This window comes from Mytilus trossulus, chromosome 9 (assembly GCF_036588685.1).
Source record: "Mytilus trossulus isolate FHL-02 chromosome 9, PNRI_Mtr1.1.1.hap1, whole genome shotgun sequence".
Classification (NCBI taxonomy): domain Eukaryota; kingdom Metazoa; phylum Mollusca; class Bivalvia; order Mytilida; family Mytilidae; genus Mytilus; species Mytilus trossulus.
In genome coordinates, this window is record NC_086381.1 from 5,652,894 (window position 1) to 5,766,983 (window position 114,090).

The following is a 114,090-nucleotide window of genomic DNA, read 5'->3' on the forward strand; positions in this document are numbered from 1 at the left end:
GTAACGATAGAACAATACTAATCGACAATATCATCATAAAAAATATATTAAAATTAAAATATGTGAAATAATTGCCAATGAATCAACTCTTCACTCAAGACCACAATGACACATACATGTTGAAAACACATAACGGTAATCATACTGTCTCCAACAATGGTTACAGCCATTCCAAAATAGTCAGCAATAAAAGCCGTTTTAACTTATTTCCATAGTTAACTTTGTTTATGCATGTACAATGTATGTTAAACTGTTACACCAGTGTCCGAAGTTAAGAGGTTGGTTCAGCACAGGCAAATATGTTTAAGCCCGCACATTTTGTATGTACCGGTAAAATTAAGTAGTTTTCGTTTGTTACTGAATATCACATTGGATATTTTCGTTCCTTGTTTCGTTTGTTCGGCCTTTGATTGTCTCGTTCGAACTTTGTAACATTTGTCAATTCGGGGCCTTTTAATGATAACTATGCAGTATGAGTTTTTTCGTTGTTAAAAACCGTACGGTGGCCTATAAATGTTCGCATCCATCTATGTCACTTTGGTCTTTTCGTGGTTTCTGTCGTTGATGGAAAATGTTCGTTATTGTTCTGCAGTTTGCCTGTTGTGTCGATCTTATATTATTCGTTTGTGTGTTTCTCAGTGGAGAGGGCATATGCTGTATTTCTTTCACGTAACTTGTTGGCATTTTATCAATATTTTCTAACATTTTTATTTTAAGTGAGAGGTGTGGCTAGCCATTAAACAAGGTTCAACCTAACATTGTTTCTTAAAAATGTCCTGTACCAAGTCAGGAATATGGCAGTTATTATATAGTTTGTTGCTATGCATGTCGGCGTTTGTTTTGTTGCATTTTAGTTGTCGTGGTTTTCCTTTGATTTTTCATCATGATAGTTGATATGTTTCGCTCGGTTTTAGTTTATTAACCGGATTTGTTTCCTAAAATCGATGTGTGATTTTTGAACACTGGTATACTGCTGTTACCTTTATTTGGCGTAATGAAACATTAAAAAAGCGCGGTAGGATTACCAATACGAAAACTACCCACCATAGACCAATATGCGTAGATCAAAACAGCTATAGATCTGGAACAATATTCAAAAAAGAACAAAATATCACCATACAGTTAATTATACAATGACTAAACTTAAAACAACTGAAAAGACATAACCAACAGCGTTGTTTATGTTCACAAGTATTAAAACACAGGCTATTGTATCCAGCAGTAGTTGTGATAATCTCAGTGAATTACAATACAAAATGATGAAGTATAGTATCACTTCGGTCAAACTCATCGTTACATTTGCTAATAGTGAATACACTCATCATCTATACTGTGATTCAAATTTTGTATTTGTGTGCCAGACGTCCATTCCGTCTTCAAAAGACTCATCAGTGACTCTCAAAGAAAACAAAAGTTTAAAAGGCCAAATAAAGTACGAAGTTCAAGAGCATTGAGACCCAAAAGATCCGAAAGGTTTGGCCATATACAGCTACTGTATTATATTGCGGAGGTAGAAAAGCCCAAGTATTTGTTTTAACAGTAACAGTTAATTTATAATAATGACCTAATCAATGATAATTCATGTCAACACATAAGCGCTTATTTCTGGAGTAATGATACCCCAGGGGAATAAAAACTACACCAGCAGTGATTCTCTGCATGTAAAACAAATTTCGTTGTAGAAGGGTGTAAATACAGCACAAAAAAACTTTTTTCAAAAGACTAAAAAAGTGAAAAAGTACGTTTCAACAAAACGCATATCACTAAAAGGTCGAACAACTGATTTTTTAAAGCTTTTTGACTGGCATTGGCGATTGCTAAATAAATTGATCACAAAATGGATCTTAGTATTCTTTTAATATCAAACAGAAAACAATAAACTTTCGGCAAAGATGTTATACCACCAACGTAAGGTGTCAAAATGCTTTTGTACACCACAACCGGATTTTCGGAAAGCCATATACTTTACCTCAATTTAGGATAGACTCCTGTGTATCTATATATACATAAGTATGATCCATCTTCTGTTAAACAAACCCATTGTGTTGGTCGATTCTTCGAGTTATATATAACATTGCCATATAAATGGGTGGTTTGTGTAGCTGTAACACAAGTTTGTTTGTGTCAGTTCAATTTTTCCATTGTTCCGTTGTTTCCCTCTTATAGTTTATATATTTCACACGGTTTTGGTTTGTGACCCAGATTTGTTTCGCTCAATACAATAATTCGTGATAGAGATTCCAATACGTTACCACGAGTATTTACCAAATTATAATGTAGGGAGATCATAAGTGGGGGGAGATCAAAAGAGGGCTCCTTAGATTTTGCAATAGTTTTAGCAGATTTCAATTTGTATTACATGTACATTATGCATATGTCATACCGAAAACCGGTTATATGTAGTCTCTTGGTATTATTAGATCGAAAAAAATATTTGACAAAAAAAAAATCAGCAGACCTTTGAAGAAGCACGACCCCTTAATTGGTTCTGCCTTTAAAGATAAATAATAATTGAAGAGGAAAATCAATATAAACAACTCATTTATTAGACCTATTTATATATGCTCTATTTATCGGTTACTCACATGAACTTAGATAGATAACAGAATTAATGAGGTTATCGCAAAACGCATATTTCTGTTTCCATTATATTTTACGCTAAAAGGCATTTTTGTGGCCATATAAATCGTTGACAGTTTTATATGTTACTACTTCATGTTTGTGTTGTGATAGTTTCTTGAATTTCAAATTATATTAACAGGATAGGAAGGTTCCCCGATTCTTTTAAATGAATGCTTCTGCGGGATAAAAGATCAAAATAAAACTAATTTGATTGAAAATAAGATTGTTTTACCTTCCTATTTCATAATCTGATAATTTCTTTGTATGAATTAAAGAACATTCTACTTTTGTGTAAAATAAGTATCCGACGTTCTACCTACTATGTAATGCAATCAATGTTTACATTGTATATTGAATAGAGATTCTACCCTTTGCAGGTCATATTTTAGAACGTTCTACCTTATAACTAATCAGTTTACCTGGCGACTGATATATTGGTTGATGATGAGTGTATACACTATATAAAAGAAACATAAAGTCACTGAATAACCTACATACTTTCAACTGGCGCTACAGGTTAATGTATACATAGTATTTCGATATGGCTCAATTTTTAGGAAAATGGAATTCAGTATCTATGACCAACATCGAAGCTGTAGGAAAAGTATTGGGTCAGTTTTTTATTTTTTATTTTATATTTATTATGCATATCTGCACATTTAATTTTAAAAGTATTGGGTCAGTTTTTTATTTTTTATTTTATATTTATTATGCATATCTGCACATTTAATTTTAAACATATTTTATTCATTAAGATATGAAAAGGATTGAGCAACAGGCACAACCTATAAAAACTCTCTCCATATTACATGTTCAAGGTATAATTCAATTATAACAACTGTATTTAAAATAATGCAATATAGTGGAACATGCATGCTACTTATGAGCACACACGTGACAATATATGTTTACAGTGTTACTTACTAAATGCAAAGTATATTTAAGAATATATAGGCAATTACTCATCATGTATTCAAGAACCTTGAAACATACAAATATTCTTTATAAGTCATTAAATATATAAATATATATATACAAACTCGTCTAAAGATACGCCGCTAGATTAAAACTGACGTGGAAATGTAACACATGCCCACCGAAAGCTCTTTCTTTGAGAGCCCAGGTGGTCGTGTGGTCTAGAAAACGGCTGCAGTGCAGGCGATTTGGTGTCACGATATCACAGTAGCATGGGTTCTAATCCCGGCGAGGGAAGAACCAAAAATTTGCGAAAGTAAATTTACAGATCTAACATTGTTGGGTTGATGTTTGGACTTTTTTTTGAAGGATAATGGTTTATTTCATCCAAATATTTATAGTAATACTACAAGAGATCTAGACGTCCAGAGGAGAAGAGAACAATAAAATGATTAATGATCACTTAGGGCAATGTCAATGATACTTATAGAAAATATCTTAAGTCTAGATATATACTTTGAATAGAATAAATGCTAAAATGATGTATTCCCATTTTTAATATAAAGAATAATGAGTGCCGATTAGGTTCACCAACATTCACACACAATACTAAATTCTAGGTAGTCGGAATAGAATGCACTCAAAATGCCCAAAAATTGTGTCCACCATAAGTCACCATTAGGGAGGAAATAAAACCCACTAATGATATCATTTACCAAAGGAGGGTCGAAAGTAATCAGAAAGACTTTCAATATCATAGATAAAAAAACGGACAAAAGAAATAAAACCTAGACAAAAAAAGTACACAAGACACAACAAAGAAAACTGTAAGACTAAGCAACATGAACCCCACTCAAAAACTGGGATGATCACATGTGCTCTGGAATGGTAAACAGATTCTGCTCGACATGTGGTACCTGTCATGTTGCTCATGTAATTACAAAATCGGTAAATAGTCTAATTAGCTAGGTCACATTTATGAAAAGGGAACGGATTGTAGTATCGAGATAAGAAACAAATCCGATACCATTGTACACGTTGTATAAATAAGACAGTTAAGGTTTATTAGTAATTTTAGAATCTTGGTCAATGTTTGATATAGGGATTAATTTACGATGACGACCAAAGAATTTGTGTATTTGTTGCAAAAATATATAGCCGGTTACAAATTAAAATATACAATCAGCAGAATGACAACGGAATTTAATGAAATCCTAGTTTAAGTTTTCCATGTAATTATGCTAGTTGTTTGTCTCAGTCTTAGCTTTTTTAACGTATTGATTATACATGTATTAATTAACTTGCAGGCTTTACAGATGAAATGATTAAAAAGTACCAAGAATCTAAATGGACATTTGAGTTCACCAAAGATGGAGATACGTTCTCAATTACAAATGAATCAAATAACACACCTAAATCAACTAATACATACGAAGAGGGGAAGGAATTGGTGACGAAAAACTCATTTGGACAATGTCTTAAGGTAGTCAAAATTGAAGTGTATTATTATAATTTACTTTTTCTTTTTATGTGTTTGAACTTTTGATTTTGTCGTTTGATTACATGTTCCTCGGAGTTCAGTATTTTTGTGATTTTACTTTTCCCTATGCAAGATTGAGGAATTGGAGACAAATATGAACATTTATTATACATGTGTATGATCCATCTTCAGTTGTTCAAACACATGAGTGGGTGTATGGAAGCTTATACTTACTTTCAGGTCTTGTAAAACAGGAATCTACTGGTTTTATGTCAGGTATGCACCACGGAGACAAGGCGTAAAACCATTTTGCCGACTTTGAATATTATGTTTTGTCCAGAAACGTTCAGCACAAAAAAGTCCGAAATGTTATTTACGTTAACATTACTTTCTGTTTCATTAATATCAAAATGAAACACATCATCCCAATTTTCGCCCCGCTCCCATTTCTATTAATTATATCTTGTAAATTAGCTATTCGCTTAAATTTTTTTTTTTTACTACGGTCCTCTAATGAGTCTTATGTAGACGAAACGCGCGTCTGGCGTATTAAATTATATAGATATAGGAAGATGTGGTGTGAGTGCCAATGAGACAACTCTCCATCCAAACAACAATTCAAATATATAGTCCGGATAACTTTGATAACAGTTACTATTTACATCACTGGGTCGATGCCACTGCTGCTGGATGTTTTGTCCCCGAAAGTATCACAAGCCCAGTAGTCAGCACTTCGGTGTAGACATGAATATCAATAATATGGTCATTTTGATAAATTTCCTTTTTATAAAAACTTTGAAATTTTTAAAAAACTAAGGATTTTCTTATCCAAGGCAAAGATTACCTCAGCCGTTTTTGGAACAACGTTTTTGAATTTTGGGTCCTTAATGCTCTTTAACTTTGTGATTGCTTGGCTTTATAACTATTTTGATCTGAGCGTCACTGATGAGTCTAATATAGTCGAAACGCGCGTCTGGCATATTAAATTATAATCCTGGTATCTTTGATAACTATCTTTGTGTTTTAGATTACTATCACATTTGACTCGGATTCCAAAATGACTGTATTGGAAAAAATGGAACTACCAGGTGGTTGGAAAAATATAAAACTTGTACGAACAGTTGAAGGAAACAAAATGACAGCAGTGAGTATTCATTAAATTAATAATGTTTATGGACCCTACTGTAGCCATGCCATTTGTATGGGAAAAATCTCATTGCAAATCATAACACATCACCTTATTTATTTAAGGAATGACTGTAATATTTTTTCTGTCTATGAAGAAATAACATAAAAATTGAGGCACACTGAATAACTCGCGTAGCGGGTTATTTTACGGTGTGCACCGAATTGTTTATGCTATTTCGAATAGAAAGCCTGAATAAATGTTACATTCATTTCTTATAATTCAATTCTAAATTTTATTTTAAACCGTATAACACCATTAAAAACCATTGCGATGACGACACAAACACATGACCAAATTATGCCAACGGGCTGATAAGAAAATAACGTCAACCAATCAGAAGACGCGTTACATTAAAAATTAAATTATTTATAAATCAACCACATAAATCACATCGTACTTCTGAGACTGATATTGCAAATCGCTACTTGTAGATTATCGTTGATCATCTCAACGCGATTGATTTTGTTGCTTGAGCCGGTACGGTTGAGATGACCAGAGATAATCTGTTTATCGCTATTTTACCTATGAAGACGTTATCAATTTCATATCAATTTCATTAGCAACGCCACGTGTCTCCTTAGTTTCTAGCGATAGTTTTCAAATCACTCGACACCGCTGAGAAATGAAATTATCAGTCCGTAAGAACAAAGGAAAATTTTGAAAAATAGCGATGAAAAAGCTTTATAGAATGCTTAAACGTTTTATATATTGAGTGCAACTGTTTTTAAACATACCTGAAATATAAACTTGATAAGGGTTTATTGAAACACAGTCGTTTTTAAACTTAAGAATATTTTATTTCAACTGATCAAAATCAATTTGTTTAGTTTACAGGATTTTGTTTACCACTGCACTCAAACATACCCCATCCCGAATATAAAAAATAATAGCCGATTTTGAAAAAAACTACTTACAATGTAACTGTATGTGTACTTTTAAACAAATTGAACTTTTCCAACTATCTGTCACAAAACCAGTTTTATTTTTTAGCTGTAATAATATACTAATTACTTTTTATTGTGTCTGACGTATGTTGCGTAAAAATTATGAACATTTACTAATAAAGTATTACGAATGAATCATAATGATATCGACAATGATATCATAGCAACTGATTGTCATTTAAGGTTGTGGAAGTACTGGAAAGTGGCGCAAAGATGACCCAAACTTTCGAGAAATGCACATAGTCTGAGGAACAAACAAACCAACGGAGTGGTAGTTAACGTCTTGCATAAGCGTTGTATGAATGTATGAAATCGTCTTGCGATGAATTTAAACAGAATATGTGTGTATATGTGTGTGTAATAAAAAAGCGACAAAAAAAAACTGTTTTTTTTGTTAAAGAACAGAAGAGCACAGAAAACTTCAGCAAAAATCAGACAATCATTTGTTTTTATGTTTAACCACTATAATATTTGAAGTTAATAAACACTTGTTGGCAGCTATGCAATAAACTTTTTTCTAAGATAGTTATCCCTTAATTTATTTTTTCTTAACTACATCTTAAATAAAGGCAACAGTAGTATACCGCTGTTTAAAGACATTCCTGCAGCACGAACATAGCATTAGAGAAAAAAGGTTCAACACTGTGTTTAAAAGGGGAGAAAATACAAAGAGAAAAAAAAAGCAAAATCAGGCAATTCAAAAGTCAAAATCCATATAAAGAGGAGAACAAAAAACAAAACAAATAGACAAAACATACCACCAAAATATGCACTAGACATACTTAGCTATGACTCTGCACAAATGAATCAGAGACTGAGGTATTTTGGGTAGATTAGAAGCTTTTGCGTCACCTGTGATAAATAACTGGTGTGTTATAAAAGAAGAAAATGTGGTATGATTGATAATTATACAACTTTTCACAAGAGACCATATGAAACAGAAATTAACATCTTTAGGTCACTATACGGCCTTCAACAATGAGTAAAGGCCCGTATCGCATAGTCGACTATAAAAGTTCCCGAAATGACAAATGTAAAACAGCTAAAACGAGAAATCTAACGGCCTAATTAATGTGCAAATAAACAAAACAAAAATATGTAACACATCAACAAACGACAACCACTGAGGATCTTGACACGGGATAGACACATACATACAGCATTTGTTTGAGTTAAACATGTTAGCAGGATCACACTCTGCCCTAACCTTGGACAGTGATGTAACAGTACAACATAAGAACTAATAAAATCAGTTGATGTAGCAAAGTTTTCTTTTTATCACATTTTGGATTCTACATGTATATGACATTCTTAAAACCCCTTCTATTACAAGAATATAAATGCATGAAAAGGTTGACAGCCTGAGATTCAGGGTTACGGGGAGGGAAAACACGGCTTTTGCTCTCATGCTGGTGTTTTCTTTCAGGAAGCCAATGATTTCAAGCATACTGTTTGTTTTACCGTACATGGAAAGTTCAAAAATTGCAGGTATATAAATAGGGTTTTGGTCTGAAATGGGTTTTTCAAATGATAGCTAGTCATCTTTCAAAGGCTGCAACTGATTTTATATGCGATATCCCAGGTTGGTTGCATATGAATATACTATCTACAGAACTATGGACAAAGTCCTTGTTTACTCCAGTAATTTTCTAGTCCTATCTACTTTATAACAAGTACATACAGTGGAGATCACTTCTAACCTCTCATTAGAATTGTCAGAATGTCAGAATATCTGTCATAGAACTGTTCTAACCTGTCCTAGGACAGTTCTACCTAGAACAATTCTACCCTAGAACTGACTAAAAGGTGTCAGGCTGACAGTTCTACGTACTGTTCTAGAACAGTTCTCCTGGCATATTTAATGAGAGGTTAGTTATCAAAGGTACCAGGATTATAATTTAGTACGCCAGACGCGCGTTTCGTCTACATAAGACTCATCAGTGACGCTCATATCAAAAATTTTATAAAGCCAAACAAGTAAAAAGTTGAAGAGCATAGAAGTGATCTCCACGGTACTTTTGAAAGTACATAATGTATTTGCATGTAAAAAATATAAGTTTATTCCCCTCCATATGGTCCAGTGACTACAAATAATGACTATTGAGAGTTCTTAAAATAACATTTACATGTAATTGACATTAATTAATTTAATTAATACAAAGGTTTGACACACACAAGTTATCTCCCATCTTAATAAGTACTTAGAGAGACGTTTTATTGAAACAGGCGGAAACCCTATTGAAATTACAAAAGAAATGGAACTCTTTTTTAAGAAAAGTTTAAAAGCAAAATTGGTACACTTGGACTTTGTACATCTGTTTCTATGGGCTTTGAAAGAGTAATAAAGATGGGTTTGTTTTTATTTTATGCATCTTATATACATGTACGTGTTGTACTTGAATTATGTTATGGAGCATTGAGAAACTTGTACATACTTTGAGACTCTTCATCTTTTATATATTAAGCTTTGGATGTTACATATTTTGGCCACGAGCATCACTTAAGAGACATGTATTGTCGAAATGCGCATCTGGTGCAGAAAAATTGGTACCATTAATGTTATTATTGCAAACTTTTGAAATAATTATATAAGAGAGCATTTTTCATAAAACAGTTGATTGTGGCATTGCCAGGTTCAAATCATAGTGAGTCTGTTTTATACATAGCATAAATTCCGACGAAAAACAAAAATGATAATAGATTGATAGTTGTAAAGCCTTATTTTGCATCTCTCCCCACCTTCAGTCAAGTCAGAATAATTGTCTCATCGGTTTACAGGTGGAATTTTTCAAAAGTACATAAGCATAATAACTGATGCCCAATATATACATGTAACTAGCAGATAAATTTTGGTCTATTGAAATACAAACGGCATATACATGTCTATTGGCCCGATTATTCCATCGTTTATATGACAGTTCGCACTATTGAAAAGCTATACCATAGCTCTAACAATTCTAATCTTTCAACGACTCTCCGTAGACAAAAAGAAGACTACTTGATTAGACAATTAGAAACTGTGACACCTTATGGTTGCAATGACAAAATTGATGGTATAGGTATTCTGTCTAGTCCTTCGTGTAACTCGGTGAATGTGATGAATATTTTCAACTCGACTCCTCGAGGTAGACACAGTCATGGTCATCGTCATTATACATCACCTTTTCTGCATGATGTCTCCATTAATGACCTGCTGTCATTTATACAACAGCCGTTAGGTATTCATCACATTCGCACGAAACTTTATTCATTACCCCTTACAAAACTTCATCCACTGTTACAAACCCTCATTCTTCTTCTTCTTCCCGGTTACGAGTCGAACTCTATAAAAGTGTAATTGACTCGGGCGCATCTCAAACAGACAGGAGGCCACTCCTCTCTGGCCAAAAGTAAAAGTCCAGGAAAATCTGGATGGTATTTACAATAAAATATGCTTAATTACAACTATATACACTGGTTCTCCTGCTGTCTATTTGAGGTGTGGTTGGGTCCAGGGGATGATGTTCACTCTGGCCCTGAAGTCCTCTAGTGATCCGGACTCCACTACTGATTCTGGGAGTTTGTTCCACTCTCTTGTTGTTCTCGGGAAGAATGAGTGATAGAAGACGTCTCTCTTCACTCTTGTCTGTCTAAATTTGTGGTTGCCCCTGGTTCTACTGTCCCCTGATGCATAGTACTTGGCTGGATCAATGGCAATCATCTGGTGTTGAGTCTTGTAACACAGCACAAGACTCTGTTTCCATCGTCTGTGCTGCAGAGATTCCCATTCAAGTTGGTCCAGAAGCTTTGTGACACATCCTGTAGAGTTGTCCTGGTAGCAACTGTAGACAAAGCGAGCTGCTCGTCGCTGTACCTGCTCTATGTCACGTATGATGGTAATTTGGTGGGGATCCCATACCGGGGAAGCATATTCCAGGGTTGGTCTAACTAACGTGCAGTATGCTGTAGCTTTTGTTGCTGGAGTACACCTACCCAGATTCATCCGTAAGAATCCTAGTGTCTTGGAGGCTTTCCCTATGGTCTGATTGATGTGATTTGACCAGGTGAGATCTTTGCTGATGGTGAGCCCAAGGTATTTCCCACTGTCTATTGTTTCTAATCTGTGTCCATGGAGTGAGTAGGATGTCTGATGTTGTTGACGTTGTCCAGAAACACGGATGACTGTGCATTTTTCTGGGTGGAAGCGCATTTGCCACTGTTTTTCCCACTCTTCCAGCGAGGAAAGATCTTTCTGCAGCAAGTCTGCATCTTCTGGTTTCCTGATACGCCGGTAGAGTAGGCAGTCATCGGCAAACAGTCTAGCGCTTGATGTTGTAGCTTCTGGGAGGTCATTGATGTATGCCAAAAAGAGTAAGGGACCCATCACAGTGCCCTTTGGAACTCCAGATACCACATCGAGTGGGTCAGACTTGTGATTTTCAAGGATCACAGACTGGGTTCTGTTGGACAGGAACTGTCTTATCCATTCAAGTTGGACACCTCTTACTCCGTAGTAGTCCATTTTGTGTAGCAGTCTGTTATGTGGTACCTTATCAAAGGCCTTGGCGAAGTCTAACAGGATGATATCTGTCTGATCGCCATCCTCCATGTTCTTGGCTATTTCATGTATGGTTATGAGGAGCTGGGATTCGCATGAGCGTTTGGTTCTGAACCCATGTTGTTCGTCACACAATATGGAGTTTCTGTCAAAGTGGTCCATGATAGTACTGTGGACTATGTGCTCTAGTAGCTTACATGTGATTGATGTGAGGGATACTGGTCGGTAGTTTGCTGCTGTGTGTTTTTCACCTTTCTTAAAGACTGGGACAATGTTGGCTGTCCTCCAAACTTCTGGTACTGACCCCTGATCCATTGACAGTTGGTACAGTCTAGTCAGGTAAGGTGACAGGTGTTCAGCAGTGTTCTTTAGCATGAAGGCTGGTATATCATCTGGCCCAGTTGCCTTAAAAGGTCTTATTCCTCTGAGGAGTTAAGTGACTCCATTCTGGCTTATTTTTATTGGTCTCATGGTTGGGTATGGGCTTGGACCTTTATCTGGCATGTTGTTAAGGTCTTCCTGTGTGTAGACTGAGTGGAATTGGTTGTTCAAGATTGCAGCTTTTGTTGGTGTGTCACTGTGGAGGTATCCATCTTTATTTTTCAGAGTTGTTATGCCTGAAGATTCCTGTTTCCTACTTTTTATGTACGACCAAAATCTTTTGGGGTTCTTGTATAAGTCTTCACTAACAATGTCTTGCATAAATTTGGTGTGTGCTCGTCTAGATTCACGTTGAAGTTCGGCTTTGATGTTTTTATAGCGTTTCCAGTCCTTTGGAGAGTCGGTGAGTTTTGCTTTGGAGTAATCTCTTTGTTTCTGTCTGCTCATTCGTCTTAGGTGGGTGTTCATCCAAGGGTGGCTCTGTCTAGCCAGTGATCTTTTGGTTGGTACAAATTTTTCCATGGATTCTTTTATGATCTGTTTGATTGATGTCCACATGGTGTCAATATCGTCAAACTCGGTCTTGCTGAAAAGATCATATTGACTGTCAAGATGTTTCCCTATTCTTTCTAAGTCTGCTTTCTTCCAAAGGTTTATTTTACGCTTTGTTGGTTTTGGTTTGTTGATATTTGCTGTAATGTCCACTAACACTATGTCGTGGTCGCTATTTCCTATAGGTGGCAGTGTTTTACATCTATCTATGTTTCCTGGGTGGCTTGTAAACATAAGGTCTAGTATATTGTTTCCTCTTGTGGTGTTGTTATTTACTTGCTGGATTGACAAGTCAGCTGACATCTGTAAGAATGCTCTGTTGATTGTTTGTGGCAGTTGGTGACCCTTTATTTCATTTCTTTCCCAAATAATTCAAACTTGAAGCTATAATTTCGGATATTGCAAGTCACAGACTTTTCAAGCCAGTCCGCATTGGAAAAGATGAAAAAGAGAAAAGATCTTTCCTTACTCTTTCCTCTGTCAACAAATTTTTCGATGGCGACAACGTAGGCAATATCCTTCATCATAAATTAGTCCAATAGAAAATACCTCTTTATTTCATAGACCAGTCTGTACCAATCATTTCCGATACCTATACCAATCTATTGCAACTAAAATTTTCAATTACAAACACATTTTGCAGGATCTCGATATTGACGACATTGAGTCTAAACCTTCTGGTTGCACTTGTGCTAGTTTCCAATTCACATATAATCCTGCTGGCCACGTTATTACCGGTGACCTTAACATTGTTAATAACACTTCTCTATCTACGAAATTTGTTATCAAAAGGTCCGAAATATCGTGAGCCTAAATCTATCAATTGCAAATACTACTTTAAAATTGTGATGGATACAGTCGAGGATTATGCCAAGGCAATGGACTAAGCGCAAGAAGGAAGACGTAGACTCTCTTTTCGAATGTATAAGGGCAGTGAGGTCGTTGATACAAATCAGAATTAAGAAACTGAATTGGCCCATCAATGCCCATGCTACGTTAATCTTTAAAGACCCAAATGTTGCTCAACACCTATCCGACCTCTATGATAAATATGTTCTTGTCCCCGCAGACAAAGCCTAAGATAACATCGTTTTTGTGTGTAAAAGTCATTACATTAACTGCTTGATAAACGAATAAGGTATTGACAATTCACTTGGAAACCCAACATATACCCTCACGACACTTACCAAAGAGGAAATCCTGGATAATCATAGGTCTGTTCTTTGTTCCTTTGGAATTTCAATCAAAGATGAAGAACTAGATCTTCCACCACTGTATTGGATACCTAAACTACATAAGTTTCCTTACAAACAACGGTATATTGCTGGGTCTTCCAAGTGCTCCACGAAACCTCTTTCTTAATTATTAACATCTATTTTATCAGCAATCAAAGACGGGCTTCAAAGTTATTGTGAAACTGCTTATTCTAGAGGTGGCGCAAATCAGATGTGGATACTTAAAAATTCCAAAGATCTTTTAGATTACATACAATATTACTCTCTTTCATCTTGTAACAGTATTAAAACATTTGACTTTTCTACTCTTTACACAAGTATTCCACATTCCAAACTAAAAGACAAATTAAAAAAGGTGGTATTGCTTTGCTTCATAAAAAATAATGGAAAACGTAGATACAAGCATCTTGTCTTAGAAAAGAATAAATCCTACTTTGTAAAGGTCCACTCTGATTCAAACAAAAAGTTCTCGGAAACTGATATAATCAAGATGCTTGATTTTTTTATTGACAACATATTCGTTCGGAGGACGTGTTTTTCAACAGACTGTCGGCATTCCAATGGGAACAAACTGTGCCCTCTACTTGCCGACTTTTTATTATGAAGCGGACTTCATGCAGTAACTTCTAAGGAAGAAAGATAAGAAGTTAGCAATATATTTTAACTCTACTTTCCGCTATATAGATGATGTTCTTTCACTAAATAATTCAAAATTTGGTGACTATGTGGAACGCATCTTTCCCATTGAACAAGAGATAAAAGATACTACAGATACAGTTAAGTCGGCTTCATATCTTGACTAATAGTTAGAAATTGACAATGAGGATCGGTTGAAAACAAAACTTTACGACAAAAGAGATGATTTCAGCTTTCCAATTGGGAACTTTCCATTTCTAAGTAGCAACATTCTAGTAGCACCTGCATACAGGGTATATATCTCCCAATTGATAAGATATTCAGCCAATACGATAACTACAATCCCCTTTCCTTTTATGAATTTGACCTACCGAATAAGACTATTTACCGGATTTGATATCACATAAGCAACACCACGGGTGCCACATGTGGGGCAGGATCTGCTTACCCTTCCGGAGCACCTGAGATCACCCCTAGGTTTTGCTGGGGTTCGTGTTGTTTATTCTATGGTTTTCTATGTTGAGTCATGTGTACTATTGTTTGTCTGTTTGTCTTTTTCATTTTCACCCATGGCGTTGTCAGTTTGTTTTGTCAGTTTGCTTTAGATTTATGAGTTTGACTGTCCCTTTGGTATCTTTCGACCCTCTTGTATAAGGTTCGTAATTGTGCTATTTTCATAAATTAATTGGTTTTCAAGAGCTAAATTGGCTGAATTGGCGTCTGGCGAATCTAAATCATAATCCTGGTACCTGTCATAATTTTTGCACCACTGGGTCGATGCCACTGCTGGTGGACGTTTCGTCCACGAGGGTATCACCAGCCCAGTAGTCAACAATCCGGTGCAGACATGAATATCAATACTGTGGTATTTTTTTTCTAAATTTCCTGTTTTAATTTTTCGAAACACTAAGGATTTTCTTATCCCAGGCATAAATTACCTTAGCAGTATTTGGAACCACTTTTTGGAATATTGAATCCTCAATGCTCTTCAACTTTATTTGTTTGGCTTTATAAATATTTTGATATGAGTGTCACTGATGAGTCTTGTGTAGACGAAACAATCGTCTGGCGTACTAAATTATAATCCTGGTACCTTTGATAACTTTTACAACACTGGGTCGATACCACTGCTGGTAGACGTTCCGGTGTTGACATGAACATCAATAATGTGGTTATTTTTCTTAATTTCCTGTTTACAAAACTTTTAATTTTTCGAAACACTAAGGATTTTCTTATCCCAGGCATAGATTACCTTAGCCGTATTTGGCACAACTATTTTGAATGTTGGATCCTCAATGCTCTTTAACTTTTTACTTGTTTGGCTTTATAAATATTTTTATATGAGCGTCACTGATGAGTCTTATGTAGACGAAACGCACGTCTGGCTTACTAAATTATAATCCTGGTACCTTTGATAACTTTGGCAGCGCATCCGTCATTCCTACAATTCGCTTTCATTTTCTTTACGAACGTCGGAATGGGGAGATATATTTGACTCTTAGAATTCTGGCTGTAAAGGGTTGTGACTCTTAGAATTAAAGATAAACGGTAAATAAAATAGCATAACGTTGAACTCATGTCTACATCTTTTTGTTTGAAACTCATAATTAAAAGGTTACATGAAAATATGCGATGGATATGATTAATAAATAAATTTGTCTATGATATTGTTAGAATCAAAACTAGTCTTAGTTTTAGATAAAGAAACCTTTTGACCGACCGTGCGAGGGCTGTGTAGCCAGTCAAGATCGGTAAAAACTGCCGTCATCATCAACAAATCTTTTGGCCGACCGTGCGAGGGCTGTGTAGCTAGTCAAGATCGGTAAAAACTGCCGTCATCATCAACAAATCTTTTGGCCGACCGTGCGAGGGCTATGTAGCCAGTCGAGATCGGTAAAAACTGCCGTCATCATCAACTACCATTTTGGCCGACCGTGCGAGGGCTGTGTAGCCAGTCAAGATCGGTGAAAACTGCCGTCATCATCAACTAACATTTTGGCCGACCGTGTGAGGCTGTGTAGCCCTTCAAGATCGGTAAAAACTGCTATCATCATCAACATCATCATCAACAAACATTTTGGCCGACCGTGCGAGAGCAGTGTAGCCAGTCAAGGTCGTTTAAAACTGCTATCATCATCAACATCATCATCAACAAACATTTTGACCGACCGTGCGAAGGTGTGTAGCCAGTCAAGGTCGTTAAAAACTGCCATTATCAACATCATCATCAACAAACCTTTTGGCAAACCGTGCGAGAGTGTGTAGCCGGTCAAGGTCGGTAAAAACTGCTATCATTATCAACATCATCATCAACAAACATTTTAGCCGACCGTGCGAGGGTGTGTAGCCAGTCAATGTCGTTAAAAACTGCAATATCAACAACAAACCCATTTCAATTTAAGTGAGTGCAACCCCTTAAGAAATGTTAAAATGGTTTATTGTGAAGTAATTCAGAAATGTCTTTCATTGGAGGTTCCTGTTATACAAATCCCAGTAACTGTCTAAGTATATTTAAAATAGTATGTCAGACAATGAAAAATACATTTGCAGCAAAAAATGCAAAAAATACAAACCGATTAAAAAAATCTGAGTGTTTTCTCCACAGCAAATTGTGCTTTCATGTTAATTGACCGTCGTCACCAGCTTTACCATTGTCGCAAATTATTAAATGTAGGGTGTTGATGGATTGTTTGTAATTTTGGCATGTTTGAATTGATCATCTTATTCAATGATTAATGTACTGTACATACATGCACAGGATATAGATATAGGAAGATGTGGTATGAGTGCCAATGAGACAACTCTCCATCCAAATAACAATTTATAAAAGTAAACCATTATAGGTCAATGTACGGCCCTCAAAACGGAGCCTAGGAACAACAAGCTATAAAGGGCCCCCAAAATTACTAGTGTTAAACCATTCAAACGGGAAAACCAACGGTCTAATCTACTAGTATTATAAAAAAACGAGAAACGAGAAACACGTATAAATTACATAAAAACACGACAACTACTGTACATCAGATTCCTGACTTAGGACAGGTGCAAACAGTTGCAACGGGATTAAACCATTAAAATGGTACCAATCCTTCTCCCTTTTCTGAAACAATAGTATAACATCAAAACATAAAAACACACACAATAAAATATCAATTGGAAGGCTTAACTAAATCAAAAAGCGTAAGTTAACACACTATGAACGAACAAATTTGATCTGCGATACCTGAATGCAATTACATAGTTAATTAAATTATTAAGGACAAACATTCAAGGCCAAAAAGCAAACAAACAAGTTCAAACAAAGTTACCGCGAAATATTTAAACCTTTAGAAAATAATCATTTTTGACAAAAAACGGATATGTCTGGTTTCAGGAATAAACATAGGTTGTTTTTCATGTTTAGCCTTGGTGTTGTCAGTTTGTTTTAGATTTATGAGTTTGACTGTCCCTTTGGTATCTTTCGTCCCTCTTGTAAGATAACAAAAACAATTCGATTTTCTCCAATAGCTCTTTGCATCCATGACAGCTGTTTATTCGGGACAATTATATAGTTTTTAATGTAAACTTTGTTGTACGAACGTACATGACTTTTAGAACGCACCTAAGCATGTGAGATTTCCGCGGGGTTTTGGTGAATGTAAACAGAAAGATACTACTTATATTATACTACCAATAGTTTCTAGTTAATTAGTAAACCATGAATTAAGTTCAATGTAAACAGTAGTAAATGTATATTTGTTTCTTGTTATTTGCACTTGATTTTTTTTGACAAATAAAATTTTTAGGTGTCATCACAATATTTTTATATATTATTGCCTTAAGGGCATACGATACAGTTTTGATCCTGTATTTACAAGTTCGTGAAAATTTGCATATAGGCTATTTTTTATCTGATTAAATCAAATATGTAATAAAAATATACCTTCATGTGCTACTTTTTGAGAAAAATGAGGTCGAAATTTTGTATATTTGCTCAAAATTCAGATTTGTGGCCGTAATTTCTTTTTCGAAAGAAAGACATAACTTTTTTGTTATAAAAGATAAACAGAAATTGTTTTTTGTTAAATAATCGGTAATTTCTGTATTTTATAAGTATTCTAAAAAATTATGCATGTTTTATTCAGAAATAACTCATATTTTATCAAATGTTCATGAATGGAGGAAAACACGTCATTTTTTGCTGCATGCTTATCAAAATTAAAAAACATCCTCTGTTTACAGTTTTATAAAATTTGGGTCACATAACCTCCCTTCAAAATGAAACAAATTGCTGTTTTAAAAAATAGGGGTCCATGAACTCGCTTTCAAATTAAATCAGTTTGAATGATAAAAATCAGTCAAAAAATGCATCTTTTCCCGATGTCACAGTTTGACGTCGCAAAAATTACATTTTACGTTAGCGACGTCATTACCACCCCTGTAACTGTATCGTATGTGCTTCTGAAGGTTATCGAAATTATAGTTTTAAACATATACTGAAATTTAAATACGTCGGATATCTTTTTTAAAGATAGTTCTTGTTTAATATCCGTCGTAAATTGTCAGTTTATAGATTATTTTTTGTTAAGGAGCGTAAAAAAAGTTTGTTTCCAGTTTTTGGTGAAAAAATAATTTGTTTTGGACCCTGAGAAATTTTTTTTTTGATTCACCCATGTACTGCTGAAATTGAAAGAAAAAAATATGTTTTCGGTTTGTCGCTAAAAAAATAGATTGTTCTTCGCCGAAGGCGAAAAAAAAGTTTGTACAGAAAAAAAACCCAAACATACAAATCTTACGGTTTTGAAAGTTTAAATAACAATATATATGGAATAAAACTGTGAACATAAAGGTTTCAGCATATATCAAGAATTTGACAAAAAGTATATAATGAAAATATTTTTTATTTTTTTTTATTTTTACGATTAAAAAGGTTCAATACCAACTTCATGCATCTATAAATATGTCAATTGTGCACTTCAACTTAATTTATATAGAATTAAGACCAACTTATAACAAAGGTAAAGTATTATGATTTACGATCGTCTATAGTTATTTAACAGGTCAAATGTAGGTCACTCATTTTAGGTTAAAAACTTTGTTTAAACAGTTAAGCTACTTTAAGTGTTAACTACAGTTATAAGATTCGCTCTGGAAGTATATGGATTTCAGTAATTAATTGACATCAAAATGGCACAATTTATTGGAAAATGGGAAGGTGACGGAAGCTCATACACAAATTATGATGGATTTGCAAAGGCATCTAGTAAGTTTAGTTGTACTGTATATTATTAAGCTTTTTATAGTTTCTATTTCGAGCGCCATTCGCCATTGGTTCTAACATGTTTTATTCTCATCCCTTCTTAGATGTTTTATTTAAAAAAAAAAAACAGGAATCCAAAAATTAATCCAGCTTCCAACCCCCTTCAGGAAAGATGATTTTTCGGTGTCTGGCAAAATCGGATATCTTGCATTCTCGCAATCTCCTGGCACCTAATTTCATCTTTCAAATGACAATTTTTTTATGTATGAAATTAAGGAAAGAAAAATAATCTCAAAGAAATTTCAATTTTTTTTATGTTTAAATTACAAATAGTATACATTCCCTTATGCTTACAATTCATTTACTTGAAAAGGAGTTTTATCTATATAATAATCCGGTTTGTTAGAAACTTTGATCGATTCATTTTGCATAACTCCGTGCATTTGTAAACAAATGACCCCCCTTTTCTCGGTAGACTGTTACGCGTATTTAAATCATACAAGTATTTCTCAAGCATTGACAGAAAATTGATATATCCTCTGATTTTTTTTTTGGGTAAACTGTTCAATAAGTCGGATATATAAATCATTTGGAAATGTTATTTATTTTAGGTCGAGTCGACAATAGTTTCAATTTTTAAGTTTTTATTAAATCAGGAAAATCATATATTTTTTGTATCATCAATTATTTTGTGGGTTAAGTAAACTAATAATGTTTTTCATAACTTTTTCAGGGCACAGATCTTGAGAATTAATTTAATACTTGATTTTACTGTCGCAAATATTCGTTTACCAATCTCTGCGACAATAAAATCTACGTTTTACATTTTTGTACGAAGGCCAAGCTTAAAATACAGTTATCTCCTAAATTTAAATTCTTCTGAATAAATATTGGCATAGAAATATAATTTATTGTCTTGTTCAATAGAACGTATTTTTTCTAGATTATGCAAAGTGTTATTTGAATGTTGGTTATTAATATTTTCCTTTAAGTTCTTTAAATTGAGATTATTGTCTGTTAAAATATATTATTAAATAGAGTTCAAGACAAATTTGTGCCAAGATCTGTGTCCATCAGTATATAATGAATGATCTAATTTATATATTTAACTAAGCAATCTGTCATATGGAAGCTGTTTAAGTCGATCATAATATTTTAATGCTATGTTTTTTTAGGGAAAAAAGTTTGTTTCCAGTTTTGGGAGAGAAAAAATAATTCGTTTTGAATTCTGAAAAAAAAATGTTGTTTGTTACCCCCTCAGCAGCCACTATCTGTAATGCTAAAATTGAAAGAAAAAAATTGTTTTCCACTTGTCGCGAAAAAAATAGATTTAAATGGTTGCTGCCTAATTCACACTTCACTGCCATATTTGAACTTCTCTTGTGAACTCCGAAAATATTTCCACAGAATTTCTAATGAACTTTTTTCAAAAGGTAATTTATCAATTATATCTTTTATATTGCAGTCACTAATCCATATTTCAGATCCATAAGTTCTTATGGGTTTTAAAAGAGTATCAAATAGTTTCAATTTTAGTTTATGATCTTTAATATTGAATCCATATGTCTTAGAATGCAGAGAAAAAAGTGCCTTTGGGCTTTGTTTGTATAAGTGTTCTGCAGCATGTTTAAGATTTCCATTAAAGTAAACGATAATACCTAAATAATTATATTTCTCAACAATTTCAATTTCTTTGTTATTATAAAAAAAAATTGAATTTTTTTTTACCTTTACTGAAGATCATAATTTTTGTTTTATTTCAATTGACATTCAGCTTCCATCTATCACGGTATGTTTTTAGAGAATATAAATAGGATTGAAGACCTTCTTTGTTTTTCAGATAGTAATATTAAATCATCACCCAGGGGGGGGGGGGGGGGGGGAATTGAATCAAGGTCATTGACATATATATTAAATAAGAGAGGGCTTAAGCCATCGCCTTGTCGCACACCTTTTCCTAATTTAGATGGCTCAGTAAAAGTGTTCTCTTTTTTTACAACAAATTTTGCATTATTATACATATGGTGAAGTAATTGGGAAAAAATCCTTTGACTCACAGTTTTAACACTATTCTACTTTCGTTTTTGACCTTGATTCTCTGAACGTGGGCTTTGAAAAATGAACTTCAAAATATACTGTTTTCTAGATTCTGAACAATATGATCAACTACCCTTTTTTTAATTTCAATTTTGACTGATATTATTCCATAACATAAGATTGTCATCCTATCTGATTGTCTTCACGTTTTAAAAGCCAAAAAAAAAGCCAACAAGTTAATGGCCATCGGAAAGTCTCTATTGTTATCGTTCAATGACCACCGGAACTTTTGTCTTCTTATCTTTGAAAAGTAACGATGCATTCCGACTTGAAATAGACAACCAATCAGTGACAGTGACCTGAATTCGTGTGAACTATATTTAGCCCAAGGTAAAAACTGACTTTTCATCCTTGTTTTCGTGACCGCGACTTTGCGACAATACGTCTCTCGGCTACCTGAAAACGTTTGAAAAAAGATATGTTTTCTTTTTGAATTTATATTTTTGTCAGTGAAGTATTTATAATAAAATTATATAAAAAGAAAAATAATCAACGTGCGGTTGCCGATGATCTCAGAAGATGATTGGTTGAGTTTGAGGATCCCAACTTTTATCTGCTTACTGCTTACTGAATAAATGGAAATGTGCTTACAGATGTAAAATAATTATCAACTTTATAGGGAATTAAACAGACTCTCGAAATGGTGGGGTGGGGTGGGGGTGTTGCGGTGTAACTGTTCGTTTGTTAAAAAATAAAAATAAATTTGATAATCATTAGAGAAACATATTTTATAAAACATAAATATATACATATTCATTTGTGAAATATGAGATTGTACAGGTCTAATCAAATATGAATATAATTTCTAAGTAATTTTGTTGATTTGACATGAACCAAAAAGGTAAATTGAATTTTGGAGAAAAAATATCCAAGAATTTAAAGATCATAAACTTTTCAATTCGTGAACATACAAATCTCAGGACATATAAAAAAGAAGATGTGGTATGATTGCCAATGAGACAGTTATCCATGAAAGACCAAAATGAAACAAACATTACCAACTATAGGTCATCGTACGGCCTTCAACAATGAACAAAGCCCATACCGCATAGTCAGCTATAAAAGGCCCTGATAAGACAATTTCAATGTAAAACAATTCAAACGAGAAAACTAACGGCCTTATTTATGTAAAAAAAATGAACGAAAATCAAATATGTTACACTTAAACAAACGACAACCACTGAATTACAGGCTCCTGACTTGGGACAGGCACATACATTAATAATGTGGCGGGGTTAAACATGTTAGCGGGATCCCAACCATCCCCCTAATCTGGGACAGTGGTATAACAGTACAACATAAGAACGAACTATAAAAATCAGTTGAAAAAGGCTTAACTCATCAGATAGAAATAAAATACAAGTGTACGTGGCCGGGTACTTATACATCCCGACACAAAAAGACACAATGAACAGATCTGAGGGTACTCGCAGTTATCTGACAGCTAGTTCAAAGCTACTAACAACTAATAAAAAAATCATGCCTCTAAGACTAAACACTCAATCCGTACACATCCAATTCAACATACGGAAAAACATGACCTTGTGTAATGCCAATTTACGGGTATCGACAGAATTTAGATCATGAAAATTTATATGTATATAACATACTAGTAATATTTAGTTAGCTTTAAATCTACTGATAACAAAATCAATATTTATACCAATAAAAACAATATTCAATGATCGTATTACAGTGTTGAATAGGTAACCTTTTAGAATAGGTCCGAAACCACCATTGTCGTCCCTTGATATAGTCCCTAGTGTTGACAGTGGGTTACTTGCTATTAATTTTTATACCCCTTCCAAATTTATTCCTCCATGTTTAATGCCTTAAATTGCAAGTAGGTGGATAAAATTACACTTTAAAAAAAAATTGGGTCCAGAAGTTAAAGGAAAGCAGTGATTTGGTCCAGCTGAAAAAGGTTGAAAATTAGCACTTCGGAAGCTGTCAAAAAATTTCAAGACGCCCTAAACATACAATTGTCCATATTTTGAGTTAGAGCCGATGAAGTTTTCTATAATTTTGATATAATGTGTCCCAAAAGTAGTACAACACACTGTAAAGGTTTCTTTGAGAAAGCGTAGGGTGGATTTTATTTATTTTCATTTATATTCTAAAAGAAATGCACTACGAAATAATTGTGTTCTCGGACCAATAAGTTTATTTAAAGGAACAACAAGTTTACATGGATCATTTCTAGATTTCCTGGCACGGTTAACAGCATTTCCGTAAAAATGAGGATATGCTTTCCCGTTTGAAAAAAGTTTTCTACAGGTACAACCAAACTTCAAAACCAAATATTTATATCTATGGAAAAATTTAGTAAAGGTTTTAAGTAATTTATGATAACGATATCCCTGGTTTAATAATTTTCCAGTAATGCATAGGTTGCGTTCGTTAAAATCAAAAAAAGTCACAACAGACATGGGCATAGCGAACAAGTTTTGAAATATGAACACCGTAGAATGGTGCCAAAGAAACATCACAATCTAAAAATGGAAAATTAACAATAGGGAATGAAAAATCGTCTCTTTTGTCGTAAATTTTAGTGTGTAGTTTCCCGTTTAAAACCGAAATATCTAAATCCACCGGTAAATTTCAGCAGTATATTGAGAAAATTCTTGATTATTTAACGAAAAAATATCTTCACGATAACGGTAAGTATTGTTGAATTTTTCAATCAAATGCAATTTCGACGGGTCTTTACTGAGTTTAGTCATAAACTGTGATTCGTAACAGTACAAAAACAAGTCTGCTATTAAAGGGGCACAATTAGTGCTGTTGTATTTTTAATTTTGAGGCGTCTGATATGCATTCCTTGATTTAACTTCATCATGATATCATGGTTCAATGCAAAAGTATTCAAAAATATATGAATAATTGCTTTAGAAATTAAGAGAAATCAAAGCAGAAAACTAAGTTCAACTTTGTCAGAGGAAGTTCTGTCATGCGCTACACGTGTCATTCTTGTCTGTCACGTTAATATTAGTGGTATTCGAATTTTGAATTAGTTTTTTTTCCCCGAATAGTGAATGTACCTGGATAAAACGTTTAATGCTAGATTACAACCTGTGCGGACTTCAGAACAAAAACTAATGGTTCAGCGAAAATGGCCGTGACACTATGATCCCAAACTTAAGAATGAACTAAAATTAAAAGAAAACATATAAAACTTATAAAGTATAGACTTCCCCTTCAACCTCTATACACATGTCCAATTTAACTTTGCTAGGGTACTTACTCATGTTGATATGCAGCATATTTATGATTTTATTAGATTATAGTTATTCTCATACTCAAGGCATTTTGATATGAATTTGATATTTTTCTTAATCTATTTAAGAAATACCTACTGAATATGTTGAGGAGTTCAGAAATGCTAAATTTGAGGTAGATTTCAAAAAAGATGGCGACATGTGGATTTGTGATATTAAAAGCACAGCTGGTCCAGATAAAACATACAAATTCAAGTCTGGAGAGGAAGTGACAGAAACTGATATGTTTGGAAAGGGAGTAAAGGTAACGGCATGTCTCTCATTTTGTAACAAGTCCTAGGTTTTGCAATGAGAATAGCTTTTTTTGTTAAACTTACATTTTTGCTGTATTTGGCACAATATTGATTTCCCCTATGATTATTCATAAGACCAATTTAATGCAAACACAGGAATATAAAATGTCGTGGTAAAAGACCAGTCCTTATATACATGTAAATATTGCAGTCATTTCATTTCTAGCCTACCATAGCATGATTGGACGGGATTTTATTTCCGGTCTGTTCGGGTTTTTTTTTTCAAACTTTTAAATTTAGATATTTTATCATGTAGACTTTAAAAAAACGGAGTACATATGTCCATTATGATATGAATTCTTTATATGTTATGCCAAATTACAGTTTTGAGTATAATGGTTCACTAAAACAGTTTAATGTACAGTGTGAACTTAAGGCTTGTTTACTTATATGTTTGTACTTATTTTAATGAAAAAGTCAACATTGATTTTTTAAAAACTTATCGTAACTTTTTTGTGATTTCAAGTATACTATCACGGTCGATTCCGATACCAAAATGACAGAAGTGGAATCGGGTGAAGCCACTGGTTGGGAGACATTGACAATAACACGAGTAGTTACCGGCAAGAAAATGCTAGAGGTATAGTATTTTGGTTTCATAACATATGATTTGTCACAAATATCGCTAAAACAAAAATAAATGAGTAAAGGCAGGATTTAAATAATGATACAAGGAGATTTTATTGGTTTTCCTACTTTGTTTCTAACACTGTTTCGGTACCGTTGTTTTGAGTGTATCAGACCTGAGGGATAAAAATCATTGTATATGTCATTGCTTCGACAGTGCAATGAGTAATTTATATATACATGTATATAAATTGCCTGTAAATTACTAGTTCATAAAATTATCATGTCATTTTACTTAAATTAATGTCGCAAATTTATGAGGCATTTTTTTCCATAGATTGGTTTATATGCTCTCCCTCGGATTTGTTCTCGGTCGTACCTGATCATTTTTTTTCCATAACCTAGTGATTTGCGAATGATACAACAGAATTATCATAATTACAATATCAACGAAAGACTGGTAGGGACAAACTTAAATCTTAATTCCGTGTTTCCATTTGATATTTCTGAATTCTTAGTTGAGATGAATGTAAACATGGAACGGACATGTTTTATTTTTAAAGAGAGAAATGTCAAGTTGGAACTGAGAAATGTCAATTTTGAAATTAGAAATTGTAACAATAGAATGTCCCTACTGGTTTTTCGTAGAAATATATAATTTTAAACTCGTCATCGTTTTCATTTGATTGTTTTTTTAAGCAAACAATTATCATTTTTTACACAATCAATAAATATGTTTATTATTGCTTTCTAGACAATCAAACTGGAAGATGGTACAGCAATGACAATGACATTAATAAAAGTATCCTAAAGTATGATAGACCAGAAAATGTTATAAGACCGCCGTTAATAAGCTGTTGTTGGATAGATAGAATAAAAGAACGGCTAACAAATTAATCTACGGTTACTATATATAACTATGTTTTATGAATTAAACTATTCTATTTATGTAAACAAAATAAGATATGTATTTTTTGTCATTATAGCTTTTCACTTTTTTTCGTATTTATACATCTCTGGATTTTAAATGTTGTTTTCAGAATAGGAACGTTAAGAATTACAGCAGGCCACCTACGAACCCTTCAGAGAGTTGTTGCAAGGGTTCTTAACGTGCAAAGTTCAAAGATTTTGGCACTCTTTTTACACAAGGCATCGGATTTTACGTCCCTATTTTGACCACACGTGGCTGCATACTTATACATCCCTCACAGTCTAACGGATAACCTACTTTTTCGAGGGTTTTCAAGCTGGTCAGAGTGAGACCATTGGTGACCATATTTCTAGTCCCTAGTCACTCTTGAGCATGACAGTAGAGGAAGCCAAGACATTCACGCATTACCAGAATACATTATACAGAAAAGAATCATTTTAATATTGCTTTAAACTATCCATGAACGAATGATTTGTATCCCCTAAAATGCCAGACACAGTGACTGAACAATATATCTATGGTTATAATCTTCATCAATAAGTCTATTCTGCCAACCCTACATGTATGTACATTGTATACTCATGGAACCATACCTATAATTATACAAATAAGAAGGTGTGGTATGATTGCAAATGAGACAACTCTCCCGAAGAGACCAAATGACACAGAAATTAACGTAGCAACGTGTGGCTTTCAACAAAGAGCAAAGTTCATACCGCATAATCATCTATAGAAGGAAATGAAATGACAAATGTAAACAATTCAAACGAGAAACTAACGGCATAATCTATATATGTAAAAATAAAAAAGAACAAAAAACAAATACGCAAAAAAATAAATTACTAGGTTATTTATATTCCTACTATAATTTTTTTGAAGTAATGAAAATATCATGCGCATTGAAATCGAACTCGCTCCAAACACGTGCTTATCAAACCCAAGGAGAAATATTCCGTCACAACTTTGGAACTTTTTTTTTAATGTTATACATTGCTCTGTCATAATGAAATTCGTTTCAATGGTAAATTAATTTATTGATCATCATAAAGGCTCTTCATGTATAATGACTCATGAACCACCATGAAGAATGTTTACATTAATTTGATATATCTTATTATATAGCAAAGATTCACGAAACCGATAGTCTTATTCATCAGAAGAAAAACAACTGCATTACTGAAACTAAAATTGTATAAAACCTATAGACTTCACCAGTTAAGTGTTTAAATACGAGCATGAAGGGTCATTTGTTTAACAAAAACAGTAAAGAAAGAAATGTAACGGTTGCATGATTTTGGTACGTCAGAGATTTATAAAACGTGATATACTACTCGCGTTAAAATCTGATAACTCAATGTCATAAAAAAAGTGTCACACATCATTACATGTACTAAAGTGGATTGGTAAATATGTTTTGTCTAATTTTACACATTTACAACAAATTCTTCCATATTTATTCTATCGTTAACATAATGGATATATTGAATTATTTTTTGTACTGGTTTGTTTAAACACGACAGTCAATCAATATTGCATAAGGAGAAATGTTAATATATATATGTTTAAAATTTGACCATTATAGTTGCCTTGTTGGAGACATACATGTAGTTCTTTCGAGGTTTAGCACCATGTCTTTGACATTGGACCACTACGATTTAGCTTTCTTTTTGGCTGACACACCGTTAATTAAAAACAATTATTTAATCAATCTATCAATCAACCTTGGCTACTGTTTTCGAATAGTCAATGCCGTACTCCACACCATTCTATCAATAGTTAACGTTACCAGGATATATAACATTTGCAGTACAGTAACTATTGACCCAGACAGTCAATAAGTACGATACTGTCTGCAAAATAAAACAATGCTTAATAAATTGTCGGTAATCCAATTTTATAATATGCCATGTCATCGATTGTATATTAAATACTTCAAACAAAGCGATTGTGGTCGATTTATTGTTGAAGAAAACACGTACATTTTTCACTAAATAGAAAAATTACAACTGAACAGAAAACAATGCTTAATAAATTGTCGGTAATCCAATTTTATAATATGTGTTATTAGGGACAAACATTCAAGGCCAAAAAGCAAACAAACAAGTCCAAACAAAGTCACCGCGAAATATTTAAATCTTTAAAAAATAATCACTTTTGACAAAAACCGGATATGTCTGGTTTCAGGATTAAACATAGGTTGTAAGATAACAAAAACAATTCAATAATTCTGTACGATTTTATGATAAACCTTCATAAGCCTTGTTTAATTAGTTTTAGTAATTTGTTTTCTCACGAAACGTGTTACGTGTTCCACTCATATTGTCGGTTGCTTCGGTTTGATTTTTTTTTTTAATATCTGTCGTAAATTGTCAGTTTATAGAATTATTTAGCATCGTAGGTTCCAACTACCTCAGGCACATTTACCTAAGTTACTATTATGTATGTCCTTTTTGGTCATATACATGTACATGTAGCTCTACTCGTATTTCATTTCGTTTGCATCCTTCAAATATTCGTGGTATTCTAATCTACCACTGTTTTATTGGTGGTAGAATGATTGTCGATTTTATAGATCTTAACAATTGTTTGGTATGCTTTGCCGTGTCCTTTTTCGACTTATGTGATCTTTTTGTTTTCCAGACTTGAAAGTTTTGAAAGTTTAAATAACAGTATATATATGGAATAAAATTAAACTGTGAACATAAAAGTTTCAGCATAAATCAAGAATTTACGGACAAAACGTAAATAATGAAAATAAAATAAATTGTTTAAAATTTTTACGATTGAAAAGGTTCAATAGCAATTTTATGCGTCTATAAATATGTCAATTGTGCATTTCAACTTAATTTAAATAGAAGGTCAACTCTTTAACAAAGGTAAAGCATTATAATTTACGATCGTCTATATAGTTATTTAACAGGTCAAAATGTAGGTCACTCATTTTAGGTTTAAAACTTTGTTTAAACAGTTAAGCTACTTTAAGTTTTAAATACAGTAATAAGATTCGCTCTGGAAGTATATGGATTTCAGTAATTAATTGACATCAAAATGGCACAATTTATTGGAAAATGGGAAGGTGACGGAAGCTCATACACAAATTATGATGAATTTGCAAAGGCATCTAGTAAGTTTAGTTGTACTGTATATTATTAAGCTTTTTTTTATAGTTTCTATTCTATGCGGTTGCCGATGATCTCAGAAGATGATTGGCTGAGTTTGAGGATCATAACTTTTATCTGCTCACTGAATAAATGGAAATGTGTTTACAGATGTAAAAAATTATCAACTTTATAGGGAATTTAACAGACACTCGAAATGGTGGGGTGGGTGGGGGTGTTGCGGTGTAACTTCGTTTGTTAAAATACAAAAATATATTTGATAATCATTAGAGAAACATATTTTATCAAAAATTAAATATATGTATACACATTCATTTGTGAAATATGAGATCGCACAGGTCTAATCAAATATGAAAATTATTGATTGGTGTGCAATTTTGTTTATTTGACACAATTAAAAACCGGTTTTAAATACAATACAATACAAATAGTTTATTTACGTCTCACCATTAATATTACAATACATGACATATTACATGAACACATACAATAATATAAAATATTAATGCCATTCTAAAAAGAATAATGAGAGACGGGATTAAAATATCTATTGAAAATGTATACTAATAAATATCACTGTACAGCTAGATTAAATAAAAAAAAAATCCTTTAAATATTTAAATACATTGTAAAAGGTAACTGTTTCTCGGGAAATGACATAATTCCTAACATTTTCTGTTCAATTTACCAAAAACATAAATTGAATTTGAAGAAAAAATATCCAAAAATATAAAGATCAAAAAGTTTTCAATTCGTGAACATACAAATCTCAGGACATATGTATAATTTTGAGGCGTCTGAAACGCATTCATTGATTTAACTTCATCAGGATATCATGGTTCGATGCAAAAGTATTCAAAAATTTATGAAAAATTGCTTTAGAAATTAAAAAGAAATTAAAGCAGAAAACTAAGTTCAACTTTGTCAGAGGAAGTTCTTTCATGCGCTACACGTTCATATACGTGTCATTCTTGTATGTCACGTTAATATTAGTGGTATTCGAATTTTGAATTAGTTTTTCCCCCGAACAGTGAATGTACATGTATTATACGTTTAATGTTTGATTACAACCTGTGCGGACTTCAGAACAAATACTAATGGTTCAGCGAAAATGGACTATGATCCCAAAAATAAGAATGAACCAAAATTAAAAGAACACATACAAGACTTATAAAGTATAGACTTGCCCTTCAACCTCTATACACATGTCCAATTTAACTTTGCTAGGGTACTTACTCATCTTGATATGCAGCATATTTATGATTTAATTAGATTATCATTATAGTAAATCTCTTGTTCAAGGCATTTTGATATGAATTCGATATTTTTCTTAATCTATTTAAGAAATACCTAGTGAATATGTTGAGGAGTTCAGAAATGCTAAATTTGAGGTAGATTTCAAAAAAGATGGCGACATGTGGATTTGTGATATTAAAAGCACAGCTGGTCCAGATAAAACATACAAATTCAAGTCTGGAGAGGAAGTGACAGAAACTGATATGTTTGGAAAGGGAGTTAAGGTAATGGCATGTCTCTTATTTTGTAACAAGTCATATGTTTTGCAATGAGAATAACTTTTTCTTTAAAACTTACATATTATTTTCATTTTTGCTGTATTTGGCACCATATTGATTTCCCCTATGATTATTCATGAAACCAATTTAATGCAAACACATGAATGTCGTGGTAAAAGACCAGTTCTTATATACATGTTGCAGTCATTTCATTTCTAGTCTACCATAGCATGATTGGACGGAATTTTATTTCCGGTCTGTTTGTCTTTTTTTAAACTTTTGAATTTAGATAGTTTATCATATAGACTTAAAACGGAGTACATATATAAAAAAGAAGATGTAGAATGATTACCAATGAGACAACTATCCACAAAAGACCAAAATGACACAAACATTAACAACTATAGGTCACCGTACGGTCTTCAAAATTTAAATTTATCGTATCTTAAAATGCTATAAAAATAAGTTTTGTTCGGTTTTAGGAGTAAACAAAAACTGTTTTTGTCTTTTTATTGATTTTAAGTATACTATCACCGTCGATTCTGATACCAAAATGACAGAAGTGGAATCAGGTGAAGCCACTGGTTGGGAGACATTGACAATAACACGGGTTGTTACCGGCAAGAAAATGCTAGAGGTATAGTATTTTGGTTTCATTACATATGATTAGTCACAAATATCGCTAAAACAAAAATAAATTAGTAAAGGAAGGATTAAATAATAATACAAGGAGATTTTATTGATTTTCCTAATTTGTTTCTACCACTGTTTCGGTACCGTTGTTTAGAGTGTATATTTTCCTAATTTGTTTCTAACACTGTTTCGGTACCGTTGTTTGGAGTGTATATTTTCCTAATTTGTTTGTACCACTGTTTCGGTACCGTTGTTTGGAGTGTATTTTTTCCTTATTTGTTTCTACCACTGTTTCGGTACCGTTGTTTGGAGTGTACAGTTTCCTAATTTGTTTCTAACACTATTTCGGTACCGTTGTTTGGAGTGTATATTTTCCTAATTTGTTACTAACACTGTTTCGGTACCGATGTTTGGAGTGTATATTTTCCTAATTTGTTTCTAACACTGTTTCGGTACCGTTGTTTGGAGTGTATATTTTCCTAATTTGTTTCTAACACTGTTTCGGTACCATTGTTTGGAGTGTATCAGACCTGAGGGATAACAATCATTTTATATGCCATAATGAATAATTCATATATACATTTATTTTACCTGTAAATTACTAGTTCATAAAATGATCATATCATTTTGCCTAAATTAATGTCGCAAATTTATAAGGCATTTTTTCCATAGATGTATTGTCTACTCTTTAGGTTCTTTTTGGTTTATATGCTCTCCATCGGTTTTGTTCTCGGCCGTACCTGATCAATTTTATTCCATAACCTAGTGATTTGCGAATGATAAAACAGAATTATCATAATTACAATTATCAAGACTGGTAGGGACAAACTTAAATCTTAATTCCTCGTTTCCATTTGATATTTCTGAATTCTAAGTTGAGATGAATGTAAACATGGAACGGACATATTTTATTTTTAAACAGAGAAATTGCAAGTTGGAACTGAGAAAAGTCAATTTTGAAATTAGAAATTTTAACAACAGAATGTCCCTACTGGTTTTTCGTAGAAATATATAATTCTAAACTCTTCATCGTTTTCATTTGATTGTGTTTTTAAGCAAACAATTATCATTTTTTACACAATCAATAAATATGTTTATTATTGCTTTCTAGACAATCAAACTGGAAGATGGTACAGCAATGACAATGACATTAATAAAAGTATCCTAAAGTATGATAGACCAGGAAATGTTATAAGACCGCTGTTGTTGGATAGATAGAATAAAAGAACGGCTAACAAATTTGGTCTACGGTTACTATATATAACTATGTTTTATGAATTAAACTATTCTATTTATGTAAACAAAATTAGATATGTATTTTTTGTCATTAAAGCTTTTCACTTTTCTTCGTATTTATTCATCTCTGGATTTTAAATGTTGTTTTCAGAATAGGAACGTTAAGAATTACAGCAGGCCACTTACGAACCCTTCAGAGAGTTGTTGTAAGGGTTCTTAACGTGCAAAGTTCAAATATTGTGGCACTCTTTTTACACTCGGATTTTACGTCCCTATTCTCTCCGCACGTGGCTGCATACTTATACATCCATCACAGTCAAACGGATAACCTACTTTTTCGAGGGTTTTCAAGCTGGTTGGAGTGAGACCAGTGTTGACCATATTTCTGTCCGTCCGTCTGTCTGCCCGTCTGTCCGGCTTAAACATGTCGCACCGTAACTTGAGAACGACTTATCCAAATTTCATGAAACTTGATATAGTTGTTTCTTATGATGGTCAAATGATCTGTATACTTTTTGGTGAAAATTAGATTTAAACTTTTTGAATTACGGCACTTTGTAACTAAAACAGGGGTGTGTTTTTTTCACATGTCGCACTGTATCTCAAAAACGATTCTTGATTATGGCTTAAAACTTTAAACACTTCTTAGTTATATTAATCTTAATATCTGTATACTTTTTGGTGATGATTCAAAATTTCATTTTTGAGTTATTGAGTATTTTGTAAAAAAAGGGGGATGTCTTTTTTTACATGTCGCGCCATATCTCAAAATCGATTTATGATTATTGCTACAAACTTTACACATGTCTTTGTTATATTAATCTTAAGATCTGTATACTTTTTGATGATGATTCAAAATTTCATTTTTGAGTGATTGAGTATTTTGTAAAAAAGGGGGAGGTTGTTTTTTTTACATGTTGTGCCGTATCTCTATAACAATTTTTGATTATTGCTTAAAACTTTACACATTTCTTTGTTATATTGATCTAAAGATCTGTATACTTTTTGGTGATGATTCAAAATTTTATTTTTGAGTTATTGAGTATTTTGTTAAACAGGGGAGTTTTTTTTGCATGTCGCGCCGTATCTCAAAAATAATTTATGATTTTTGCTTAAAACTTTACACACTTCTTTGTTATATTAATCTAAAGTTCTGTATACTTTTTGGTTTTGATTCAAAAGTTTATTTTTGTGATATTTAGTTTTTTGTAAAAAAAAAAAAAAAAAACAGGGTGGGGGGTTATAACTTGCTTAAAACTTTCTCAGAAACTATTTATGATTATTGCATATAACTTCCACATAAGACGTCGGGCGTATCATGCGCTCATGGCGCAGCAGTTTATTTTTGAAGTAATGAAAATATCATGCGCATTGAAATCGGTCTCGCTTCAAACACGGGCTTTCTCAAATCAACTGCGAAATATTCATTCCGTCACAACTTTGGAACTTTTTTTTAATGGTATACGTTGCTCTGTCATAATGAAATTCGTTTCAATGGTGAATTGATTTATTGATCATCATAAAGGCTCTACATGTATAATGACTCATGAACCACCATGAAGAATGTTTACATTAATTTGATATAATATCTTATTATATTGCAAAGATTGACGAAAGCGATAGTTTATTAATCAGAAGAAAAACAACTGCATTACTGAAACTAAAATTGTATAAAACCTATTGACTTCACCAGTTAAGTGTTTAAATACGTGCATGAAGGGTCATTTGTTTAACAGTAAAGAAAGAAATGTAACGGTTGCATTTTGGTACGTCAGAGATTTATAAAACGTGATTTACTACTCGTGTTAAAATCTGATAACTCAATGTCATTAAAAAAGTGTCACACATCATTACATGTACTGAAGTGGATTGGTAAATATGTTTTGTCTAATTTTACACATTACCAACAAATTCTTCCATATTTATTACATCGTTAAATAGTGGATATATTGAATTATGTTTGTACTGGCTTGTTTAAACACGACATTCAATATTGCATTAGGAGAAATGTTAATATGTTTGGAGACATACATGTAGTAGCTTCAAGGTCTGGTACTATGTTTTTGACACTGGGCCACCGCGATTTAGCTTTCTTTTTGGCTGACACACCGTTAATTAAACACAATTATTTAATCAATCTTTCAATCAACCTTGGCAACTGTTTTCGAATAGTCAATGCTGTACTCCACACCATTATATCAATAGTTAACGTTACCAGGATATATAACATTTACAGTACAGTAACTATTGACCCAGACAGTCAATAAATACGATACTGTCTGCTAAATAAAACAATGCTCAATAAATTGTCGGTAATCCAATTTTATAATTTGCCATGTCATCGATTGCATATTAAATACTTCAAACAAAGCGATTGTGGTCGATGTAGTGTTGAAGAAAACACGTACATTTTTCACTAAATAGAAAGATTACAACTGAACAGAAAACTTTGAAGTTATATTGTGTGTATTCGCTAAGTTTTTCGTAAATTTAAACATGTGAAATGCAACTAATATATTTTTTTCCAGATTAAGTGACATATCAAAGTCAGCTAAAAGGTTATTTTATCGAATGACTGTATTTTGTCTGTCTAAATACATGTAATGTAAAGAAATAACACCAACCCGCGGACAGTTATTTCTTTATCTAATTGAATTCTAAATTCCATTTTAAACCATAGTAATTCATGAAAAAACGTTGATGACGTCATGGTCGCATGACTGAATTATGTCTATGAGCAGATAAACAAAATACGTCAGTCAATCAAAAGACGCGTTACATCCAAACTTTAATAATACGAGTTTAACTTAGTAATTTCAATGCAAAAAAAGTTTTAAAAGCCACGAAACTCAACATTTTGAAATTAAAAATCTCCGCATTTATAGGTAATGTCCATGCAATATCTAAAAGAGGAGCGAAAGATACCAGTGGGACATTTAAACGCATAAATCAAAAATAAACTGACAACGCCATGGCTAAAAAAACAGACAAACATTAGTTCACACGAAACTAAGCAACACGAACCCCAGCAAACACTTGAGTAGATCTCGGTGCTCCGGAAGTGTAAGTAAATACTTCTCCACATGCGGCACCCGTTGAGTAGCTCATGTCTGTACCAACCCGAAAATAAGTCTAATTATGCAGGTCAAAAAAGAAAAATGAACGGGATTGAAGTTGCTACATAAGTAACATATCCGATATCACCTGTAAAACGTATATTCCATAACGGTCAATCTATTCGTGATGGCGTCTGTAAAATTTACGAAGGGAAGATCCCAACTTAATGGACGCATGACTTAACAGAGAGATTAAAAAAAAGGCATGACGACTTCAATGTAAAATTGACATGAACATGATATTTTAAACAATGAACAAAGTGAGGAAGAAGTTTCAGAAATGTTCATTGAAAAACAACTTTCGAAAGTGTTAGAAAAAAAACCCCAATACGCGACATGCTGACGAAACGAAATGCAATGCATATAACAAAAATTAATCCCACAAATATGGTTGCCGGTTAATATAGATCTGAGATTACTCGAGGTTGCTGACAGTTAGTTAAAAAAATCCTAACTGTAAAAATATAAGAGCATACACTACAGTCAAGGCGATACATAACTGCATCCACACAACACGAGCCAAAAACTCTAGCTGCAGTAAATATAGATCCGAGAGAACTCGCAGTTACTGACAGTTAGTTTTAAAAAACTTAACTGTAAAAATATAAGGGCACAAAAAGGCCATTTCCCTCATTTTTGCCTTTCCTATATTCTATCGGGCAAAAACACAAAAATGGAAAGTATAAAATGTGATAGCATGACGTGAAACCATTTTGTTTTTTTTTGCATTTTCCACTTCGTGTTTTTGCCCGATAAAATATGAACATGTAAAGACGCAAAATGACAATAATCAGCAACATTATTTGGGGCGAATGACATTTGCGCCGATTTTGAAATTGTTCATTCTTTCATTTGCGCCGATTTCATTTTTTCCTTTGCGCCGATTTTATATTTTTCCTAATTGGATTTACTGGCAAGTTTTAGGTAAGTTCATACTTTTACATTGGCTGTGCACAGAGTATAAGGCAAATCAAGTGACATTGCAATTGGTAAATGGCTATCCCAATATTTCGGGTTACCATTCCTTTCCCTTAATGAGATCGATGACTGCTTCACGTTTGACATTGTCTGACGCTCCGCTCCTTCTGATGACAAATGTCATACATTCTTAGACAACGTACAAGTACACATTCCATAACGGTCAACCAATTCGTGATGGCGTCCATAAAATTAACGAAGGGATGAATTCAACTTCACCATTTGGAACTCTTGGTTTAAAAGCTTCCTTGTGAGAAAATTCGAACTCTAGAAATGCCCCCACCAGTACGTATGCCAGACAAAGAAAATATGGCCTTCGTTATCGCCAATTACGCCAAATATAGAAGAGACGAAATCATAAGAAAGGAATATATTAGATGTGTTGCCTATACATACTCGGCAAAAACAGATTTATGAATTGAAAGTATTCCTTTTTTATGGATTTGAATGCTGTACATATATTTTTTATTCGTCATTTTAATATAAACAAAGTGCTTTTATCTTAGGTTTTACGTCTTGATTTTAAGCAGGAGACAACAGTTATACACATGCTATAATTGACAATTCATAACATATGTATAACTGGCTAACGGAAGAGGTCGCATCTTATACCATTTCACCTGTTATTTACCTGTAAAAAAATCTGCGCAGATGAAAAAAAAAATCGGCGCAAGTGAAAGAAATAACCGGCACAAATGAAATGCAGATCGGCGCAAATGCAAAACGCCGATTATTTGCAATTGATAATTAAATGTTGCCTCTGGTGTGATTTAATCTGTACGGGGCCAAAAAGTATCTATTGATTAAGACTATTTGGTAATGTTGAAAGCCATTTTCTGCTTTTTTATTCAAGGGTTTTGGAAGAGTGTCGTGTAGCTACATATTACATATATTTCATATCTATCATTGCTAAGGTACAGTATACATGTACTAGTACACATTAATCCATGTATATCTTTTTGAAGTCATAATCCTTGATTTTAATTTAATAAATGCCAATAAACAATGCAGGATATCTTTGATTAAATGTATCGTTGCCTAGATATCTCTAGAACAATGTGCACTGAATTACAGGCTATCGACTTGGGACATGCATATAAAGAGTATATCGGAGTTAAACAAGTTTGTGAACGATCCTTTTTCTCGTGATCTGGGACAATGGTTTAATCTGTACGGGGCCAAAAAGTATCTATTGATTAAGACTATTTGGTAATGTTGAAAGCCATTTTCTGCTTTTTTATTCAAGGGTTTTGGAAGAGTGTCGTGTAGCTACATATTACATATATTTCATATCTATCATTGCTAAGGTACAGTATACATGTACTAGTACACATTAATCCATGTATATCTTTTTGAAGTCATAATCCTTGATTTTAATTTAATAAATGCCAATAAACAATGCAGGATATCTTTGATTAAATGTATCGTTGCCTAGATATCTCTAGAACAATGTGCACTGAATTACAGGCTATCGACTTGGGACATGCATATAAAGAGTATATCGGAGTTAAACAAGTTTGTGAACGATCCTTTTTCTCGTGATCTGGGACAATGGTGTAATTGTATATAAAGCATACTAACTATGTTCTTGTATTTTTTTTTATGGTAAAAACAAATGAACCAATGTAGTAGATTCCACTTTTTGTAAGAACTGAATCATTTTTGATCAGTAAATCAATAAGGAATATCATTTGTCCTCTTTTTTAGACTCTATAATACAAAATTATACTAATATTTATTATAACATATTCCTCACAAAATATGAGACGGTAGTATAACGTTAAAGCAATACAACATATCAATATGTAACCAATATAAGATCGTGCAAAAAGAATGTAAAACATAATACTTTTGTTTAAACGGCTCCCAGGGTTCGCTAGTCAGCTTTCATGGTCACCAATCTTATATACTTCTTTACTATCAACAGGATACGTGATCTCTATTGTTACAATTATACATAGGGCTTCAATACTGCAGATATCAATGTAAACAATATGCACGTGTTTATTTACTGGTAACATTCCCAAGTTCTGTCTCTGTGATATGGAACACAGAGAGCATAACTGGGAACCAGTATGTAAACAAAATTAATTTTCTATGAATATTCAAGATCTCCCCAAAAGAGGCGTGTTTTGAGAATCAGCTATATTTACAAGTGCAACCTATACAGACATTTATTCAAATAGAAAACTCTCTAAAATCAGTTTTTCACACATAAATACTCATTTATCAGAATTACAGTCTTAAAAAAATCACTGCGTATACTCTAAGTTTTTCTTTACTATACATTTTAAACCCCCTCCCCTGTTTCATTTTTTTTTTAAAGAATTTGAAAACAAGACTAACTTATAATTGCCAGCTTACCCTAATTGCATATTTTCTCATAAAAAAATGCCTAGAACCTGTTAAAAACTGTTTTGATTTGTTAACATATTGAAAGCATATCAGAATACTATAAATGTAATGTTTAGCAGTCAATCATTACAACATTCAAGATTATATATAGTATCAAATCCAGCCTCTATTTCCAGACCACATCTTACTGTATGCATATTTGTCAATTAAAGAAAACATTTTCTGCCTCAAATGGTCAATTTAGAATTCTTGTCACAACAGTATCATCTGTAACCATATATCTGACACAATTTAGCTACATGTACTATATATACTAGAAGTGTTAAAACAAAGCCATATTTGCAATTATAGTTGTATGTATGCAGATACCAGTCTGAGATATAAATTCACTTAAAATGTTGTAGAGATGACTGCTAACATCTGATTTTTGCATAACTTCCAAGCAAAGTTATTGTTTTCTATATCAAGAACTTTAAAATCATAAAGTCATAGCATTAATAAGTTAAATTATTTGTTTTATGACCCAGGGGGTAGGCAATTTTCTATGGTTTTTACCCCTGGGGCCTCACATTTCCTAAATCATTCTGCTGTTTCTAGCAATTTGGAATATTTAGTACATATTCAGGATACAACACACTATTGTAACTTTTCTTGAGGTATTTTGTTTTTTCTAGCTTGTATTTATTATGCCGTGGTGACAAAAAAACAGATTTATGTGTTGCGGCTTACTTTCGGGTTATCGAAAGGACACAAATATACCCATAGATAATATTCAGGAAGGATCAATGAGTGTTATTGACTGTGAAGAGTACATATAAGCACTTCTTAATAATTTAACTGACACATATGCAAATATTATGAATTCATTTTGTATCCAGGACTTTAAGTAAACTATGCATACTGTAAAGTGTGAATTTATGCTGAGTCATCATATTTAAGGCCCAGGATTCTATCAATCTTGATTAAATATTTATAAAACTTCATATTTGAGTTAATTTCTTTAAAATCTTTGAAATAAATTCTGAATATTCCCCTTTTTCACCCTATCTATGTGTTTGCTATCATCCTCCCAACACATATTAACAAACTTAAAAAGGACCGAACTGATAAAGCAATTAATTTAAGCGCCAGACATACCCCTTCTATGATCGAGTTTTACGTTATGCAAGCAAATAACTTATTATTGTGCGGATTATGTCGTCGGAGTGCCAGTGATACCAAGAGAGCAATTTCACTTTTAGATTAGAATCGTTATTGAATAAATAGTACATGTACGCTAAACATCAACATATAAAAAAGAAGATGTGGTATGATTGCCAATGAGACAACTATCCACAAAAGGCCAAAATGACACAAACATTAACAACTATAGGTCACCCTACGGCATTCAACAATGAGCAAAGCCCATACCGCATAGTCAGCTATAAAAGGCCCCGATAAGACAATGTAAAACAATTCAAACGAGATTATTTATGTAAAACAAAAACTAGAGACTCTTAAGAGCCTGTATCGCTCACCTGATTCTACTTGGGTTTTTGAAATCATATAATAACATATAAAATTTGGCTAAAAGTAATAAATACAACCTCATACAGAGGGAAATTCAGGCTACGTTGGATTTCATTCAAAAGGCCCGCACTGGCGGACATCTTGTATGATGGATTGGCTACACAGTAACAACACTTGGTCATGATCAGCACCTCATAAGGAACATTCATGCAATGTTTGGTTTCATTCCATTCCATGGTTCTCTTAAAGAAGACATTCATATATATTTCCCATAGGGTTCTAAGTTAAACGAAGTCCCCCGCTGCCGGCCATCATGGATGATGGATTGGCTACAAAGTAACAACACTTGGTCAGCATCTCATAAGGAACATTCATGCCATGTTTGGTTTTATTCCATTCAGTGGTTCTCTAAAAGAAGTCATTTGTATGCATTTCCCATAGGGTCCTATGTTAAACTAAGTCACCTGCTGGCGGCCATCTTGGATGATGGATCGGCTACAAAGTAACAACACTTGGTCAGCACCTCATAAGGAACATTCATGCCATGTTTGGTTTCATTCCATTCAGTGGTTCTCTAAAAGAAGTCATTTGTATGCATTTCCCATAGGGTCCTATGTTAAACTAAGTCCCCCGCTGGTGGCCATCTTGGATGATGGATCCGCTATAAAGTACCAACACTTGGTCAGCACCTCATAAAGAACATTCATGCCATGTTTAGTGTCATTCCATTCTGTGGTTCTCTAAAAGAAGTCATTTGTATGCATTTCCCTTAGGGTCCTATGTTAAACTTAGTCCATCGCTGGGGGCCATCTTGGATAATGGATCGGCTACAAAGTAACAACACTTGGTCAGCACCTCATAAGGAACATTCATGCCATGTTCGGTTTCATTCCATTCAGTGGTTCTCTAAAAGAAGTCATTTGTATGCATTTCCTGTAGGGTCCTATGTTAAACTAAGCCCCCCACTGGCGGCCAACTTGGATAATGGATCGGCAACAAAGTAACAACACTTGGTCAGCACCTCATAAGGAACATTCATGCCATGTTTGGTTTTATTCCATTCAGTGGTTCTCTAAGAGAAGTCTTTTGTATGCATTTCCCATAGGGTCCTATGTTAAACTAAGTCCCCCGCTTGCGGCCATCTTGGACGATGGATCGGCTCCAAAGTAACAACACTTGATCAGCACCTCATAAGGAACATTCATACCAAGTTTGGTTTCATTCTATTCAGTGGTTCTCTACGACAACTACTGAATTACAGGCTCCTGACTTGGGACAGGCACATACATAAATAATGTGGCGGGGTTAAACATGTTAGCGGGATCCCAACCCTCCCCTAAACTTGGACAGTGGTATAACAGTACAACATAAGAACGAACTATAACAATCAGTTGAAAAAGGCTTAACTCATCAGATAGACAAAAAAAAACAAGTGGACGTGACCGGGTATTTATTCATTCCGACACAAAAAGACACAATGAACAGATCTGACAGCTAATTCAAAGCCACTAACAACTAATAAAAACATCATGCCTTTAAGATTAAACACTAAACAGTCGGCTATGGAACGATCATGCAATCAAGCAGTTCTAAAAAAAAGTTCTGACATATACAAAAAAGATGGATAAAAAATATACACAAACGATTAATCAAGTTTTTAAAATGTCATGTGTTGGATACTTAAAAATAATCAAGTATTGTGACTCAGATACGTGTATATCATGTATAATTATATGTGTCCGAACTCATGTATTCATACATGTGCAAATATATCAATATTTACCATGAAATCATGTAGGGTAAACTGACTACACATAAATCTGCTGCAGATATTCTCAAGAAATAACAAATATGTCTAATTTTCTGGGAAAATGGAAAGGAGATGGAAGTTCGTTCGTAAATTTTGAAGCATTCGCCAAGGCGTCAGGTAAATTTTATTTTAACTACCACTTGACTATTTAACGATTTTAAGTAAACACACATCTATACATTGATTACTATTCAAATAAAGATGTATATTATAACATGTGTAAACTTATAAAACTAAGCGCCATAGCGAAATCACTTTTTGTGATAAATGTTATTTCTGATTACTTAAAACTATTGCATTTTCTGCTAGGCTGTTATATAGCATGTAATTTAAAAAGTATATATTAACAGACTTTAGAAACGTTCGTAACACGTGCTAGATTATTATTTTAAATTCTTATTTTTAAATATTATGCAATTTTTGTTAAAGAAATGTATGAAAATGAATTTCTTTCCTTACTTCAGTGTCTTAAAAATGTTTACAGTTTGAAGTTTAAGTAAATACGTTAATTTTACGTTCAAATAATGCAGTATGCACTGATATTCTGTTATCCCCCTTCACCGTCGAATACACTGATTGACTGTAACCAACAAAAAGGTGATTACAGAAAGGTCGACCAATTGGGTTTGACATGTTTTGATGTAACTACTGTTATTACTAGCCAGTCAACTCTGAGGTTGTGAGTTCGAACCCTGCTCGTGCGGGTACACTTGATTCCAATCTTAATAGATTAGGATTGTCGGTTTCCCTATATATATCGAAGGTTGTATCCTCCCGTCATTTCGGCTTCAACCACCAAAAATAGAAACTGGCCGCCGCGAAATAGTCAAAAAAGGGATGTTTAAAAGTGGCGTTAAAACTAATCAAATCAAATAAAAATTAAGATTTATTTTTGATTGATTTTGGGTTATGAATGATTGGGGCAAATATGACATGGTTTGATCTCAGCGGTCTGATCAATCTGTTGTCGGGGAGCGTTTTATGTTCATGATGCCTTGAGTTAATTTGATATCACTAGTAGATAGTAGAGCACATCATGAAATCATTCAAGTATCTCTTAAAACCAAGAACAGTTACAAATATCTGAGAGGAGATCGGCAGCTTTTGCATAATTATAGATAAATAACACGATATTTCATTGAAATCATGCACATGAATAGACGAGGGTAAGCTTTAATTTTAGAACGAATACATACTTAAAAATACGCTGTTAGATTTAAATCATTATGATATAGGAATACTAGAAGGATATGTCAGACTACTTTATGGACTTTGCTGAATAATATGCGAAACAAATCAATTTGTCGAAAAGGTAATAAGAAAAGTAACATTGTTATTTCTTACTTAAAAGAGATCTGCCTTGAACCATACCTTTAAACCGAAATCGGAGATATCGGAGAAAAATAAATATGTAAGTTAATGGTGTGTTGCATAATCTTAGGAATAGTTATGACGAATAATATGAATGAAGAAGTATTGTAGATGAAGGGATTTATTAGGAAAATTATACCCCATGCTGCACGAAATATTCAAAAGCAAAAAAGGTGAATAGTATACTGAAATTTTGTAAAGAAAAATTTGTTTAATTTGTTTTAAATTTGTATCGAGGAGAAAAAAAACGTGAAAGTACATTGTATGTTGAAAATGTAACAATGACTTATCTTTTCTGCAATGTTTACAAGATCTTCAAAATAAATAAAAGATCTTCAATAATAGAATACCGTCATCAACTATTTACTTTTATTTTTGACATCATTTCTTTTTCCATTTTCAGGTCTACCTGACGAAGTATACGAACAACTAAAACAAGGCACGTATTCTTTAGAATTTAGTAGGAATGGTGATACCTGGTCGTATGAAGTTGTATCATCTATTTTACCAACAAAGACATACACGTTTCAGCCTGGAATAGAAGTTTCCACTACAGATCTGTTTGGAAAAGCCTCAAAGGTCAGTTAAAATATACTTCTTCCAACAAAATCGAAAAACTTCAATATGTGTTCTTTAACAAATCAAAAAAAGACTACTTTGTGTGCTAACATGAATTGTCATTGATATGGTTATATTTATAAATTTACTGTTTACAAAATGTTGAATTATTTTAAATGCTAACTCTTTCTACCTCAGGCATAGATTACCTTAGCTGTATTTGGCAACACTTTTAGGAATTTTGGTCCTCAAAGCTCTTCAACTTCGTACTTTATTTGGCCTTTTATTTTTTTTTGGATTCGAGCGTCACTGGTGAGTCTTTTGGTAACTTTGACGATAATGGTTTTAATGATGAGGTATATTGGTGTTTAACATCCAGTTAAATATATATATATATATATAATTTAATAAAAATATGAACTCCACTATGAACCTGACCGCCACCCTGTATGGCTGTGCTCAACTTTAAACATATAAGTTCATAAATTAATTTGCCGAGAGATGACATAATCACCATACACAGCATATTTTCCAATAATATAGAAAAGGGGGAGGGGGAACATATTTGGCAGCAAACTAATTAAGTTTTATACTTCTTTCTGTAAGAAGAATTGACCTGGTAATGTTAATGAATATAACTAAGGAAACGTATTTCGGAAATAAATAACGTGAAACATGCTATATGATATGACGGGTTCCACACTTGGAGATGGATCTGAATACCATTTCGAAGTATCTGATTTGGTTTTATATAAAAAAGAAGAAGTGGTATGATTGCCAATGAGACAACTATCCACAAAAGACCAAAATGACACAAACATTAATTATAGGTCACCGTACGGCCTTCAACAATGAGCAACGCCCATACGACATATAGTCAGCTATAAAAGGCCCCGATAAGACAATGTAAAACAATTCAAACGAGAATACTAACGGCCTTATTTATAGATACATAAATAATGTGGCGGAGTTAAACATGTTAGCGGGATCACAACCCTCTCCTAACCTGGGACAATGGTATAACAGTACAACATAAGAACATTTGTAGGGTTCGTGTAGCTCATATGTACGTCTTTATTTTCTGTTTTGTGTATGGTTGTTTGTATTTTGTATTTTGGATCGTTTTCTATTTTGCTATTGCGTTGTTAGTTTATTTTCGACTTATGAATTTAAATGCCCCTTTTAAATCGCCTCTATTGTGATAAATTTCGAATGCATATATGTATATTATTTTTTACTCATTTGAGATAAATTGTACCAAAAATCTGTCAGTGGTATATAAATTTAAGTGTCAGTCCAAATTTTTATGTCGATCTATTGCCAGTAAAACTCTTCGTGAAGCTGATCATGTACATGTATATTGTAAGTTTTCATGTATTTAGTATATCAGCCACATGTTCGATTAAATGATTAGTTTGTAATCTTTACATTTTCTAGTTCACTGCTGTGTTTGACTCAGACAGTAAAATGACCTTGCAAGAACAGGCTGAGATGATGGACTGGAAGAACATTACAGTAACCAGGGAGATAAAAGAGGATGTGATGCTGATGGTTCGTCAATAATAGCTATAGTCGAATTACAAACTGATTCGGACACATATAATCTATAAAGTGCTATTTTAATTTTGTAATGGGTTGTTTGGATTTGGAATGGAGGGTTATTTTATTAATACTTGTACATTTTTTCTAATGGTATCATTGATGTTATTCTGCTAACAGGCTTAATCTTTGCAGAACATGACATACACATTATAATTCTAGCATTTACCTTGACCAGTAAATTAAAATTCAGAAGAATAAATGCATTAAATTGAATGAGAAATATATTACAAAGGTGCCTTTTTTAATTGCAGGATGTAGAACTGGAAAACGGAGTAAAGATGTCACAAGAATTCACACGATGCTAGCATTTATATACAAAGAACAAACCTAAGATTCAGAGACTTGATTGTTGTAAAGTTTTAGAGAGGAAGTTTATGTTGATACACAGATTGATTGACGGACAAAGAAGAAATCAATTGCTATACTAGTATTTTTCAAACTGCAAGCTATCATATCAAACGTTTCTGTCAAATTTTTTTTTTCATTCTTAATTTTTAATGCTGATATAGTAACACAAATTTTAATGATTCTTTGGTATATGTATTCCTTTTAAGTTTATATCGTGCTCATCTTTACTGGAAATATAACTTCAGATGACACTTGACGTATTTAAATGACTTCATTCCATAAACGATCAGAGGATAGGGCATAAATAACTGGTGAAGGTTAACCTGTACGATGTGTCAGTGGTCTCAAATCTCTGGCGACACGTTTTCGTAGTATATCTTTTAAGTAAGTAGTTGTCTGATTTGTATATTTAAGTGATCGTGTTATTTTCCTGATAGCTTAAAGTAACAGTAGTATACCGCTATTCAAAAGTCGAAAGATCGATTGAGAGAAAATAATGCTGGGCACCAAACTAAAACCGAAGGAAACACATGAACTATATGAGGAAACAAACGGCACAATCGAAATCTGAATTTCAACAAACGCCAACATACATAGTGTGAAGTCGTCTTTCTGTGTTAATATTGATGAAAAGATCTTTAGTTTAAACATATTTATTTCTAGTGGATTGGGAAACAAGTTTAACAACTTATATTAATCCCTTTCCACTTTGCGGGTGCGAGTGCTGCCTTGTAGCGGCATTAGCCTTCTCTTTTTCGAAATCTACTAGGGTGACTTTAACGTGCAAGAGATATGGCTCTCTCTTAACACAGGTCAGCAATTTATAGTCCCCTTCCGACGGACAATCATCGTTTCCTCAAGACCTTACTCGCAAATGGTGTCAAGGGAGAGCCGAAAATTGAGTTGCTGAAATTCTCATCTCAAGACGGGAATCGAACCAGGAACCTTTGTGTTAGTAGTCCGATGCACTAACCACTATTTCACGACTCTCTTCCAGTCCGTCTTTGGTATCAGTAGTATCCTTAGTTACACATTCATTAAGTCAAATGAGATTCCGACTGAAATACGGGTTATTTAGTGATAGGACATAACATTAAAAAAAATTGCAAGGTGTATTGTAAATATGACTATAGCAGAATACGCATATATGGTCTTCACCTTCTTACTTTATTTGGACTTTATACTTTTTTCTATTCGAGCTAAATGCAATCCTGGTACCTATAATGAGTTCATTTACCTGTGGTTTCCCGGTTTCCATTCTTTCAAAGACCATGCTGTTACAACAGTTTTGTTTCAATCTCCTTGATTTGTATTTTTCCTTCTATTTACGATATTTGAAAATTGTATATCAATCCAGCATCAATTACATTTAGCGTATAAAAGTCCATAACACATGAAAACATCAAACTATTGACGTTTCCTTACCCAACGAAACGTCTAAGAAATAACTGTCATATCCCTGACTCAATACGACAAAAATGAAACATGCAGTTGAAACCTGCTTTTCTAGCTAGCAAAACCTGCCACTAGTATGATGGTTGTTGATATTTAAGTTATGTTAGCAAAATTAATTTAGACGCTAAAAATGTATTTATTAACATATGTCACTGATGTACAACACAACAGACTAAAACAATTATACGTCAATTAAATCTATTAAAGACGCCAACAAAACAATAGATGATAGTACAGTAAAGTAACATGATACATTCAAATACTTTCCAAATAAGGTACACATTAATTAAAATAAAAATACAAGGGTATGCAAAATGAAACTAAAATCATAATAAACAACTCAAAAAACGCGTTACAATATCTCCGACCTTACCGGCTTACATTACACATGTTACAGAACATTTTATATTTTTAGTTTTATATTTTACACGACATGTAGTTTTAATCCGCGATCATATCTATTTTTACAATTAGTCTGTCAATTCATAAATTTGCACACAATTTATAGTTTAACATGAATCTCAAGTATGTGTATAACTTGTAATCATCAACAACACAAGCACCACGTAGACAGGTTAAGGTCATATTATTGTATTTTGTATTGACATCGGGTTTTTTAAACATCAACATGGCGAAATTTATTGGAAAATGGAAAGGTGAAAGTAGTGCATTCAAAAATTACGATAATTTTTCAAAGGCATCAGGTAAGTTTTATTCTTTAAGTTATTTCATACCATGCATTTGAAATTTAAGATACACTTAAATCAGGGTCTTTAACTTAAAGTTGATAAAGATACACACACACACACACCAGATTTTGGACATGTTGAAATAAAGAATAATAATTAAATGCTTATTGTCATATTGTGAGCCCTACGTACACAACTGCATTGTTTTAATATTCATCTGCATCATATTCAATAATTAAGTACTCATTTAAAAGAGGGACGAAATATACCAAAGCGACAGTCAAACTCATAAATCTAAAATAAACTGACAACGCCATGGCTAAAAATGAAAAAGACAAACAGACAAACAATAGTACACATGACACAACATAGAAAACTAAAGAATAAACAACAACAAAACCGCACCAAAATCTAGGGGTTATCACAGGTGCACCGGATGGGTAAGCAGATCCTGCTCAACATGTGGCATTACGTTATTTGATTACACGAAATTGAAATATAAGATACGCTTAAATAAGGATCTTTAACTTCATACACCATATCTTGAACATGTTGAAATAAACAATAATAACTAAATACTTATTGTCATATTTTAAGCACTACGTAGAGTAAGTAAGTAATTTTTATTGGTTTAAAATCCAAAATTACAGGATTGATACCAAGACAATACAAATTTGTTATACACAAACATACAAACATATATATATTTATCACAACTGCATTGAAGATTTATCACAACTGCATTGTTTTAAAATTCATCTGCATCAAATTTTATCATAGTTATTATTTTGATATGCATATATATATTTTATTTTATGCACTGCCTGTTACTTTCTCATGTTTATTATTACCTGTGTATTACTGACTGTTACTTTCTCATGTTTACTAAAGATATGTGCATTTATGAGTTGAATGGCATTTCTTTGTATTCAAAAGATTTTAATCGAATTGAGAAACATTATTATTAATAATATATTATATCGTGTGAGTCAGTATAGAAGTAGATATGTATATATATATATATATATATATACGAGTCTAAATTGAAAACTACGTTCAAACCTATGACTGCGTTGGATAAAAACCGCAATTTTTATACGTGTGCATGTCAAACAAATTTCGTTGTAGAAGGGTCTAAAAACAGCACATACAACATTTTCCAAAAGACCAAAAGAGTGAAAAAGTATATTTAAACAAAACGCATTTGACTAACAGGTCGAACAACTGATGTTCTTTAACCCTGCTGACTGCCATTGGCGATTGCCAAATAAAATTGATCACAGGTTGTAACAAAATGGATCTTGTTATAAATTTAATACGTCACAGAAAAAAAAAATTGTTAACTTGTGGACAGGATGTGGTGCCACAAACATTCGGTGTCAATATTTCTTTAGTACACCATATCCGGATTTCGACAATAAATGTCTCTTCAGTGATGTTAGGGATCGAAACGGTATTAGGAAGGCCATATAAAAAGCACCCTCATTTTTAGAGAAAGTACCCTAATTTTTAGATTAACTCTTGAATTTTAAGAGTCAATATATAGGATGAACGGATCATATAAACCGGAGGGAAAATATGATACATGCCCAAACAAAAAATATAAACGAGTCTAAATTGAAAACTACGTTCAAACCTATGACTGCGTTGGATAAAAACCGCAATTTTTATACGTGTGCATGTCAAACAAATTTCGTTGTAGAAGGGTCTAAAAACAGCACATACAACATTTTCCAAAAGACCAAAAGAGTGAAAAAGTATATTTAAACAAAACGCATTTGACTAACAGGTCGAACAACTGATGTTCTTTAACCCTGCTGACTGCCATTGGCGATTGCCAAATAAAATTGATCACAGGTTGTAACAAAATGGATCTTATTATAAATTTAATACGTCACAGAAAAAAAAAATTGTTAACTTGTGGACAGGATGTTGTGCCACAAACATTCGGTGTCAATATTTCTTAAGTACACCATATCCGGATTTCGACAATAAATGTCTCTTCAGTGATGTTAGGGATCGAAACGGTATTAATATATATCAAGTTGGTTGTACTCTTAATTATATGTATATATCAAGTTTGTTGTACTCTTATATGTATCATATGTAATATGTAATTATGTGTTTTATGAAAACAAAGGCTATTATATAGATTTACAGTCAATGTTAAAAACCATTAGATGCCCACGTAATTATACTGCCTGGTATCTATGATGAGTTTATTTACAACCACCGGGTCGATGCCACTGCTGGTGGAGATTTATTTTCCCGAGGGTATCACAAGCCCAGTAGTCAGCACTTTTTGTGCTGACATGAATTGTCATTGATATTGTTATATTTATAAATTTACTGTTTACAAAAGTTTTGATTTTTTTTAAATACGAAGGCTTTTCTACCTCAGGCATAGCTTACCTTAGATGTATTTGGCAAAGCTTTTAGGAATTTTGGTCCTCAATGCTCTTCAACTTCGTACTTTATTTGGTCTTTTAAACTTTTTTGGATTCGAGCGTCACTGATGAGTCTTTTGTAGACAAAACGCGCGTCTGGCGTATTCTAAATTTAGTCCTGGTATCTATGATGAGTTTATTTACAACATTTTAACATCCTGTATTTAATAAAGACATAAAGGATAACTCTTCTTATGGTTTCATAAAATACGAATACTGTTCAAATAGATAAAGGAAGATGTGGTGTGAGTGCCAATGAGACAACTCTCCATCCAAATAACAATTTATAAAAGTAAACCATTATAGGTCATTATATTGAACATGTGTATATGACAACGATTGGTCCCGACATGACTCTCATGCATTCATCCTTAGATATAGGAAGATGTGGTGTGAGTGCCAATGAGACAACTCTCCATCCAAATAACAATTTAAAAAGTAAACCATTATAGGTTAATGTACGGCCTTCAACACGGAGCCTTGGCTCACACCGAACAACAAGTTACAAAGGGCTCCAAAATTACTAGTGTAAAACCATTCAAAGTTCACTTAAATAACTTTATTATCACGGTCATTAGTATATAAGGAATACCACTTCCAAACTCTGAGCCCGGACAAACGGACGGACGAGCAGACGAACGGACAGACGAAAGAACAGACGAACGGACGCAAGTATACTTGAACGCTCTTTTACGATATCGTTATTTACTATTGTATGAAATCGTTATTCATCAATTAAATCATGTTATTCATTATTTAAATATAAATATTCATTATTTATAATTACAGGCATGCCTGATGAAATGATTGAAAAATTAAGAAATTCTACAATTTATGTTGAATTCAAGCAGAATGGTGATGTTTGGACATTGGACTTCGGTAGTAATGTTGGACCAGACAAATCATATAAGTTCAAGTCAGGAGAAGAAGTTACAACAACTGACCCTTGGGGAAAAGGATTGAAGGTAACACATACAAATTTAAGACATAGCATATAGTTTGATATATAAAGGCAACAGAAGTATACCGCTGTTCAAAACTCCTAAATTGATTGAAGAAAAAAACAAATCCGGGTTACAAACTTAAACTGAGGAACACGCATCAAAAATATAAAAGGAAAACAACGACACAACTTTTGAATTTACTACGAATTAATGGTTAAGAATCTTAAAATTAAAAAAAATTATTACAACAATGATTATTCAATTTACCGATTACACATATGTTGGTAAATAAAACAAAAGTTAAGCAGTAAACTATTTTTGTCGTCACGTGTACCATGTTTTTCTTTAAAAATTCTGAAAGAAAGTGAAATATTACAGTTTTAATATTTGTATGCACCATACTGTACAGTACATACAGTATACGTTGTTACTATTTCAAAAAGACTAATAACACTAATTACTTTCTTATTGATAAAGCAAATACTTATAGGATAGAGTGTTGTATGTATACCTATATGCTTATTTTTCAATGTTTCTATGATGAATCTAGTGTTCTATTGTTGGTCTTTTTCTTATTTAGCCATTGCAATTTCGACTTATTATGTTAGATGATTATTATTGTTTATTGTTTTGGCTTATTTTGGATATGTAAAAGAGATATACAAAATTGTCTGTTTATCATATGTTCTAGATAAAACTAATCATTCGACAGGTATATTTGTTATTGATGCATACAATATTTAAATTAGTAGTACGTTGAACAATTCTTCCCTTTCTTTTTGAAGTATAAAAAACAACCTCACTTTAATAATGCATCAAAATGTAAAGTGAAGTATCTCACATTGATTATTAAATTAAGTCAAGCAATAATTTCCGGTATTTTGTTTTAATTGCATTTCCTTCCACTTTAGAAAAATTATATATTTGTAATTGTCTGTCTGTTCGTTTTGATGTAGCTATATTTGTAATTGTCTGTCTGTTCGTTTTGATGTAGCTATTTTTAATAAGATGAGTAAGGATGTTCACGTGTTGCAAATGTTTGGTTTAAATTAACAAAAAGTAAATAACTTATATGTCTTGTTTAGATAACGTATAGTCTTGTAGGCAATATACTTTATGATATATTTAAATAAATAAATAAATTCCGAAGGTAGGGTGAAGAATCTTTGTATCACGCCTCACCTTTAGAGTGCAAATCAATCCTAACTTAAAAGTGTATCTAAATATTCAAAGAAGTTTTCAAACTCAAAAGAAAAGGTTTCAAATATAATCTATAAATAAACTCATCGCAGATACCAGGATAAAATTGTATTTCTGTGATACTGATCAGTGATGCTCGAATCATAAAAATAAAAGGCTAAATAAGTTCAAAGTTCAAATGCATCGAGGAACAAAAATTCTAAAAATAAGGGGAAATACTGCTTAAGTATTCTCTTTCAGAAGGAAAAGGGCTTAAAACAAAATTGACCTGTCTTCAAGAACCTATGAATTTTGATCCCCTTCATGAATTTCTCCAGTCATAAAATATTTAGCAAAATTTCATCCTCCAACAGTTAGGATAAAAACATGTACTATCAACAACTCTCCAACATGTCTAAATGCCCATGATTTCGTAGGTGTGTTCTAGTTAGTTTAATGTAAATAAACTCATCATAAATATCAGGAAGAAGTTTTGTATTTACATTTTAGTGACGCTAAAATCCCCAAAAAGTTCAAAGTACGCAGTTGAAGAGCATTGAGGACCAAAATTCTTAAAGTTTTGCCAAATACAGCTAAAGTAATCTATTCCTCAGATATAAAAGCCTTAGTATTTCAAAAAATCAAAAAATTTGTAAATAGTAAATTCATAAATATGACAATGTCAATGATTGTTCATGTTTAACATTTCTTATGGTTTAATTTTAATTTTAAATTCTAGTTTACATTTACAATTGATTCGGATGAAAAGATTACTCAAGTAGAACAGTCGGAATCGATGGGTTGGAAAACGTTTACTGTCAATAAAGAAATGCAGGGAGACGACAAGTTTTCTGAGGTAAATAAATCTTACTACTAAATTACATGGACATATGGAAAAAAACACATTAACAAAAATGCAGCTGTATTATATCACTCCAAGCAATGTTTGATGAAAAGTATGTGTGTCATGATTTTTATACAACAGACAAGCTTTCCAAAATAAATAATGTTTTCTTATACTAGAAAAGCATGCAATATGTAAATAAAAATACTCAAATCAATGACGATTCTGAAAAATCCTGATCGAAATACAACAAACAGTTGGATTTTTTCAAATGTGAGATTATGATCAGATAATCATACATCTGTATTATAAAATATATATGAAATTTCGTTGTTAACTGAGACAAGGGGTACAATCAAAATCACGTGATGGATATACACACACCGGAAGTTACAGTCGAACTCGCCGCTTGAAAGTTTAGTAGTTGCATTTTCTTGTTTATATCAATTAAAGTTTGATTAATAAGTTGGCACACCGAATGTCGGATAGTATGTAGTTTTAAAATACACAATTGTTTTTGCTAGTAGGCGTGCAGTTATTGCAAACACTTCGACACAGTTCCAAATTTTCGACGGATAACACACACATTCAATATTTTTTCAACGGATAACCACACACTTTGAATATTTTTAATCAAAATTTCATAAAATTGTTTTCTTTATGATTTGTTTGGCAAATTAAATGCTTGGCTCAATTCAACACCGCTACTATTGATCTATACAAAAATTTTTTTTACGATAAAATCTCGGTTAATTGTCGAAAATCCAATTTTCAAAAATGATACCACACACACCGAAAAAAACAACGGATAACACACACACATTATTTAAGCTAATCGCAAAGAACGTAAAAACAAACAATCATCATGGCATGCAGTTCGTACTAAGTGGTTGTCTTCATGAGTTTATAGTCTAAACCATTCATTATTTAAGTTTATCTCGTATAAATAATGAAATTTTGGCTAGTATTTGCGGCAACATTTGTGCGACTTGTGATTGGATCATGCTATGCTTTTACGTATTCTGTAAAATGTTTTTTTTTTTTATTTTAGGACATACAATGACCAGAAAAAAATCAAAGCTGTATGTTAATTAAGGAATGTATCTCCCTCGTGCAAAGCTCTGATTTCTTTCATGGATTTGGCTATACTTTTTGGACCTTTTGGATTATAGCTCTTCATCTTTTATATAAGCTTTGGATTTCAAATATTTTGGCCACGAGCATCACTGAAGATACATGTATTGTCGAAATGCGCATCTGGTGCAAGAAAATTAGTACCGTTAATTTTATTTACTACCACTGGGTCGATGCCTCTGCTGGTGGACTATTAGTCCCGAGGGTATCACCAGCCCAGTAGCCAGTACTTCGGTACTGGCATGAAAATACGGATTTGTTGTGTTATTAAAATTTGCTGTTACAAAATGATAGAAATTATTACATATTAAGGAATGTATCTCCCTCGTGCAAAGCTCTGATTTCTTTCACGGATTTGGCTATACTTTTTGGACCTTTTGGATTATAGCTCTTCATCTTTTATATAAGCTTTGGATTTCAAATATTTTGGCCACGAGCATAACTGAAGAGACATGTATTGTCGAAATGCGCATCTGGTGCAAGAAAATTAGTACCGTTAATTTTATTTATCAAACCTGTTCGCCCTTCGTTATACAAATGCGTTAAGTCCCTTCAATTAACATTCTATAAACAATCAAGGTAGTGAAAGCTACAAAATGATTAGTCGAACAGAACACCATTCCGAGTTCACTTGTATAAATTTTTAAGACCTCTAACCAGGTTTTGTAAGATACACCACGCGACATATAAGAAAATTAAAGCGATGAGAGATTGCTTTTCAATTAAAATGTTATATAGGTTAAAGCTTATTTTAAATTGTTCTTATGTTTTTAGTATAATGTAGTAAAATACATCATTTGACTTTGCTTGAAACTTTGTACATGCCTTCAGTTTCGGTTTGTGTGTGTGTGTTATCCGTTAAATTAATGGGGTGTGTGTGGTATCATTTGTGAAAATCGGCTATTCTCCTGTCAAACGATCATTTATCGTAATTATTTGATTGATTAAATCAAAATTAAAGATGATGAATTAGAAAATGCATTCTTTTTCCACTAAAAACTCCCATAACATTGACTTTTCAGAAATTTTGTTATAAAAACATATGAGGTGTGTGTGTTATCTGGTGAAATTTTGGAACTGTGTCGAAGTGTTAGCATTAACTGCACGCTTTTCAGCAAGGATACTTGTGTATTTCAAAACAAGATAGTATCCGACATTCGGTGCACTACCTTATTTATTAAATTTTATTGATATAAACAACTAAATACGACTATTTACCTTTCAAGCGGTCTGCTCGACTGTTACTTCCGGTGTGTGTATATCCATCACGTGATTTCGATTGTACCCCTTGTGAGATAATGATATTGTTGATCAATCCAAACACCTGAAATAACACTATTCATATGTCCCGAGGAGTAGATTTGTAAATCGGCACAGCCTCGCTTTCTACCTGTTTCTAAGCATTGTACAAATAACATTGATATTTCGAGACAATGTATGGTTGTTCTATATATATAAATAAAAACAAAAACAAAAATATGTGTTCCCTTTCAGTAATTCATTGTGGTATTTTGTCGGTTCTTACGTAAACAGTGGATTCATAATCGTTGTACATCATCCATGTATTTACAAATCTACTCCGCGTTATATACTGCAACTCTTAAAACTGTTCTAAATGAAGTATTTTGGGTAAAATAAATCATTTCTTAATTTGAAGCGGACGACGTTAAATTTCCGCGAACATGTATGTTTTATTGACGTCATAAATAAAACTCTACGGAAACACATTGTCAACGTCATAACATCACATATGAATATACGGTCAATGCAATTTGACTGCTGAAATAGCACAGCTGCAGTATATAAATAAGTACGTTAGTTTCCTCGTTTGAAAGGTACGGAATTTGATAAGACTGTCATTAAAGTGAGCGGGTTAGTGCTATAGAACCAGGTTTAATCCACCATTTTCTATATTTGAAAATGCCTGTACCAAGTCAGATATATGACAGTTCTTGTCCATTCGTTTTGGATACGTTTTGTTATGTGATTATGGACTTTTCAAATTGATTTTCCTCTAAGTTCAGTATTGTTGTGATTTTACTTTTTGAATTGTTTTATATTGTCATTTCGGGACCTGTTATAGATGACAATGCAGTATGGGCTTTGCTCACTGTTGAAGTATGCACAGTGGCCTATAGTTGTTAATTTCTGTGTCATTTTTGTCTCATTGGCAATCATACCACATCGTCTTTATTACAATAAGATAATAAAAAGTCACGTATATGTCATATTAATGCTTGTGTATTTTTTGAGTTCATTTCGATTTTTTTTCTTATATCAACTTGTGTGTTAGTTCTTTGTGTTTTCTGTAGACTGATAACGTAAATATTAAAAAAAAAAAAAAACTCTTTCTAAAAAAATTGATTTCCTGCATGGAAAGACCTAGACAGCTCTTTTTCAAAACAAATACACAAACATAGAGGAGTTCTGTTGCTCCTGTTTACGCCCGTCACCCAACAAATGGGTAAATATTTATGTTTGAATGGCAATGCTGTGTAAACGTTTATTTTGAAATAACAAATGTTACCACAATTTACTCAAATAATCTACACACTAATTTGATAGGTTTATTTAATAACACTTTATGACAATCTACAATAATTGACAATTTAAAGAAGAAAACAGAAGAATATAAGTTTATTTTTGAAATGCAATTTTGAGTGTATGAGAAATATATATTGTGTAGGTCAGTATGTCCTAAACAGGCTCTTGTTAAAATTTAATTTAAAAAGAGGAAAACAAATGTAGGATTTCTTTTTTATATATTTTCTTAGAGATTAACGCTTGAAGACGGTACTGAAATGACATGCGAGTTTACCAGAATTTCGTAAGCAGATGGAACCAGTTATAGTGTGTCACCAGAGGATAAATGCAATAGACATTTTTAGGAATCCGAAATTCCTTATGTACTATTTGCGTTATTTAACCACTATTAATAAAATTTTAAATTCTTTTGAGTAAATTTATATACACGTTGATACCATATCATTGGGACTAGTCAGGTAATGAAAACAGTAGTTGCCTGACTTGTGCCCAGACGATTTAGAGATATTAACCAAGGACTAAGGACCTATATGATGTCTTGTTTTCACCTTTCTGTATTTTATACGTGATTATTAACAATCTCGTGCGGTTTTGTAACTTGTTATAATACATGTTGACGATTATTTCGAGAGAAGGGCCAGTTTATGGAGGAAATCGTTTTTCAACCGATATATAGAAACGAACCGATAGTTAATTATTATGGAACCCTCAACGGAGTAACATATTGTTATTCTTCATTAATTTTTTTTATATTATTTTTATTTTTATTACGTACATTTTGTCCGCGCGAGTTCTCAGAATTAAAGGAAAGGGGATTGTAGTTACGACGTAAGGAACATATTCGAAATCATTTGTGAAACAGTTATTCCATAACGGTCAACCAACTCATGATGGCGTCCGTAGACAAGCTATGTTGGTGCTGTATACCCAAGGTACAGATTACCTTGGTCGTATTTAGCAAACTTTCCATATTGTTGGTCCGCAAGGCTTTATCAATTTGAATGTTATTCGATTCCTTCAGTTTTTGTTTTCTTGTTTGGATTTGTCTCTACTTAAGGTAGATTCGTGGTATACCGCTATATATATCTTGGGTTGAACAATCTCAGTACACAATCAGTCTAATTATTTGGCAAAAATTTTATAAACAGATGCGCTTTTTTCTGGTTTATCTAACTGAAGAAAACTTGCTGATGTATTGCATTATTCAAAATATTTTAACAAATAAAAAACATTTGTGTTTTAGAATCATTTTTTTTACAAATAGGCCATTTAAGAGGAGTTAACTCTTTTAGTAAAAAAAAAAATGAACGTATAGGTTTTTTTTTTTTTTTATTTTTACTTGTAGCAAAAAAACAAGTTCTGTGACACCGTGTTTCTTTTATATTCTTTAAACATTTCACAAAACCCATCTTCCCTCAATTTATTTCAAAATTCTATCGCTGACTTTTTTTATGCGCATAAAAAGTAAAAACAACAAAAATACTGAACTCCGAGGAAAATTCAAAAAGGAAAGTCCAAAATCAGAAGGCAAAATCAAAAGTCCAAAAACATCAAACGAATGGATAACAACTGTCATATTCCTGACTTGGTACAGGCATTTTCTAATGTAGAAAATGGTGGATTGAACCTGGTTTTATAGCTAGCTAAACCTCTCACTTGCATGACAGTCGCATCAAATTCCATTACATTGTCAACGATGCATGATCAAAACAAACATACTCAAAGAGTAAAAAAAGTTCTTTGTGTTTTCTGAAGACTGATAACGTAAATATTTTTAAAAAAAAATCTTTCTAAAAAAATTGATTTCCTGCATGGAAAGACCTAGACAGCTCTTTTTCAAAACAAATACACAAACAAAGAGGAGTTCTGTTGCTCCTGTTTACGCCCGTCACCCAACAAATGGGTAAATATTTATGTTTGAATGGCAATGCTGTGTAAACGTTTATTTTGAAATAACAAATGTTACCACAATTTACTCAAATAATCTACACACTAATTTGACAGGTTTATTTAATAACACTTTATGACAATCTACAATAATTGATAATTTAAAGAAGAAAAAAGAAGAATATAAGTTATTTGGAAATGCAGTTTTGAGTGTATGAGAAATATATAGTGTGTAGGTCAGTATGTCCGTGTCTGTCATTTGTATTACCGTGACCTACATTTAGGGAGTATAATAAAACAGGCTCTTGTTAAAATTTAATTTAAAAAGAGGAAAACAAATGTAGGATTTCTTTTTTATATATTTTCTTAGAGATTAACGCTTGAAGACGGTACTGAAATGACATGCGAGTTTACCAGAATTTCGTAAGCAGATGGAACCAGTTATAGTGTGTCACCAGGGGATAAATGCAAAAGACATTTTTAGGAATCCGAAATTCCTTATGTACTATTTGCGTTATTTAACCACTATTAATAAAATTTTAAATTCTTTTGAGTAAATTTATATACACGTTGATACCATATCATTGGGACTAGTCAGGTAATGAAAACAGTAATTGCCTAAATTGTGCCCAGACGATTTAGAGATATTAACCAAGGACTAAGGACCTATATGATGTCTTGTTTTCACCTTTCTGTATTTTATACGTGATTATTAACAATCTCGTGCGGTTTTGTAACTTGTTATAATACATATTGACGATTATTTCGAGAGAAGGGCCAGTTTATGGAGGGAATCGTTTTTCAACCGATATATAGAAACGAACCGATAGTTAATTATTATGAAACCCTCAACGGAGTAACATATTGTTATTCTACATTATTTTTTTTCATATTATTTTTATCTTTATTACGCACATTTTGTTCGCGCGAGTTCTCAGAATTAAAGGAAAGGGGATTGTAGTTACGACGTAAGGAACATATTCGAAATCATTTGTGAAACAATTATTCCATAACGGTCAACCAACTTATGATGGCGTCCGTAGACAAGTTATGTTGGTGCTGTATACCCAAGGAACAGATTACCTTAGTCGTATTTAGCAAACTTTCCATATTGTTGGTCCGCAAGGCTTTATCAATTTGAATGTTATTCGATTCCTTCAGTTTTTGTTTTCTTGTTTGGATTTGTCTCTACTTAAAGTAGATTCGTGGTATACCGCTATATATATACTTGGGTTGAACAATCTCAGTACACAATCAGTCTAATTATTTGGCAAAAAAATTTTAAACAGATGCGCTATTTTCTGGTTTATCTAACTGAAGAAAACTTGCTGATGTATTGCATTATTCAAAATATTTTAACAAATAAAAAACATTTGTGTTTTAGAATCATTTTTTTTCACAAACAGGCCATTTAAGGGGAGTTAATTCTTTTAGTAAAAAAAATAAACTGAACGTATAGGTTTTTTTTTTTTTTTAATTTTTACTTGTAGCAAAAAAACAAGTTCTGTGACACCGTGTTTCTTTTATATTCTTTAAACATTTCACAAAACCCATCTTCCCTCAATTTATTTCAAAATTCTATCGCTGACTTTTTTATGCACATAAAAAGTAAAAACAACAAAAATACTGAACTCCGAGGAAAATTCAAAAAGGAAAGTCCAAAATCAGAAGGCAAAATCAAAAGTCCAAAAACATCAAACGAATGGATAACAACTGTCATATTCCTGACTTGGTACAGGCATTTTCTAATGTAGAAAATGGTGGATTGAACCTGGTATTATAGCTAGCTAAACCTTTCACTTGCATGACAGTCGCATCAAATTCCATTACATTGTCAACGATGCATGATCAAAACAAACATACCCAAAGAGTAAAAAAAGTCAAAAATAGGGGTACAGCAGTCAATATTGTGTTATCATCTTAATATCACTATAAAAACAACAAATGTAACGAAGAAGCACTTGTAGGCAAACATCAAATTTAACATACTCATTTAGCTTTTCTTATATGAATTAATGTATCTATGTAAAGTCTACCCGTAAAGGATAGAACATTTTCAGTGCTCGTGTAAAATTGCGCGTTTGAAATTCGTACGGGTAGACATAACAATAATTTTGTCGTTCAAAGTATGACGGCATGCATACATGCAAAGTCACGTAAAGTAGATATAACAAAAAAATGACGTAACAGTTAAAGTAATAATAATAAATAAAATAATGTGTTTTTTCATGATCATTCTAAGCAAATTAAGCTAACTTTCAACAAGTCATAGCGTCAAAAATAGCACGGTGACTCATCCTTTTTATTGTTATTTTGAAAAGCGCATAGTAAAATCTTCATTTTTGCAAGGTTTACGAAGATTCTATCTCAAGAAACATATACCTATAATGAGTTCCAATGAAAACGCAACACTTTTTTTTCAAAAATAAAACTTATATTAGGAATGATAATCTTTCAAATGAAATTTCTTTTTAAATTAACTATTTTAACAATCATAGATTGACATCAAATAAAAATGTTTCATTGTCATTTTTCGGGCGCAATAGGTAAATGAAACATCCAATGTCGAATCATCAACTCACAGTCCTAACAAAGCATGTTACAGCCCCTTGGTGCACCGCAATCTTGACAGCGCCGTGGAATTGATCATCCCGGACGTTAAATGTGATCCCGAGGAATGTTATTCCACTTGTCCTACAAAGAAAACTCAATCTGACTTGATGATATTGGTGGTGGTTTTCATCGTCTAAACCATGTCATATCTGATTCAAAATTTGCTCGATCGGACCAAAATCTGGCGAAAAGCATGACTTTTGGCCAAGGCGGATGCCAAATGTCTATAACAACCATCACTGTTGGTTTTTGGTTTATAATGAATGAGTGTTGGTCAACAGTATTCGATATTTACGCCAGACGATCGTTTACATGTCTCAAAATCAAATGTTAACAATTTATTCGCAAACGGTGCTTTACTAAAATTGCTCCAAAGGTTCTACCGTGACAATCATTTAACTGCCCTTTGAACAGCCATCAGAACCGATATCGAATAAATATGTTAAAGCTCAAATGTATCGGTCTTGCTAATCGTTTCATGTTTTTGTACCCAAGGGTGTGGCTTATCGTTGGATGATCCGTTTTGAATTTGTGGATGATTTGTGTTAATGAAGAGGCTACAACTTCAGTCTTCTCGTAATTGTATGCTCTTAAAGACTTCATTGGATCATGCCCAAAACTGCATGTCTCTGGTTGTCAGAAAGTAAATGTACTGGCATTTACCCAGATGTTTGTTGTAGTTTCTTGACAATAAAGACTGGAAAAGTCATGACATTAGCCAAGCTTTAATTCACAAAATCGTGAAAATGGTGCGTATGTTGAAAAGCGGTAAACTCGGTTTACGTCCGTTCAAAATAACCCTTACTTCGCAATTCTTCCAAAAATCACTCAACCGTAAAGGTGTCGACATTTGTCTTCAAAGTAATTTTCAACCAACTATACAAAGTTCTAGTATAAATAAAATAAAAATTATCAGATTTTTTTTAAAAACAAAAGTGTTGCGTTTTCATTGACACTCAGTATATTATTCAAATGTTTTTGAGTTTCTTCTTTTTATTTTATATAACAATGGTGCATGGAACAAAAAAGAACACTACAAAATTTTCAAGCATCCGAATCGCACCCTTAGATCAATCTACATTAATAATGCAAAAATTCAATGCACGAGTACTGAGCCAAGTCAAGATTCATACGTTATGACTTCAAACAGCGGTATACTACTGTTGCCTTTATACGATCAAAAGGAACACAAAAGCATAATGACAATATTGCATACGATAAACATCATGTAAAATATAAATTCAAGGGTATACACAGTGAAACTGAACAATTAAAACCTCATGCACTCTAATAAATGAAGGCACACATATTAGCAAGGCTCTTTTCAATTATCTTTAAACATTGATTCAAATGTTAACATAAGACAAATCGGAGTTATTTGGTTGGAAAACCTCTAATGTCACTTTAGAAGTAAACTTTAATCGAGTTTCTATTAAAAAGCGAAATGTACATTATACCAGAATAAAATTCAAACTCATAGATCGAAAATAAACTGACAACGCCATGGGTATAAAAGAAAACGGTACAGACATATTGTAGTACACAAGCCAAGACACAACATAGAAAAAATAAAAATAAACAACACGATTGAACCCCACCAAAAAAGGGGGTGATATCAGGTATTCCGGTAGGGTAAACATATGAATCAATACAAATTATATGCAACATATAGTTGATCCGAGAGTTGCACTGGTAGATGGTACCAAAATGATGTTCGATTTTACGAGTGTTTCATAAAAAGATGAAACTAATATCTACGTCAACTTTAAAATTTATATTCAGTTGATGGAAAAGGAGGCATTCATAGTTATAACAGGAAGGAAAACAATGTGTCATACCCACGCTGTTAAGCCAAAAACGATTTGTGTTGTGCCAACTTATGTATATATCATGATAATTATCAATGAGATTTCACGGTGGGTATGGTTGTCCTGCGAGAGAACGTACTGTGCTGGTGATTTGGTCCTGACGGGTGCTGGTGGGTCCTGATTCTGTGCTGGTGGGTTTGTTTACATTGTATCAGAACGGCAATAAAACGACTGTTTTGTTGCTTAATTTTTCTCTGATGCGTCATAAGTACCATGCAAAGTATATTACAACAATATTATATTGCAAAAGTCGTGCAAATTCGTTAAACGGAATTGTCCTGACGCGGTGCTGGTGATAAGAAAAACGGTCCTGGTTCTGTGCTCCTATGTCCTGGTTCTGTGCCTTTATGTTTTAGTTAAAAGTGGCATATATTCAAGATCATTGATGATGTACTGTTATTTTCTAATTAACTGTTGCCTGGTTTCTTGAAATTGACATTGTTGTGAATCCGTGTACTGTTATTATGCAAGAAAAAATACCCCTATCTTTTTTTTTTTTTTTAAATTAACTCTAATCTTATTTATTGGCTTGTTAATGGAACCCTTCTTGCGCCCTTTTAAGATAAGAAAATGTGTTTACGATTTTCGGGATTACGATCATTTTGCAAGATCACCAAAATACGTTGTAATTTATACAATACTTATATAAAGTAGATGATGTGGTATGTTTGTTGTCAATGAACAAATTTCCATAAGACACCAAAGGAAGTAAGTGTTAATAACCATACGTCATCGTAATACCTTCAACAATAACCCATTAAATAAAAATGTAAAAGTTTTTGCATAAAAATGGAGAGCAAAAATATAGAACAAAGGACTTTCTGATCATTTGAATCATATGTCTTTAGCAGCTTAAAACACATTTTTTGTGAACAATTGAGTGCTGACTATAAGAATGAAAATAGTATTGCGGGTTTGTTTTTTTTGGGTTTTATTTTGGGGATGGGGATAAGTAAGAGCGAGGTTACAGTGAAAGTTTTAAGCTTGGAATAGTTTCCCATAAGATGGAAAAGTTTGTATTTTAAAAGAAAAATGTATCTTATAGCTGTTAAGAATCACTTGCTGTATCTGTAAGATTTTTTCAACATAACTTTTTTGTCTGAATGGTTATCAGTTTTTTTTCTTCAAAAGTTCGATAGAACACTAAAAAAATCACTATTTTATGAAAGGGCAGTATTCAGGACAGTAACAATCAACGTAAACACGCCTGGAAAGTAAAATGCGTACTCGGCTATCTGTAATCGACCATTTTTAGACACCCTCCTAAAAACAAACCGGGGTGGGGGTTCAGAGATGCAAATAAAGTACTTAGATCAATATTTTATCTTTTCGGGTATGGTTTATGACCCCTTCTGTGGCATGTCAATTTCGAAATGTGCAAACTGAAAAAGTATCAAAACAGCTGCAGACAATGAATAATAGAGACATAATTTTGTATATATGTCAAGGGGAAACTTCTTGCAAAGCATTATTATTTATATAGATATAGGAAGATGTGGTGTGAGTGCCAATGAGACAACTCTCCATCCAAATAACAATTTAAAAAGTAAACCATTAAAGGTTAAAGTACGGCCTTCAACACGGAGCCTTGGCTCACACCGAACAACAAGCTATAAAGGGCCCCAAAAATTACTAGTGTAACTAGTAGAAAAAGAGAATTTGGTGAAAATAAAATCACTATTTTTGTAGAAAATTCACAGACCTTTGTACAGAGATTTTTGTTATGTTCAGCATGGGATCAACGCAAGGGTACATTATCCTTAAAAGTCTATTTAAAAGTATTTGAAACTAACGTTTGCTTTGTTAATTGTGCATTTCAAAATTCCCCAAGGGTTACTGGGAAATAGAAATATAGTCACTTAGTCTTCTCCCGACCGGCAGTAAAACTCTTGCCGAAGTGGGGCGTCCGTTTGGCTGTGCGGGATCTATCAAGTTCGCAGTCGCGTCCGGTCAGAATGGGGACGTTAAATCCGATGTCTCGTGTAAAGAGAGTGCCACACTCTTTGCACGTTAAGAACCCTTGCACCAACTCTTTGAGAGAGCCGTGGTGTAGTGGTAGTGCATCGGACTACTAACACAAAGGTTCCTGGTTCGATTCCCGTGCGGGATGAAAATTTCAGGAACTCGATTTTCGGCTCTCCCTTGACACCATTTGCGAGTATGGTCTTAAAGAAACGATGATAGTCCGTCGGAAGTGGACGATAAATGGCTGACCTGTGTTAAGAGAGAGGACCATATATCTTGCACGTTAAAGACACCCTTGTAGATTTCGAAAAAAGAGTAGGATAATGCCGCTACAAGGCAGTACTCGCACTCGCAAAGTGGAAAGGGATTAATATAAGTTGCAAAACTTGTTTCCCAATCCACTATAAATAAATATGTTTAAACTAAAATAAAACTCTTTGAGGGGTCCGTAGGTGGCCTGCTGCAAGGCAAACTTTCTGTTCCTATCCAATACATAAAATTGAGAATGGAAATAGGGAATGTGTCAAAGAGACAACAACCCGACCAAATAAAAAACAACAGCAGAAGGTCACCAACAGGTCTTCAATGTAGCGAGAAATTCCCACACCCGGAGGCGTCCTTCAGCTGGCCCCTAAACAAATATATACTAGTCCAGTGATAATGAACGCCATACTAATTTCCAAATTGTACACGAGAAACTAAAATTAAAATAGTACAAGACTAACAAAGGCCAGAGGCTCCTGACTTGGGACAGGCGCAAACATGCGGCGGGGTTAAACATGTTTGTGAGATCTCAACCCTCCCCCATACCTCTAACCAATGTAGAAAAGTAAACGCATAACAATACGCACATTAAAATTCAGTTCAAGAGAAGTCCGAGTCTGATGTCAGAAGATGTAACCAAAGAAAATAAACAAAATGACAATAATACATAAATAACAACAGACTACTAGCAGTTAAATGACATGCCAGCTCCAGACTTCAATTAAACTGACTGAAAACATCCTCATTTTCCAGTGGAAGTCCAAAATTCCACGACCATTGGCCTCTTGTATGACAAGACCTACCTATTGTATTTATTGTGAACTTGTTCTTGTCCTGAATATGCATGAAATATTTGCCACTGAACGTTAAGCAACCAACTATCAATCAATCAATAGCTTCATACTACCAATTGAGTTTAGAACAAGTATATCAGTTTAAAAAAGAAATTCTCAGATTTAACACCTACATTTAACTTTAAAAGGTCATAACAGTTTAAAACAATACAAATCTACACACACACACAAACTAGCTTAATTTCAAATGGTTATCAACCTGAAACGTTATCAGATCATATATAAGCTCACCTTTGTCGAGGGGTCGTGTTAGGTTCATGTATTGTCTTGGCGTCCGCAATTACAAAAAGATCTTTTCTGAAATTACTTGACCAAATGTTACCAAATGATTTTTCAAGAGTGAATCTAGGAAAAACAATATTCATCAACAAACATGACCACTGTCCGTTAAAATGTATTCGAGTTTTTAGTTACAGCCGATTCCATTAAGTATGTAGGCAAACATAATATCTTTGGTTAGCTTGCTTGTTAGCTAAACCGTACCCTCCTTTCGAAGTAGCCTGGTCGTACAGACAGAAAGATGTGTCATTTGTCGGACTAGTGTATAGTAGTTTACAATACCTAACAAAGACTTTTCTGTTTATCAAGCAATATAACCAACGATATTCCCTTTGAAATCGGCTTTAATACAAAAAGTTCAAGCAATTAGGGCAAAACTTTCCGAGTAAAAAAAATCAAAATGTCTATCTACCATGCACATTTCAGAACATTCAGATCAGATAACGAAACTGGGTCCAGCAACATTTATAAGCAATTTAAGATTTTGACCCTCACAGTGACCATTCACTTTCCATTCATGATCATTAAATTGAACTGTAAAACATTCTTAATTCCTTTATAAGTCTTATGTAAACATAATTATGACAATAACTGTTGTGAGCACAAGATTCACTGCACACTTTTAAAATTCTGGTTCATCAAACATTAAAATGTGAACTTAAGTTTTGAGACTTTTTTAATCGACACGATTGAGATTTTTGTATATGAGAACATGGTTTATCTATTAGTTGAAAATGCGGCTTTGAACTAGCTTTCAGTACCTGCGAGCATTCGTCGTTCAATAATGTGTGTCTTTGTGTTATTATTTAATGTGATACATTTTTGTGTTGGTACACCACTGTAACCGGCAATGAAGGAGGAAATGAGGAGGCTTGGTTAGGTGGAAGTGGGACGGGGTATGCGGAGCGCTGACAAACATGTCTATGCGGCATGGGATTTGATCATTGTTGAAGCATCAATGTAAGGGGCATTTAATATCTTAATAAAACTATTCTTATTTTAGATACTATATATTGTTCTCTGATATTGGACGAAAGATGTTGCCCTTTTATGTAATTATGTTATACAAGTTACGATCATTTGAAAACACATATTAAACAGCCAAATGGATGCACAAGAGCTAAAATAGGAGTCATAGATCCTATTGACAACACTTATCTGCCCAATTTTATTGATTTTGTAACATTTGTTTCAAATATGACCAACCTCGTATCCAAAATCGCCAGCACCGTATCAGGACCCACCAGCACAATGACAGGACCCACCAGCACAGTATCAGGACATGAGTAAATTGAGAAAATGCTAAATTTTAATAAATTGCAATGTTTTTTAACTAAATACTTTTGTCGTGTGGATTGCGGTGTAGAAAGCGGACTCTATGAGCATTTTTGTTTTATTTTTTCAGTTCGAGATTTTCTGAAAATGAGCATTTTTGTGTTACGCTTACTGAAACAGTTTAGAGCGTCAACTTTTCAATGGTTTATATATGAACCCATAAGAAACAAAATTGAAAAATCTCAACTGTTTTCTTCCATTTTTTATGAGTGAAAACCTCAAAAATCATCATTTTCGTCTTTGTTTACATTTTTTCATTAATCACCAGCACCCGTCAGGACCGAATCACCAGCACAGTACGTTCTCTCGCAGGACAACCATACCCACCGTGGATTTCATCTTTTAAAGTGAAACTTACATAAATTATTCACTGTTTTAATGGATATCATTTGCATTCATATTGTGACACGTCGTTGGTTATATTACATGAAATGTTAGGAAAGTTTGAAACTTAAATAATTCATGATTTTTTACTATAACTGAACTTTTAATAAAAAGAAAAAATATATATTTCAACAGCATTAGTTAATAATAATAACATAGCATCAAAATCTTTTATCCCTACTGCTGCACTTATTTTTACTTGTATGTTCCTGTGAACAGTATTGAACATCGACATCGAGTGTCTTATGTAATTATGTACCTGAATAATTTATTTGTATTTTAATAGACATGTTACGAAAAGGTATATTCTCGACGCTGAGGTTGACAAATAAGACTTCAAATTAAGGGACGGTGTCAAAACATTGATTATAATTTTAACAGGTAAACTTTAAATCTTGTGCGTCTTAGTAAATTCTAGTCACATTTATCTAGAACATCATAATGTAACATCCTATGATGGTAATTGTGTTTGTGATAGCATTTCTGGCTATCATAAGACATGAAAAGTGTATTTGTGCAGGAGTGGGTGGGCTAGAAAAAGGGGGGCTGAGAGGTAAACAAGTTCATTCGATTATAGATTGATATTATATACATATTAAGCTAAATAGGTATTAGCTTTATTGTTGTATAACAGTTCCTGAAACAGTTCATTCTGTCGCTCCACTAATCATACACAGAGCTCTATAGTCTGGCTGATTGTTCTCTCTCGGGTGCCGTCATAAGCTTCCAATAACTGAAAGTTTTTTAGTGCTTTATAGCGTGTTCGACACTCTGATATAGAACATTCATTTTTTTACACTTTCTTCTTTCTACTCGTGGTTAAGCTTCCAAGTTGGTGGCGTCTGTAGGGTAAACATTTTCGAAGAACACACATAACAGACAGTAGCTAACGACCAACACTGAACTTCAGGCCCCTGACTTAGGACAGGCCTATGAGAAGCTTTAACATTTTTGTTATATGTCCTGCCTGTTTATCGCCCTATTCTAACCGAACTGTTTATTGGCTTGTTCAGCCTTGTTTGACATGAATTGTCATCCTGCTTATCTTGTGTGAAGCTGCTCATTCAGCCATTTTTTAAAATCTCGAAACTCCTTTTTTTCAAATTGAATCCTTGTCCCCTCCCCCTCCCTGAAAAAAATACCTCTGTAGAGTAGCAATAGTGTAGAGTTGCAATAGCTACACATCCAACACATTTGATATAAAAACGCCATATATATATTTTTAGAGAACCCCTAGCATTGTTATCTTAATAGAGAATAGACCAAATGGTCATCGGTGTTGATTTTACTATCGTCATTTTTTAATGAAAGGTTGTCGAATTTCCACAAAACGTTTCAGGATTTTATAAAATACAAAATATCTGCATAAAGTGGTGTTAAAGTGTAAATGCAAAGTCATTATGCTATCATGCAAACCATCATTGAAACGCTGCAGGGATGTTCAACCGGTGAGTAGTGGGGCATGTATTACACAAACCTCTTACCGTTCTGAACATGCATGAAATATGTGCCACTGGATGTAAAGCAACAATCAATAAATCACAAACCCCTTATAAAGAAAATACAAATTGAGCTGTAACTGTTCAAATTAAGACAAAGTTGTAAGGAAATAAAGGGAAAAATACATGTATTCGACGCTATATGATCGCAAGTAAATTTCCTATAACTATAATGCAACATGTTTCAAGTTGAAATTGTAAAACAAAACCCTGTTTAAGGTGTTTTAAAACAGACCCCGTTAAATAAAAAATAGGTGGTTAACAAGTGGATCGGAATGCATACACCCCTTCTTTTATTTTCATAACTTTATTAAAATTTACCGAAGAAACTTATTCACGAGTAGTATAATACCAGATTTTTTGAAAGACTTGTTAAGGGCTCGCCGAAGAATGCACGCACGTATGTACCCCGTGTCTCCGTTGTCCCGTACATCTACTGCATTTACATGACCCCCCCCCCCCCCTTCCCCGTCTCTCCTTTTTGAATTGCTATCTATTTCTCATATTTCTTATGGTAAAAATGTTATTGAATATTCGTTCCATACGGAATTTCCTCCAAAAGGATCAATTCGGGTTTTTAAATTATATTCAATGTATATTCAGGTAATCTCTTTTGTGTTTTGACACAACCCCAAATTTAAAATTTAATTTGTCAACATCAGCGTCGTGAATATACCTTTTTGTGACATGTCTTATTAAGTGTTATTATACTTCACGTTAAAATGCCATATTTTGATTGGCTGAGACGAGGGTGTCAATTTACTCTATCACATGGCTGAGCGGGTGACAATTTTTTTTAATGTTACCCTCTCGTCTAGACCAATCAGAAATCGATTATTCAAAGAACAATGAAGTTGTTTTTTTCTAATACCCGTAACGTTGTTATGAACGTGACGTCATAGAAAATGCCTTTAAAATAAAATTAATCTGTAAAAGCCAATAATGTTAGGACATTCAGTATAATAAATTAAATAACACATAGCTGAGAGGGTGATAGAGCAGATTGGAACCCCTTGAAAAGGCATTGTCAACCTTGGCTTCGCCGCGGTTGACAATGTTTTCTCGGGGTACCAATCTGCTCTATCACCCTCTCAGCTATGTGTTATTTATATATTATTGATAAGATCTTTGAAGCGTCACATATTTGATTGTTTAACATCTTTGGTGAGTTGTCATAATGTGGTGATTAAATCATTGCATATTGTAAAGTCAGTGGCAGATGATTTAATTATTTTCTTTTTGAAATGAGTGATTTATTCACATTTTCAAAATGTCGTAATAATCTAGAAGTTTGATATATAATTAGAATAAACACCTCAATGTTTCGTTCGAATGTTTCTATCGTTGGGTTGGTTTCGTTGAGTTATGCTCAACATTATCCTTATATTCGCCAATTTAATTAATCTCTGTGTATACGGTGATCTAACATTAATATACAAGATTCACGGTGGGTATGGTTGTCCTGCGAGAGAACGTACTGTGCTGGTGATTCGGTCCTGACGGGTGCTGGTGGGTCCTGATTCTGTGCTGGTGGGTTTGTTTACATTGTATCAGAATGGCAATAAAACGACTGTTTTGTTGCTTAATTTTTCTATGATGCGTCATAAGTACTATGCAAAGTATATTACAACAATATTATATTGTAAAAGTCGTGCAAGTTCGTTTAACGGAATTGTCCTGACGCGGTGCTGGTGATAAGAAAAACGGTCCTGGTTCTGTGCTCCGATGTCCTGGTTCTGTGCCTTTTTATTTTAGTTAAAAGTGGCATATATTCAAGATCATTGATGCTGTACTGTTATTGACTAATTAACTGTTGCCTGCTTTCTTGAAATTGACATTGTTTTGAATCCGTTTACTGTTATTATGCAAGAAAAAATACCCTATTTTGGTTTTTTTTTTTAAATTAACTGTAATCTTATTTATTGGCCTGTTAATGGAACCCTTCTTGTCCCCTTTTAAGATAAGAAAATATGTTTACGATTTTCGGGATTACGATCATTTTGCAAGATCACCAAAATACGTTGTAATGTATACAATACTTATAAAAAGTAGATGATGTGGTATGTTTGTTGTCAACGGACAAGTTTCCTTAAGAAACCAAAGGAAGTATGTGTTAATAACCATACGTCATCGTAATACCTTAAACAAAAACCCATTAAATGAAATGTAAAAGGTTACCGTTTTGCACAAAAATGGAGAGACAAAATATAGAACAAAGAACTTTCTGAGCGTTCGAATCATATGTCTTTAGCAGCTTAAATCACATTTTTTTGTGAACAATTGAGAATGACAATAGTATTGCGGGTTTGTTTGTTTGGTTTTTTTTTTTGGGGGGGGGGATAAGTAAGAGCGAGGTTGCAGTAAAAAGTTTTAAGCTTGGAATAGTTTCCCGTAAGATTAAAAAGTTGTATTTTAAAAGAAAAATGTATTTTATAGCCATTAAGAATCACTTGCTGTATCTGTAAGATTTTTTCAACATAACTTTTTTGTCTGAACGGTTATCAGTTTTTTTTTCTCGAAAGTTCGATAGAACACTAAAACAAATCACTATTTTATGAAAAGGCAGACTAGAATATATCAGAGAATGAAGACGAGATAACCTATGTCTCGTGTAAAGAGAGTGACACGCTCTTTGCACGTTAATAACCCTTGCAGCAACTCTTTGAGAGCCGTGGTGTAGTGGTTAGTGCATCGGACTACTAACACAAAGGTTCCTGGTTCGATTCCCGTTTGGGATGAAAATTTCAGGATCTCAATTTTCGGCTCTCCCTTAACACCATTTGCGAGTATGGTCTTGAGGAAACGATGATAATCCGTCGGAAGGGGACGATAAATGGCTGACCCGTGTTAAGAGAGAGCCATATCTCTTGCACGTTAAAGACACCCTTGTAGATTTCGAAAAAGAGTAGGCTAATGCCGCTACAAGGCAGCACTCGCACCCGCAAAGTGGAAAGGGATTAATATAAGTTGCAAAACTTGTTTCCCAATCCACTCTAAATAAATATGTTTAAACTAACTCTTTGATAGGTCCGTAGGTGGCCTGCTACAAGGCAAAATTTCTGTTCCTATCCAATACATCCTCATTTTCCAGTGGCAGTCCAAATATCCACAACTATTGGCCTCTTTTATGACAAGACCTACCTATTGTATTTATTGTGAACTTGTTCTCGTCTTAAATATGCATGAAATATTTGCCACTGGACGTTAAGCAACCAACAATCGACCAATCAATAGCTTCATACTACCAATTGAGTTTAAAAAAGAAAGTCTTAGATTAAACACCTACATTTAACTTGAAAGGTCATAACAGTTTAAAACAATACAAATCTACACACACACAAAAACTGGCTTAATTTCAAATGGTTATCAATCCTGAATCGCTATAAGATCATATATAAGCTCACCTGTGTCGAGGGGTCGTGTGAGGTTCATGTATTGTCTTGGCGTCCGCAATTACAAAAAGATCTTTTCTGAAATTACTTGACCAAATGTTACCAAATGATTTTTCAAGAGTGAATCTAGGAAAAACAATATTCATCAACAAATATGACCACTGTCTGTTAAAATGTATTCGAGTTTTTAGTTACAGCCGATTCCATCGAGTATATAGGCAAACATAATATCTTTGGTTAGCTTGCTTGTAAGCTAAAACGTACCCTCCTTTCGAAGTAGCCTGGTCCTACAGACAGAAAGATGTGTCATTTGTCGGACTAGTATACTCTTAAAGTAGGGTAGTTTACATAACCTAACAATGACTTTTCTGTTCATCAAGCAATATAACCAAAGATATTCCCTTTGTCTTCACACTCATTGAAAGCGGCTTTAATATTGCAAAAGTTCAAGCAATTAGGGCAAAACTTTCCGAGTAAAAAATATCAAAATGTCTTTCCACCTTGTACATTTCAGAAAATTCAGATCAGATAATTACGAAACTGGGCCCAGCAAAAGTTATAAGCAATTTAAGATTTTGACCCCCACAGTTTCCATTCACCTTCCATTCATGATCATTAAACTGAACTGTAAAACATTTCTTGGTACCTTCTTAATTCCTTTATAATTCTCATGTAAACATAATTATGACAATAACTGTTGTGAGCACAAGATTCACTGCACGCTTTCAAATTTCTGCCGCTCATCAAACATTAAAGTGTGAACTTAAGTGTTGATACTTTTAATCGACACGATTGAGATTTTTGTATATGAGAACATGGTTTATCTATTAGTTGAAAATGCGGCTTTGAACTAGCTTTCAGTACCTGAGAGCATTCGTTGTTCAATAATGTGTGTCTTTGTGTAATTATTTAATGTGATAAATTGTTGTGTTGGTACACCACTGTAACAATGAAGGAGGAAATGAGGAGGGTTGGTTGGGTGGAAGTGGGGAGGGGTATGCGGAGCGCTGACAAACATTTCTATGCGGCATGGGCTTTGATCATTGTTGAGGCATCAATGTAAGGGGCATTTAATATATTAATAAAACTATTCTTATTATAGATACTATATATTGTTCTCTGATATTGGACGAAAGATGTTGCCCTTTTATGTAATTATGTTATACAAGTTACGATCATTTGAAAACACATATTAAACAGCCAAATGGATGCACAAGCGCTAAATAGGAGTAATAGATCCTATTGACAACAATTAGCTGCCCAATTTTATTGATTTTGTAACATTTGTTCAAATATGACCAACTTCTAATCCAAAATCACCAGCACCGTATCAGGACCCACCAGCACAATGACAGGACCCACCAGCACAGTATCAGGACATGAGTAAATTGAGAAAATGCTAAATTTTTATAAATTGCAATGTTTTTTTACAAAATAGTTTTGTCGTGTGGATTGTGGTATAGAAAGCGGACTCTATGAGCATTTTTGTTTTATTTTTTCAGTTTGAGATTTTCTGAAAATGAGCATTTTTGTGTTAGGCTAACTGAAACAGTTTAGAGGGTCACCTTTTCAATGGTTTACATATGAACCCATAAGAAACAAAATTGAAAAATCTCAACTGTTTTCTTCCATTTTTTATTAGTGAAAACGTCAAAAATCATCATTTTCGTCTTTGTTTACATTTTTTCATTGATCACCAGCACCCGTCAGGACCGAATCACCAGCACAGTACGTTCTCTCGCAGGACAACCATACCCACCGTGAGATTGGTGGTGCTTGATGATGGTAGCAAATATTAACATTAATTTAGTCACCTGGTTTAAATGGTTCTGTTACTATAGATATATGTCATGTGAAATCAAGAACATGAAGAAAGACTCGTATCTCTGGTGATAAAAGCAAGGTCACAATAACTTGTCTAGCACAAAAAAATCGAAATTTAAAAGTTAACAAATCTGCCATAACATTACTTAGGTATAATGTAGGTTTCTATGGATTTATAAGAAATTTTCCAAATGTATCAGTTGCCATGGCAAATTTTTGATTCGCTTTGTCTTTTAGTAATATAAGGTATATTTTGAATTTTGTAGATTTTAAAATTATATACACACACGTGCACTATGCAAACAATAAGTGGGGGATTATAAAAATGAGTTGATTCTTGATTGTGTACAATGTTTTAAAAGGAAAATTGGGTACGAAACATAAACTTAATTCATTTTTTTTTCTTCGTGGCGGTCAGGTTATAAGGGTGGAGTAAGCTGGACTGCCCCGACAAAACCACCGACCTTCGATAGGAAAACTGACCTAGTCGATTAAGATTGGAGACGAGTGCACTAACACCATGGGAGTACTGATTGGTCAATACAATATTAGCAATTTCATTAGTACTGCCTTGTCAAAGGATACACACTAGATTGATCTACATGCACGAATCAGTATCCATGATTCGGTAAATAAATTGAGACCCGTGCCATATTGGAAATGACATATGTTACATAGTTACGAACATTGATTATCGGTTTTAAGAAGCCGTACTTTAAATGGAACATATGTCAATGTATCAACACATTGGGTTATTGTATTCACATTCTATGTAAAAGCTTATATTCCTTTTTCAATCGTTAGCTTTGTCTTAAAAACTTAATTAAATTTACACAGTGGAAAACTAATATGTCAGAGTTTGTTTATTCGGCAACAATGCATTGTTAAATGTATCTCCAGTGTAAACATAAGAAGGACTCCTGTATTTGAATACCGAAAATTACATCATTTTTATTTAATCTTACTTACACATATATTATACAAGATCAAAGTACCTTTAATGGTTTACTAGTACACACATATTGATAATAAAATCCGCAGGTTAAAATGTATATATATAATGATAGTACGTAAAGTATACTCCTAAGGTCAAGTTACATTTTATTCGTCACGTCACAGATGTTTGTCCAATACTGCTACAGCTGCTATAAAACTTAAATCGAAAAAAAACCGATTTATCTATTTTCTGTTATTGTATGAAATATTGATGAATAAAAAGGGGTCAGCTTTATACAAAATCATCAAATCTCCAATTTAAGTGCGAGAAACGGAGGTGTTCGCCAGGCTTAACCCTTTTTCGTAGTGAGTAACAATGTGACACAATGGCGGGTAGTAGTGTTTTTTGAACAGAGAGAATTTTTTTCTAAAAATGTGTGATAATGCCTGGAAAAAGATCTGGAAAAGGCGTCAAACGGACTAATACTAGTGATACAAGTGTTCTAAATGACTCTGGAAGTAAAAAACCGTCTAGAAAAAAGAGTAAAAAGAAGAATAAAAGTAAATCTACTGAAGACAACTCATGTGTCAACACAGGTGACAGTTCAGGTGACATTACAAATGTAAACAAACCACCCAATACACCTTCTAATTCTAAAGTTTTAGATACAATGAACACAAGTGTTAATATGAGCCAACAAAACTTTTCACAAGATCCAAACTTTGTATATACTTACAACCCTGGTCCGAACGCTGGGTTCATGCCACAAAACCCACACTTGTGCTCCAGTCCGACCCTCGGGATGTACCCACCACCTATGCATCACATGCAACATATATCACCTCCTACCCAGTCAGCATCTACGCAACAGCGTCCTATATGGGTTGACGAAATATTCCGTCGGATGGACCAGTTTGAAAACAAGCTTGATAAACTAGAAAAAATTGACTCGTTTGTAACTTCTTTAAATGCAAAGGTTATACGATTGGAAAAGGGTACCAAATCCATAGATGACCGTTTAGACCAAGTCGAAAAGAGCACACAGTTAATGAGTAATGAATATGACAGCCACAAACAAAATTTCACCGATATTAAAGCGGAATTAAATAAAATTTCAGGCCAATTGAAAACCAATAACTCTAGTGTGAATACTGTTGATAAAAAACTAAGTGCATCGCTTGATGATATGAAAAGGGAAAATGATCGATTGCAAAATGAATTACTTGAAGTCCAGATGAAAGCAATGAGTAACAATTTAATATTTTATAATATACCTGAAATTAATGATGAAAATTGTCGTCGTACCATTGACATATTCTGTGAGGAAAAACTGAAAATTGAAAATCCATCTAATATTGTGGTTACTGATGCTTATCGCTTAGGTAAAAAGGGCAACAAAATCCGGCCAATCCTTGTTAAATTTTCATCTTTTGAGAATAGGGACAACGTCAAAAAAAGAGCAAAATACCTAAAAGGATTAGAGTTTGGAATTTCGGAACAACTCCCTCTAGAGATCCAAAAACGCAGGAAAGAGAAACTACCTATCATGAAACAGTTGCGTGACCAAGATGTAAAAGCCTACTTTGTAAAGGACAAGATTTTCGTTGGTGGAAAAGAATATACTCCATAGGGTTTACACAGAGAACAATTTGAAAACTTAAAATGTTTGTGTTGGAATGTGCATGGACTTGTATCAATTTATGATGATAACGATTTTCTGAATTTAGTTAATAGATACGATATTTTATTCGTTTGTGAAACTTGGTTAAAAGAAAATAACTTAATTAATATTAATGGTTTTGTTAACATTTCTTGTATTAATCGTTGTAAAAATATAGGTACTAGAAATGAAGGAGGTATAGCTGTTTTTTGTAAAAATTACTTGTGTGATGGTATTTCTATTGAAAAAGAATTGAACTATGGAATTGTTGTAATCAAACTAAAAAGAGATTTTTTTGCTATTAATAATGATATTTATATGTGTTTCTCGTATATTCCTCATGAAAAATCTAATTTTTATCAAATATGTGAACATGATTTTCATGAAGTAATTGAAAGTATTGTTGTAGATTTAAAAGAAAAAGGGACTGTATTTGTTTGTGGTGATTTGAATAGTCGTATAGGTGTAACAAACGACTTTTTGACTAATGATAATTTAGATAAATATGTTGAGAGTGTTGAGCAGGTGCAAAACCCCTTTATTTCAAATAGGTGCTCTATGGACAAATTCGTCAATTCTTTTGGTCGTAAACTTTTACAGATGTGTTATGACACTGGGCTCACGGTAGCTAATGGAAGACTCGGAAACGACAAACACGGTAATTTCACTTTCTGTACGTCTAACGGAAGAAGTGTTAATGATTATTTACTTGTTTCTCCTTGTGATTACGAGTTAATTAGTAATTTTGAAGTGTTACAGTTGAACGAGTTTTCAGACCACTCGCCACTTTATTTTGAACTAGATTTTACGAACAATCGTCCGTCACACAATATACCAAAAGTTCACACGTATATTAAATGGGATAACAATAAAAACACTGATTATATCCAATCACTACATAATCAACAAGACAGATTACTTTCACTAGTGAATGATATTTCTACCTTGGACGAGGTCAATGATTCGGTAAGGGAGATAACTCAAATACTTTATAACAGTGCTTTTGAAGTTTTTGGAAGATCTGTTTTGATAAATGAAAATGAGAATAACATTCGTAAAAACAATGAATGGTTTGATGAAAAGTGCGCTAATGAACGAGAGAATTTTCATAAATTTCGGAACACTTTTCTGCGTCATCCGACAGATATTAACAGAACATTCTATATTTCATCCAGAAATTCATTTAATAAAGCGAAACGACAAGCCAGGGCAAGGTTTAAGCGTCGGAAAGGAATTGAATTATGTGCAACTGCCAAAACGAACCCTAAGCAATTTTGGTCAGCCATAAAACCTAAGACTAAATCACGCTGTGTAGTAGACAATGATGTACTGTTTAAACATTTTGAAACTATTCTTGGGGACAGCCCACCAGATATCTGCAACGAAGTATTAGACTTACTGAATAATATACAAATAAGTGAATCCCACGTTGACTTTTTAGATTCTGAAATCACTGATGAAGAAGTTATTAAAGCAATACACAAATTGAAATCCGGAAAAAGTGCGGGTAACGACAGCATTATAGGTGAAATGTTCTCAGCGGGTCCACTATTTTTTGCGCCGATCTTAAAAACACTTTTCAATAATGTATTTGAAAATGGGATTTTTCCTGAACTCTGGACAGAAGGACTTGTAATTGCAGTTCCGAAAAGTGGTGATTTAACGGACCCAAACAACTATAGACCTATTATATTAGTAAGTGTCTTATCTAAACTATTTACGTCTATATTAACAAGTCGCTTACTGGCGTGGTCAGAAGATGAGGAAAAATTAATTGATAACCAATTTGGATTCCGACCAGGCCGTTCTACTATAGATGCAATTTTTGTTATCCATGGAATTATTACACATATCCTGCAACGTAAAATGAAACTGTTTTGTACCTTTGTGGATTTCCGTAAAGCATTTGATAAATTAAGCAGACGGATCTTATTATATAAACTTATACAAAATGGTGTCAGTAGCAAATTCGTTAATATGATCAAATCTATTTATTCGTCTGTCCAGCTACGAGTTAGATCTGGTGGTTTACTTTCGGACTTAATTAACAATTTACTTGGTGTGAAACAAGGGGACCCATTGTCTCCCTTATTATTTTTGTTCTTCATCAATGATATTATAGAAGATATGTCCGTAAATGCTAGTGATGATGTTGTACAACTGAATGGTTTTCTAATTTACTTAATTCTTTTCGCTGATGACACTGTATTGTTTAGTAAGTCTCCTGAAATGTTACAAAAATTACTTGATAAATTATCAATCTATTGTAAGAAATGGAACATTGAGGTAAATACAGACAAAACCAAGGTTGTTGTTTTTAGAAATGGATGGCAGCCAGCTAACTTCAGTTTCGTGTATGAAGGTAAAGAACTACAAATAGTGGACTCTTACGTGTATTTGGGTATGCTACTTTATCACAATGGAAAATTTTTACATACCCAAAAAAGATTATCTCAACAGGGATCAAGAGCGCTTTCGTCACTTCTGAACTCTTTAAAACATGTATTTTTATCCACAAGTCAAGAATGTGTACTGTTCGATAGCATGGTTGGTTCCGTATTGAACTATGCATCTGAAATATGGGGTTTTCACCGTGCAAATGATATAGAGCAAATACACAACCGTTTCTGTAGATTTGTTTTAAAACTAGGTAAAAATGTTCCTTTAAGTTTTTTATGTGGTGAACTTGGTCATTTGCCTATGTATGTCTCAAGAAAACAAATTATTTTGAAATATTGGCTTCATATTATTGTAAATAAGCCACCTATTGTTTATGATGTTTACCAACTTCTATTAGAAGATGCAAACAAGGGTAAAAAGAACTGGGCATCTAGTGTTCGTGATTTGTTGTTTAATCTTGGTTTAAACTATGTTTGGACTGCACAGAATTATATAAATATACAATTAGATGTTATAAAAACTCGTATAAAGGACCAGTATTTACAAACTTGGTATGCATCAATAAATGATTGTGAAAAACTATGTATTTATAAACACCTCAAAACAGACTTTGTAATAGAGAATTATTTAGATTTTTTTATTAATAGTAACTTACTTACAAAATTGAGAAGTGGTACTTTGAAACTGAATTTGGAATTAGGGCGATATAAAAATATTCCTAGACATATGCGTCTATGTATATGCTGCAATATGGATTGTATTGAAAATGAATACCACTTTATACTTGTATGTCCAGCTTACAGAACTGTGAGACAAGAACATTTGCCAAATTATTATTGTTCTTGGCCAAATAATTTTAAACTTTTTCATTTACTTCAAGCAAAATCAAAATCAATCACAACTAAACTGTGTAACTATCTGAAATATGCTTGGAAAATTAGATCATGTATTGTGAATTAATTGTACCTTTATTATATTATGTATTGTTCTCTGCTATCTGTTGTTTTGTCACATTGTATATACTTGTTTATGTATTGCCATAGCATATTATTTATGCTTTCGCAAATAAAATATTCATTCATTCATTCAAATCTCCAATTATCAATGCAAAGTGTTCCCTACAAAATTGGTATAATTTCCGTTTTGTTGATTGACAATAATTATACCTTTGTGGTCAATGAACTTTTTTATATAATAAACTAATCTGTTACCTAGCTTGTAATGTGAAACTTTTTAAAATTGATATTGTATGGCTTGTTTTTAAAACCCATTTGAATTTTTAATATAAAAAAATACGACGATTTGGTAGTATTGCTATTGGGACCACTTGTGCATTACATAAATGTGTACTGTTGGTCTCGAGGAACAAATCTATTGAAAATAAAACCACATTATTACTGGTTTTATTAATACCGCAACAGCAAATCGCTGGTGATGTGTCGCTCAGTCTATGCTTTAAATGATTCAATATGACAGTTGTTATCCATTCGTGTGATGTGTTCGGGCATTTGATTTTGCCCTTTTGAGAAGGGACTTTCCGTTTTGAATTTTCGTCATTTTAGTTCAGCATTTTTGTGATTATGCTTTTTAGTACTGTTTATGATTGTATATGGTGTAACCGAATGTGATAAACGTCCCCTCTGGAAAAGTTTACCCTAGTATATAGTTTTGATGTTTTATGAATAATGTCCATCCAATAAGAGACATACCCGTGTCAAATGAGTAAAATACTGCTAGTATATGAGTGTGGGCTGAGCTAGCTGGGAATTTTCGGTACAACTCTGGAATAATTTACAATGCACAATAAAACTACATTCACTTAACATTATGAAATATTTATAACTTTTATGTTTTTTTTCCAGAAATTTATATTGTAATGGATTGACAATAAATATGTATCGCACAAGCAGCATCTTAAAGAACCCAATAAACTGTCTCAATTACAGATTTGTCACTAAGTACGTGACTGTCCTTGTACCCTTACATTGAAGGATATCCACCTATTTTTAGCTAGTACAGGTGATAGCTTGGTGATTTGTATAAATAAAGGATTTATATTTATTGGTCAGTGATTCACTAACAATACCTATGTAAACGGACGATTATTGACAGTTTAGAGTAAATATTTGTATTTCAGCTTCAATTTAATTTACATAAAGGGTTCATAATTGCTATTTGTAACAGGTTTTCGGAAAACGAAAGCGTTCAAGTTTCTGTCAAGCTTTTAGTTTGCGTTTTATTTTTGCTACGTCGTTATTAAAAAATGGCACAATTTATCGGAAAATGGAAAGGAGATGGAAGCTCATACACAAATTATGATGCCTTTGCAAAAGCGTCAGGTTAGTCAAAACAATATATATCATAGTGTATGTCTTGATACAGATGATTTCAACCTTCTAACACATATGTCTGAAAGAGCCCTCTTTGGAGGTTATAGTTATCCAGTTATATTTCAATACGATAATCTATTTCATTTTGGAAAATGAACTCAATAAAACGAGTATAATATTTTTATAGCTACTTGGGTTATAATTTCTTTTAATATACATTGTAAGATATCTGCATAAGTGTTTAAAATTTTAGTACTCACTTCGCTTTGTCGTTTTCATATGTTTGAAACTAGTTTTTTTCATGTTTTTAAACTAAACAAACAAATAGAAAAGAAGAAAGAAATTAATAGATAAAAGGACTTGTTTACACGGACAACAATAGCAGTATTCGCTATACAAATTAAAGAAGATTTGGATAATTGAGTGAACCATCTTGCATACTAAATTCGCATTTAGGATTGAATAGGAATTTGATTTTCCTTGAGTGACTTTTTCAAATGTCTGCAATATACAGTTTTCTTATTTCCTTGGAAAGAGGTCGTCCATAGATGCATCCACTTATTACAACGATCAACGCTGTATACGTAGTCATGTAGTCGAAAAACAAGTCAAGGATCAATTTAGGAAAATCATACTAATACTCATCCGTGATGATGATCGGGAAAAATATTGAAATATATCTATAGGTCTGTTTTTGTTAATTATTATATGGCAAGGTATATATTTTAGATTAACAAAATATATGAAAAGGGTGGGGTACTTGATGACTCAGCTGATCACCCCTACCCAAAAAAAGGTTGAAGTGCCCCCCCCCCCCCTTTCTTCTATATAACTATCCACTGAGTGTATAAGAAACAAACTTAAACTTGCAATCAAACATTTTTGTATTATGAACATCATGTAAAAAATCTAAATTTTGAATTTCAGGCATTCCAGACGACTTAGTGGAAAAATTCCGTACTGCCACCACTGAAATGGAATTCAAAAAAGATGGTGATTTCATACTTTGCGACGTAAAAACTAGTGCTGGTCCAGATAAAGTTTATAAATTTAAATCTGGAGAAGAAGTATCAACGACTGACCCTTGGGGAAAAGCAGCGAAGGTTATTTGATTATATATAGTTATCTGCATATAAATAGTATATAGCGTATTGGACGTAATCTTACCCCCTCCCCCTTTTTATCATTAGTTCTGTAATTATATAATTACTTACTATTTTAAATTCAAACATAGCCGAATTATGTCCTTTGAAAAAACGCAAACGTCCCGCGCCGATATAAACATAAATTGTTTTTTTTCTAAACTTTTATGTATTTAATTTGTCCACTCAAAAATTGTTACCGTGATGTTCGAGTCCATTTATCCCTCAATATATTGACATATTTTCATTAATTGTAAAACTGATTTGATTTATTTTTCAGTTCACAATTACCGTCGAGTCGGATACAAAAATGGTAGAGGTAAACAAATCGGAAATGATGGACTGGAAAGAGATGAAAATGACACGAGAAATCAAAGGAGGAAATACAATAATAGAGGTACAAACTAGTTTTAACATCAGTAATCAAGGTGGTTATTCATGATACAAGTAAAGACATGACATAACATTGCATAACATGTTGAATGAAGACACCTTAGCACACTATCATACTTATATTATCAGTTTAAATACCCAAGTACTTGTTAGTTTAATGATGAAGATAGCACACTGGATATTCTGAAATACAATGAAAATTCGCCAATTTCTCTAATCGTATCATTTATTTATTGTATACATAAACAAGGATAAATATCACTATGCGCAAAATAAAAACACACAAAAAAGAAAACCACTGCTCTTGCTTGCTCTTTGTATGAATCAAAGAAATATAAAGTTAAGATAATCAACTATGGTATAGCTATTTTCACTGTCGATCTTCCATGAGAAGAAGGCACTTACATATTAAAATATCTGACAAACCCGATCCTAGTTTTGAAACAACAACACTTTTTTGTTAACTCTAGGAATATAAGCATGTTTATACGCTTTTCTTTGGCAGATGGGAATAAGCAGATGTATCAATTTTCTTCGTCTTAAGGCAAAGAGAACATGTATGCATAAATTTACACCATTTTATTTGCCAATTACATATATGTAGTTAAAATTCCGAAAAGTTACAAGATTAGAAATATCACTACATTTTTTAAAAATATGAACCAACCTTACTTACCAGGCCTTTATTTAGACTTTCCTGGTTAAGCGTTTTAATATGTAATTCATTAACAGGTATTACTTTAAAGTAATATTTTAGATGGAAAACGAGCAAATCGTCATTTTGTATTTCAAGTGATAATTCTTTATTTCAGACAGCAGAGTTACCTTGTGGCACTAAAATGACAATGGAGTTTTCAAAAGTTTAATGGAAAGACTCAACATCAGCGTGGATGAATATACTTTATAAACACTTCTTTAAAATAGTTGATCAATTGATTTTTGTTTTCTGCATTTTTCTTCTGGTAAACCAAAATTGTAGTTTGTTTAATGCTTAAATGCCTGCAAAACTGCTGAACTGGGCTGAATAGATGATCGCAATACATAGCACTGCCAGACAATAGTCAACATAGTTGTAATAAATTATATAGAAGACCTCAATTACTGATAAAAAGTAAAACAAAGGATACAGAACACCAAACATGGTATCAACGCATACAGTGCAGTTAACTTACTGGCATTTATATACAATAGAATAAACATCATCTAAGTTTTACGCTTTTTTCTTTGAGTATCATAATTCATATTCATACTAAATTAAGGAGGTGTGGTATAATTGCCAATGTATCAACTAAACACCACTGATAGTAAGCAATTTTATCACAAGGCCTTCAACAATGGAAAGTAAACATACTGTATGGTCACCATACAAGGCCCCGAAATACAAAATGTGAACCTAGTAATCTTTCGTTTGCTTTCACGTAGAGCTGCCCCATTCTAGACGAGTTAACACATTGAGTTCATGAAAGAGACGACAGAAATGGATACAATTCATTACACAAATAAGAAGATGTGGTATGATTGCCAATTATAAAACTCTTCTCCAGATATCAGATGACATATATGTTAACTATTACAGGTCACGGCCTTCAGCTATGATCAAAACCCATACTTTACTGAGCTTTAAACAAATACATGTATGAAGGGTCCCGAAATGACAAATATGAAACAATTCAAATGACAGCCTGATTTATATGCACAACAATAAACGAAAAACATACTTATGTTGTTCGGTGTGAGCCAAGGCTCCATGTTGAAGGCTATAATGGTTTACTTTTTAAATTGTTATTTGAATGGAGAGTTGTCTCATTGGCACTCACACCACATCTTCCTATATCTATTATATTTTAAAAATATGAAATATAGACCAAATTTAAAAAATATGAAATATAGACCAAATATCTCGCAATCGTGAAAAAATACATGAAAAAGTCCTATATAAACCTTCCTTCAGCTGCAGTTTGCAAAAATCTGAAATCATGCACTTTATCAAGAAGTATATTTTCATATTTATTTTAAAATTCTATCATTTAGGTTACCTTCTTTCAAAATGACTTTTAATATGGAGCTTTTTCGTATAATCCATCATGGATTTAAATGTGTTATTTTTTAACAACCTTGAAAACATGTCCGGGGACCAACTATAATTTGTATTAAACTGTTGAACATATCCAAGTATAACATTTTGGCTAAGTATGAATTCAGAAACAATTGTACCTCTTACATACTCCAAAACTGTACAACCTTATAATGCAAAGTTGTGTCTTATATATACTACTAGAACACACCCGCGAAATCGCGGGCATTCAGAGCGTATTTTAAAGGATGTAGAGTGTTGTCGGAAGAATTTTGTAAAAGATTTAACGACTTGAGAATTTCAGGAAAAGTATCAAAAGTCATAGGTACTTGGGGACAGGAAAATGTTTTTTAATCCTCCTCCTTTATTTCCAAAATTCCCATTTTTTGTTTTCTGTTAATTTCATTATGAACATACATTTAGTGTACATGTATTATGAACATTCCAGTCAGGAGCCTGTAATTCAGTGGTTGAGTGATATTTGTTTTTCTTTCTTTTTTTGTACATGAATAAGGCTGTTAGTTTTCTCATTTGAATTGTTTTAAACTGTCATTTCGGGGCATTTTATATCATACTATGCAGTATTGGCTTTTGCTTATTGTTGAAGGCCGTAAGGTGACCTTTAAATGTTAATTTCGGTGTCATTTTGGTCTCTTGTGGAGAGCTGTCTCATTGGCATTCATACCAAATCTTCTTTTTTTGTAAAACATTTAGTGACTTGAGAATTTCAGAAAAGGTATCTAAAGTCATAGTTAATTTGGGACAGGATAATTGTTTTTCTAGCCCGGCTCCTCTTTTTTCCACAAAAAAATCCTTTTTTTTGTTTGTTCTCTATTAATTTTAATGACACATGAATAATTTTATCTGTATACTATGAAAATTCATTAAAGGGGGGGGGGGGGGTCGGGGCAGAGGCGGATTTAGGGGGCCCACCCCCCTTTTTCTGTAAAATAATTGGTTGCTTATATAGGGAATTACTGAAGCATGACCGGAGCGGCCCCCTCTAAGGCAGTCAACGGGCCCCTGCGTATGAAAATTTCTGGATCCGCCACTGCGGAGGGGCCCTGATCCTAATATCCCGGGCTTAAAAAACATGAAATCCCGAGGTTCTGAATTTATTATACAAATTAAATATCTCGACATCCAGAAATTCGAAAAAAGATATTCCCGGATTATGAAATGGTCAGTCCTGAAATTTCGATCTTAAAAACACCCGTTCCAGACGTCCCGAAAGTGTATTTTCTTTTTACAATCAATTCTCAGTTTAATAATTGATCCACAGCGGTCATTGATATATTATTCAGACCCTCTCTATTAAATAAACCCTGTGACTGCCGTGGATAGTATACTTGAAAATGATATCAGACAGAAAATACACTTTGTTCTTAGTATTAATAGTCCATCAGCTGGTAGGGCAAAAATTCAGTTCTGTGTTACACCCCAGGGTACCGCAATTTTTTTGTATAAATTTAAAGAGTAATATCTGAAGAATATTTTAAGAGGTGTTAGACTTTTGAAAAAGTGTCCAAAAGGGGTTAAAAGGGGGCTTATTTCAGGGTATATCAAAAATTTTGTTTTGCACATTATTACAGAAAAATGTAAAAATAACTAATTATTCAGTACTATACTTTTTATTAAATGGAATACATCATATCATATTAAAACGCAGGCTAATTTTTATACCGTAGAGAAAAAAGGGGGAGGCTCATTTCCAAAAGTGATGATTTTGAATGAAAAGAAGTATACGTACTAATTTTCTTGATAAAATGGTATATTTTTTCACATTGAAACATACAGCATAAAGTATATGAAGGCTGTTGAAAAAAAATTTAAAGGTAAGAAACAAAAACATAGAATCAACGACAAACACAAACATAAGCAACCAGAAATGCACGATTCTGTCACAAGTTTATACATCGCATTCATGAAATAACTCACATATTAAAACACACAAAACTGTCAGGGTTTCTAGATTTCTATATTTTTTTTTAAATTTAACAACCGCATCACCACATTTTAAGGTTACACAGAAGGTCAATCCATAAAATCATCATCAATTTGGTCATCGGCATCTACCGAATTCTCATTATCATCTTTTCCATCATCTGTGTCGTCATCGTTAGCAATATCAACGATCTGATAATGCTTATATCTACAAGCTTTCGAGCATTAACATACAGCTATCTGTTCAGGATAAACCTAGTTGAACACATGAACATAGTTTTGGCGCAACCAGTTTTACATGAACAGAACATCAGAATTACCAAAGCATCTAACGCTGGTGGTTGGTCTAGAAAATTGATACTGACCAAAGCGCTCTAAACAATCCAACCATAGTTGTTTGGCAACAGACCAGTGTTGTGTTTTAGAGCAGATTTCCAAATCTTCGTCTGAAAGTTGGCTTGTTTAATGTGCTTTAACTTTGCATCTTTTGCATTTCAAAACGTTCTGATCTTTATTTATCGATATTTTTAATTTCGTAGCCATATATAGAACACGAAAACCTCTCGAGTGCTTTGACAACTCCTCGCCAACCTCTGCCAAGGTTTCACCAACTTGTAGATTGAATAGACCTTCTGAAAACTCCACATAACGTGTCAAAAAGCCGAATGCTTTGCTTTTTTTCTTTACCAGACAAAACACTTACTGAATCACAACCTGTATTTGCGCGAAATCCTGGTAGTTTTCGACAAACATTCTCACCTAATTTACACACATTGATTGCACATTTAATTATCTGCATTTGGGGGATGTATTTGTCAGACTTACAATTTTAGAATTGATATGCAACTGTGAAAATAGTATGCCAATACTTTCACATCAGTGTCAGAAGGTTTTTTAACAATGGAGTCGTAACATTTGTCAGCTGCATGTTTTTGCATTTTATTAAGAAACATTTTTTTATCGGCTTCTTCCTGTTTGATTATATACTAAAACCATTCTACGCTATTTCATTTTCAACATATAATTTGTGGCACATACCTTCATGTGATACAAATAATTCCATACATTTAAGTGTAAATCTATAGGATTGTTTACTCTTTTCAAAACAAAAGAATTCAACAAAAGCAACTAACAAACATTTCTTCCATTCCCAAGAACACGATTGTGATGATTATCGTAATGATTTGCCCTCCCAAGGACCTGCCGTTCTAATTTCGTTATGAATATTGTGCGATACTATTCAGTGACAAAATCAATGCGTGACCACTTTTCGAAACTAAAAGGATGGTTTTTAAAATAACAATTTTTGCTAAATCGAAAAAAGTGCTTGGTATACTAGTAATGGTTTGAATAACTGCCATGTCATCAAATATCCACATGATTTCCTGAGGAATGAACCTTTTCTAAAAGACCACTCAGGACAGGTTTTAATTTTTTCATTACATGTGTACCATCAAAGTTTGCAAGAGACATTGGCAACGGACCTAATTTAAACTGGAGAACCTATCGCATAACCAACTATCTTGTCTGGGCTATGACAAGTAGGCGACATTTTTTTTTCATCTGCTCTCAATGTTTTGTTGTTCTTATCAGCCATTAACTGCTTGCCTTTTATTTCCTTTTTTTTTTAAATGTAATCTATGATTTTCTTTTTTGAAGATATTGGTTGACTTTTGAATAAGCCGTTCCGTAATGAAAATTTCTGAAGCAAATTTTCACTTTTCATACGCGTTAAGAATGTCACCCAGTAATTCCGAAGATGCAACAGAACCCGGGAACAAGTCATATTATAACTGCTCCGATGTTATAATGGAATTGGCCGGCTTTGCAGTGTCTGAAACAATTTCAAAATATCAGAAACTGACTCGCTTCATTCGAGTTTTTCTGAGTTCTTTTTGGGCGGATGTTTCAGGGTTAACAATTCCTACCAAGTCCCGACATTTTAATGATATTGAAGCTCTTTCATGTGCATTTAGCAACCAACATTTATCAGAATCTTTATTTAAACTGAAACCAACAAAGCCATTTTTGTTTGTATCTCTAAGAAACCTAAGAAAGTAAAAAGTATTGCCAAACCCCACAACTAACTATTTGACGTTCGTTCAAAGCGATGTTTGTCGATTGAATGACTTAACAATCTTAAGTCAATCACTTCATAGCTAAAACACAAAATGTTATCAAGCACACCTTTATTGAGTTCGATAGAGTGCACCTTTTCTAAACGCCAAAAAAAATTCACCTTAATTTGTGATTTGTTCATCATTATTTCGTTACACATTCACTTTATAAAATAATTTGTCTCACAAAAACATCATAAATCGACAATTAAATGTTTATTTTCAGTTGCAAATTGATAATGCTTATGTGTGAATACAGCATGAATACATTGTACATGTTGTTTACTGAATCAAAGACGGTAATTTGATGATTTCCGGTATTTTACGAGTATTTCCAAGTACATATGTTATTTAATAAATCATATTTTAGACGATATATAAATACTGCAAATGATTTAAACCTTGCAAAATGATTAATTCTCAAGTTTAATTAACTAAAACGGGTAATTGTATAACGAATTTCTTTATGAAAGGAGAAAATATGCCTTAATTTGAACCCCAAAAAATCGGATTGTTTGTAATGTAAAAAACATTTTTTTTAAACAAAAAATCTTCCGAGTAACATTTAATATGATAAGTTTTGTATCTGTTTTAGTTGTTTAAACCTATACTTTATTTTTTTTTAATCTCTTGATATTAAAAAAATCAATTAAATGAGGGGACCTTTGGAAGGGACGTTTTAAATCCTCTTTTGGACACTTTTTTTTTAGTCTAACACCTTGTATTTTATCAATAAGATAATGAAGTTGAATTCTATCAAAAAAAATCGCTGGGTGTAACACAAACTCCTTAACTAGAGCGCTTTTGAGAGCTAGCTGATGGACTATAATGAATGTTCAAAGAAAAACGTAAACCGGAAGTATAATCTGACTTAAAATTTCGCCCAATGACGGAAGCATATCCGGACGTCTTTTTTCTCGTTTTTCACCCAAAATAACTCAATCTGAATAATCATATGAATGGATGACAAATACGATTATGCACTGTACCCATAGGACACAGAGGCATGATGATTAATATATTGTGGAAAGAAGAGAAGCGACACCCAAAATGAGGTCTTCTCGTTTAATAGTATAGATAGGTAATAGTGGTACATATATATATGTCTGGGTTGCTGAGATAGGTTTTGTCCGTATCTTTCCTAGCCGATTCTGATTTAAATATTGTAACATTTTTACGGCTATCGAACACGTTCAAGTTTAAAATCTTAATTAATTATGATAGACGAAATTGTATCAGTATAAAAAAAACCATACAGGCTCTATTTGGGCTTTTATATTCTTATTAGTCTTATTTCAAACAAAACATTTAAACTATGCAGTTTAAAAATGAAGCAAGTATTCTACATACACAATTGCTTCACAAATCAAATTATCAAATATCAGTAATTATAGCATTAAGAAGAAACTCTCTAAACATTTTTTAAGCATTTAATTATTTGCATGCAGGCATTTAAAGAAATTCCATTTCAGGTACCAATAAATTTAGAAAATTAGTATTTGTACATTTGTGAAGGAATATTTGTTATGTTCTATTTATTTAAATCTTTTAACAATGATGGACAGTCTTTTTTTTGTATAATTTTGAAAGTTTCTATAACAAATGGGGGGAGGGGGATGGTGTCACAAATGCTCCTATAATCAATCTTCTGACTTGAAAATATGGAAGTTTTGACTTGTGTAAAAGAATTTCATACAAATAAATTCTGAAGACTCTCCCTTATTTTTTTTTCATTTTCATATGAGTTATCCATTTATAAAAATTTGCTCAACTCTCTCTCACTTGATTTTTTTCCTTTTTTAAACTTAAATGTTCTTTATTCTAGTTTTTTTCACTACACAAATGCATGACAGGTAACTGAGCAAATAGGATTAAGAATAAACAATAGACGAGTGTTGAAAGTGTACTATTGTATACACACACTTAAACAACTGGTGAAAGAATTTCGTGTTCTCCTGAGACAGGAGGGATTCATAGAAGGTAAAAGGTAACAGTTATAATATCGTTACCTTTCCCGCTCACTCTAATTCCCCCAATTCTGTCTTTTCTAGCCCCTTTTCTAGCACCTAGTTTTAATTTAGAAGCTGTAGTACAGAAATGTCTAAGCGAAAATCATATATGGACCATCAAGGTATACAGAGAGTAGGTTTACCTGACAAGGTGTCTGATTGGGAAAGATATCATCTTGAAGACCTGAACATTTTTTATGCCGAAGACTTTGCTAATGACCCATCAGAAATACTAAAACAGATAAAAACTCTGACAGATTTCGACGAAGATCAACTATCATATATTCATTCTGTAAAAGAATTGTTGAAGTTTGATGCATCAGTGTTAAAGTTGAAGTTTCAAAGATCAGTGGTTGAGACAAGAATATCTTTATTATATGAGAAACTAACAAAAGATCCGAACATGTAAGTATTGAACATATAAACTGGGGCAAGTCACTCATGAACATCACTACTGGTCTAGTTAATATGTAGGCACTAGCTACAGTTGCATGTTAATGCAAGGGGGATGTCAATGTAACAAAAATAATGAAAATTATCATTTCATTGCAGACTAATTGCCGGAATACAATGTTTTCTGGTCTGTGTGTCTGTTCACCCATCTGGTTGTTTGTTTGTCTGTCCGTCTGTGACTCTATCCCGCTTCAGGTTAAAGTTTTTGGTCGAGTTAGTATTTCATGAAGTTGAAGTTCAACCAACCTGAAACTTAGTTAACATGTACCCTATGATATGATATCTTTCTAATTTAAATGCCAAATTGGAGGTTTAGATTTATCAACCTTCACAAAATTGTATATACTTCAATTTTTTTTTGGACTTCACATGCATCACAGTGGTTGAATAATCAGGCAGTTGATTGTTGCTGCCTATAACTGGAAGAGGAAGATAAAAAAAAATAAGAAAAATGTGATTAATCCTTTTTATTCTCTAAATTGGACAGTCATGACAGTTGGAGATAAGGAAATTAGTTTCCCTAGTACCAAAATCTACCACATTATTGGATTGACAAACATGTATGAATTCTTTGTAGTACCAATTTTATCTCTGATAGTACTTGTGTATAACATGTTCCAGATACATGTACATGACTTTTTTTACAGTGTATCTGCTATAAAAATTGAGAAAGGAAATGGAGAATGTGTTAAAATGACAACAACCCAACCAAAGAGCAGATAAGAGCTGAAGGCCACCAATGGGTCTTCAATGTAGAAAGAAACTCGCACACCTGTACATGTAGGTGTCCTTCAATGGGCCCCTTTAACAATATGTGGCCTAAGACCACAATTATTTAGTAGTTCATTTCTGTTAGAACATAAATTCTGTTAGAACATAAATGAAAATTTTTTAAAATCCCATCTGCGCAAAGAAATTTTATTTTCTTACCCCAGGAGTAGATTACCTTAGCCGTATTTGGCACAACTTTTTGGAATTTTGAGTCCTCAATGCTCTTCAACTTTGTATTTATTTGGCTTTTTTAACAATTTGATCTCAGCGTCACTGATGAGTCTTATGTAGACGCAACGCACGTCTGGCGTATAAAATTATAATCCTGGTACTTTTGATAACTATTAACACCACTGGGTCCATGCCACTGCTGGTGGACGTTTCGTCCCCGAGGGTATCACCAGCCCAGTAGTCAGCACTTCGGTGTTGACATGAATATCAACTATATGGTCATTTTTATAAATTTTCTGTTTATAAAATTTAGAATTTTTCGAAAAACTAAGGATTTTCTTACCCCAGGAGTAGATTACCTTAGCTGTATTTGGCACAACTTTTTGGAATTTTGTGTCCTCAATGCTCTTCAACTTTGTATTTATTTGGCTTTTTTAACTATTTTGATCTGAGCGTCACTGATGAGTCTTATGTAGACGAAACGCGCGTCTGGTGTATAAAATTATAATCCTGGTACTTTTGATAACTATTAACACCACTGGGTCGATGCCACTGCTGGTGGACGTTTCGTCCCCGAGGGTATCACCAGCCCAGTATAGTCAGCACTTCGGTGTTGACATGAATATCAACTATATGGTCATTTTTATAAATTTTCTGTTTATAAAATTTAGAATTTTTCGAAAAACTAAGGATTTTCTTACCCCAGGAGTAGATTACCTTAGCTGTATTTGGCACAACTATTTGGAATTTTGAGTCCTCAATGCTCTTCAACTTTGTATTTATTTGGCTTTTTTAACTATTTTGATCTGAGCGTCACTGATGAGTCTTATGTAGACGAAACGCGCGTCTGGCGTATAAAATTATAATCCTGGTACTTTTGATAACTATTACAGTGTGTTGTACTACTTTTACATGTTTTAGGACAAATTATAGAAAACTTCATCTGCTCTTACTCAAAATATGGATAATTTTATGTTTAGGGTGTCTTGAAATCTTTGGACAGCTTAATTCTGAAGTGCTAATTTTCAACCTTTTTCAGCGGGACCAAATCCATGAAATCACTACTTTCCTTTAAATTTTGAACCCAAATTATTTTACAGTGTAATGTCACCCCCCTACTTGCTATTTGAGGCATTAAACATGGAGAAATAAATTTAGAAAGGGTATAAAAATTAATGGCAAGTAACCCACTGTCTACACTAGGGACTATATTCGTAGGGACTACAATTGTTGTCTCCAATGATGTATACTAGTACAGTGATAATAGGCGTCATACTAACTCTGAATTATACACAAGAAACTAAAATTAAAAATCATACAAGATAAACAAAGGCCAGAGGCTCCTGACATGGGAAAGGCGCAAAATTGCAAAAGGGTTTAACATGTTTATGAAATCTCAACCCTCCCCCTATCATGCCTATATCTCTAGCCAATGTAGAAAAGAAAACGCATAATAATTCACACATTAATATACAGTTCTATGTTTACTTGCAGGATAATTACGATGAAAGAAGCTTTTGTTTTACAAAAAGTAAAGCGCTTTGTTGCTGCTTATGACAGACTTTTATCTGATATACAAGATCATCATAGACAATTAAAATCGTATGAAGGAGTTTTCTCAAAATTTATTTGTGGCTTTGCAGATTTATGCTGTCTAGAAACAGTGTGAGTATTTTGACAGGATTGTCTTATATAAGGGAAGAAATGTTGTACATGTTGTATGATTGCTAATGTGACAACTGTCCACAGTGGCATCAGATTTTAAATGACATGGATTTAAACGCCCAATGCATGTAATGATAAAACACGTAAAATGAACATGTTGTTACAGTTCTTTCGGCTAATTTCACTAGAACAACAAACAATATTGGTGTTAGAAAGATTTGTGAATGTCTTTTTGTGTGTGTAGATACATAAAATCCTCATTCTCTATGTACAAATGATGTAAGGGCAGTAAGGTTATTATAATTGTCATCCCCCATATAGATATATATGCATATTCTAAAAATAATGTTTGTGTAAGAATCACAACAGCCAAAATTTCAGTTATGCTAAAACAGTAGTTATTTCTTAAAATATGTACATTTGATGCATACATGTATAGTTGAAAAAAGGGATTTTTTTTTCTATTTCAGGAATATTTCAAAACCTGAGCAGACAACATGGACTAATTTGAGAGGAATGACAGTCAGATCAAATGCAGATTTTCATCTCTTTAAACTTGGACTTAAACAGGAAAGAACAGACACATGTGTTTCGATTGTAAAGGTACAAACATATTACATATTAAATCATTATTGTACTTTCTGTCCTATAGTTAGTTTAAACATATTTATTTATAGTGGATTGGGAAACAAGTTTTGCAACTTATATTAATCCCTTTCCACTTTGCGGGTGCGAGTGCTGCCTTGTAGCGGCATTAGCCTACTCTTTTTCGAAATCTACAAGGGTGTCTTTAACGTGCAAGAGATATGGCTCTCTCTTAACACGGGTCAGCCATTTATCGTCCCCGTCCGACGGACTATCATCGTTTCCTCAAGACCATACTCGCGAATGGTGTCAAGGGAGAGCCGAAAATTGAGTTCCTGAAATTTTCATCCCAAATGGGAATCGAACCAGGAACCTTTGTGTTAGTAGTCCGATGCACTAACCACTACACCACGGCTCTCTGTCCTATAGTTATAATAGTGAACCAGTGTTCTCTTCAGTATTTTAAATTACACTATTATAGAAGTTAAAGAAAAAAAATATTTCGCTAAAATTATTGAACATATATAACATTTGTAATACATTCTATTGAAGTTTAAACCTTTATTTATATAGTTAATTGTATTGAATTGATTTTAATTTCTCTGTACTCAAATGAATTGTCAATTGACAAATCCACCTCTAGTCCAAATAATTATGACGTCTGACAAGGTTGTTTTTAATTTTTTTTGGGGTGAAGGCCAGGCATCATAATTATTTGGACTAAACAACCTCTAGCTACTGTTGATATTTTTGAAGGTTCCATTTGGTTGCTATTCAAACATTTCCCTTTATTCATACTAAAACTATGCATATATCATATATATTAATATTATAACCCACACAGTTTTTGCATCAGATATCTATACCTATGCATTTTTTTTCATTGAGTATAAATGTTTTTAACGTCTCTGTCTGTCAGTTTGGCAGACAGTTCTGTTATTGTCATCACAACTCCTATGAAACCGTACAACAGAAATCATGAAACTTTGAACTTAATCTGGACATAGAATGTAGATGTGTGAATGGACAGAAAATAATGTTGCAATGTTTATTCTAGAAGTTATGCCTCTTGGCACTTTTGGGTCTAAATATACTACTGCTACAGTTTGTCATCGCAACTCCTTTAAAACTTCACAACAGGATTTTATTAAACTTTGTAGTTAATAAGTATATATCATTTAGACATGATCATGTTGATATGAACAGGAATTTAATATATCATTAATTTTTTTCCAAGAATTATGGCTGTTTACACCTGGCTTAATATACTACTGTTATAGGTTGTCTGTGTAACTCCTCTGAAACTACACAACAGAATTTAAGAAACTTTATAGATGATAGCTAGGGATATACTATGGTTACATTCATATGGACAAGAAATAATAATTCATTTTTTTCATAGAAGTTATGTCCCTTTGAACTTTGGAATTTTTGCCTCAATACACAACTGTTACTCATGGAAACTCCATTAAAACCTAACCATAGAATTTCATGAAACTTTATAGCTAATAAAGACATAATATGTAGATATGAATTTAAAAAAACAAAACAATTTACTAAAATAATGAATATGACGTATTTAACCAATGACAATCCCTAAAATACTGGCTTGTTACTTCTAAGGACAGACACAAAGCATTGACTGTTAAGTAAATATTTAGATAGGTTATCACAGGGTAATAAACTTCTTTTTATGTAGGTAAAGAACATAAAGACAACAAAAAGAAATGAAGAAAGACAGCAACAAAGGAGAAAAAGAATGAAAAGTTCCACATTGGACATCAGCCAATCATCTTCTGATACCTCTGACAGCAGTACTGACTCAGAAGGATACAAAAAAAGGAGACCAGTATACAGCACTGAAGATAAACATGCACCACCCCTTATACTTGATATAACAAATGAAAGAGTTATAGGACAGCATGGTGGGGAACTTCTTCTGAATTTGAACAAATTCTATGGAGATTTGGAAACTGATAGTCTTAAACTACTAGGGATGATTGTTATTGAAACATCTGTAAGTACTTGAAGTCTAAAAAGAGAAACACTTTGGGTTTACAGCTGAAGTGACAAATGGAATTCAATTGTTCATTTCTGTCTAACTTTGTGTTACATTTTAAAAACATACCTATTAAGCAAAATTAAGATAATTATAAGTCATGTGTTATTAAACATTCTAATATGAGGTTCTCAGTGGTAGATCAAGGATTTTGGGAAAACAGGTCCTGCTCTCATCATGCTTCAGTGATTTTCTATGATGGCGACCAAAATTTTCTAAAGACTTTTGGTCAGCATAAAAGTTGAAAAGTTCTTACGTTTTCCTATTAGAATCAAACTAATTCTGTTATGCCATGCTCTTTGCTATTTATAGCATGGATAACATTATATTTGACAACATTAACACCTTGATAACACTCCTCCATTTAAAGATATTGACAAATTTACTGCCTCCCTATGTTAAAATGAATATAAATTATTTCTAATGTCATAATTTGACATTACTTTACAAACAATATAAAAAAGAAGATGTGGTATGATTGCCAATGAGACAACTACCCACAAAAGACCAAAATAACACAGATAGTAAAAATTATAGGTCACTGAACAGCCTTCAACAATGAGCAAAGCCAATACCACATAGTCAGCTATAAAAGGTGCCATTAAGACAATGTAAAACAATTCAAACGATAAAAACTAACGGCCTTATTTATGTAAAAAAATTAACAAAAAACAAATATGTAACACATAAACAAACGACAACCACTGAATTACAGGCTCCGAACTTGGGACAGGCACATACATAAATAATGTGTCGGGGTTAAACATGTTAGCGGTATCCCAACCCTCACCCTTACCTGGGACAGTGGTATAACAGTACAACATAAAAACGAACTGTAAAAATCATTTGAAAAAGGCTTAACTCATCAGATGGACAAAATTCAATTGGAGTCAAGTTGAGTCTTATTTTATAAACTTTTCAACTTCATGACACAAACACATACATTGAAACTCTCTCATGAAAAGTATCATGTTTATTGTGAACTCATTAAATGGACCCTATGTCTTTAATAAGGGTTAACTTTTTAAGTCTGTCTTCATCATGTTCATAATAGATTGTAATAACCATATGTCCCGTTAAATATTCACATAAGACTTGATCATGATTAGGGCATTTTCATGTTTATAGAAGTGAGTTTTGAATCTTTATGATAACATGTACATGAAGCTGAATATGCTAAGACATGAATTTTAAACTTTACTTTTATATTTGTAGGTAATATTCACCCTTTTAGAAATGTCAAAGAAACATTTAGAAAAGCTGAAAAATAATGAAGAAGTTGAGAATGAAGACGAGGCTACAATTTACTATTCACCACCCTATGACATTCTTTGTGAAGAATCTCGAAATATCTTAATAGAAAATTTTATGAGACTTAATAATGTATAAAAAATGCTATATGTTACAAAGTGTCAGTCTGTCATATTTCAGTTGTCCTTGGCCTCATTTTCATTGTTCAGCGGCTGCATAAAAAAGTTAATATTTTTTTCATGTGAATTTCTAATTCATTAATCATTATGAGCAATATGATCGTTGAAAGGTTAATATGTCCATAAGTCCTCTACCTCAAATCAAGGATCAAGGTTAAAGTTCGTTTCTCAGATACTGTATAAAGCAGTGAGTAACTATATTCCGTGTATGGAATGATTGTAAAGTATAGATTACAGTTTGACAGGTTTTATTTGACTTTGATCTCGTTTTCACGTTTAATTGGTGAATATTACGTTTTTGTGTTTTGGTCTGATTTATCTATAGACTGTTATAGATCAACTATAGATGGTGTATTGAATGATTGTAAGGTGAACATGTCTGTCTTGCTTTGTTAATCTGAGTGACTTTAACCTCAAATTCATTGATCATTGATAGCATTAAGACGATCGACATATTATGAATCCAGGTAAGACAGGAGAGACACTTCTGCTTGTGCAATCTATTCTTGTTTCAATATAAAACTCAATGCCATTATGTTCCTGATAAAGAGGGGGAATGAGTTGAGGAAATGGATTACTGCATCCCACACATCTGACATGCATCCTACCCCTCTGACATAATATATTCCCCTTTGAGAAACACTACTTCAAAATTTTAATGTGCTGTGCAAATATATATTAAGAGTCTGTGTCTTTCAGTTATTCAAACAATCAGTTTGTTAATTTCGTTTAAGGTTCAAGTTATGGGTTAATATTGTGGATAGTACTAGTATTACTACTTGAAATTAATGACACAAATTAAAATATATGGTGTTTGTGTGATGCGTGGTGTCTTATGTACGTAGAGAATATCATATTGAATTTTCAATATCACAGCCGTATCAAACCGAGACACCAATTATAATCCCAAGAGCTCTGCTCGAGGGATTTTATTTGCTGAGGGTTGATACGGTGTGTCTGTGTTGAATTATGCTCTTTCGGAATTGGTTTCAGACTTTATCTTTCTATTTTACACTCATTTTTATTAATTGCTCTGTGGGATTCAGACCAATCCGTGTATTTCGGATCGAAATGTCCGCTCGAGGAGTTTACGGTATAATCTAAGATCATCTTATGAAAAGTACGTGGACAGAAGCTAATTCATGATTCATTGACAATATCCAGATTGTTATGTTTTCAATAGCTTTTTCTAAACCTTCGTCATATGTTTTTGTCTAACTTGAACAAAAACTTCTTGGTGATCAAATGATTGTAGGAATAGCAAAATTGGAAAATAGTTTATTTTTCGGTGTCTTAATTGTTTTATTTTATATGCCGTAAACATTAAAGACATTGTGTTCATTATCACTGAACTAGTATATATTTGTTTAGGGGCCAGCTGAAGGACGCCTTCGGGTGCGGGAATTTCTCGCTACATTGAAGACCTGTTGGTTACCTTCTGCTGTTGTGTTTTTTTATTTGGTCGGGTTGTTGTCTCTTTACTTTGAAACATTCCCCATTTCCATTCTCAATTTTATTGTGTGTTTTGAGATTTAAAACTTGATTTCCTAGATCAAGTGAAAGTTTTCAAACTTTGACCGAGGTTTATTCATAATCAAGAGATAGCAACATGTGCAAAATTTGTTTCCATGTTCACAATATTTTTTAACTGCATGCGACCCAAGTTACAATAAGTCTTAACTAGCTTTCTAGGCAATACTTTATTATATATCTATATCTTTTATCACATTACTACAGGGTGTGATAAAAATCGTGTGTATTTAACTTGACGAAAGTTCTATGTTGAATTTTTAGCTCATCGTTGTGTAGTTTTTTATATTACATTTTGAAAGTAATTGACATTTAGTCAATATAACTGAGCTTGTTGGAGATATCTTTCCATGTCACCATTGATATTTTATATATACACACAATAAGATTATTTAGCATGTGCAAACATGGGATTCAATAATTTAGACTTAGTATTATTGATTTTATTCATCCTTGAAATATTTAAAAGTTTGATATCAAACGTAACGATAAAGATATGTGTTGAACTATCAGACGGGTTATTTAATGAACTAAGCAGTAGACGTTGACACAAAAAATAACCATGGCACAATTTGTTGGGAAATGGAAAACTATCAATTCAACAAGGAAAAACTATGAGGAATACTGTTCAAGTTCAGGTAATTCTATGCTTTGCATGATAGATTTATGTTTATGAATAGGCGACATACGATTGTTAAATATCTGTTTATCCTTCCGAAGTACCTGACATCACGCCTTTTTGATGGTGTTCGTGTTGCTCAGACTGGGTTTCAATGTTGTTATTTGTGTATTATTGTTTGTGTCATAGATATTTTTCAAGCCATAGATTCGTTAGTTTATTTTCTACTTGTGAGTTTGAATTTGACTTTGGCATCTTTTCCCTCTGAAAAAATTAGACAAAAAACTTTGTTAATTTAGTTAAACATTGATAGTTATGCGCCTAGACGTAATCATTTTGGATTATATGTTATTGCTGTCTTAGTTTTCTATGTGATTGGGTTGCCGTCTCATGACGTAAACCCAGATATTATTTTATCCATAAGCGGCATGTAACTAGCTTACAAATTCAATATTAACCAGTAAATAAGCATGGGTTTACTAAAATATAGGACAACATGTGTTAGGATCTTATCGACGAAAGAAAACAAACATTAACTCGCATATTCTATAATACCTTGTACCTATAGATAAAAGTATTTTTACCTAGATATGACATGATTAATATCCCCACTACAACAGATTATAAAAGTTTTTTAAATAGACAAAACTAGCCTTTATAAAATGACTATTAATGTATTTCGAGCCTGCGACTTTATTCACAAAAATGAGACATAGCGTATCTACATTCCCTCGTCGTCTTCGGCGGCTGCGTCTGCGTCCACAAATATTGACGCTGTGGTAAAAGTTTTTAAAATTGAATATCCTTCTTAAATTAACCTGGATTTTCGCCAATCTGAAAAAGAAGCTTGTTTATGGTCATAAAATAGTATTCAGAAGTACATTTTATAAATAAATCCTGTTTTTCCGTATTTTACTCTTTAAAGGAATTATTTTTAGCTCACATGGCCCAAAGGGCCAAGTCCGTCGTTAGCTTTTACAAAAATCTTCTCTGAAACTACTGGGCCAAATTGAACCAAACTTGGCCACAATCATCATTGGGGTATCTAGTTTAAAAAATGTGTCTGGTGACCCCTCAAACCAACCAAGATGGCCGCCATGGCTAAAAATAGAACATAGGGGTAAAATGCAGTTTTTGGCTAATAACTCAAAAACCAAAACATTTAGAGAAAATCTGACATGGAGTAAAATTGTTTATCAGGTCAAGATCTATCTGCCCTGAAATTTTCGGATGAATTAGGCAATCCGTTGTTGGGTTGCTGTCCCTAAATTGGTAATTGTAAGGAAATTTTACTGTTTTTGGTTATTATCTTGAATATTATTATAGATAGATATAAACTGTAAACAGCAATAATGTTCAGCAAAGTAAGATTTACAAAAAACTCAACATTACTGAAATGGTCAATTGACCCCTTTAGGAGTTATTGCCCTTTATAGTCAATTTTTTACCCTCTTACGTAAATCTTACTAATCGTTTTCAAAAATCTTCTGCTCTGAAACTACTGGACTAAATTAATCCAAACTTGGCAACAATCATCTTTGGGGTATTTCAGGAAATTTTGCAGTTTTCGGTTAATATCTTGAATATAATAATAGATAGGGATAAACTACAAACAGCAAAAATGATCAACAAAGTAAGATCTACAAATAAGTCAACATGACCAAAATGGTCAGATGACCTCTTAAGGAATTGTTGCCCTTTATAGTAATTTTTCACAAATTTTTCGTAAATTTTTGAAATCTTTTACAAAAATCTTCTCCTGAAACTACTGGGCCAAATTTCACCATACTTGGCCACAATCATCATTGGGGTATCTTATTTAAAAAAATGTGTGGCTTGACCCGGCCAACCAACCAAGATGACTGTCATGGCTAAATATAGAACATAGGGGTAAAATGTAGATTTTGGCTTATAACTCTGAAACTGAGGCATTTAGAGCAAATCTGACATTGACAGTTTTCATTTGTATGTTTGACTGGGTTTTTGGTTAACTGCCTACAGTGCTTACAGAGCTTTGATTTTTATTATGGGCCCAGTTTTTTAGTTGGTCCAAATCGGGTCCAAAATAATTATATTAAGTATTGTGCAATAGCAAGAATTTCAATTGCAAAGTATTCCACAATAGCAAGAAGTCTTCTATTGCACAGTATTGTGCAATAGCAAGAAATCTTCAATTGCACAGTATTGCGCAATAACAAGAAATATCTAATTGCACAGTATAGTGCAATAGCAAGACATTCTCAATTGCAGAGTTTTGTGCAATAGCAAGAAATATTCAATTGTACAGTATTGTCCCGTTTTCAAATTGGTCTACTTTAAGATCCAAAGGGTCTAAAATTAAACATTATTTGATTTCATCAAAAATATAAAAAAAAGATATGCTGAATCTAACCATGTATTTAGATTTTTAATATTCGGGCCCGGTTATCAAATTGGTCCACATTGAGGTCTAAAGGGTATGAAATTGAACATTATTTGATTTCATAAAAAAAATGAATTCTTGGGGTTCTATAATTTTGTTGCAAATACTTTTAATATTTGATGTTTATTCACTACGACGAGGTAGTTGTTATATTTCAATACTGAAATACTTTATCTTGAGTAAGATTGTATCCAACAACATTATAGTAAAGCTTTTGATCACACAACTTGTCGTTCTTTGGAATTTTCGTTATACCATGATAATACAATGCGATTGATAGATATTTCAAGGTATTAATTTTGATGATTAAAGAAAATTGATCACGATGCTGGCATTTTGTTTTTTGAAGGTATTCCGAAAGATCTAATAGACAAGTACAGAGACGTAGTAACAGTTATGGACATGAAACAGGATGGAGACAAATGGTTAATCACCTATGACACTGGTCTAGGACCTCCACAGTCTTTCACATTTATATTGGGACAAGAATTAGTAACAAAAGATCTTGAAGGCAAAGGTGTAAAGGTAAGTATGTCAAAGTTGCTATATCAATTATTTTACTCCATTCATATTTGGTCTTTGTCAAAGTCGTCACGTCTTCATAAAATATGCGTTTTATAATGCTCATCAACTTATTTGGCCTTCCGTTTGTTTTGATTCTAGTGCCACTAGTTAGACATACAGAGACGCATCACTTAGTACTTGGTTTTTCCGACGTAGTCGGTATAGTTTCGGTTTGTGCCCTTTGAAATTAATAACGCTTAACTATGGCAACAGAATACACATGCTCGAAAATCCTTTCTGTGATTGGACAAAATGCTATCATGGTGGGTGATTCGGTTGTGTTTGAAAAAACGTCTCGAAAATTATATCGTGACTATAAGCAGAAAAACATCTAACAAAAACAGACCAGACGTGGCAGGGTTTTTATACATCCCCGTAAAAAAAGTACATAAGGTACAGATCTGGGAGTACTTGCAGTTACTAACAGTTTATTTAAATCAATATTAACTAGAAAAAAAATATCGGAGACTGAAATATTAGTATACATTCATCGTGCAATGAAAACATTCATCGCACAAAGAAAAACCGTGCTTATGTATATAACAATAATGGTATTTTGGTTTTTGTTAACAATATTTAAATTGTATTTTCAACCTATGCAATTTCTAAACACATCCATTTGGCAGGCTACAGCAACTCTAAGTGAGGATGGCATATGGACTGACAAAACAAGTCATGAAATAATGGGATATAAAGAAACAATCACCACAAAACGAGTTGAAGGAAATAAAATGATTGCTGTAGGTCTTTTCAGTTATTAACACGTATCTGGTAGAACAAAATCCAACTGCATAGTTAAATGTATATATATGCAAATCACTTCAAATTAGAAAACTAAGGGCCTGAATTATGTACGAAACGATAAAAAACATGATAGACAATTGCAGGATTACAGGCGACTGAGAAAGAAAAAAAAACTTATGTTCGTTTAAAAAAACACGTCAACACAAACAAACGGAAAAAAAACCACACTCGGCCGATAGAAGTCAACATATTGCAAGCTTTAAGTTCAATATATATTTTTTAAACACACACCTTTCCCTTTTATTGTTAATATTATTAATTGTTTGTTCTTACAAAAACAAATCTTACAGAAGCTAGAACAGCAGTGCAAAACAATCACCATTTTAACCAATGTCCAAAGAAAATCCATGCACATTTTTAAAAACAATTATATTGCCGGTATTGTTTTACCTTTTCAATAAACTCGTGCTTCTCAGTTTGTTTTGAAATTAGAACTTTTTGAAATATTTCAAGTGAGCGATTTATTTTAGTCCTTCTTATGTGTTTTTCACGTAATGTCTCTGCCATTTAATGAATGTGTTTCACTTAATTCCTGTGCCAATTTATTACTGTTTTTCCTTTATTGCCTATGCCATATTATGAATGTTCTTCATTTTATTTAGTCAACAACATGTGGTGGAGTGTCTATGACCTATGAACTTGAGAAACAGTAACTGATAATCTGCAATAAAACAGTAGTGCCAAAGATTTAGAAACATGCTTCTCGTTTTATTCACTTTTTATGTAAAATAGTTTCTTACACGGATGAAGGAATAAATGACAAACCAATGCTTAACGCTGCTTAATTTCCTACTAGATGTGACCAATATGTTTTTGTTTGGGTCGTTGATTTTGAAATAATAATACACGTTACCAACATCAGCTTTATATAGAATAATAAAATAGACGACTATAACCGTATTGTGAAGTGTTATGCTGTATTCACACACAATCATTACAACGTAATGGAAATGTATTGCAGAAGATTATTGCACTCCAAACTTTTAAAGAGAACTATACTAATAGCTACTCGTGCCTTCGTTCATTGACCTCTCGTCAACGGTTTCCTACCAGCGTTAGAAACAATATCACATTTCAATTTATTAAAATAAACAATTATAAAAAGCTTCATGATTTTTGAATACCTGAATTATTCTTCTTATTACTTTTGCTAGTTTTTTGCTTCAACAAATTCACTGTCCATACAAAAACACCCATGACGAATAAATTGTTAATATGTATTACATTTTATTTGCCGTCCTTATTTTTATCAGTGCATAGTTGAGTCTTAGTTTTATCTAATTGGAATGTACTTGAATTTAAAAGGTTTAAAAAACGTAACGATCACAATGTGTGTTCAACTCTCAGACGGTTTATTTAATGAACTATACAGTAGACGTCGAGACAGAAAATAACCATGGCACAGTTTGTCAGGAAATCGAAAATACAATTCAACAAGAAAAGACAATTTATGTTTATGTACATGGTAGAGAGTAAAATCACAAAAAAACTGAACTCAGAGAAAATCTAATAGGAAAGTCCATAATCACATAGCAAAATCAAATGACTAAACCACATCAAAAACGAATGGACAAGAACTGTCATATTCCTGACTTTGTACAGGCATTTTAGACACAAATTCATGGTTTATACATGCTATTTACCAAAACAAAACAAAATATTGATCATGTAAGCCATTGTCGACTCCCCCCCCCCCCAGGTTGTTTGGTTGCAGTCTTATAAACGTGTAACCATATTCTATTTTATTTATTAGCGTGTATTTAGATTTTACCAGTAAATAAATATAGATGTACAAAAATATTCTTTGTTATATAAATGTGTGATGATCTTACCGTCACAAGTAAAAGAGAAAGACAAAACTCGCATACACATTGTTACCATGGACCGGTTAGACAAAAGAAGTATATATTTTACCAAGATATGTCATTAACAATATCTCCCCGACAACAGTTGGTAAAATGTAACAAGAACATGATGAGTGGTGTTGGTTAAACTTTTGTTATTTAGTCAAAATATGTATACGTAAATATGGTTTCGTTGAAATACAGTTGTTTTTTTGCAACAAGAAGGCATAAGGCAAACATCGATATATCAAATTAACGTGTTATATGTAATGCTTCTTCCTTATACATATATTCCTCTTGATGTTCCTCGACCCTATCAGAGCCCCAAATTCACTGTTGATGTATTTTTTGTTGCCTCTCTCTCTCTCTCTCTCTCTCTCTTGTTGATATTAAAAGCCTATTTCAGCACTATTGGATATTTTTTTATGGCAGTCATGTTTAGCACACCTGACCTGGAAGGCCAAGTGATTTTTTCTCATCACTTGGAGTCAGTCGTCTGTCGTCCGTCATCTGTCGTCCGTCATCTGTCGTCTGTCGTCCGTCGTCCGTCGTTTACTTTTACAAAAAACTTCTCCTTTGAAACTACTGGGCCAAATTTAACCATACTTGGCCACACTCATCATTGGGGTAAGAAGTTAACAAAATGTGTCTGATGACCCGGCCTGCCAACCAAAATAGCTGACATGGCTAAAAATAGAACATAGGGGTAAAATGCAGTTTTTCATATATCTATGAAACTAAAGCATAAAAAGCAAATTTGACATTGGATTTACATATTCATCATGTTTTTATTTTTTAATTTATAATATTTTATTGAAATCTGTACATTTTTTAGTTTTAAACCAATGCACCATACTGCTTTTTAACATTTAAAATCTTATATTTAACAATATTTATGTATTCTTTATCATAAAGTAACGAATTATTGAATTTCCATAGACCTTTACCTCGAACAAAAGGGTTAAATTCAAATTCCAAAACTACCATGTAATGATCTGAACGATAACTAAGTTCAATTTTACAGTTTCTTAAATTGATCAACATACAGTCTGGAATAAAAAAAAAAAGAGGTGCTTGTTTGAATGGTGATTTTTTTTCTCCAAGTTTATCTGTGTAAATCAGGAAACAGTTCTCTGAAGGGGTCCACAAGGGACCAGTGATCTATAATTTCTAAATCTATGGCATTGGGATTATTAACATGTGAATTATTACAGTAATCAACGAGTTAGAAACATGCTTCTCGTTTTATTCACTCTTTATGTAAAATAGTTTCTTACACGGATGAAGGAATAAACGACAAACCTATGTTTAACGCCGCTGAATTTCCTACTAGATGTGACCAATATGTTTTTGTTTGGGTCGTTGATTTTGAAATAATAATACACGTTGTCAACATCAGCTTTATATAGAATAATAAAATAGACGGCTATCACCATATTGTAATATTTTATGCTGTTTTCAAACACAATGATAACAACGTAATGGAAATGTTTTGCTCAAGATGATTGCACTCCAAAATTTGAAAGAGAAATTTAATAATAGCTAGTTGTGTCTTCCGTCATTTATTGACCTCTCGTCAACGGTTTCCTTACTGCGTTACAAAATCACATTTAAATGTATTACAATAAACAAATATAAAATCACCATATTTTTGGAAAATCTGATATCCTAATTACTTTTGCTTGTTTTTTGCTTAAACAAATTCACTGTCCATACAAAAACACCCATGACGAATAAATTGTTAATATGTATTACATTTTATTTGCCGTCCTTATTTTTATCAGTGCATAATTGAGTCTTAGTTTTATCTGTTTTGAATGTACTTGATTTTAAAAAGGTTTAAAAAACGTAGCGATCACGAAATGCGTTCAAATTTCAGACGGTTTATTTAATGAACTATACAGTAGACGTCTAGAGAGAAAATAACCATGGCACAGTTTGTCAGATTATGAAAAATTCAACAAGGACAAACTGTTCGTTTTTATTTTATCTACATGCCAGATTGATGTTTAAATTTTCAACAAGCGAATGCTGTACGATACGTAACTTAAGGGTAGAAACAAAAACTCATGGTTAATACATGTTATATACCAAAACTAAACAAGAGAAAATATTGATAATGTAAGCTATTGCCGATTTTTTCCCCAGGTTGTTGGGTTTCAGTCTTATAAACGTATACCCTAATTCTATTTTATTCATTAGTGTGCATTTCAGTTTTACCAGTCAGTAAATATAGATGTACCAAAACATGCATTGATATATAAATGTGTATTGATCTTACCAACAAAATAAAAAAATAATAATAAAAAAATGGTACCTTTTCTGTCTATCATTTGTCTACTTCTCTGTCCTATATTTTCCCCAATTTAACTGTATTGTAGTCTTCGCATGTAACGTTGTCATTTTTATTTTATAATTAACATTGTCATTAAAGCGGGAGGTTTGGCAGGCCAAAAACCAGGTTCAACCCACCATTTTTGTTCTTTAAATGCCCTCTTCTAAATCATTAAAATTGCCATTGTTATATTATAGCTCGTTTCTGTGTGTGTTACATTTTAATGTTGTGTTTCTATTGTATTGTAGTTCTATTGTATTTGATGGAATGTAACCCAATTTTAGTTTGTAACCTAGTCTGCCTCGGAAATGAGGTTCGGTAAAGAGGGTCATAACCATTCTTGGCTAGCAAAATGTTCGAAACCGATATTCTAATGAGAGAAAAGATACGCATGACTTGTAAACTGATGTGAGAAAGATTAGCTTGTAGCATCACAACGTCACACATCACTTAATATCATCCCCATTTATTGGTTGGGTTCGTGTTGATTAGTCTTAATATAGTTCTCTATGTTGTGTCTTGTATACTAGTATTTGTCTGTTTGTCATTTTATTTTTAGCCAAGGCTTCGTCAGTTTATTTTCTATTTATGAGTTTTACTCTCCCTTTGGTATCTTTCGTTCCTATTTAGAAATTCTTAATTTATATGAAATCAGTTGTCTATTTTATTTTATATCCTATTGTCCATAGCTACACAAGCAGTAACTGTGACATCTTTCGGCAGTTTGCGTCATATTTAGATATCATTAAATTGATTCAAAGATATTATGAAGGTGAGAAGATGTAGTATAATTATCAATGTGACAACTCACCAAAAGAAGACCAAATAAAATAACAATAGGTTATCAAACGGCCTAATGCAATGAAAAAAATACAAGCCGCATAGTGGTTAGCTTTTCAAAATCTACGATACGACAAATGTAAAATATTTAAACGAGAAACTCACGGCCTAATGTATGTTAAAAAAATTAACGCAAAGTAAACATTGTAGCAGTTTTGTATATGTTCGCATACGTCTCTCTTTCTAAAAGTACTTCATTAATAGCTAGCTATTTCATCCATTTGTACATATAACACCAAATAATTTCTTTATGTCGTCACATTATTGCATTAAACCTGGCAAACAATACTTATTATTGAATTTAATTTAGTTGGTAATGAATAAAGTATTCTTTTATTTCTATTTTGATAAAAATTAACTAGACGACATCACTTACAAAATATTACTGATAATGTGGATATGGAAAGGTCAAAGGAATTCCAAAGAAATTATCTTTTTATTTGAATGTGTTTTTTTGTTGGCGATAACTAAAGGAAAATCAGATTACATACCCAATTAAGGTTAGTACTTCTGACAAAATGTCAAAATGATCAATTGCACCAGTATTAATTCAGGTTTCACAATTAAACTAATTGTGTGGTTGGTTCGAGCTGCTCTAGGTACTTCTTAAATACCTTGAACTTAACAATGTATTGGTGTGAACATAGAATTTGTAGTTGGTCAAATTAAATACGAATATTTCAAATATATTTAATTCAAATTAAAACTAAGCACAATAGCTGATAAAAAGAAATTATAAGGTGTGATATAAATGCAATCGAGACAACTCTCCATCTAAGTCACATATGTAAAAAGTAAACAATTATAGTTCTAAGTATGGCGTTCAACACGATGGCTTGGCTTTTCTAAATAGGAAGGGCCCAAAAATTACTTTGCGTGGCATAAGTGAACATCACTCTTGCGTTGAGGAGTATCGTCACTCCATTTTCATTTTGAGCGAATGATTGAATAATATGATGCTGAATAGTACTAGTTATTCTGCAAAGCAGATATTTAAAATTGCCAATCAGCAAAGCTGTCATTCACGAATTAAGTGCTTAACTACCAGGGCACACACATTATCCTACACACTGATATTCACGAAGACCTTGATTAATTTTAATAGTGCAGAGATACAGGCAACTCCCTCTATCTAGTAAATAACGTCACAAAGGCGCATAATTGACGATTTTATTTACCGGTGAAGAATACAACTCAATATTCTATTCAAACAGGTGAATCCAGCGGAAAAAAAACATAGGAAATACAACACCAACAAACATAAACCACTGGAAAACAGGTATGATGTGTTTGACATTTTGATTTTTTCATTTATCAAAGTCAAGGAACGGTTTTGTTTTTAACCGGATTTTTGTGACAAAAATGTCGGTTATTGATTTGGGGATGCTCGGCGGGCTGGCGGTCGGTCGGGCGGGCGGCAATCAAATGTGAACCGTTCAACCAAAGCTTTTAAAATTTTAATATGTTTTTCTTCATCAGTAATGGTTCTTGTGATATTGCCATGACACAAATAACTGCTAATTAATCCGGTTTGCTGTCGTTGTGACAGCCTCTTGTTTTTAAATTTCATGGTTTTCGGGAGAAAAAAAATATTGCTGCTTTATATATTTAGATGTAGAAATATGTGACAGGAGTGCCATTGCGACAACTCTCAAATACTATACCATACCACACCAAACAGCAAGCTATATTAAGGATAACAAACATATTCAAACGAGAAAACTAACGGTCTAATCTATATAACAAAGAGAAAGGAGAAAAACCTGTAAACTACAGCAACAACTACTGAACATTTCTGACTCAGAACAGGTGCAAACAATTGCAACGGTATTACATTAGTGTAGAATAGATTCATCTCATTGAAATTTGAAGTAATTAAATCAATCAAATACTCAAATCATAGTTATCAGACAGTAATGTACCAGATAACATAAAAAACAACCAATCAATGCTGACATTAAATGATGACTGACGTGTCAAATTACGTTCCTTACATTTATGAAAAATAAGAAACAATCTATTCTGCGTAAATAATATAAGACACAGGACAGAACCTGTTACAGCTTCAAGTTAATGAACATACTTATTTCATGTGTTGACAGTGATGTATGACACTATATCTTTTATATGAACGTTCTATCTGATTAAAAACACGCCAACGTCGATTATAAATCAATGTAACCTTATAACTACGTACTGGAAAGTGAAGTAATTTGTAATGTTCATCCTCGAGTTGAGGACTATGCAAGAAAATGTGTAAAGTACGAACCAGATGAACCAGAGCTGGACACTTTGTCGGAATTAATCAAAGCTATTCTATCATGCATTCAGACGCGTATTTAAAAACTACGATTATTTGGTCCATATAAATAGGTGTGAGCTAATGCTTTATCTAAAGAGATAGTTTACAAAAAACAGCAAAATATGTATACATGTGAAGCAATGGCTCATAGCTTATAAGTAATTACATTTCTCACTAAATGGAAGAAGTGTGTAAGCAGAAATTCTTAGTTCAGAATAATAAATAGGAACAGTTTAATTGGCAGT

At 33.0% G+C, this 114,090-nt stretch overlaps 7 protein-coding genes across 8 annotated transcripts; all 7 read left to right on the forward strand.

The window, feature by feature from the left end:
- The first annotated feature begins 3,035 nt into the window (after nt 1-3,035).
- Nucleotides 3,036-7,675, forward strand: LOC134683522 (uncharacterized). The gene is made up of 4 exons (XM_063542831.1): nt 3,036-3,233; nt 4,845-5,020; nt 6,045-6,161; nt 7,334-7,675. Exons 1-4 carry the CDS (start codon nt 3,164-3,166, stop codon nt 7,391-7,393), a joined length of 423 nt encoding a protein of 140 aa, XP_063398901.1. The 5' UTR covers nt 3,036-3,163; the 3' UTR covers nt 7,394-7,675.
- An 11,864-nt stretch (nt 7,676-19,539) lies between these two features.
- On the forward strand, nt 19,540-30,018 carry LOC134685021 (uncharacterized). The gene is made up of 4 exons (XM_063544367.1): nt 19,540-19,733; nt 25,174-25,349; nt 25,865-25,978; nt 26,720-30,018. Exons 1-4 carry the CDS (start codon nt 19,658-19,660, stop codon nt 26,774-26,776), a joined length of 423 nt encoding a protein of 140 aa, XP_063400437.1. The 5' UTR covers nt 19,540-19,657; the 3' UTR covers nt 26,777-30,018.
- LOC134685022 (uncharacterized) lies at nt 29,796-33,507 on the forward strand. Its single transcript, XM_063544368.1, has 4 exons — nt 29,796-30,020; nt 31,360-31,535; nt 32,053-32,166; nt 33,274-33,507. The coding sequence occupies exons 1-4, from the start codon at nt 29,945-29,947 to the stop codon at nt 33,328-33,330; spliced, it is 423 nt and encodes a 140-aa protein (XP_063400438.1). The 5' UTR covers nt 29,796-29,944; the 3' UTR covers nt 33,331-33,507.
- A 9,566-nt stretch (nt 33,508-43,073) lies between these two features.
- Nucleotides 43,074-58,688, forward strand: LOC134685023 (gastrotropin-like). Of its 2 annotated transcripts, XM_063544371.1 has the most exons (7): nt 43,074-43,283; nt 44,941-45,116; nt 46,533-46,646; nt 46,949-49,204; nt 52,426-52,601; nt 54,499-54,615; nt 58,512-58,688. In XM_063544371.1, exons 1-4 carry the CDS (start codon nt 43,208-43,210, stop codon nt 47,000-47,002), a joined length of 420 nt encoding a protein of 139 aa, XP_063400441.1. In that variant the 5' UTR covers nt 43,074-43,207; the 3' UTR covers nt 47,003-49,204; nt 52,426-52,601; nt 54,499-54,615; nt 58,512-58,688. The 2 variants fall into 2 exon arrangements, with proteins under 2 accessions (XP_063400441.1, XP_063400439.1); XM_063544369.1 differs by lacking the exons at nt 43,074-43,283; nt 44,941-45,116; nt 46,533-46,646 and having other exon boundaries at nt 48,947-49,204.
- Nucleotides 58,689-83,501: 24,813 nt separating this feature from the next.
- LOC134685024 (fatty acid-binding protein 1, liver-like) lies at nt 83,502-86,520 on the forward strand. The gene is made up of 4 exons (XM_063544372.1): nt 83,502-83,781; nt 84,700-84,875; nt 85,195-85,311; nt 86,120-86,520. Exons 1-4 carry the CDS (start codon nt 83,706-83,708, stop codon nt 86,171-86,173), a joined length of 423 nt encoding a protein of 140 aa, XP_063400442.1. The 5' UTR covers nt 83,502-83,705; the 3' UTR covers nt 86,174-86,520.
- A 6,924-nt stretch (nt 86,521-93,444) lies between these two features.
- Nucleotides 93,445-100,620, forward strand: LOC134685025 (uncharacterized). Its single transcript, XM_063544373.1, has 5 exons — nt 93,445-93,856; nt 96,341-96,511; nt 96,982-97,114; nt 98,796-99,113; nt 100,371-100,620. The coding sequence occupies exons 1-5, from the start codon at nt 93,540-93,542 to the stop codon at nt 100,542-100,544; spliced, it is 1,113 nt and encodes a 370-aa protein (XP_063400443.1). The 5' UTR covers nt 93,445-93,539; the 3' UTR covers nt 100,545-100,620.
- A 1,942-nt stretch (nt 100,621-102,562) lies between these two features.
- Nucleotides 102,563-107,632, forward strand: LOC134685026 (fatty acid-binding protein, liver-like). Its single transcript, XM_063544374.1, has 4 exons — nt 102,563-102,753; nt 105,506-105,681; nt 106,347-106,460; nt 107,127-107,632. Exons 1-4 carry the CDS (start codon nt 102,678-102,680, stop codon nt 107,175-107,177), a joined length of 417 nt encoding a protein of 138 aa, XP_063400444.1. The 5' UTR covers nt 102,563-102,677; the 3' UTR covers nt 107,178-107,632.
- Nucleotides 107,633-114,090: the final 6,458 nt, after the last annotated feature.

What these genes read in the sequence shown, in the direction of transcription:
- LOC134683522 (XM_063542831.1), top strand. Translation starts at nt 3,164, where the DNA reads ATGGCTCAATTTTTAGGAAAATGGAATTCAGTATCTATGACCAACATC. An exon ending in AGCTGTAGGAAAAGTATTGG is followed by an intron (nt 3,234 to 4,844) that starts GTCAGTTTTTTA and finishes ATTAACTTGCAG; the next exon opens with GCTTTACAGATGAAATGATT. An exon ending in CATTTGGACAATGTCTTAAG is followed by an intron (nt 5,021 to 6,044) that starts GTAGTCAAAATT and finishes TTTGTGTTTTAG; the next exon opens with ATTACTATCACATTTGACTC.
- LOC134685021 (XM_063544367.1), top strand. Translation starts at nt 19,658, where the DNA reads ATGGCACAATTTATTGGAAAATGGGAAGGTGACGGAAGCTCATACACA. An exon ending in TGGATTTGCAAAGGCATCTA is followed by an intron (nt 19,734 to 25,173) that starts GTAAGTTTAGTT and finishes AATCTATTTAAG; the next exon opens with AAATACCTACTGAATATGTT. An exon ending in CCGGCAAGAAAATGCTAGAG is followed by an intron (nt 25,979 to 26,719) that starts GTATAGTATTTT and finishes ATTGCTTTCTAG; the next exon opens with ACAATCAAACTGGAAGATGG.
- LOC134685022 (XM_063544368.1), top strand. Translation starts at nt 29,945, where the DNA reads ATGGCACAATTTATTGGAAAATGGGAAGGTGACGGAAGCTCATACACA. An exon ending in TGTTTGGAAAGGGAGTTAAG is followed by an intron (nt 31,536 to 32,052) that starts GTAATGGCATGT and finishes ATTGATTTTAAG; the next exon opens with TATACTATCACCGTCGATTC. An exon ending in CCGGCAAGAAAATGCTAGAG is followed by an intron (nt 32,167 to 33,273) that starts GTATAGTATTTT and finishes ATTGCTTTCTAG; the next exon opens with ACAATCAAACTGGAAGATGG.
- LOC134685023 (XM_063544369.1), top strand. Translation starts at nt 49,129, where the DNA reads ATGGCGAAATTTATTGGAAAATGGAAAGGTGAAAGTAGTGCATTCAAA. An exon ending in TAATTTTTCAAAGGCATCAG is followed by an intron (nt 49,205 to 52,425) that starts GTAAGTTTTATT and finishes TTATAATTACAG; the next exon opens with GCATGCCTGATGAAATGATT. An exon ending in CTTGGGGAAAAGGATTGAAG is followed by an intron (nt 52,602 to 54,498) that starts GTAACACATACA and finishes TTTAAATTCTAG; the next exon opens with TTTACATTTACAATTGATTC.
- LOC134685024 (XM_063544372.1), top strand. Translation starts at nt 83,706, where the DNA reads ATGGCACAATTTATCGGAAAATGGAAAGGAGATGGAAGCTCATACACA. An exon ending in CTTGGGGAAAAGCAGCGAAG is followed by an intron (nt 84,876 to 85,194) that starts GTTATTTGATTA and finishes TTTATTTTTCAG; the next exon opens with TTCACAATTACCGTCGAGTC. An exon ending in GAGGAAATACAATAATAGAG is followed by an intron (nt 85,312 to 86,119) that starts GTACAAACTAGT and finishes TCTTTATTTCAG; the next exon opens with ACAGCAGAGTTACCTTGTGG.
- LOC134685025 (XM_063544373.1), top strand. Translation starts at nt 93,540, where the DNA reads ATGTCTAAGCGAAAATCATATATGGACCATCAAGGTATACAGAGAGTA. An exon ending in CTAACAAAAGATCCGAACAT is followed by an intron (nt 93,857 to 96,340) that starts GTAAGTATTGAA and finishes GTTTACTTGCAG; the next exon opens with GATAATTACGATGAAAGAAG. An exon ending in TGATTGTTATTGAAACATCT is followed by an intron (nt 99,114 to 100,370) that starts GTAAGTACTTGA and finishes TTATATTTGTAG; the next exon opens with GTAATATTCACCCTTTTAGA.
- LOC134685026 (XM_063544374.1), top strand. Translation starts at nt 102,678, where the DNA reads ATGGCACAATTTGTTGGGAAATGGAAAACTATCAATTCAACAAGGAAA. An exon ending in GGAATACTGTTCAAGTTCAG is followed by an intron (nt 102,754 to 105,505) that starts GTAATTCTATGC and finishes TGTTTTTTGAAG; the next exon opens with GTATTCCGAAAGATCTAATA. An exon ending in AAGGAAATAAAATGATTGCT is followed by an intron (nt 106,461 to 107,126) that starts GTAGGTCTTTTC and finishes CATTTTATTTAG; the next exon opens with TCAACAACATGTGGTGGAGT.